At 41.3% G+C, this 129,561-nt stretch overlaps 2 protein-coding genes across 6 annotated transcripts in view; one reads left to right on the forward strand and one right to left on the reverse strand.

The window, feature by feature from the left end:
• The window catches only part of il12rb1 (interleukin 12 receptor subunit beta 1), a 23,891-nt gene extending 2,943 nt beyond the window's left edge, over window positions 1-20,948 (reverse strand). Inside the window, exons 1-11 of one of the 2 annotated variants that reach the window (XM_060941680.1) lie at window positions 20,727-20,948; window positions 16,578-16,701; window positions 16,153-16,331; window positions 15,079-15,215; window positions 14,963-14,996; window positions 14,263-14,382; window positions 7,498-7,571; window positions 7,182-7,392; window positions 6,905-7,045; window positions 6,736-6,834; window positions 6,495-6,644 (exon numbers count right to left, since the gene is read on the reverse strand). In XM_060941680.1, the coding sequence (XP_060797663.1) occupies window positions 6,495-6,644; window positions 6,736-6,834; window positions 6,905-7,045; window positions 7,182-7,392; window positions 7,498-7,571; window positions 14,263-14,382; window positions 14,963-14,996; window positions 15,079-15,215; window positions 16,153-16,331; window positions 16,578-16,701; window positions 20,727-20,778 (1,321 nt within the window). In that variant the 5' untranslated portion in view covers window positions 20,779-20,948. Of the gene's footprint in view, window positions 1-6,494; window positions 6,645-6,735; window positions 6,835-6,904; window positions 7,046-7,181; window positions 7,393-7,497; window positions 7,572-14,262; window positions 14,383-14,962; window positions 14,997-15,078; window positions 15,216-16,152; window positions 16,332-16,577; window positions 16,702-17,041; window positions 17,170-20,726 lie in introns of those variants that run through there. The other variant, XM_060941681.1, reaches the window with a different exon arrangement.
• Window positions 20,949-33,015: 12,067 nt separating this feature from the next.
• Window positions 33,016-117,447, forward strand: mast3b (microtubule associated serine/threonine kinase 3b). Of its 4 annotated transcripts, XM_060941683.1 has the most exons (28): window positions 33,016-33,347; window positions 41,870-41,956; window positions 59,162-59,241; window positions 64,188-64,260; window positions 64,424-64,444; window positions 64,843-64,921; window positions 67,207-67,364; window positions 69,251-69,326; window positions 69,517-69,726; window positions 80,080-80,181; window positions 80,295-80,427; window positions 80,510-80,577; window positions 80,702-80,790; window positions 84,411-84,619; window positions 84,864-85,002; window positions 85,104-85,236; window positions 87,128-87,293; window positions 87,417-87,518; window positions 89,392-89,514; window positions 91,156-91,265; window positions 92,018-92,181; window positions 96,281-96,402; window positions 96,731-96,931; window positions 97,079-97,305; window positions 98,793-98,915; window positions 102,663-102,799; window positions 104,716-104,897; window positions 114,196-117,447. In XM_060941683.1, the coding sequence occupies exons 1-28, from the start codon at window positions 33,304-33,306 to the stop codon at window positions 115,188-115,190; spliced, it is 4,353 nt and encodes a 1,450-aa protein (XP_060797666.1). In that variant the 5' UTR covers window positions 33,016-33,303; the 3' UTR covers window positions 115,191-117,447. The 4 variants fall into 4 exon arrangements, with proteins under 4 accessions (XP_060797666.1, XP_060797667.1, XP_060797668.1 ...); XM_060941684.1 differs by lacking the exon at window positions 64,424-64,444 and having other exon boundaries at window positions 33,017-33,347; XM_060941685.1 differs by lacking the exons at window positions 33,016-33,347; window positions 41,870-41,956 and adding an exon at window positions 57,358-57,913.
• The last annotated feature ends 12,114 nt before the right edge of the window (window positions 117,448-129,561 follow it).

A 129,561-nucleotide genomic window follows, 5' to 3' on the forward strand; every position in this document is an offset into this window, starting at 1 on the left:
GGGTCATCTCATTTCAAATGCATCCATTGCTGTTAAAGTCTACCATATTGGATTTCCCGACATTTTGAATTTTTCAAAAAACCTACTTTGAGAAGAAGTCCTAGATTGTTGATCCTATCACCACCAAATTTGGTACGTCATCTTCACAGGCTTCTACACAATAGTACCAAAAATAATTCAAAACCTTTTGCTAGGGCAAACAATATGGCCGCTGTCATTCAATGAAATTCGACCATGAAGTCGCCAAACAGAGAGTGAGCCCATATCTCAGCAACACTTCTCTATCTAGACCAATGTTGGTGGACTGACTCAAGACCCCATTCAAATGGATTCCAGAAATATTTGCCTCATTGTACCAATTGGGGATGCAAAAATCATCCATCCATCCATCCATCCATCCATCCATCCATCCATTTTCTTTTGCTTATCCAAAAAGTCAGGTCATGGTGGCAGCAGGCTAAGCAGGGTATTCCAGGCATCCCTCTCCCCAGCAATGCTTTCCAGTTCCTCCTGGGGGATCCCAAGGCGCTCCCAGGCCAGATGAGATATATAATCTCTCCAGCGTGTTCTGGGTCTACCCTGAGGTCTCCTCCCAATTGGACATGCCCTGAAAACCTCCAAAGGAAGGCACCCAGGAGGCATCCTAATCAGGTGCCTGAACCACCTCAGCTGACTCTTTTCGACATGAAGGAGCAGTGGCTCTACTCTGAGATCTCTCTGGATCTCTGAACTCCTCACCCTATCTCTAAGGGTGAGCCCAGCCATCCTACGGAGAAAGCTCATTTCAGCCACCTCATCTCATCCTTTCAGTCTCTACCCAAAGCTCATGAACATGGGTGAGGTTTGAACATAGATTGACTGGTAAATCGAAAGCTTTGCCTTCCAGTTCCGCTCCCTCTTCACCACAACAGACTGATACAATGCCCGCATTACTGCTGATGCTGCCCCAATCCACCTGTCCATCTCATGCTCCATTTTTACCATAACTCGTGAACAAGACCCTGAGATACTTGAACTCCTTCACTTGGGGAAGCAACCTCACTCCCAACTTGGAGGGAGCACTCCACTGTTTTCCGGCAGAGAACCTCCACCTCAGACTTTGAGGTGCTGACTCTCATCCCATCTGCAAACCATCCCAGTGCTTGCTGAAGGTCATGCTTTGAAGAAGCCAACAGAACCACATCATCTGCAAAGAGCAGAGATGCAATTCTGAGGTTCCCAAGCCAGACACCCTCCTCACCCCAGCTGTGCCTTGAGATCCCATCCATGAATATCACAAATAGGATCAGCGACAAGGGGCAGCCTTGGTGGAGTCCAACACCCACCAGGAACGTGTTTGACTTTGGGCCGAGAATTCGGACACAGCTCACACTTTGTTTGTATAAGGACCAGATGGCTCGTAGCAATGGCTGCGATACCCCATACTCCCACAGTGCCCCCCGCAAGAGCCCCCAGGGGACATGGTCGTAAGCCTTTTCCAAATCTACAAAACACATGTAGACTAGTTGGTCATGCTCCCATGAACCCCCAATGATCCTGCCAGGGTAAAGCGCTGGTCCACCATTCCACAACCAGGATGGAATCCACATTGCTCCTCCTGAATCTGAGGTTTAATAATCAGTCAGAGCCTCCTTTCCAGCACCCTGGAATAAATTTTCCCAGGGAGGCTGAGCAGTGTGATACCCCTATATTTGGAGCACACTCTCCTATCCCCCTTTTTGAAAAGAGGAACCACCATCCCGGTTTGCCACTCCACAGGCACTGTACCTGACCTCCATGTAACACTGAAGAGGCGTGTCAGCCAAGACAGCCCAACAATGTCCAGAGACTTCAGTATCTCAGGGTGAATCTCATCCACCCCTGGCGCTTTGGCACTGAGGAGCTTCTTGACTGCCTCAGTGACCTCTTTCAGAGATATGGGTGAAGCTTCCCCTGAGTCCTCAGACTCCACCTCCTCCATGGAGGATGTGTAGGACAGGTTCAGGAGTTCCTCAAAGTGCTCCTTCCACCGCCCGACAACATCCCCAGTTTGGGTCAGCAGTTCTCCTCCCCAGCTGCACACAGCCTGAGGCAAACCCTACTTCCCTTTCCTGAGTCGCTGAATGGTTTGCTAGAACTTCCTTGAGGCCAACCGAACGTCCTTCTCCATGGCCTCCCCGAAGTCCTCCCACACCCGGGTTTTTGTTTCAGCAACTACTGAAGCTGCAGCCCTTCTGGCTTCCCGGTACCTGCCTGCTGCCTCAAGGGACCCCTGGGCCAACCAAGCCCAAAAGGCCTCTTTCTTCAGCTTGATGGCTTCCTTCACTGCAATGTCCACTAGCGGGTTCTTAGGTTACCACCACAACAGGCACCGATGACCTTTAGGCCACAGCCCCTACCAGCCATGTCTACAATGGAGGCTTTGAACACGGTCCATTCGGATTCCATGTCTCCAACCTCCCCCATGATGCAAGAAAAGCTCTTCCGGAGGTGGGAATTGAAGACCTCATGAACAGAAGACTTCACCAGATGTTCCCAGCTCATCCTTACTACATGCTTGGGTTTGCCAGGTCTGTGCAGCAGCCTCCCCTGCCATCTGATCCAACTCAACACCAGGTGGTGATCAGTTGACAGCTCTGCTCCTCTCTTCACCTGAGTGTCTGAGACATACAGCCACAGATCTTATGATATGACCACAAAGTTGATCATCGATCTTTGGCCTAAGGTGTTCTGGTACCAGGTATAATTATGAACCACCTTGTAATGGTCAAACAAAGTAAAAAAAAACATTAGATGTTGCTTAGTTGTTATGCTCTTATCTCAAACACTGTGTCTGGCTGTTACTCAGACCTGTGTTGAATGATTGCAGGAAGAGGGCAGGCAGGAAGATGGCAGGCAGTTAGGTAGGCAAGCAGTCAAGTAGGCAGGCAAGGCAGGGATGAAGAGAGGTAGATGGCAGGCAGGCAAGCAGGTGGCACACAGTGGTGTAAAAACCAATTGTTTGTAGGGAGTCACAAAAGGGTTATTTCAAAGGTGTAAGTTCCAATGGGTGAAATCAAAGTATCCTAAGAGTTAAGTCTAATTGTTCAAGCATAGCTTTGAAGCTTAATGTTCAAGCGTATCTTGGAAGCAGTAAAAAACTACTGGTCACCAGCATCTTCCGTTGTCTAACTGAGACTAGACTGAGCACATGGAAGACATCATCTTTTATCTGAACAGGTGATGTAAGGCTAATGTCAAAATAAAAGTTCCAAACTAAGTGCTAGTAAATCTAAAGGAAAATATGAGTTTCTAAACAAAAGCAAGATTAAACTAAATTTGGCTCCTACACACCTTTATGCTTGAACATGGTGTTTGTTATGGCCAATCCATGATGAGCACAAAAGTCCAACAACAAAACACTACTCGGGTTTTACAATCAACCCCCTCCAGGTTTCTCCATCATTGCCCATGTGAGCATTGAAGGCCCCCAGGAGAACTATGGAGTCCCCAGTCGACAACCTTTCCAGTACACCACCCAGCAACTCCAAGAAGGCCAAATACTATGCACTGCTGTTTGGTGCATAAGCACAAACAACAGTCACAGTTTTCCTCTCAGCAACTTGCAGTCACATAGAGATGACTCTCTCGTTCTCCGGGGAGAACTCCAACACAGCGGCACTCAGCCAGGGGCTCGTGAGTATCCCCACACCTGCCCAGCACCTCTCACCCTGGGCAACACTGGAAAAGGAGAGTCCATCCCCTCTCCAGGAGTTTGGTTTCAGAACCGGTGCTTTGCATGGAGGCGAGCCCAACTATATCTAGTTGGTATTGCTCCGCCTCCTGCAACAGCTCTGATTCTTTCCCTGCCAGAGAGGTGGCATTCTATGTCCCAATCACTAGTCTGCCCTGCTGAGGATCGTGCCCAGGCTCCTGCCTTTGCCTGCCACCCGGCTCACAATGCACCCAACCCTGGTGCCTGTCTTTGCGGGTGGTGATCCCACATGGTGGCGGCCCCATGTAATTTCTTCAGGATATAAAAAGGCATTGGGCGGCACGGTGGTGTAGTGGTTAGCGCTGTCGCCTCACAACAAGAAGGTCCAGGTTCGAGCCCTGTGGCCGGCGAGGGCCTTTCTGTGTGGAGTTTGCATGTTCTCCCTGTGTCCACGTGGGTTTCCTCCGGGTGCTCCGGTTTCCCCCACAGTCCAAAGACATGCAGGTTAGGTTAACTGGTGACTCTAAATTGACCGTAGGTGTGAATGTGAGTGTGAATGGTTGTCTGTGTCTATGTGTCAGCCCTGTGATGACCTGGCGACTTGTCCAGGGTGTACCCCACCTTTCGCCCGTAGTCAGCTGGGATAGGCTCCAGCTTGCCTGCGACCCTGTAGAAGGATAAAGCGGCTAGAGATAATGAGATGAGATGAGATGAGATAAAAAGGCATTACTTGGTTGGGTTGGGTGCATTGTGAGTCAGATGGCAGGCAAAGGCGGGAGCCTAGGTGTGCTGATCCTCGGCAGTGCAGACTAGTGATTGGGACATGGAATGTCACCTCTCTGGCAGGGAAAGAACTGGAGCTGGTGCAGGAGGCAGAGCAGTACCAACTAGATATAGTTGGGCTTGCCTCCATGCAAAGCACCGCTTCTGGAACCAAACTCCTGAAGAGGGGGTGGACTCTCCAGGAGTCTGGCAAGCTCCCCTCCCAGGTCTGGCTCCAAGAGGAGGCCCTGGTTTCCCACTCCTGGGCAAGGTGCTGCAGCTCCTTTTTTGCCGTTTCATCAGGGTCTTGAATCGCTCTTTGTCTGGCCCCTCCCGTGGAACCAATTTGCCTTGGGAGACCCTACCAGGGGCTAATGCTCCTGACAACACAGTTCCGAGGATCACCGGGACACCCAAACCCCTCCACCATGTTAAGGTGGCAATTCTTTGGAGGGGTGCAAAAATAAGAAAAAACACATTTTTGTCATTGCTCTTTTTGTTCTAAAATCATGATTGATATTTGAAGTAATGCCTTTTTATATCCTGATTTCTGGATATGTTGGTATTTCCTGTTCTCTGATCATTTTTTATGGTGAAATCACCAAACAGGAACTCAGGCTATTTCTCAGTAATGCTGTTATGTACCTACACCAAACTTGGTGATTTTACTCAAAACTCCTCCATAAGGGAGTCAAGTAACAATTACCCCATTTGACCACTATAATTAGGTCAAACATGATTTTAGACATTGCTCTTCATGTCTTTAGTCTAAACACCTGATTGTTATTTTCAAGTCAGACCTTTTGTGATCCTGACATCACAACATGTTGCCATTTCCTGTTCTGAGGTCATATTCAGTGGCAAAGCTCCCAAACAGGATGTGAGTTCATATCTGTGGTCAGTTGACATGAAACGTGTTGTACTGCTGCATACAGCCATGCTCTTAACAAAATGACATGAAGTTTCCATGGCAACTATGCCCTGCTGGACTATATTATTATTATTATTATTAGTAGTAGTAGTAGTAGTGGTAGTAGTAGTAGTAGTAGTAGTAAAGCCCCATAAAGGAATTGCAGACAGCACCATGACATGAAATCAATGGCTGAAAATTATTGTCCCAAATAGAACTCAAATCTGTGTAATCACCTGACATGACTGTATTTTTCATATGCTCATTCGTGCTACCTTAAGACATTTGCTAACAGCAAATAATCTGATGTGGATGGCAAAAATGCCACCTTTTATCTTTTCATTTTTAAAAGATAAGGGGGCTTTGATATTCTAGCATAGTTAACATTAGTGGCCCCTAGTTGTGGCGAGTTTGAATAATCGTGAGGCTGTAGTAAATCCAACTTTGCACGAACAAGAGCTTTGGCACTTTAAGATAGAAACACTCAAGTTACATAATAATGAATCCAAAATACTTGAATGTGATTTATTGCACTTATGCATAAGACATGGTGGTGTAGTGGTTAGCACTGTCGCCTCACAGCAAGTAGGTTCTGGGTTCGAGCCCAGCAGCTGATGGGGGGCTTTTCTGTATGGAGTTTGCACATTCTCTCCCCGTCTGCATGGGTTTCCTCCGGATGCCCCGGTTTTTCCCACAGTTCGGTTAATATGGGTCAGCCATGTTCTGAGGTTGAGCTGAAGTGCCCTTGAGCAAGGCACTTAACCCACAACTGCTCCCTGGGTGCTATAACCCACTGTTCTGGGTATGTGCGTGTGTGCTCATTGCTCACTTGTGTGGGCATGCCTGTGTTCACTGCTTCAGATGGGTTAAATGCAGAGGTTAAATTTCACCGAGTGCTTAAGTCTGTGCTTGAGTGTACATCTGATAAATAAAGGCTGCCTGGCTTGGGTTCTTCTCTTATGGAGACTCTGTTAGTAAATCAGCCTGCTTTGGTTTAATCAAATTTGCATGAAAATCTTTCGCAAATCTGGGCCTTAATGTACATAGGTGTTACTCAAACAGTGTTGCTTTACCAGTTATTGTGTTCTCAGCATGATTTTTTAGGCTCATTGAAACAGGAGTGTCATATCAATGGCAACATGCCCTCACCTGCATCTTTGTGGCCTTCTTTTGAAATCCATATTACATAATACATCAGGAACCCGTGTTGTTCCTGCACTGGAATCGATTGCCACTGCAGCACAGCTGAATCATGTGTGATATTTAAAACAGTGACATTTTTTGGCGGTGAAGTAGGTGCTGCCAAAAAAAAAAAATCCTTGTTAATAGGTGATTTCCTACAATGCCTAACTGTACATGTATTAACCCACTTATTGGCTACTAAACTTACCACCTTCTGTAGAATAAATAGGACATGCCATGACTGTGTGTCGTTGTTGATTGCGTCCAGTGTGAATAAAGTAATAATATTGCACAAATTTCTCCATACCTGAAATCATACTCATTAGTTATAGTGATAGGCATGTTGCATCTTTTAGTAACATATTTCCCATCCTTACCTTTCTTGATGTCCTCAAGTGTTTTAGACCATGAGAAGTTTACTTTTGCTGGCCGGGTCTCACCATCTTCGAACTTGTACCACTCCAAGCAATAGCGTCTAGATTTTGATAGTGATTGTGTTTGGGAATCATTGTGGCAATCTTTGAGAGACACAAACGGATACGCAACTGAGAGACAACACCTCAGTCCTATGTTCTTGTGCGTTTGGGGTTTTTTTTTTTGTAAGAAAGCTACATGAAGCAGCTTTTCTCATAGAGACCAGTTAAAGATGCTTACATTTGAGATGTTCTACAGGTGGAATGATGATCTCCAGAGAGGGTGTGCTTCCAACATTGTTTATAGCAACAATAGACACCCTGACTTCAGAATTAGTAGCCATAATTGTAAAAGTGTTCTTCTGAATTGTTTTCTTTTTTGTCCTTTCACAAAGTAAATTCAGAGTCAGGTTGTATGAGACGCCTCCGAAAGAAGCTTCAGGAGGTGGTTTCTACAAAGATACATGAATATTTTCATTGAGTTTATTATATACATTTTCCTTGAAATCCATTGTAAATTATGTTTTTTTTCCCCCAATACTTGTTCAGAAACATACATTCCATTTGAGTACGATTTTCCGTTTTCCACCATGCATTTTTATTTTCTGTTTCACATCCGGCTGCTGAATTTCTGAAAAACAGCCAGTGACATGTTTACTTGTTAAGCACAGATTACAGCCAGCAACCACTGACATGCCTGAGATTTAAACAGCTGGCTTTACACAAGTTAACTTGACATTAAGTACAAAGTGATTATTTCTTAAGTGGCATAACATTAGTATCAAGATGTTAAGAAGCTGAGTCATGCTTTCATCTTTTCTCATTTAGACTGCTGCAATGCATTTACTAAAAACATAAATGGCGCTCTAATTATTAAAAAAAATATGACAGCCAAATTTTGGCACACAAAAGAAAGATGGAAAATATCACATCCATCCGTGTCCTGACTGTCAGTTTCTCCATATATATGAGCCACTGAACAAATGTCTTCATAAAGTCCTCACTTTTACTTTGCACATTTTAAACAACGTTGAAATATTAATTAGCTCTTTTGAGTGACAAATGAATTTTAAAAAATGTTGTTACTTGACAGATTTTCAAATTTTCCATTGATTTGATCATCTTTCTAGATCTTTCTTGTGCAATCATGGTTGAGTTATTATTGCACCTATTGGTCAAAAAATGGGAACTACAAAATTGAGGTAAATAAAAGCCCACTGAGACAGGAATCACGCTGCCCATGTGTGTTCTATAAATATTTTGGACAGGACAGTTAATGATATGGCGGCACGGTGGTGTAGTGGTTAGCGCTGTCGCCTCACAGCAAGGTCCGGGTTCGAGCCCCATGGCCGGCGAGGGCCTTTCTGTGTGGAGTTTGCATGTTCTCCCCGTGTCCATGTGGGTTTCCTCCGGGTGCTCCGGTTTCCCCCACAGTCCAAAGACATGCAGGTTAGGTTAACTGGTGACTCTAAATTGACCGTAGGTGTGAATGTGAGTGTGAATGGTTGTCTGTGTCTATGTGTCAGCCCTGTGAGACCTGGCGACTTGTCCAGGGTGTACCCCGCCTTTCGCCCGTAGTCAGCTGGGATAGGCTCCAGCTTGCCTGCGACCCTGTAGAAGGATAAAGTGGCTAGAGATAATGAGATGAGATGAGTTAATGATATTACCTCATGTGTGTTAGTCTCGCACAATGTTCCAATGGTGACAGGAAACTCGCCTGCTCTATCAAGCATAGTTGTCTTTTAAAATACATTTGAATGTAAGTTATCAAAATGAATCACAGTTTTAATCCAGAGTTTACAGCCTTCTCCCTAAATTGAAAGGATGTACAGTGGTGCTTGAAAGTTTGTGAACCCTTTAGAATTTTCTATATTTCTGCATAACTATGACCTAAAACATCATCAGATTTTCACACAAGATAGATAAAGAGAACCCAGTTAAACAAATGAGACAAAAATATTATACTTGGTCAATTATTTATTGAGAAAAATGAGCCAATATTACATATCTGTGAGTGGCAAAAGTATGTGAACCTCTAGGATTAGCAGTTAATTTGAAGGTGAAATTAGAGTCAGGTGTTTTCAATCAATGGGATGACAATCAGGTGTGAGTGGGCACCCTGTTTTACAACCCTGATTCCAAAAAAGTTGGGACAAAGTACAAATTGTAAATAAAAACGGAATGCAATGATGTGGAAGTTTCAAAATTCCATATTTTATTCAAAATAGAACATAGATGACATATCAAATGTTTAAACTGAGAAAATGTATCATTTAAGAGAAAAATTAGGTGATTTTAAATTTCATGACAACAACACATCTCAAAAAAGTTGGGACAAGGCCATGTTTACCACTGTGAGACATCCCCTTTTCTCTTTACAACAGTCTGTAAACGTCTGGGGACTGAGGAGACAAGTTGCTCAATTTTAGGGATAGGAATGTTGACCCATTCTTGTCTAATGTAGGATTCTAGTTGCTCAACTGTCTTAGGTCTTTTTTGTCGTATCTTCCGTTTTATGATGCGCCAAATGTTTTCTATGGGTGAAAGATCTGGACTGCAGGCTGGCCAGTTCAGTACCCGGACCCTTCTTCTACGTAGCCATGATGCTGTAATTGATGCAGTATGTGGTTTGGCATTGTCATGTTGGAAAATGCAAGGTCTTCCCTGAAAGAGACGTCGTCTGGATGGGAGCATATGTTGCTCTAGAACCTGGATATACCTTTCAGCATTGATGGTGTCTTTCCAGATGTGTAAGCTGCCCATGCCACACGCACTAATGCAACCCCATACCATCAGAGATGCAGGCTTCTGAACTGAGCGCTGATAACAACTTGGGTCGTCCTTCTCCTTTTTAGTCCGAATGACACGGCGTCCCTGATTTCCATAAAGAACTTCAAATTTTGATTCGTCTGGCCACAGAACAGTTTTCCACTTTGCCACAGTCGATTTTAAATGAGCCTTGGCCCAGAGAAGACGTCTGCACTTCTGGATCATGTTTAGATACGGCTTCTTCTTTGAACTATAGAGTTTTAGCTGGCAACGGCCAATGTCACGGTGAATTGTGTTCACAGATAATGTTCTCTGGAAATATTCCTGAGCCCATTTTGTGATTTCCAATACAGAAGCATGCCTGTATGTGATGCAGTGCCGTCTAAGGGTCCGAAGATCATGGGCACCCAGTATGGTTTTCCGGCCTTGACCCTTACGCACAGAGATTCTTCCAGATTCTCTGAATCTTTTGATGATATTATGCACTGTAGATGATGATATGTTCAAACTCTTTGTAATTTTACACTGTCAAACTCCTTTCTGACATTGCTCCGCTATTTGTCGGCACAGAATTAGGGGGATTGGTGACCCTCTTCCCATCTTTACTTCTGAGAGCCGCTGCCACTCCAAGATGTTCTTTTTATACCCAGTCATGTTAATGACCTATTGCCAATTGACCTAATGAGTTGCAATTTGGTTCTCCAGCTGTTCCTTTTTTGTACCTTTAACTTTTCCAGCCTGTTATTGCCTCGTCCCAACTTTTTTGAGATGTGTTGCTGTCATGAAATTTCAAATAAGCCAATATTTGGCATGAAATTTCAAAATGTCTCACTTTCGACATTTGATATGTTGTCTATGTTCTATTGTGAATACAATATCAGTTTTTGAGATTTGTAAATTATTGCATTCCGTTTTTATTTACAATTTGTACTTTGTCCCAACTTTTTTGGAATCGGGGTTGTATTTAAAGAACAGGGATCTATCAAAGTCTGATCTTCACAACACATGTTTGTGGAAGTATATCATGGCACGAACAAAGGAGATTTCTGAGGACCTCAGAAAAGCGTTGTTGATGCTCATCAGGCTGGAAAAGGTTACAAAACCATCTCAAAAAGTTTGGACTCCACCAGTCCTCAGTCAGACAGATTGTGTACAAATGGAGGAAATTCAAGACCATTGTTACCCTCCCCAGGAGTGGTCGACCAACAAAGATCACTCCAGGAGCAAGGCGTGTAATACAACCCCAATTCCAAAAAATTTTGGGACACCGTGTAAACTGTAAATAAAAACAGAATGCGATAATTTGCAAATCATGAAAACCCTATAGTTCATTGAAAATAGTACAAAGACAACATATCAGGTGTTGAAACTGAGAAATGTTATTGTTTTTTGAAAAATATATGCTCATTTTGAATTTGATGTCAGCAACACATTTCAGAAAAGTTGGGACAGGAGCATGTTTACCACTGTGTTGCATCACCTCTACTTTTAACAACACTCTGTAAACATTCGGGAACTGAGGAGACCAATTGCTGTAGATCTGAAAGAGAAATGTTGTCCCATTCTTTGCTGATATACAATTTCAGCTGCTCAACAGTTTGGGGTCTCCTTTGTTGTATTTTGCACTTCATAATGCACCAAATGTTTTAAATGGGAGACAGGTCTGGACTGCAGCAGGCCAGTTTAGCACCCGGACTCTTTTACTACGGAGCCATGCAGTTGTAATATGTGCAGAAAGCAGTTTGTCGTTATTTTGCTGAAAGAAGGAAGGCCTTCCCTGAAAAAGATTTAGTCTGGATGGCAGCATATTGCTCTGAAACGTGTTTATATCATTCAGCATTAATGATGCCTTCCCAGATGTACAAGCTACCCATGTCATGTGCGCTAATGTCCCCTCATACCATCACAGATGCTGCTTTTGAACTGTGCACTGATAACAAGCCGGATGGTCCCTCTCCTCTTTAGCCTGGAGGACGTGGTGTCCGTGATTTCTCAAAATAATTTCTACTTTTGATTCGTCAGACCTTGGGACAGTTTTCCACTTCGCCTCAGTCCATCATAAAAGAGCTGGGGCCCAGAGAAGGGGGCGGTGTTTCTGGATATTGTTTATATCTGGTTTTAACTTGCATTTGTGGATGCAGTAATGAACTGTTTTCACAGACGATGGTTTTCTGAAGTGTTCTTGAGCCCATACAGTGATTTCCACTACAGACACGTATCTGCTTTTAATGCAGTGTCTCCTGAGGGCCTGAAGATCACAGACATCCAGTGTCAGTTTTCAGTCTTGTCTCTTGCATACAGAGATTTCTCCAGATTCTCTGAATCTTTTAATGATATTATGGACCATAGATGATGTGATCCACAAATTCTTTGTGGTTTAACATTGAGGAACGTTATTCTTAAATTGTTGCGCTGTTTGCCCATGCAGTCTTTCACAGAGCGGTGAACCCCGCCCCATCTTTACTTCTGAGAGACTCCGCCTCTCTGGGATGCTCTTTTTATACCCAATCATCTTACTGACCTGTTGCCAATTAACCAAATTATTATTTTTTTTACCATTATGCAACTTTTTCAGTCTTTTGTTGCCCCGTCCCAACTTTTTTGAAACTTGTTGCTGATATCAAATTCAAAATGAGCATATATTTTTTCAAAAAACAATAAAATTTCTCAGTTTCAACATTTGATATGTTGTCTTTGTACTATTTTCAAATAAATATAGAGTTTCCACGATTTGTAGATTATCACATTCTGTTTTTATTCATGCTTTACACAGCGTCCCAACTTTTTTGGAATTGGGGTTGTAGTTGGTGAGGTCACAAAGGACCCCAAGGTAACTTCTAAGCAACTGAAGGCCTCTCTCACATTGGCTAATGTTAACCTTCATGAGTCCACCATCAGGAAAACACTGAACAACAATGGTGTGCATGGCAGGGTTGCAAGGAGAAAGCCACTGCTCTCCAAAAAGAACATTGCTGCTCATCTGCAGTTTGCTAAAGATCATGTGGACAAGCCAGAAGGCTATTGGAAAAATGTTTTGTGGACGGATGAGACCAAAATAGAACTTTTTTATTTAAACGAGAAGCGTTATGTTTGGAGAAAGGAAAACACTGCATTCCAGCATAAGAACCTTCTCCCATCTGTGAAACATGGTGGTGGTAGTATCATGGTTTGGGCCTGTTTTGCTGCATCTGGGCCAGGACGGCTTGCCATCTTTGATGAAACAATGAATTCTGAATTATACCAGCGAATTCTAAAGGAAAATGTCAGGACATCTGTCCATGAACTGACTCTCAAGAGAAGGTGGGTCATGCAGCAAGACAACGACCCTAAGCACACAAGTCATTCTACCAAAGAATGGCTAAAGAATAATAAAGTTAATGTTCAGGAATGGCCAAGTCAAAGTCCTGACCTTAATCCAATCGAAATGTTGTGGAAGGACCTGAAGCAAGCAGTTCATATGAGGAAACCCACCAACATCCCAGAGTTGAAGCTGTTCTGTACGGAGGAATGGACTAAAATTCCTCCAAGCCAGTGTGCAGGACTGATCAACAGTTACCGGAAACGTTTAGTTGCTGAAAGCAAAGGTTCACATACTTTTGCCACTCACAGATATGTAATATTGGATCATTTTCCTCAGTACAGAAATGACCAAGTATAATATTTTTGTCTCATATGTTTAACTGGGTTATCTTTATCTACTTTTAGGACTTGTGTGAACATCTGATGATGTTTTAGGTCATATTTATGCAGAAATATAGAAGATTCTAAAGGGTTCACAAACTTTCAAGCACCACTGTAATTGGCAATATAACTAGCTGTACTGGTTAAATAACTAGCTAGAGGTGGGTTTCCCAAAAGCCACTTAACACTAAGAGCATCTTAACTAGGAAAGAGAGAGCATTCATTGTGCTGCTCGCTCTACGATTTAATGATGATCTTTGTGTTGCGATGCTTTGGGGAAACTCAGGTCAGATTGTTAATGTGTCTTTTGGGTGCAATTATCCACAACCAGAGGCCATCATAATTGTATCAACTGTTTATAAAATGATTCTGTCTGATTTTAATAAAGCCATGTTTTTAAAAAAAATTGCAGATCTAAAACATTGACAGACTGACTGATTTATTGATTTATTTATTTATTTATTTATTATTTCACTGGCTATATTAGCCCTACTTACTGTGCACCTCAATTCAATTCAATTTGATTTGCATAGAGCTTTTAAAAATGGCTATTCATATGTCCGGAGGGCGCTGACTTTTAGACCAGACTCCATCTTTTTGTTGTCTCAATGTAAATTGATGTACAGAGTTAGATTCTTAAGGTTCTTTTGTTTGTTAAAGTGAGTGGTTCAAGGCTTGTTGACTCTCATCTGCCTATTACAGGGTTGCTCAAAAAAAAAAATTCACAAGATAGTTGCCTGCAATATAAGTCAAGTGTAATAACCTCTTGACTTCATCTTGTTGTTTCATATTGTCCTGCATCACCAAAATCTATGGTCACAAGCCACTACTGTAAATATCAAAGTTATTATCATTATTATCAGGCACATCACCAATGGGAATGTCAGAAGTCTGGCTCCAGTCACTCCAGAGGAGGCTTTGCTTGGCCTTGCGTCGAATTTGGACCTTGTACATTGTGTGCTTCTGTAGCTGCAATGTGTAGGAGTCATAACCTGTAGTGTGTGAAAGCACATTAAGAACCATAAAGGTTGCCTTCATTACATTTGCATATAAATCTTGTCAAATACTCTAGACTTCAATTCACCAGAATCTTCTTTATTTTAAATGTCTAAGACTGCACGTTTATTACTTTCAGCATCCAAGCTGCTGCTGTTTCAGTGGTTTGCTATACCGTAATCAATACCAGTGTTAAAAAAGTCACATCGCTGTTTTGTTTTGCACTAGGAAATTCTTTATACTTTACAACTCCATATACTTTATGGACACTGACATTTGCATACTGTGCTGACTGCAATAAAGAAACTCTAGTGAGTGGGGGAGCAGTTTTCCCCTTGTAACCATATTCGGAATGAGTCATCATTGAGACGTTTTTGACAGGATACTGACAAAATATTGACGCAATGGGCTCATGACTGAGTGGAAATCAAGATCAGGGTAAAGTGGCTATTCTGGCTTGTTTTAAATAAACTTCCCAAGCCCAGCACCCGATCAAATACATTTATTCTCTTGTACCAGGACAACATGGATGACAACCTTTGGTCAAAAAAAAGAAGAAGAAGAAGGGAAACAAACCATTACTTTTGCGATCCTCAGTCTTAAAGGTTTCCTGAAATTGAAAAATATTTGATTAGTACATCAGGACACTGCATACAGAACCAAAGGGAGGGGTGAAAAAAGAAATGCCTTACATTCTGCCAGGAATCATTAATCTTCTTCCATCTGATCTCATGAATAGCACCTTTGTTGTCATTCACTCTTGGCCAACTTAATATGAGTTTTTCAGCTGACCTTATCCTTCGCTGTATATTGGGTGAACTATATTTAACTGTTGACAAGTTAAAAAAAAAAAAAGCAACAATGAGCTACCAGTCTTTTCACGTCAGAACACTTTGCACATATTTTGCCATGTAAAGGGGGCATTTTAGCAAGGTAAGCTGATATAGCATTGTGCAATTACTGCATTTACTGTAAATTTACACTTATTCATTTGGCAAACGCTATTGTTCAAAGCAATAAAATATGATAGCAGTGATATACACTGATCAGCCATAAAATTAAAAACACTGACAGGTGAAGTGAATAACATTGATTACCTCATTACAGTGGTACCTGTCAAGGGGTGGGATATATTAGGCAGCAAGAGGACCGTCAGTTCTCGAAGTTGATGTGTTGAAAGCAGGAAAAATAGGCAAGCGTAAGGATCTGAGCGACTTTGACAAGGGCCAAATTGTGATGGCTAGATGACTGGGTCTGAGCATCTCCAAAATGACACATCTTTTGGGGTGTTCCTGGTACTCAATGGTTAGTACCAACCAAAATTGGTCCAAGGAAGGACAACCGGTGAAATGGCGACAGGGTCATGGGTGTCGAAGGCTCATTGATTCGCATGAGGCACGAAGGCTAGCCCATATGGTCCAATCCCACAGAAGAGCTACTGTAGCACAAACTGCTGAAAAAGTTAATGTTGACACCTTTCTGTTTTAGCCAGCATTAACTTTTTCAGCAGTTTTTCAACACCCCATAAGATGTGCCATTTTGGAGATGCTCAGACCCAATCATCTCGCCATCACAATTTGGCCCTTGTCAAAGTTGCTCAGATCCTTACACTTGCCCATTTTTCCTGCTTCCAACACAGTACTCAGGAGTGGTCCAAGCAATCATACTTTAAATGCTACAATCTTATAAGCCAATGTAAACTAGCTTGCCAAACCAAGCTTTAGTAAGCATCTAGTGGTTTTATTGAATTGATTCCTCAAGCCTACCTGAATTATTCAGGAACACAGAGATGGTTGGGGAGCTGCAAGTCACGTTGAATACTTGCCTTGTCACCCATATGTCCAAAAGACGTGTTGTAATTAGATCTTCTACAGGTAGCAATTTGGACAACAGTTTGTCAGCATTGAATTGGTTAGCATATGAGGAATCATTAACAGATGAGCTCCTGGAAAGAAACAGAGTTGGGTTGTTATTAAGCTATTTTAATAAAATTGTGGTATATTATCTCACTGATCTCACTGCTGTTCTCAATCTGGATACAGCTCATACCAGAAATATCCAATCTGAGAAACTGTTCTTAGATAAAAGGGAAAAAATGGGGGTAGAATTTATGTGCTGGCACAAGTATAGTCACAGACCATGAAAAGGAAAATAATAAAAGGAAATAACATAATTAAATGAAATAACATACTGCATAAAAATGGTATAAATAGCATCTTGAGAATGGTCTCGGTCCTCCCATTCACACAGGAAATCATCATCGGGCCGGGTGGTGTTTTTGTAACATTGTGGACTCGAGACACTGCATGTTGCACCTGTAAAGACATCAGGGTCAAAAACGTTGTCAAGATCAGAAATGTGCCTTTTATTCAGTATGTCAGTAATTTTAATGACATCCTGATTTATAGTATTTGCAGATACTGTCAGACGTCACAGTGCAGAATTTTATTTAATTTTTTAATAGCAAATTTAGTCTTTGAAGGCTATTTACTTTAGAATTCAATTAGGCAAAATACTCATGCGCATCTATAGGCTTGTAACCTAGTCCCATGTTTTTAATAATGAGGTTTTTATATGAGTAGTTTCATGATGTAAGAATATATTTACAGTAAAATTCATGTTACATTGCAAAAATATATTTTCTACATACAATACCTGTTGGGGCGACACGGTGGTGTAGTGGTTAGCGCTGTTGCCTCACAGCAAGAAGGTCCGGGTTCGAGCCCCGTGGCCGGCGAGGGCCTTTCTGTGTGGAGTTTGCATGTTCTCCCCGTGTCCGCGTGGGTTTCCTCCGGGTGCTCCGGTTTCCCCCACAGTCCAAAGACATGCAGGTTAGGTTAACTGGTGACTCTAAATTGACCGTAGGTGTGAATGTGAGTGTGAATGGTTGTCTGTGTCTATGTGTCAGCCCTGTGATGACCTGGCGACTTGTCCAGGGTGTACCCCGCCTTTCGCCCGTAGTCAGCTGGGATAGGCTCCAGCTTGCCTGCGACCCTGTAGAACAGGATAAAGCAGCTAGAGATAATGAGATGAGATGACAATACCTGTCAAAGGTTTAGACACACCTATTCATTCATAGTTTTTTTTCTGTATTTTGACTATTTTCTCCATTGTAGAACAATACTGAAGCCATCAAAACTATGAAATAGCTAACATATAGAACGTACACCAATCAGCAATAAAATTAAATCCACTGATGGGTGAATTGAATAACACTATCTCATTACAATGGCACCTGTCAAGGGGTGGGATATATTAGGCAGCAAGAGAACAGTCAGTTCTTGAAGTTGATGTGGTGGAAGCAGGAAAAATGGGTAAGCGTAAGGATCTGAGTGACTTTGACAAGAGTCAAATTATGATGGTAAGATGACTGGGTCTGAGCATTTCCAAAATGGCATGTCTTGTGTGGTGTTCCTGGTATGCAGTGGTTAGTACCTACCAAAAGTGGTCCAAGGAAGGACAACTGGTGAACTGGTGACCAATATGGTCCAATCCCACAGAAGAGCTACTGTAGCACAAACTGCTGAAAAAGTTAATGCTGACACCTTTCTTTTTTAGCCAGCATTTTCAGCAGTTTGTGCTACAGTAGCTCTTCTGTGGAATTGGACCATATGGGCTAGCCTTCGTGCCCCATGCGAATCAATGAGCCTTCGACACCCATGACCCTGTCGCCAGTTCACCGGTTGTCCTTCCTTGGACCACTTTTGGTCAGTACTAACCATTGCATACCGGGAACACCCCACAAGATGTGCCATTCTGGAGATGCTCAGACCCAGTCATCTTGCCATCACAATTTGGCCCTTGTCAAAGTCGCTCAGATCCTAACGCTTGCTCATTTTTCCTGCTTCCAGCACATCAACTTCAAGAACTGACTGTTCTAATATATCCCACCCCTTAACAGGTGCCATTGTAATGAGATCATCAATGTTATTCACTTCACCTGTCAGTGGTCATAATGTTATGTCTGATCAGTGTATATGGAATTATATGCAGGGGTGATAGCGTTCCGGCGCTGCGCCAGATTTCCAGCGTACCGTGGCTGGGGAAAAAAAAAAATCTAGTTCGCTCATTGTCCTGTGTCATTCTGAGATGCGCAGATAGACAGTAAAGGGAATTCGGAATTCCCTTTACTGTCTATCTGCGCATCTCAGAATGACACAGGACAATGGGCGAACTAGATTTTTTTTTTTTTCCCAGCCACGGTACGCCGGAAATCCGGCGCGGCGCCGGAATGCTATCACCCCTGTATATGGTAAGCATAAAAGTGTTTCATATTTTAGGCTTTTCAAAGTAGTCACCATTTACCTTGATGACGCTTTGCACACTACTGGCATTATCGTAACCAGCTTCATGAGGTAGTCACCTGGAATGCTTTTCAATTAACAGGTGTGACTCATCAAAAGTGAATTAGTGCAATTTCTTGTCTTCTTAATGCATTTGAGATCTCATCTCATCTCATGTCTGTGAAGATTCTCAATCATCCAGGTCATAGTAAACTGTGGGTGGTAGAAATGGGCAACTGGACTTGCTTGAAGATTCTTGAAAACGTTTCACCTCTCGTCCGAAAGGCTTCCTCAGTTCTGTCTGACTAATAGAAATGGGCAACTGGACTTGCTTGAAGATTCTTGAAAACGTTTCACCTCTCGTCCGAAAGGCTTCCTCAGTTCTGTCTGACTAATAGGCAGTGTTGCCAGATACTGCTGACGTTTTCCAGCCCAAAATATGTTCAAAACCCGCCAAAATGCACTTGAAACCGCCCAACTGGGTGGGAAACCACCCAATCTGGCAACACTGCTAATAGGGAGTATCAGATATTTATCCTCTCCTGGATCAGAATCAGAATCCTGATGACCAGCTCATCTACGGTGTCATTGAGGCATCATGTTGGTGTGGGTCACTGGAGGCTGGGTGTGAATGGCGAGTCATTAGGGTGATCAACCAACCTAGGGTGATTACCCTAATGGGCAATCCTTTGATCACCCTAATGACTCGACGTTCACACCCAGCCTCCAGTGACCCACACCAACATGATGCCTCAATGACACCTTAGATAAGCTGGTCATCAGAATTCTGATTCTGATTCTGATCCAGGAGAGGATAAATATCTGATACTCCCTATTAGTCAGACAGAACTGAGGAAGCCTTTCGGACGAGAGGTGAAACGTTTTCAAGAATCTTCAAGCAAGTCCAGTTGCCCATTTCTACCACCCACAGTCATCTCATCTCATTATCTGTAGCCGCTTTATCCTGTTCTACAGGGTCGCAGGCAAGCTGGAGCCTATCCCACCTGACTACGGGAGAAAGGCGGGGTACACCCTGGACAAGTCGCCAGGTCATCACAGGGTGCCATTTAAGTGTTGACATAATTTTGACTAACCCTGTACTTTAAGACATGAAGTGTCTTTTTATTAATACAAGTAAAGAAAAAACATTGAATTAGAAGGTGTGTCCAAACTTTTGACTGGTACTGTATTTTCTACATTCAAAGCCATTTTATATCTAGGGATTTTATAGTAGACACATACACTGACCCTCTGTTATGGAAAACTTTGCATATAAAACCGTTACCCAAAATTCCATGCTCAAAACAAGGCACAGATTTTAGACTAATAGCCCTTACTTCAGTGATTATGAAATCTTTAGAAAGAATTTTGCTTCAGTATTTTGTTAGTACAATAAAAGACAAACTCGATCAATACCAGTTTACTTATAAACAGGGTTGTGATAGAGATGACACTGTTGCCACTCTCTCATCTCATCTCATTATCTCTAGCTGCTTTATCCTGTCCTACAGGGTCGCAGGCAAGCTGGAGCCTATCCCACCTGACTACGGGAGAAAGGTGGGGTACACCCTGGACAAGTCGCCAGGTCATCACAGGGCTGACAGACACAGACAACCATTCACACCTACGGTCAATTTAGAGTCACCAGTTAACCTAACCTGCATGTCTTTGGACTGTGGGGGAAACCGGAGCACCCGGAGGAAACCCACACGGTTTCCTCCGTACATCTAGATCAAATTGCCGTACATCTAGATCAAATCAATATATTCTAAAGTATTCTGATGATACAATGCTAATAGCTCTGTTAAGTAACTCAGGCAGCCCCAGGTTACACCAACATGGCTGATAATAATGCTCTGAATATTATACTATAATAGCAGCAGCAGCCACAGCATCAAGGAATATTGCTTCCATTTAACTGATTAGATCAGTCAAATCTTTGGTTAACCACTGTACTGGTTGTGCAGCATGTTGGTAACATCTACATTTTGTGGTTGTTGATTGAGTATGATAATGTAAGTGCTGCTTAATACAACTATATGAAGAGACCAACATACCTTTATCAGCAAACACAGCAACAACAAGCACCAAAAGTCCTATAGGCTTCATGGTGTCCAATATGCAGACAGATCCTGATGTAAAACAGCTCAAACATCCATAATAGTCCAATGCATGACCCTACCTACCATAGTAAACCAGAGCTTTAGCTCGTTTTATAATAGCTGTCATCTCTCTGTTTGCTTCAAACTGAAACCTTGAGCGACTCATGTCAGCATGTTATCACTTTCTGTCAGGTACTGGGAGGTAAATTACATGACCACAAACCACACAACATGTAGAGGAGGGGACTTTTGTGATAGCTCAAAAGAGATGAGTTGTTTTCAGATGCCTCACTTGTAAACGTCAAACTTCTTTCTCACAGTATTCATAATCAAGCTTGGGCTGACGCTTATTGGACAAGAAGAATGATATTGTTTCACTGCTGTAGGATTTTGGATTCCAATTTTTGCCATTATTGCACTTTAAAACCCATCGTACTGAAAACAATAGGCATATGCTGATACACCGGAAGTGTCAGAGTAATTTAGGATTTGACTCCTGAAACTTGTTTTTACATCCTTATTCCAATCTAAATAAATCCTCTTCTATTTCCCTAAAGGTCAAACACGTATTGACGTATTCTCGTGAATATTGGCCATGGCCACGCACTGTGGGTTGTTTATCTTTAAAAAAAGAAAAAGAAATATTTTCAGCTCAAAGCTCTATAGTGTCAACTAAAACTCAGCAGCAGCCTTCTGTCTCACAGACTGAACCATATTCACTGTAATAGTCCTTTTTGGTGTATAATTAGGTCAAGTCATTGCATTTTTACTTGTTTTTAAATATGAATATTCAACACTACATTTATATTTTCTCACCGTTACAGAAAAAGGAATTAAAAGACACGAGGTGAACATTTTAAATAATTCCATTTCAAGACCCAATCAAAATGAAGCAGTTTTCTGCCGTCTACCTTTCAGTCACCAACTTCATAGTCAGCAGCAGAAATGTCTGAGACAGTGGAAACAAATGAGCTTCACTGACCCAGTTTAGCAAGTTTCTTCAGTTTTAAATACTTGAAAAGTAACTGCATGATCATGAGCTGCAAAGTATGCGAGTCCAAAACCAGTAGAGATCAACATTTCACAGCTGCAGAAACATATACAGTTACCATTAGCGAGTTGACTGAACCAGATTATTAACTAATGTTGTCACCTTGAGGTTCTGTTGTTTTAAATGCTGCCCCAGCAAATAGCTAAGACTCAGGATAATGTGTAAGGGGCACCTTTGCTGGATAGCTAATTATGTAGCTAAAAACATGCATGAATTAACATGAGTTAGCTCAACAGTGAAACTTAAAGGTGCTGACTGCAAAGTCATCTGAAATTTACTTTTTTGTGTGTGTGTGTGTGCGCGCATGACATTTTCCTGTCTCGCAAGAACAGTATCACGTGGACGAGATGTGATCCTTTTGATGTGCTGAGGGTTTCTCTTCTCCATTTTTGGACCCTTTTTCTCTCTCTTGAGGTAAACAGTATGGCCCTATTGAGGTTTTTCACCTGACGTCACAGGGTCACGTGACGCCCCGGTGTCCGCCATTTTGAACGTCAAGCTACATACTAACGCTGCAGACAGACAGGGAGAACCGGCTTGAAAAAAAAACGTGTTACAGACACCTAGAATAGATTAATTTGTCAGTAAGCGCTCTATAAATAACCATGGTGTTTGCTTGTTGTGCTGTGGGCTGCCACAACAGACAGGGACAGCGTGCAGGACGCTCCTTTTACCGGATTCTAGTGATGGGAATTTCGGCTCTTTTTCGGGAGCCGGCTCTTCTTACTAGAAGGAGCCGGCTCTTTCGGCTCCCAAACAGCTCCTGAGATTTTATTTTTGATTTAATTGCTGCAATTAACTAGTTAATTAATTACATTATATTTTATCAATAGGATGTTTTCCATTTTATTTTTTAGTTTTTGTAGCCATTGTAAAGCTTTGTAAAGTATAGCAGTGTAACAATGTTCTAGCATTAGAAATAAAACGTACCAATTAATAAATTATTTTCTCACAAACATAATGCAAAAGTGTTATATTTCCAATATAAAACACACAGCTGATTTTCCCCTCCTCAGGTGCCTCACAGACTCCTCTCCCCTGCGCTCCACAGCTTTAAGCATTACACCAATTTTCGTATTTTCGCAGCTGTGAATGACATCAACCAAAAAAAGTAGGCGTACACCATGCTACTTTTTTTCCTTTGAATGGTAATAGACAACACAAAGACGCAATCAGACAGCAACTTTTTTTGTGAAAGTCTCTCTCTCGCTCTCTGAGGCACCTAAGGACAAAAAAATAATTCGGCTCCCACCGAAGAGCCGGCTCCCGTCGTTCACTTCAAAGAGCCGGCTCTTTGAACCGGATCGTTCGCGACCGACACATCACTACCGGTTTACTACTGACCCAGACAAGAGGGATTACAGCTGTGAAAAGACAGGATTGGGAGCCAACAGAATACTCCAGACTTTGCAGTGATCATTTCATTTCAGGTTAGTTTATCAGTTAACGCAAATTTTGATAAAATATATAGCAAAAAGTAAATGGGTCAGTGTTTGTTAACCCCTCTGAGCAGTGAAACAAGGCAGTGTTAATTTGTCTAGGGTTGCATGTAGCAGACATCAGACATAAAACGCAATAACAGAGGCTAGAAAGAAACGGGACACAGAAATAAACAGGGAAATTAAGTAAAAAGAAAAAAAAAGAGCGCGGATCTCCAAACACATGAGAAGCCTATCTTACGCACATATCATGCGGACTCCACACACGCATCGCGTCTGAAGTCATAACTCATCAGGGGAAATCGTGTCCGCATTGGCATGTTCAAAAAACAACCTCGCGTCAACAATGATACCACACGCAAGAAAAAAAAAACAGTCAGGCTACTCAACAACCAACCTGGCAGCAGCAGTCGTTGTCATGTAAACACAACACTTCGGATATGCAAATGCTTCCCGTTACACACGATTGCTATGTCAATAAACATCATTTTGCCAATATTTTAGAGACCCCCCAACATTTCCCAAATCATGTTTTCAAAGGATCTCATGTCTGTTTCAGGGGATCTCGGATCCCCCGAGTAACAAGACAGTGTTGTGAACATAGCCTACCTTGTACCGTTTCAAACTGCTGGGGTCATCCTTCATCAAACTGTTGACTTCTGTCGACAACCTTGGCTCCATACCAAGGCTGGGTACAGTGTTTGTGATAAAAGACAAATCCAATTTAACACGAATCACAGCTTACTTTCTTGTTAAAATGTGCAAAGGTCTCCACCATCTCATACCGCCTTGCACTGAAGGACTTAAGCGTGCCGTCCAAAATGGCTGCATCACGTGACTTGGTCACGTGGGTGAAATACCTCAATACAGAAACAGCCGAACGTGATGAGCTTTAACTGATTAGCATAACTATGGAACTGCATCACACCAAGATGGCGATGTGCGGAAAACATCGTGACTCTGCTTCAACCCTGGAGAGTTTTGAGTCGCAGGGATGTAATTTGTGGTTGACATTTGTGAACAGATCTGTGAAACAAAAGACAAATAGATCTTTTCTCTGCTACTGCTTTTGTGTTATCATTTCCTTCTCTGTAAGATCAAAACATTAGATGTATAACTCCATACTTGCTACTGTGGTGTCGAGCCCATGCGTTCTAAGGCTAAAGTGGTGTTTACATTAGACCGTATCCATCTCGTTTTCGTCGCGGATGCACTGTCCGTTCACATTAAAACGCCGGGAAACGACTCCACAGGCGGAACAACTTGAATCCGCCAGGGCCCACGTATTCAACCCAGTTCGTATCTGATCCGGTGCTGTGTAAACATTGAGATACGAGGAAACGCAGTGCTGAGCTCTAGCTGACGTCGTCATTGGACAACGTCACTGTGACATCCACCTTCCTGATTCGCTGGCATTGTTCATGCCATGTTGGTCATGTGACGCGACTGCTGAAAAACGGCGCGGACTTCACTTCACTTCCTGCTATTGTTTCCGCCTTGCATCACCTTTTTGTTTTTCATTAAAGAGTATAAAAGTATGAATATAATGCTTTGCTTTGTCATTCTTAATGTTGTTCATGGTAAGATGCAAATACTGCCCATTGTGTAGTTATGATTGTCTTTAGGCTTGCCATCCTTCCACTTGCAAGTGGTGAGTGACTTGCGCATGCCCGATATGCACTGGGATCACACACACAGCGGCTCAGTCCCGAATCACTGCTCGTGCGCTTCACTCGCGCGCTCTGTGAGCTGCGCAGGGCCGGAGTGCGCACCCTCCAGAGGGCACTTGCTGTTCAGGAGCACCCGGAGGAAACCCACGCGGACACGGGGAGAACATGCAAACTCCGCACAGAAAGGCCCTCGCCAGCCACGGGGCTCGAACACGGACCTTCTTGCTGTGAGGCGACAGCGCTAACCACTACACCACTGTGCCGCCCGACCCACATATCATTTTTCAAAATTTTTCTATGTGTTTTTTCCAAAATACATTCCTTCAGCTATAATGTGTTTGTTATGAAAATATTATAGTGTAAAACAACCTATAAATATGGTTAGTAGGCCAAATACATGTGTGCTATGCATTAATTTCAGTTTACACCTCAAAGTTTACAGCTGATTTTCTCCAAACTTGATAATGATACCCTAAACATTTTTGTTAATTTCTCTGGATTGGCTGCACCAAATTTAACAAATCGCCCTTTATTTTAAAGATAATTAATTGTAGATTTAGAATATCCATTAAAACAACTTTTCTTTTTTTTTGACGAACTAGACTCATTTTGTGGTGACTCCCCAATTGATCAAAAAATATATTCTTCAGATAACTTTTTAAAAAAAATTTTTAGATTATTTGTGTCAACTTTAGACATATAAATACAGGATGTAATTTGTAGCTTTTTCACCCGATCACTACTTTTACTCAAGTGAGTTATTACTACAGTAGCTGTACTTTCATTCAAGTCTCTATGATTTGTTCCACTGATGTTTTGATGGCATGGCTGTCCATGATCACATTGTAAACTTATTGACTCCTCAGAATATAATTTATATCATTCTCTATTTGAACACGTATGACAATTTACTCGATGCTCAATATGAACATCATAAAATGTGATGCTTTTCTTGTGCCTTGAATATACTGAAATCATTATATACCACCTTCAACTTCTGTTACAACTTTCCATTTCTCTGAAATCACTCACATATTGTAAAGACCACACTTCTTGGTTAGGTTACGTCACCACTGTTTCTCGGCTGACTGGGGGTTGCTGGAGTTTTTTTCTCTTCTGCTGTGAGACTTTTATTATGTAAGGATTCCATATAAATAAGAGCTCACAGTGTAATGCTGAGATTTTAGATTTATATAGAAATTGTAATATATAATCAATGTATTAATTACTAAAATCATTTTTATTAGCAGATTTCTTGTACAAGATGGAATAATTATTTTAAGCAGCCAAACATAAGTCAACATTTTGTCTTTTAATTAATGGACTACAATTAGGGTCTCCTCTCTCATTTTCTGTGGTTGTGGGCGACATAAGACAAATATTTTAACCACGTGTTTGTGGTTGAAAAGTGGGTTTGATTCTGCAAATTTCCTACAGATCAAACACCTTTAAAAAAAAAAACCTACCCCAGTTCAAACGTGTGACCAGAAATCCGAATCATTTCGATCGATTGCATTAAATACAGTCTTGAAGAAAAATGAATTTTTTTTAAACAGTGACACAATTTTAAAAAACTACCATTTAACACATTCTGGAATGTTGATTATTATTATTATTATTATTATTATTATTATTATTATTATTATATACTGTAGGTATATATACTTTTTTTTGGGGGGGGGGGGGGGGTGGTGGTGGTTGAATTTGTAACCACAGCACCCAAGATATAGAGACCTCCTCGGAAATTGCAAACAAAAATAGGCTAGAACCTAGAATAGTATGGTATACTATGACTTGACAATGTGCTCACCTGAAACTTGTTGCTACAAAACTTGCACGCTAAGTGAGGTTAATTTTAATAATGAGTAGGTTGTTGGCTGGTGTGGTATACTTTGACAGGATTAGCTACTGTAATAAGCAATGAGAATGTGATGATTGTGCTACAGTGTTAATCTGAGCTACTTTCCTGGCTAGCTATGCACGACTGTTACTGTAAAAGCTGATGCTTAATGTCAACACTCTCAAAAGTCAATGTTATCTTGCCTTACTGAGGTAAGGGGTTGTCAACTCAGCAGCATGAATTGAGAAAAAAATAAAGTAGCAGAGCTAATAAACAAGTGAAATAAGACTGTCTATAGTTCATCTTATATAAAGGCATTTGTGTAAATTATTTCAGCAAGTCATTCAACCAAAGACTAGTTACAGACGGGGTTAGAGAGGTTGGAAACGTAAATGCTTGGCTGACACTTTTATCCAAAGGATGACACAACCATTGCTGGGCAGTGCAGAGATTTAAACGTACAAGCTTATGGTACTATATAACACTGACCAACCACTTCTCCATTTTCATTTAGCCCTTCAGTCAGACTAGAGATAAAATGAATGGTTTGAGGGGGGAAAAAAACAAAGTTGATGATGAAAATAGAAAGTCAAAAATGATGAGAGATGTATGTGTTTATTCTTCTCGGTTCAAGTTCAAACAGATGTGTCTCATCTTCATAGTAGATGTGTGCCTTGGGGGAAAATGCCATGGAAGTGGAAGGTTTTTACTTTTAAAAAGCACAACATATAAGCATTTCGAATTGTCTTATTTATAGACATTAATTTATTAATCGGTCAATAATTGTTTATAGGCATGTACTTGATTGACATGGTTGATTTATAGCCATGGTTTATAGCTACTCAATTGTCATTAATCGTTTATAGGCATGAACTAGTCACTAATGGATTATACTGTAGATATAAACAAGTCATTAATACACCTGTTTAACAAAGGAATTTCATGTAACTAGACCATTTTTAGTTGACTACAAATCTTATTTGAACAGCCCTGGCACAGGTAATAGTACAGAATTTTATTTATATATATATATATATATATATATATATATATATATATATATATATATATATATATATATATATATTACTAGACAAATGTTTGGACACACCTTCTAATTCAATATTTATTCTTTATTTTTATTAATTAAAAGACAATTCATGTCTTAAAATAATGATGGATGTCATTTCTCTTTACTTAGTTGAGCATTTCTTTACATAATATGGTTTAATACAGTTGTGGAATACGACTATTTACTGTATTCTTTTACTTACTATTTACTATTTGAAGGTTTCATACACATTATCTGCAGTATTTTATTTTTTAAACACTTTTTTGTTTACTACATAATTCCATCTATGTTCCATGTGTTATTTCATAGTTTTGATGCCTTCAGTATTGTTCTACAATGTACAAAATAGTAAAAAAAAAAAAAAAAACCAAATGAGTAGGGGTGTAAAATCTTGTGTGTGTGTGTGTGTGTGTGTGTGTGTGTGTGTGTGTGTGTGTGTGTGTATTTATATTTATGTATGAGGGCTGCTAAGTGAGAGCGGTGGTTTCATATTTATGACCATGTGTGTTATAAATATGGCATAGTATAGACCATGTGAATCATTAAGAATTGTGAGAAAACAAGACAAAAATCACTTGAAAGAAAATCTGGAAGACAAAGTCAAACCTTAGACGTGAAAGGTAAACTCCAAACAGTCATATGAAACCAACCTGTAACATCTGCTTTTTTTGTGATGTGTGCAAAAGTGCATAAATGGGTCACTACGGGTTCCTGGAACTGGTGTTTTCTGAACTTGTTATGAATTGTCTGACTTGTGCAAAAAAAAAAAAAAAAATCCTTCGAGTTGCTAAAGAAGCCATTTTATCAAATTTGAACTGTGCCATCAAAAGCGTGCTTTGAGTAATTTCAGAGTTTAAAATTAGAACTGCTCTTTTACTTAATATTAACCCACTACTCATTATAAAGGCCTTACAATGTGGAGAAGCCACATCAGAAATCCACTTGATTCAGCTGATCACAACTGATTGCACACTTTGAAATTATTTAATGGTGCTACTAAAAATCACTGTTAATGTATTAAATATTTAACTGATGAGTGTGACCAGTGAACCATGACAGATAAATTCCATATAAGTAGTGTATCCCACTGCAAACCCACCACAGGCTTAAGCGTACATGCCCACATTCTCATTCTCTCTCTCTCTCTCTCTCTCTCACACACACACACACACACACACACACGGAGGGGAAGATGTACTTACAGAATTTACAGAGCTGACTCAAGCACAACCACACTGTTGGACTAAGAATCACACTGAGGATAAATGCATTTTATCTCCCACAAGCACATTAGAATTTCACCATAAATATTTAGCAGCAGCCACTCTTCAATCCATCTATCTCACAAAGCATGCTAACAAAACAACACCCCGCTGTTCAATGTACTTATGAAAAAAATATTTAAAAATACCTTTGTAGGGTTTGGTTTTATTCTACCTTCTTCACTGTTGATACAATATTTTATGACACCAGTACAATCTTGCAGAGCCTGAAGAAAGTGATATGGTTATGCCCACGTAGCAATAACACAGAATTCTGCTAGTGTATCTGATAGGGTATCAGTTGCCTCTAAATAATGCCCATGAGCTGGGAGTCTAGGCCATCTATGGGGAATGTGATGATGTAGACCACCCAGTGAGCCCTCTCATATCTTTCCTCTGTGGTAGATGAACAGTTGGTATGACGATTGGATAGACATTGCCCAGTCTAAATAATACCATAAGGTGCATACTGGTCATAGCAAGGAATGCTCTGCAGGCTCACCCTCATTGATGATTGCAAGGCCAATCAACTGATTCACCAAGTTGGATGATACGAATTTGGACAGAAATCCCAGATTCAAATACAAGCCACATCTGATCACCAACATATGAAAGGTAACATTATCACCAAAACATGAACAATATATGGCCAAAAGTATGTGGACACCTTGTTGTCACACCCATATGCACTTGTTGAACATGCCTTTCCAAAAGCATGGCCATTAATCTGGAGTTGGTCCTCATTTTTGCTACTATAACAGCTTCCAATATTCTGGGAAAGGTTTCCTCTAGATTTTGTAACATAGCTGTAGGGATTAGTGAGGTCAGGCACTGATGTTGGTTGAAGAGACCTGGCATATAGTCAGCATTCCAGTTAACCCCAAAGGTTCTTGATGGCGTTGATGTCAGGGTTCTGTGCCGGCCACTCTATTTCTTTTACACCAGTCTTGGCAAACCATGTCTTCTTGGACCTCACAGGGGCATTGTCAAACTGGAACGTGTTTGACCTAAGCCCCTTAGATCTAGTGAAGGAAAATCAGAATGCTACAGCATGCAGTACAAAGACATTCTTGACAATTCTGTGCTTCCAACTTTGTAGCAACAGTTTGGGGAAGGCCCACATATGAGTGTGATGGTCAGGTGTCCATATGCTTTTGGCCATATAGTAATTATTTTAGCTGAAGTGATTGGTAACAAGTCTGGCCAACATCTCTGCAAAGAAGAAATACAATCTGCCATATATTGACTGGCAAAGAGGTCCACTTGTGCCATGCCAAACCTTTCCCAAATCTGGCCTATCACTCCTGGGTGCCGACACCACTCCCCTGTACATTATCTCCCCATTTTTTACAACTCCAGCAAATGAGTTGATCTCACTGAAGTGACAGGATTACCACATGGTAGAGAATACTGCTTAATGTCAAGCTTACCTGGTGGTTGATATAGCTGAACTTCATGACATGGTGACATGGTGACATTTCATTATCAGTAAGAAGGTGAATTGATGACTTTCAGTTTCAGGTGGCTGATATCCCTGTGGTATCTACCACACCACTCCCCAGGCTGTAACTGTCCATGGTAAAATATCTCTCTGAGAAGGCACTTCTTCCAACAAGACTCCTTTTGTTAAAAAGGTTCCACATCTCCAGTAAGCCAGTGCTTGTGTGGGTTCCTTTTGCTGAGACAGGGACATTTTTCCACCCAAGGCATTTGGTGTCCTGCTGATTGAGGTTTAACCCACTTCCAAAAAGACTGTAGATCCAGTATGCTTAGGCAGATCACCACTGTGGTTGCCATCATTGAGCCTTGCAGACAATTAAACGATAGGCCTTGGATGGCCTGTTACTTGGTACTTGGTGGCAGCACATGGGAGCCAGTCAAACTGCATATCAGCATGAGTCATTCTTGCAATATGCAATATGGAAAATGTTTGCAAGTTGGTGCTGCACCTCTTTTCTACCCATCATTTGTCTCCATCTGTGCGTCTCTTTGTTAAAACAGCAAGGTAAGTGTGAACCAAACATTTTACAGAAATTTTACAGAAATTTTACAGGTACACGTGAACCATGCAATATATTTTTTTGCCATTAAAACATTTAATATAGTTTTGCATTTACTAAACTTGCGAGCAATTATAGATATGGATGGGGTGGATAAAAACTTCATGTTGTGACTCCAGCACTGAGCTAGCAATCCAGCAGTTGCTAAGACTAGCTTTTATGGCTAATTTCTGGCATCTTTGTCCTGATGTGAATTGAACTGGCTTTGATATTAAATATACATGACCTTGGGCGACACGGTGGTGTAGTGGTTAGCACGGTTGCCTCACAGCGAGAAGGTTCCGGGTTCGAATCCAGCAGCCGGCAAGGGCCTTTCTGTGTGGAGTTTGCATGTTCTCCCCGTGTCTGTGTGGGTTTCCTCCGGGTGCTCCAGTTTCCCCCACAGTCCAAAGACATGCAGTTAGGTTAACATGGGACGGCCTTGGGCTGAGGCGCCCTTGAGCAAGGTACCTGACCCCTGACTGCCCCCCGGGCGCTCTGGTGTGGCTGCCCACTGCTCTGGGTGTGTGTGCGTGTGTTCACTGCTTCAGATGGGTTAAATGCAGAGGATGAATTTCACTGTGCTTGAAGTGTGCATGTGACAAATAAAGGTTTCTTCTTCATTCAACAGCAAAAATATGTTTTCCCTCATCTTGTGATGGCTTATCACTTTAATATTATAAAGCTATACATGCAGTAACAGTACAACTACAAATCTGGAATGCCACATGCCCCTATTGCTATGTCATTATGCATATCTAAACATTAAATATACCGAACATCTGATGGTTCTCTACTGGAGTAGAGCATACCTCTGTTGTTCTCGATGCAAAAGGGGGAGGGGTTGCTTATATGGAACAATAGGCAAGCAAACACACAACACTCTGATAGTACCATGAAAGACTGCAGGAAATCGGAGGCAATTCTGTGTACATATGTGACGGAGGCTGTTTTTCTCTACCTAATTCTCAGTGCTGTCAAAGGGCAAAGGGCTGTATAGCTTCTGAGTCATTAAACAGCCATGTGTGAGCACAGAGGCATGTGTATGTGTATGTGTTTTGGGGCGGAGGGCTGTTTTTATATCTCTGACCAAATGTCCCCACAAGGATATAGACCTTTTGGGGACACTTGTCTGGTCCCCACGAGGAAACTGCAGCTTTTATTTGAACAAAAAAAGAAAGAAAAATAGCCAGAATGGTTCCTGTTGTTTACTAAGTGTGTGTGTGAGGGAGGGAGAGAGAAAGAGTGAGAGATCTGTGTGGGGCGTTGTGCGTAGGTGTACTTTACCCTACTGTTGGAAATGTATCTTCTTTTTTCTTCCTATGAAGGGAGCAGGCAACAATGATAACCATGGTATGGGTAATCCTCATCATTTCCATCACCATGGTAACTAAGAAACCCCATCTCTCTCTCTCTCTCTCTCTCTCTCTCTCTCTCTCTCTCTCTCTCTCTATTATTTTGCAGTCCTAAAGGCTTTCAGGACATGAAATGATGGAGGGAAGAATGGTCCTCCCACCCCCCAAAAAAGACTGTGACACTATCTAATACTTTATTATTACTATTATTATGGTATGTGTCAAGTGAAGGACTGAAGGAATAGCAGCTTTGTCAGAATTCCTTCAATAACATTAAATAAATAAGATTAAATAAGTTTAAGGTTAAATAAGATTAAACTGACAGTGGTGGACACTTCTTTGTCCACTGGCCCAAAGTTATGACAGCAGATAATGACATGACCTCTGCTGCCCCCTGCAGGTCGAATTAATAATGTATTTTCCGGGTTGGTTTTTCTTTTTTTTTTTTCTTTTTTGTCTTTCGCTTTTACATCCTAGGTGGTGTCTTTTTTTCTTGTCCAAACTGTAATTGTTTGGCTCTATTTAATTATGCTAAAATGCCTATCACCCATCACCCCACCACCACCACCCCTTCTCCTCCTCTTTCTCTGCTTCCTCCTCCCTTCCCTTTAAACCTGTTCATTAGTTACTCGCCAGATATGAGCGCATCCTTCCCTCAGAAGCTGGTGGAGATCCTGTGGGCTCCATTTGGATCAGATCTACCTGACAGATGGTTCTGGGTGTTGAGACACGGCGATGTTGGTGACTTCTAGCTGAGATCTGAGCAGCTTTCAGCACTTGGGTTGTTGGAGATCATTGCAAGACATGAAGAGGAGAGACAAGCTGAAGATCCCCTCCCTCACTTTGGAGTAAGTTTGCTTTTTTTCTTTCTTTTTTTTTTACTCATCATCATCATCATCATCATCATAATTCCTCCATCACCGATGATGAACTCTCTAGGAGGATCTGCTGGAAGACATGGGGAAACCCCTCACTACTGGTGACTAGACTCACCAGTAAGAAGCAGGGAAAGAGCTGCGACATGGAACACACACTCATATTTGATTTGATTTATTCATTGAATTTATTTATTTGATATGTTTCTTATTAACACACAAAATGGAATCGCTTCACCTAGATTAATTCATATTCTACAGTATATAACAGTTGTAATATTGTTCAGGGGTGCCTTCAAATAAAACATAGTTGACGTGAAACTAGATAATAAAACACAAGGCGATAGAGCTCAGAGATGCTGCGCTTCTTGGTATTTCCTCAGCTTTATCGTGCACCTCTTTTATTTTGTTTGTGACGGACACAGCACAGATCTCAGCTTGTTCGCTTTGCAGCATGTAAAACCCTGGTCAATCCATAAGGTTCCTGATTCATAATAAAGGCTTATATCTGCAGCTTGGGGTCAGTCATTAAGCTACGCAATGTCTATGATTTAGTTTTTACATTATGGCTAGTTGGTGGTGGATCATCAGTGAAGGCACCAGGTTGAAGGTTGGGGTTTGAGCGCTGGTGCTACCGGGCTGCCACTGTTGAGCGCTTGGGCAAGACCTTTAACCCTATCTCTATCCACATCCACCCCACATCAAGGTGGGAAAAGGATGTAGATAACCAACCAACCAACCAACCAACCATGAACACCAGGAAAGCACGGTTGTTTCAGTTGTGATGTGGATCTAATTAAGCATGTAGAATGAGTAAAGAATGAAATATCAAGAGTTATTATTAGTTTATATAGGAGTCCATTTCTAGGAGGTACAGTAGGAGTCCATTTCTGTCCCCTAAGGTACAAGCTACACTAACGTACCCCCTAGGGCTCATTATTGGACCTCGGGGTAACTGTGTATACATTTTTAGGGCCAAAAAGGTACATATATGTTCCCAAGCAGTATATAAATGGTACAGCTAAGTACCCTAGAGGGTTCTGCCCAAGTGACAAGCCGTTGTACCTCTAAAAGTACAGTAACGTACTTTATTTTCTGGGAAACATCCTGTCGGCGTCGCTTCCTTCAGCCCTTGGCAGCATGTGTGACCCATTCCAGTTGAGTGTTAAAAGTTTTCACTATTGGTTTTGGGGATATAAAATATATCCCAAACACAAGCAAACTATATTTCCATAGTCTCATTGAGCAAATATTGGGAGTACATCACTGCAATATGAAACTGAGATTATAAAATTCAAGGGATTATGTGGTGAGTTATAGTGAGTCTCTCATGCCATGGCTAGGCAGCATACCAGAATTTGCATTCTTATTCACAGCCCGGATCATATATCAACTGACAACTGAAATACACTCTACATCCAACGCACAATGTGGAACCTTCTGCTTCAGTGCCTTAATGAACACGAAGTAGATCTCTGAGTCATGGCTTCAGGTTATTATAAGGGATGTGTGGAGCTGTTAAATAACTAACAGAAACTAATTACTTATGCAGCTGGCACGGTTATACTGTTTGACTGTGCTACGTAATGAAGAATATTACAAACACTGCTCAGAATTGTAGGGTTTGTAATGTGGAAAGCAGTTCAGAGGGCTGAAGATAGGAATAAATATAACACCAGGATGTACGTTTTATAGCGAGGAGATGTAATTAGCAGGTCAGACAACACGCACTGAATGTTCTGACGCTCTGTTTTACGCTCACAAGAAATGTTTGCTTGTTTTCCCGACCCCTTTTCCAGCCTGCTTTAAGAGACAATCACTGTGGTACTCATGTTCTGTCCTCCCACTCCAAGCGCTATGTAAATATAGCTGCCCTCCTCGGCCCGCTGGATTCTGATCCATATTACAGGCTTATATCTGCAGCTTGTTGTCAGTTCCCTCCGTCGTTAAGCTAAACAGTGTGATGTATGTACGATGTATAACAGAAAAGAAGTAGCACATGCAGTATGTGACTATATGGTGTATGATTGGGCGATTTGCTAGCAAGCTGCTGTTAGTGAACATAATGATTAAACAAACGAACTGATGGTACTGCAGAGCACCGAGGGTTTTTCTGCACAGTTGGTTCTCCTCCAGTTCTTCCGCATCACTATGACAACACGCTCGTGTTTGCAGCACATGTTGCTTTCCAATGCACCGTTAGGTGCTCTTCACTGCCAGGCTGAGGACCATTTGTGCAGGTCTTCATGTTCAGCTGTTATCCTATCATGTGGAGGTCCAGTCAGGTTTAAATCACAAATTATGAAACATCTCTGAAGAGAGAAGAAGCTTTTACTGTTAGCGTCAACAACGGACAAAGCTCTCAATGAAGAAAATAATAAGTTGCTCTGAAATGTGGTGTTCTCAACACCAGCGTTTTGATTCAGTGGTGTTTGGTTGGACTTTGGACACTAATGAGTGTTATTGTAATAGCTGACAGCGTATGTTGAACAACCGATTGCTGCTTGAATATCTCTCATAGCATTATACTGTTACAAAGAGACGCACATACACTACCGTTCAAAAGTTTGGGGTCACTTTGAAATATCCTTATTTTTGAAAGAAAAGCACTGTTCTTTTCAATGAAGATCACTTTAAACTAATCAGAAATCCACTCTATATATTGCTAATGTGCTAAATGACTATTCTAGCTGCAAATGTCTGGTTTTTGGTGCAATATCTCCATAGGTGTATAGAGGCCCATTTCCAGCAACTCTCACTCCAGTGTTCTAATGGTACAATGTGTTTGCTCATTGCCTCAGAAGGCTAATGGATGATTAGAAAACCCTTGTACAATCATGTTAGCACAGCTGAAAACAGTTGAGCTCTTTAGAGAAGCTATAAAACTGACCTTCCTTTGAGCAGATTGAGTTTCTGGAGCATCACATTTGTGGGGTCGATTAAATGCTCAAAATGGCCAGAAAAATGTCTCGACTATATTTTCTATTCATTTTACAACTTATGGTGGTAAATAAAAGTGTGACTTTTCATGGAAAACACAAAATTGTCTGGGTGACCCCAAACTTTTGAACGTTAGTGTAGCTGCACACATTTTCAAAGGTAGATTGTTACACAAGGATAACTTGAGTAGAAAAGGCTACTATATGACTATAGTATCGTCGGCTAGCCTTAAACATCCTCTATTTATGATTTTAGTGTCTGCTGTTCTTGATGAAACAACAAATCATTGTTACTAAGTGTCTCGGCTTGGTTATTTAGACTTTCCTGTTTGGTCACTAAAGAATAATGAAAATGGACAAATGAGATAAGCATATAGATTCATCATATTCTGACTTTTTTTTGTTGTCAAGGACAGGCATTTAGAAAACTATTAAATAATTCACAATTATTCCATGAAATCGAGTCGTACATGAGCTGATAGCCGATGAGGCGCGTAGAGCCGAGTTGGCTATAAGCCATGTACGACAAGGTTGAGTGGAATAATTGTTTTATTCTATCCACATTCACTGGATTTTGAGAAACGGAGCATTTTTATTTTTTGCAAATTGGATAAATAAAATCTTTATACAAAACATCCAACGAATAATTTCTGCTTAGGCGGACTTCTTAAAAAACTATCGATGGCTGCACGAATTGACTTTAGTGTTTTTTTTTGTTTTTTTGTAGTAAGTGCCGTCTTGCTGTCGTGCCGAGGTATAGAATAGCTTTAGACATTTATTTAATTCATCCTTGGACATTTCAATGATGTCATTTTCAAACTCCTTTGAGCTTTTGAGCCAGTCTAAAATAAAATTCAACAAATTTTAACGCTTAAAGACGAAGAATGTAAACAAACTGGTGAAATGACAGGAGCAATATGTGAAAAATGCTATACGCACACAGATGGAGCTTAATCAGCTAATTCTGTGACTTATGAAGTGAATTGGTTGGACCGGCTCTGATTTAGGGGTTTCATACAAAAGGGGGCGAATACTTATGCACACTTCAGATTTCTGGGTTTTTTTTTTTCATCTTAATTATTGTTTTGTGTCACAATAAAAAACTATTTGCACCTTTAAAGTGGTAGGCATGTTGTGTAAATCAAATGGTCCTCCCCCCCCATCCATTTTAATTCCAGCTTGTAATGCGACAAAACAGGACAAACACCAAGGGGGATGAATACTTTTGCAAGACACTGTACGGCTCCAATCGATTACTTATGTTATAATATAAATAGGAGGCAGACGTATTAAGTGTGCCTCCTGTTTCATTGGAATGACAGCCTGCAGCCCCACCAGCCCTTTGCTGACAAGACTGAAGACCCTCACCATGACATGAGGTGATGTGCTGAAGATCATGAGCAGTTTCTACTTTTCTCCATACTCATATCGTCCTATCATTCTGCTACAAGCTGTTATTTGTCTCATCTGTCCATAGGATGTTGTTGCAGAACTGTACAGGCTTCTAAAAGTTTTAATTTCGTCTTCCTGTTTTTGAGGTTTACACCTTGTGGTAAACCCTCTGTATTTACGCTAGTGAAGCATTTCCTTGATTGTTGACATTAGTTACAGACACGCTTACGTCTTGGAGCGGGTTCTTGATCTGGGCAAATGTTTTGAAAGGAATTTTTCTTCATCAAGGGAAGAATTCTTCTGTTATCCACACAAGATGTTTACTGTGGTTTATTGGGCCTTTTGGTGCTCCTGAGATCAGCAGTGCCTTCTTTCGTTTTAAGAATGCGCTAATGTTTTTGCTCTCTCTCTCTCTCTCTCTCTGTCTCTCTCTCTCTCTGAATGGTTTGTTCATATTACTCTTCATATTGAGAGTCAACAGCAACAGATTCCGAACACAAATGACACACTTGAACTCAACTCTAGACTCTCTGCTTAGTGAAATAATGACAGAATAACGCACAGCTGGAACAGCTGAGCAGCCAACTGACTTCATATAAAAAGTGTTGTAATACTGTGCACCTGATTTGGATGTACAGTGCTGTGCCAAAGTCTTAGGCACCCTATTTCTTTCCATATAACTTTGTTATAGATTTCTATTTTATGATTTCTACATTATCAGGTCAGTACGCAACCAATTTAGAGTTTGTTTTCCAGCACAAAATTAAATGTTACAGAAAAGTATTGTTTGTATCTGAGCAGCATATTACATAAGCGACGTCTTTTCAGATTAAAAAAGAAAACATAATGAAGGCTGCTGGGTTTTGGTGCAAAATGAAGAAGCGAGTGCGACAGTCAAAGTGTCCAGAAGAACCGTGGCTGGTTCTGGAAGATGCTCAGTAAAACCTACAGCTCATTTCCACATAAAACTGCACTCATTGTACCGGAGACTACTATATATGTATATATATTTTAAAGTAAAGGGTCGTCTCACAGCAAATATTGACTTTGTTTCATTTATTATGGCTTACTGATTATAGTATTTTTTAAATGTTGAAACATTTCATTTCATTATTAACTCATCCGGCTGACACGCCCATGAGCTTATGCCATCATGTGTTGTGTGTCCGCGTCGTCCACGTTTTTCACGAAAATCGCTTCTTCTCTCTCAATTCTTCACTGATTTTTCTTCTTTTTGGCAGGAAGGTAGGTCTGCCTGGGCTGCATGTAGCTTCTACCCAAATTTGCATAATTGCAATTAATAATGAAGATATAGAGTAATGAAGTCCTAACGAGCAGTTTCCACACAAATCACTTCTTCTCCTTCAATTCTTCACCGATTTTGATTCTTTCTGGCATGAAGGTAGGGGTACCTAGGGTGCATATAACTTCTAACCAGATTTGCTTAATTACAATTATTAATAAAGTTATGGACTAATTAATGAATGCCTTAATGAGCAGTTCAACAAAAATTGCTTCTTCTCAGTCAATTCCTCGCCGGTTTGGATTCTTTCTGGCCAATAGGTCAGTATTCCTAGGGTGTACACTACCGTTCAAAAGTTTGGGGTCACTTTGAAATGTCCTTATTTTTGAAAGAAAAGTACTGTTCTTTTCAGTGAAGATCACTTTAAACTAATCAGAAATCCACTCTATACATTGCTAATGTGGTAAATGACTATTCTAGCTGCAAATGTCTGGTTTTTGGTGCAATATCTCCATAGGTGTATAGAGGCCCATTTCCAGCGACTCTCACTCCAGTGTTCTAATGGTACAATGTGTTTGCTCATTGCCTCAGAAGGCTAATGGATGATTAGAAAACCCTTGTACAATCATGTTAGCACAGCTGAAAACAGTTGAGCTCTTTAGAGAAGCTATAAAACTGACCTTCCTTTGAGCAGATTGAGTTTCTGGAGCATCACATTTGTGGGGTCGATTAAATGCTCAAAATGGCCAGAAAAATGTCATCTCATCTCATTATCTGTAGCCGCTTTATCCTGTTCTACAGGGTCGCAGGCAAGCTGGAGCCTATCCCAGCTGACTACAGGCGAAAGGCGGGGTACACCCTGGACAAGTCGCCAGGTCATCACAGGGCTGACACATAGACACAGACAACCATTCACACTCACATTCACACCTACGGTCAATTTAGAGTCACCAGTTAACCTAACCTGCATGTCTTTGGACTGTGGGGGAAACCGGAGCACCCGGAGGAAACCCACGCGGACACGGGGAGAACATGCAAACTCCGCACAGAAAGGCCCCCGCCGGCCACGGGGCTCGAACCCGGACCTTCTTGCTGTGAGGCGACAGCGCTAACCACTACACCACCGTGCTGCCTGGCCAGAAAAATGTCTTGACTATATTTTCTATTCATTTTACAACTTATGGTGGTAAATAAAAGTGTGACTTTTCATGGAAAACAGAATTGTCTGGGTGACCCCAAACTTTTGAACGGTAGTGTATGTAGGTTCTATATATAGCTTGTATATCAAAATCAAAGTCCCTTCCCATGCCATGTGGCGCATAGGGCGGCACGATCTCCATTTCCGTAGCCCTTGGCCTCTCGCCTATTACATAGCAAGGGTAACATTGGGGGGCTGGTCCTCTGGTAACCGCGAGAGTTTGATTCCCCACTCGCATCTGTATTGCAGCATGCCTTGCCAGATGGCAGTATTTTTATGATGGTCTTTGGTATGACCCGACCGTGAGTAGAACTCGTGATCTCCCGATCAAGAGGCGGACACTCTAACCACTAGGCCAACTCACGGTCATAGTGTATATAGTTTGCAACATTTATTGCACAAGGTGGCTCACTTTAGATCGTTCCTTCTGGACTAGACGGGGCCGGAGTGAGCTAGGCTGTCATTGACGGTCTCGTTTAATTTCCATATCTTTAATTTAACTTTTGAAACTGCAACGTGTGCATATGTAGTGTATGAACAGCTAAAATTTTGGCAACATCCACATTTGCATGTACCTGCCTGTATTTAAACAAAGGTACACTAAGAAGACAAAACATATGTATGAAAGTTCCACAGCACTGTCGAAGGTGAAAAGGAGAACTAGTATAACTTGAATTTCATTTGAGACTCTTTGTCTTTTTGGGAGAGAACCTTTCTCTTAGTCTTTCACATCCTATTCTCCATTTCTGAAACTCTATTACTGGTGCCACAGAAGCTGTACTCTTCAACCTGTACTAGCCATATTTAGACTGGTCTACAGTATTTGTTTGGATCTCAGGTCAAATACTCAGATCCCATCCCTTTCCTCTTGCCCATTCTGTGAGTCATGATGCAGCCTTCTTCCTCCTGTCTAACACCTACATCTTGCTCCATCAGCAGCAGCACCTTGCACTGCAACCCTTAGCATTGTAGCATTTATCCAATATATACTAGTTGGATGGGATTGACCGCAGGTATACTCTTTCAATTTGAAGAATATTTCTGGGTAAGTCACCGGAATATCACATCACACCAGCCTTTCCTTTTGGACAAACACAACGCTCATTGTACGTAGCATTTTACATGCAGTAATCTAAGCATCTGTGCCTGTGCAAGCAAAAACAATTGTGTTTTCTGATTTATAAAAATGTCCATTAGCATTTGCATTTTGTAAGAAAACTCTGAGAATTGAAATAGTTTAAATCTTAGGAAGTCTGTGTGCATTGCAAACGAGTCACCAATACACAAGAATTTACAATATACATTATGCAGTCATAGTGAGTTATAATCAGACTTTATATCTATCATTTTAATGTTTCAGTACATGCATGCCCGTTAACATGCAAAATCTCTTTAAACATCAAAAATAAGGTGTCCGAAACCAAGTTATGCAATGGAAACAGTCCGTGCAATGACGTAGAGTTGTGAAGGCATCGAAATGTCGAAACTGATATCAGATATAAGATAAGAAACTTTTATTCATCCCTTATGGGGTAATTAAAGTGATAAAGCAGCATGATAGTAAAAATATAACGTATGTTATTTGGAAATCATTAATCTGATGAAGCTACAAACGTGGGCTGCTTTTTGTTGGCAGCTATAAAACAGACATGAAGGAAACTAAAGGCAGCACAGATACACTTAGTCAGAGCACTAACACATGTAAACGTGTCTTGACTTTCAGTTTGTCACCCAACCAGAGCCCAATCACCCCGAGCCCCTGCAGCCCATGCAGCCCCTGCAGCCCTTTACAAACCCTTCATCCGTGGAGGTAAGCCAGTCGCCTTACATGCTGAAAGATTACCACATAAATTATAATCAGAATTAACATTAAAGCAAATGTTCTTTCTGACAGACATTTCTATACAGTAGCTACTATACCAGCTAAGGTTTTTTTTTAAATATATATTTATTTGTTACACAAGCTTGTAGGCTACCTGCCCATTAGTGTCATTATAATTCTAGAAGTTATTATCATGAAAATATCACATTATAACATGAAAAGATTATTGTGATGTTATTGTAATGTTATGTTTTAACATTATACTTTTTCACATTACATACATGTCAACCTTTGGTCAATCAAACCTGTATAACCAACCTCCAAAATCCGTATTTCCCTTATAAAATCCGTATAAGATGCAAATTAAAATACTGTACCTAAAATTTGAATGATAATCAACAATGATATATCCCAGTTACTTTTTATTCAATATTAATAACAATAAACCTTCAGAATGAATACAAAGCTCCAATGTTTGACAAAAACACAGTGTTATCAGCGTAGTTACGAAGGAAATACTTCGTTGTTTGGAGACAGATTTCACCGAGCGGCTATTATGCGCGAGACTTCATATTAGCTACAAAGTCAGGAAAATCTGTTCGTAAAATTACGTTATAATGACCAAATACAATGAAAAGTATTTTTCCAGTCTCACCTGTGAAAGGTAATCCCATGTGATCTCGTTTGGATGGTAAACCTGTTGGTACAGTTAAACGCAGCACATGAATGAGGCATCTTTATTCTCGGGCGAGGATGACGTATGATTCTACGCAGAAGCCGGCGTCTATGACTTCATGGTTGGCGGGATTCTCGCAATGCGGTGTGCGCATGATCAAAAGTGGAACGAAGTCTCGCTACCACAAGATAATGCGCGATTTCATAAGACTCTTTACTGGCTGTCTGTGGTGTACAGTACGTTTGTAAATGTTATGCATCCTTTTATCATCGTGGGAATTGATTATCTCATCTCATCTCATCTCATTATCTCTAGCCGCTTTATCCTTCTACAGGGTCGCAGGCAAGCTGGAGCCTATCCCAGCTGACTACGGGCGAAAGGCGGGGTACACCCTGGACAAGTCGCCAGGTCATCACAGGGCTGACACATAGACACAGACAACCATTCACACTCACATTCACACCTACAGTCAATTTAGAGTCACCAGTTAACCTAACCTGCATGTCTTTGGACTGTGGGGGAAACCGGAGCACCCGGAGGAAACCCACGCGGACACGGGGAGAACATGCAAACTCCGCACAGAAAGGCCCTCGCCGGCCCCGGGGCTCGAACCCAGGACCTTCTTGCTGTGAGGCAACAGCGCTAACCGCTACACCACCGTGCTGCCCGGAATTGATTATAGCTCTAAATAAATATTGAAGTTTTTTTTTTAAAGAATCCGTATAACTTTATTTATACGCCCGTATACTACGTTTATTGAATCAAGTCCGTATAAAATACGGACATTCCGTATAGGTTGACATGTATGACATTATTACGACATACAAACTTATCACCTTATAACGAGAAACGTTTCTAATTCCGATCACGGAATCCAGGGACACATGTTGGCCCGGGGGCATTTTGAGTTATTGACAGATTCCAAAAGTACAGTTTCTAAGCTTTCCAATGATGCCCTCCATGTGGAGATCTGACAATATTTGAAGAATGTGTGGCCTTTTGAAAGTGCATACCTCTTAAAACAGGGAAGGGAGAAAATCGCCCTCAAAGTTTTCCTTCTCAGTTACTCTGGGTGCAGGGCGGGCACATAATGGTGCTCATTTGCATGACATTAATGAAAGCCCTACCCCCTACTAGCTAGCACAATGCTACTTTCATGTAAACAAAGATCACCATGTCAATTTTCCTTCCATGCAAAGTATGCCCAAAACAATTATGAAGTACAAAATAAGTCCTAAAGTATACGTTAATGTTTTGTGGTTGAAAAATTACTCATACCGTAAGAAAGAAAGATAGCATGATGATAACACAACTAACACAACACTAGTTTCATGTAACCAAACCACAACACTCTCCGTTACATGCAAACATAACCACACAACCTTAGATTAATAAACTTACCCCATCAGAAAGAGAAACCTCGCCTTGCACACATCAATGCCTCCGATGGAATATGTAGTCCTAGAACACTTCCTTTTGGTTGGGGTTTTTTTGCTAGAAATTGTCATCTCCGATGTAACTACCGTGCATCTGTTTGCTTCGAGGTGTTTCAGCTCCTCTGCGATCTGTTTAGCTTGCTCCATATTCATTCAATAGTGAAATTACATGCCTGTATGCAGCTTAAGTAGCCACGAGCTCAGCTTGTATCATACAGCTGATTGGTGAAAAAAAAAACCCAAAAGACTTAAATTGTCACATGAATGGCCCATATGGTAATTTACCCACACCCCCCAGCAGGCTACAGTCCTGACAAAAACGAGACAATTTGCAACAAAACATGTATGCTTTTCCAACAAAACAATCTATTATCTGAAATACTGATTGCATTCTTCAAGATCTCAACTTGCACATTATGGAAAAAAACGAAAATCACAAATTTCGAAAAAAAAAAAGCTTCTTTTGCGATTTTCTCGGATTCGTTTCGGCCGACATGTGTCCCTGGATTCCGTGATCGGTCACTACTATTTATCCTTTTATAATGAGAAACGTTTCACATTATTTAACAGTTATTCCACAAACTCGAGTCGTACATAAGCTGATAGCCAGCGAAGCGCATAGCACCGAGTCGGCTATAAGCCGTGTACGATGAGATTGAGTGGAATAACTGTTTTATTCTATCCACATTCACTGGATTTTGAGAAACAGAGCTTTTTTTTTTTGCAAATTCGATAAATGAAAACTTCATACAAAATGTCTGACAAAATCATTTCCGCTTAGATTGTAAACAAACCGGCGAAATGACATTAGCAATTTGTAAAAAATGCGATAATAACAATAATAATTCTTCATCTCATCTCATTATCTGTAGCCGCTTTATCCTGTTCTACAGGGTCGCAGGCAAGCTGGAGCCTATCCCAGCTAACTACGGGCGAAAGGCGGGGTACACCCTGGACAAGTCGCCAGGTCATCACAGGGCCGACACATAGACACAGACAACCATTCACACTCACATTCACACCTACGCTCAATTTAGAGTCACCAGTTAACCTAACCTGCATGTCTTTGGACTGTGGGGGAAACCGGAGCACCCGGAGGAAACCCACGCGGACACAGGGAGAACATGCCAACTCATCTCATCTCATCTCATTATCTCTAGCCGCTTTATCCTTCTACAGGGTCGCAGGCAAGCTGGAGCCTATCCCAGCTGACTACGGGTGAAAGGCGGGGTACACCCTGGACAAGTCGCCAGGTCATCACAGGGTCGACACATAGACACAGACAACCATTCACACTCACATTCACACCTACGGTCAATTTAGAGTCACCAGTTAACCTAACCTGCATGTCTTTGGACTGTGGGGGAAACCGGAGCACCCGGAGGAAACCCACGCGGACACGGGGAGAACATGCCAACTCGAAAAATAAAATAAAAAAAGTTACGTTCTTACCATGAAATACTTTTTATTACATATTTTATTGCTTTTTAAAATTTTTTTGGGTTTGTTTTCAAGTAGAGTTTTTATTTCGTCCTCAGTTGGTTCAACAAAACGCTCCACCATTTTGTAGGTTTTTTTTGGTGGTTGGCAAACCAACTTAAAGGTGCATAACAGCCACCGACTGGGCTGGAGTGTGGAACAGGAGATACTGGGGGGGAACCCCAACTATATGCTTTTAGCTATTTCTGTTTATTTTAAATACTTGATAACAAAGCTGGCATTTTGTTTTTCTCTACTCATGGTATATGAGCTGATATCCTAGTAGTAGAGTAGCCAATCAGAGCGCATGATTGCTCATATCCAGTGAATGTAGATGGAATAAAAGGAGATATTATTACAGTATTATAATAATACTGTGCTCAGTAACAGCAGAATCGTGCCATGTTTCAACCCAAACAGAGCTTAATCAGATTGTGTAAATGAGCCGTATTCCTCAGTTTATCCATTTCTCCACTCACCGTTTCCTCATTCGTGTACGAGTTTCACCTTATAGCCTAACAATATAAATGATCTTGTTATAACATGAAATGTTTTATGTTGTAACAATAACTTATCGCATTACAACAAGATAAATAGTATATTGTTATAACAAGAAATGTTTCTTGTTATAATGTGATAAGCTTTTGTATGTACCGTATCTTGTTAAAATGTGAAAAAAAAAATGCTGTTGTAACAAAAAACTTTTCATGTTATAACGTGATACTGACCTGTTTTTGTTTTGTTTTTTCCTGGCATGGCAGCAATACAATTCCATAATACCCTATGACCTAAAGGAAAATTCCACCCTGAATGGCTTGCATATTAATCTTTACAATTAACTTGTGATCAGCTTCTTTCATCTGCATGTAGGTCTGTTTTCACTCTAGTTTCCTACATTTCTGTTTGACTGTGCACTAATATACCCCTTTTCGACCAATGGGGAATGGGTTCTTGAACTGGTTCCGTTCAGGATTCTTTGAACCTTGGTGCCAGCTAGCAAACTGACCCACATTTTCACAAGTTTTGAGCTCACCACCTCACCAGGTCGAACATCGTCAGTTATCATAACAGATCTGTTGCCACAGCTTTCTATCCAGCATTGCTGCCTTAAGGCCCAGGATGTCTAGCCCGGAATCGTCCACCAGATTGTCGATGTAAGTGACAGGCGATCTACTTCTTTTGCCATAAGATGGTTCCCAAAACAGAACGTCACTCAGTGCGTTTACATGCACATAGAGAAAATTGAATTTCTGCCGTAGCTCGACTGAAATCGAAGTTCTAAATGCCATGGAAACACCTTAGCTCGGCTGAAATTGAACCGAACTGGATTTCTCGTAATCGAGCTACGCGATTTAGACTATGCGATTGTAGTCGAGCTACTTAGTGTATGTAAACCCTATCGAGCTACGTAGTCGAGCTACTTGCTTCAGCACTGCCCCTTCCGGAAGTGACGAGTGACGAGACCACAAGCGGGAAACACAACAGCCTCGGTCGGCATGATAACAGTAGTAGAAACGTGCACTTCTGGAGCAATGAGGAGATAGAGTTCATGCTCATTCAGCTTAAGGAGTTGAATATATATATATATATATATATATATATATATATATATATATATATATATATATATATTAGTGCTGTCAAAAATGTCGCGTTATTAACGCGTTAACTTGACTCAATTTTAACGGCGATAATTTTTTTATCGCGAGATTAACGCTCTGTGACATGATGCCATGCCCCGCACAGCCAAAGTCCTCTGCCCTCCCCCGAAGAGCCACGGTGCTCGGCTTAGGTTTCGTTTTCCCATCGGCGGCTCCAGCCCCACTTTGCAGTGGCTGTGACAAGACGTGTTATGCTCTGCAATAAAAAAACAAACAAACATTGGTACAACCAGTGTTCGAACTATGCCGATATTTTCGGGGGGTCCCTTTTTTCCCTTGGGGGGGTGCTTGCGCTTGTCTCAGAGCGCGGATCTCCATCGCGCGCTCACTTCGGATATGCAAATGCTTCCCGTTACACACGATTGCTATGTCAATAAACATCATTTTGCCAATATTTTAGAGACCCCCCAACATTTCCCAAATCATGTTTTCAAGGGATCTCATGTCTGTTTCAGGGGATCTCGGATCCCCCGTGTACCCCCGTAGTTCAAACGGTGAGCAAGCCCATTTACTTTTTTATGCTGATAAGAGAATTACAATGGTTTTTCATGTGACAAAAATGTGCGATTAAATTGCGATTAATCGCGAGTTAACTATGACAGTTGCGACATTAATCGCGATTAAATATTTTAATCGCTTGACAGCACTAATATATATATATATATATATATATATATATATATATATATATATATATATATATATCGATGTTGCTGTCCTCGTCGTCGTTCTTCTTGTGAACACGGAACTGATAACTTTGTTTATACTCTTGAATAGCTCTTCTTCATGACGACAACCGGAAGTGTACCAACACGATGGGGCGTGTAGCGTCACCTGTGGCTCGGGTGCACAATGTACCTCACACAATAGCTCGATTTCCTTGTGTGCATGTAGGATTGGATTTCTCTGGCACCCCTGCTGGGACCCTTAGCTCGATTACCGACAGTAGCTCGATTTGGATGTGCATGTAAACGCACTGACTGATACAGTCATTCTTAGCCTGATAACAATGACCAGAAAACTTGACTCGATGTCTTCTTACACTTTGCTGAGTCTAGGTAGATCTTGGTAGAGTTCCTTGTTTGACATTCTTTGTTGCCATTTGATAAGAGCATGACGCAACAGTCTGGTATAACAGCCATCTAAGCATTTCTCAAGGGTCTTTGTAAGAGTTAGTGTTTCTGATCCATACAGTTTTTAGCAGAACTGTTGTAATGTAAAACACAGCAGGAGTGAATAGTTGCAAGATGGTGGTACGCACTGATTACTTGTGAGCTTTTATTCTGTTATTGCAGATATTTGTTTTCGGTCCATTTTTTTCTGAAGATGTATCCTTTTCCGTTGTGTTCTCCATTGCCCACCGTTTATAAAATACGGACGAGTCACGGAATACGGATTCACAGAAAATAAAAAATATAACGCAAAGTACAGATCTTTTGTTCACGGATATGTGATATTTTCTGTGAAATATCAATAGTAAATTAATAAACATATCAATGCAGGTAAGATATTTTAATTATGAACTTCTGCAGTCCAAACATTTAATTGTTTTAAACTTCTTAATTTTTTTTATCCGTGATGCATCATCTGTATGAAGTCCGTAACCATTCCGTGTTTTGTATGCTTTTTATTATAATTTACCTGTGACCATCTGCTTCCCAATCCCTACTTTCTACATCAGTCTTTGGGTGAAATATGTCAGCTTCACCCCCTTTTGGCAAAACTAGCATTTGAGAGTTGTGTTCTCTGTATATTATTTGATGTTCCACATTTCTTTTCGAAAGACTTGTCTGCCGATTAGTTAGTATTGGCTCGACTTTATCTGGTGCTTCTACCTCCATCATGTACAGTGGTGCTTGAAAGTTTGTGAACCCTTTAGAATTTTCTATATTTCTGCATAAATATGACCTAAAACATCATCAGATTTTCACACAAGTCCTAAAAGGAGATAAAGAGAACCCAGTTAAACAAATGAGACAAAAATATTATACTTGGTCGTTTATTTATTGAGGAAAATGATCCAATATTACATATCCGTGAGTGGCAAAAGTATGTGAACCTCTAGGATTAGCAGTTAATTTGAAGGTGAAATTAGAGTCAGGTGTTTTCAATCAATGGGATGACAATCAGGTGTGAGTGGGCACCCTGTTTTATTTAAAGAACAGGGATCTATCAAAGTCTGATCTTCACAACACATGTTTGTGGAAGTGTATCATGGCATGAACAAAGGAGATTTCTGAGGACCTCAGAAAAAGCGTTGTTGATGCTCATCAGGCTGGAAAAGGTTACAAAACCATCTCTAAAGAGTTTGGACTCCACCAATCCACAGTCAGACAGATTGTGTACAAATGGAGGAAATTCAAAACCATTGTTAGCCTCCCCAGGAGTGGGCGACCAACAAAGATCACTCCAAGAGCATGGCGTGTAATAGTCAGCGAGGTCACAAAGGACCCCAGGGTAACTTCTAAGTAACTGAAGGCCTCTCTCACATTGGCTAATGTTAATGTTCATGAGTCCACCATCAGGAGAACACTGAACAACAATGGTGTGCATGGCAGGGTTGCAAGGAGAAAGCCACTGCTCTCCAAAAAGAACATTGCTGCTCATCTACAGTTTGCTAAAAATCACGTGGACAAGCCAGAAGGCTATTGGAAAAATGTTTTGTGGACAGATGAGACCAAAATAGAACTTTTTGGTTTAAATGAGAAGCGTTATGTTTGGAGAAAGAAAAACACTGCATTCCAGCATAAGAACCTTATCCCATCTGTGAAACATGGTGGTGGTAGTATCATGGTTTGGGCCTGTTTTGCTGCATCTGGGCCAGGATGGCTTGCCATCATTGATGAAACAATAAATTCAGAATTATACCAGCGAATTCTAAAGGTAAATGTCAGGACATCTGTCCATGAACTGAATCTCAAGAGAAGGTGGGTCATGCAGCAAGACAACGACCCTAAGCACACAAGTTGTTCTACCAAAGAATGGTTGAAGAAGAATAAAGTTAATGTTTTGGAATGGCCAAGTCAAAGTCCTGACCTTAATCCAATCGAAATGTTGTGGAAGGACCTGAAGCAAGCAGTTCATGTGAGGAAACCCACCAACATCCCAGAGTTGAAGCTGTTCTGTACGGAGGAACGGGCTAAAATTCCTCCAAGCCGGTGTGCAGGACTGATCAACAGTTACCGCAAACGTTTAGTTACAGTTATTGCTGCACAAGGGGGTCACACCAGATACTGAAAGCAAAGGTTCACATACTTTTGCCACTCACAGATATGTAATATTGGATCATTTTCCTCAATAAATAAATGACCAAGTATAATATTTTTGTCTCGTTTGTTTAACTGGGTTCTCTTTATTTACTTTTAGGACTTGTGTGAAAATCTGATGATGTTTTAGGTCATATTTGTGCAGAAATATAGAAAATTCTAAAGGGTTCACAAACTTTCAAGTATCACTGTAGCTACCATCAGCGGATAACGTCACTATGGAGACAATCTTTGTGATGTCCGTGTCATTTTTCCATAGACTCGTAGCAATGTCCGTAAAATCAACCATCCGTGATACATCATCCGTATGAAATCCGTAACTACTCTGTAATATACTGAAATGTCCATGACCAATCCGTAAATTACTAGCGTCCATGATGCATTCATATTAAAACCCATAACCACTCCGTATTTTGTATCCTTTTTCATTATATTTCCGTAATCTGTAGTCCGTGACCTATCCGTATTTTGTCAAATACCTCCACTTCCTCTCCAAATTAATGGCATGCCCACTGATGTCATGTTCACTCTGGAAAAGCCAGCTATGTTTTGGTTCCAGCTGGGAACCAGCTTTTCAGGTTCTGAACCAATTTATTTTTGGTTGAAATGCTCTGAACGGTTCAAAATTTGGTGTGCGAACCAGAACAGAACCCGTTCCCTATTGGTCGAAAAGGGGTAACAGTGGCACCAGTGGGAATGATGCTGTGTTTGTGGTAATTCAGCGGTTTAAATTTGCAATATGTAATGATGTAATTTCCCACCTCAGCATACATGTCAACCTTTGGTCAATCAAACCTGTATAACCAACCTCCAAAATCCGTATTTCCCTTATAAAATCCTTATAAGATGCAAATTAAAATAATTTACCTAAAATTTGAATGATAATTAACAATGATATATCCAAGTTACTTTTTATTCAATATTAATAACAATAAACCTTCAGAATGAATACAAAGCTCCAATGTTTGACAAAAACACAAAGTGTCACTCTAATGTTCTGAATTGTACTCCATGACAGCTTTTTTAGCAGTCTGCACCAATACCTCACGAGGCTGCATGTCACAGCAAGTGTCTGTGTTGATCTTGCCGGAGTGCCCATTCAGAATCTTTTCAGTCGCTAGTGAAAGTCGCTCAGGTGGAAATACGCTTTTCAAACAAAATGTTACTTCCCGGTTGGCGGGATTCTCGCAATGCGGTGTGCGCATGATCAGAAGTGGAACGAAGTCTCGCTACCACAAGATAACGCGCGATTTCATAAGACTCTTTACTGGCTGTCTGTGGTGTACAGTACGTTTGTAAATGTTATGCGCTCTTTTATCATCGTGTGAATTGATTATAGCTCTAAATAAATACTGAAGTTTTTTTAAAGAATCCGTATAACTTTATTTGTACGCCCGTATACTACGTTTATTGAATCAAATCCGTATAAAATACGGACATTCCGTATAGGTTGACATGTATGCCTCAGGACATTCAACATGTGAATTGGGGGGGGAAAAAATGGACACCTCCACTTTTCTTTGCTCTGTTAGAGTATGTAATGCTCATACAAAGCTACTTTAACTACACTTTTACAGTTACAGACCTGAGGGGCTATCGGTTCTGTTCCATTATCGTGAACTTCAAACATTTATGCAACACTTTTAGACTTAAATTGAAACACAGCAACAAAAGCAGACAATAGGGAGTAGCTTAACAACAAGCTTGCCGGCTAATGTTATCAATAACACTAATGTTGATTATCTTCTCAAAACAGTGGTTTGTATAGTCAATGTTATAGATTTAACAAGTACTGTGTCTCTATATTAATTGATCTAAACACAATATTGCTATAAACTAATTTAAAAGTAGAGAAGGGGATACTTTACACCGTTCACAGTATGCAACGCCATGTTGACGTGACATCATTCTGTAAACAGGGAAGGAACTGGTAGTTGAGAAGACTACCCCCAGTTGAACTTTCAAGTTAAGTGGGTGTTTTCTGTGTTTTATTTCAGTTGTAGGCAAAGAATTTAGCCTAGTAAACTAGACCCAACCGCCTAGCGGCCAAAAATATTTTTTGCCTAGCGAATGGGTCTAGCCTCGCACCATATAAACAAAAACACCCCGGGCATCAAATCGTGCCCGCCAATCACAACGCAAGGTTTTTGTTTGGATTTTTTGGGCGGGCTTTTGCAGGAGTGACGACAAGGCTGCGTGACGCTGGAGAAAGCGCAGCAGGAAAGATGGCTACCTCTAGTGAACAGTGCGCGTTTGACTCCGCTTTGGAATCAGTTTTAGAAGAATTAGACTTGGAGTTTTCGTTGAAACATGAGCAGGAAGAGGCTCTCCGCTCATTCCTTTTCAAGAAGGACGTTTTCGCTGTTTTGCCGACCGGCTATGGCAAAAGTCTGATCTACCAGCTGGCTCCGCTCGTAGCCAAAAGGATGGGGCTAGTTTGTGCAGTACGAAGAATTAATAAACAGCTTTGAAACATTACTTTTTGATTGTTTCTTATTTTCCCGTTATTTTAAATTTAAGGGAAATTATTTCACCAAACACCACTAAATAAAAACTCTCAAAAACAGTTTAAGCAAACCCTTGAAAAACACTTGAAAAAAAATGTGTATGTGGTACAGACTCCAAACTTGTGGTCATTATCTCCAAACTTCTTAATATCTAGAACCTGTTTATTAATACGCATTTTGAAAAATTATTTAATTTCAAGGTCTCCCCCACTGCTTTCTGTCGCTCTGACTACGTCACAGTCACTGTTGCGCTGATTGGTCAGAGCGTTGGCCTATACGCACAGAGACAGTTTGAAAGACAGCGGTTTGTTCCTCCCACCCCCTTCGGAAATGTCTACGGATCGAGGCCAGACTAAATATTCACATTTAGTCTGGCTTGCCAGGCTACAGAGAATTACAAGTTGTGCTTTTTTCGCTTGTAGGTGGGGAATTTCAACTTTGCCTTCGACTAAAACTCATAACTCTGAATTTCTGATCCCCGCCTCAGAAAAACCAAAGAAAACACTCCATGGACTTGGAATTAGTACTCGGAAAATCTGGAAAGTCTCTTCAACCCCAGGTTCAGCACATGATGTCATGTCAGCATACTGTAGCTGCTCACACATCCAAGATCAAATAAAATATGACTTCACATCACTATACTGTGTGATACCAGAGTGATGATACACAACCACTTACAGGAATAACAAACACACAGTACCAATCGCTAAACACATCACAACAAATATTTTAATTTCAAACATTTGAATGTGTTTCAAGGTGGACATTGCCTTTAATGCTGGCTTGTGTGTGTGTGTGTGTGTGTGTGTGTGTGTGTGTGTGTGTGTGTGTGTGTGTGTGTGTGTGTGTGTGTGTGTGCGTGCTTGTACTCGCTACATATTTGCCGCTTTTCCACTACCAACGCGGCTGAGTTGGGCTGAGCCGTGCCGTGCTGAGTTGGGCTGAGTCGAGCTGAGTGGGGCTGTTGGATTTGCATTTCGACTACAACCGCGCTGAACTGTGCTGGCTAGAAGTGGGTGGACACATTGGGTGGAGTTAGCGAAAGTGGGTGGACGTCACGTGATGTCGTTAGGCGGCGCAAACAGTGACATCAGTGAGCTTTTAAGCGGTAGTCTCACGACCCGGAGAGTAAACAATAAACATGGAGGACATGGAGTCGTTAGTATTGCTGGTCTTGGTGCTGTGGCTTGTTGTCACCGACAACGCCAACAGATACTGGCAAGAGCGTATAGATGAGGCGAGGCGCATAATATGGCTTCAGAAATTCTCGTAATTCGTAATTCTTCTTCTTCCGGGTTTACAGATCCCAGCATGCTCGCAGGGCGTGTGTGGGCATGTGAGGACACTCCTCCTCACCAATCAGTGCACAGGGGAGTGTCTGCTCACGCCCCTAGCCCCACTCGGCTCGGTTTGGCTCGCTTCAGCCCCACTCCAAAACCGTGCGAGTTTTGGGTGCTAAGCAGGGCTGAAGCGAGCTGAGTCGTGCTGCTCTGAGATAGTCGAAACGCGAGCCGTGTCGGGCTGAAGTGAGCTGAAGCGAGCTGAAGTGAGCTGAAAAAGTGTAGTGGAAAAGGGCCAATTGACGACCGGACACGTTTTTTTTTTGCCAGCAGAGTTAGGACATTTTTGGATAATGAGGACATTTTGGCTGGTCCTCAGTTCTTCAAAGGGCTGTTTGATGGTTAAGGCTTAGTTTTAGAGTTTGGGTTAGAATTAGGTTAGGGTTAGGGATTTAGTTGTGATGGTTAAGGTTAGGATAAGGGGCTAGGGAATGCATTATATCAATGAGAGTCCCCACAAAGATAGTACCTGTGTGTGTGTGTGTGTGTGTGTGTGTGTGTGTGTGTGTGTGTGTGTGTGTGTGTGTGTACTTGCTACGTATTGAGGACTGGAATCTCATCTCATCTCATTATCTGTAGCCGCTTTATCCTGTTCTACAGGGTCGTGGGCAAGCTGGAGCCTATCCCAGCTGACTACAGGCGAAAGGCGGGGTACACCCTGGACAAGTCGCCAGGTCATCACAGGGCTGCACATAGACACAGACAACCATTCACACTCACATTCACACCTACGGTCAATTTAGAGTCACCAGTTAACCTAACCTGCATGTCTTTGGACTGTGGGGGAAACCGGAGCACCCGGAGGAAACCCACGCGGACACGGGGAGAACATGCAAACTCCGCACAGAAAGGCCCTCGTTGGCCACGGGGCTTGAACCTGGACCTTCTTGCTGTGAGGCGACAGCGCTAACCACTACACCATCGTGCTGCCCGGACTGGAATATATTTACCAACAGAGTTAGTATTTTTGGGAAGTGAGGATATTTTGGCTGGTCCTCACTTCTTTAAAGGGCTGTTTGAGGGTTAAGACTTAGTTTTAGAGTTCAGGTTAGAATTAGGTTTAGGTTAGGGGTAGGGTAAGGGTTAGGCATTTAGTTGTGACTTGTAGTTATTGCCCGTGAACCTGATTTCCTCTGAAAGGTGCTCTTCACAGGGGCTATGTCAGTCAGTGTGTTCTGTCAAAATGACGTAAATCTCTCCCTGCATCTCCTCAGTGATGTAGACTTGGCCCTAGCGGAAGTCTCCGGCGAGGCGTGCTGATTGTAAGGCCCCGTACAATCAGAACTGTCAGGCGAGTCGGGGAGGGGATTCCCCACTGAGGCTGTGTGCAGTGTGTTAGCGTGAGCATGTAGCCTATGGGAAATTAATAGTGTGTTGGATTAGCACTACTCCCATGTTTTGGAAAATCGAAAATGTTGTCTTGGGCCCCTCTGGGATGTCACCAATCCATGTGCAAAGTATGGAGTACATGTGTCCAGCTGTGTCGATTTGCAAAGGTGAACAGACAGAGACAGACAGCCTTCCTGTAGTAGTATAGATTAGTAGTATAGATGGTTAGGAGTTAGGAAATGCATTAGATCAATGAGAGTCCCCACAAAGATAGAAGTGTGTGTGTGTGTGTGTGTGTCTCATCTCATCTCATTATCTCTAGCCGCTTTATCCTTCTACAGGGTCGCAGGCAAGCTGGAGCCTATCCCAGCTGACTATGGGCGAAAGGCGGGGTACACCCTGGACAAGTCGCCAGGTCATCACAGGGCTGACACATTGACCGTAGGTGTGAATGTGAGTGTGAATGGTTGTCTGTGTCTATGTGTCAGCCCTGTGATGACCTGGCGACTTGTCCAGGGTGTACCCCGCCTTTCGCCCGTAGTCAGCTGGGATAGGCTCCAGCTTGCCTGCGACCCTGTAGGACAGGATAAAGCGGCTAGAGATAATGAGATGAGATGAGACAACAGTGCAAAAGAAATACTGTTTCTGAAGGATTTTAATCATAATATTTCATAGTTAAGTATAAAGTTAGAGTGCGGGGACAGGTAACACATGCTATTTTTCAGTGTTTTAGGTAGTTTTTATTAATCCTTATAATTATATATCTTAAATTTGAAATCAGATCAATGTGCAGGACATTCTGCGTAATAAGGAAATGTATTTTAAAGTACATTTTTATGTGCATTTATACATATAATTTTCTAGGGATGGAAATGGCACCGATTTGGTGGAATAGCTCTTATCTATCTATCTATCTATCTATCTATCTATCTATCTATCTATCTATCTATCTATCTATCTATCTATCTATTTTGACTGGCTGTGTTAAATGTGTCATTGCTAGTATGAATGAATGCCCTGTGAGCCGGTTTTGGTGGAAAAAAAATGCTGTGGTGCTCCTGTTTCAGGCTGTTCTAGTTTGGTGGAGGAGTGGGTGGGGAGAGAACGACAGGATTTCAGCTCTTATCATGAATATTCATGACATGTAAACATATCGCTTCTGATTGGCTAACAGCACTGTGACGCTCCCTTCCAGTGGGTTATGGGCGAGGCCATGACTACTAATTTTCGAAGTGACGTAAGTTCGTAGGGCTTTTTCTGATTCGCTCGTTTTTCCGTCTATTTTCTTTCATAGGCTAATACAGGGAATGGGGGCAGAAGAACATTTTCATGTGCAGCATGCGTATGCAACTCGGCGCGAACTATGGTATTTCAAAAAGAGCCACGGTTTGTCGTGGAATGACATCTTTAACACGTGAGGATATGACGTCAGTGCACTTCAGTTCGCTGCTGGCAGACGGAACCATGTCGTCAACAAGGAGAAAAGTTTCAAAATATTAAAGTGCAGGTCAGAGACGATGACAAATTTGAAGGAAGAAAAAAAAAACAACTGTGGTCGATGGTGTCAGTTCATTAGGACAAACGGTACTGACGTGGGTTTGGATTTTTGTATGTAGGCTCGTGTATCACCCCTATTGGAGCAGAGATGGTCCGGTCCAACGTCATCGCTCGGTAATCAACACAACAGAGCGAGGCCAGGGCACGCGCGCGCGCACGCAACACAAAAGCTGCAGTGAAGTTTGAGAGAGAGAGAGATGGCGTGAGGGAGACGGAAAGAAGTTTGCAAACAAACAAAATAGAAAAGTGACTACTGCGGCCGAATGCAGAACCAGGCGGTGATGGAGCTCGTTTCGGTCCAAATGAGAAAAGTTGAAAGTTTGCTGTACCAGCTGCCTATGTAGCTACAAACCAGCCTAGCTAGCTAGCTAGGCTAAGCTAAGCTAACTCGTTAGCTAACTAAAACACAACACAGGAATGAATCCCATCTTTTTCGTAACTTTTCTTGATTGCTGTCTGGGCCTTGGAAGTTATGCTTACTGAGAACCAAAAGCAGCAGGAGGACTTCTGGGTGAGATTTGGCGAGTTCAGCGTTGGAGCTGCACACAACGAGACGACAAACTGCACGCACAAGCAAGCTAAATAAACAAACAAACAAACTAGTAAATGCCATGTCTGATCCGAGTTGCTGGAGTGCAGCGACGAGTAACAAAGCTCACTTCGTTACTGAGGTGATGCTTAAACGGTCCAAAAGGTAAGATGTGCTGGTTTTAATGGTTAAAACTCCCAGAATCCACCTGGTGACATTGTTTGTTTGTTTTGAGTGCGTTTTAAATGTGATTTGTGTTGCACAAGGGGACACTTTTTTTCTTTCCCCCCCCAGCAACAGCATTGCTTACAGGCTTTCTTTACCCTCACTACTGTGATCAGTTCTCGGACTAAATCGGATCAGGTTGTTGGATGAATCGAAATGGAGTCTGTGGTGTGTAGGGGAGAGAAACACGTGTACAATGCTTTCAAAGCAGGCACTAGTGTATTGTGCTGAATGGTACTGATAAACAAAAGTGCAACTTTGTTTGTTTCCCCAGGATACCACTGCGGAGCATTTCCACAACTTGCACTACGTTCAGACTGCAACCTGAAACGACCCATATCTGATTTGTTGTGAAATCCGATTTTTTTGTTAGGCCGTTCACATTACCAATTATATGAGACTTGTATGCGATCTCCAGTATGAACGGAAAACGACCAAAAAGTGTCCTGCATGCGCAAATTGACACATCTACGTAATACGTAAACAAAAAAAAAGCGCACTCTTCACGTTTGCAAGTAAAGCATGGAGATGAGGCGAGACCTGGCGATGTGGTTTTTGTGGCGGCGGCGGAACTCACACAATAATCTGATTAATGTGGGCAGCAGACTAATGAGACCGAAGGTGTCAAATTACTGGAAATTTCCAGAACAATCTTATAATCTTGTAATACAGGATGGTTTAAGTTATAAATCAGTTATAGAAACTGTTTTATTTGATCAGGCTAACAGATCAACATCCAGGTCCCTACCAAATCCACCATTAGCTTGATCAATTCTATAAAAGTCTATTTAAATTCTGAAAACTGTACAAATGTTGTTTTCCACCAAAGAGGCGGGATTAGCCAACGCAGAATAGTGACGTTTGTCTCTTGTTGATGACGTGTAGGTTGCATGAATGCGACCTGTCCGGTCAGACTGCAGTCGCATGTGAAAATAACGGATATGCATCGGAATTAGGACCACATATCCAAGCGGCCTGGGCCACATGTGAAAAAAATCGGATCTGTGTCGTTCAGATTGTCAATAACAAATCGGATACAGGTCGCGTATGGGCAAAAAAATCAGATATGGGTCGTTTCAGGGTGCAGTCTGAACGTAGTCTAGGTGTTCTCAGTGCTGTGTAAAGCTCTGATTTGTGTGTTGTGTCTTGATAAAGAGCCTTTTTTTTTCCTGTGTGTTTTTGTCACAGTTGCCGCAGCAGCAGGAAGAACCTTGGGGTTGGGACGCCTTCGCCGACGCGCCCACTCTCACCCCTGTCAGTCCACACAGGTGAGGGTCATCCTAAAGCTGGATTTATTTGTATTTTTCCCTTAACAGCTTTACTCAACGTAAGCAGGCATTGAGAGACGTTTTATTTTAACGGGCTTTGCGGGCGGCACGGTGGTGTAGTGGTTAGCACGGTCGCCTCACAGCAAGAAGGTTCCGGGTTCGAACCCGGCGGCCGGCGAGGGCCTTTCTGTGTGGAGTTTGCGTGTTCTCCCCATGTCTGCATGGGTTTCCCCTATGGGAATATGGGACGGCGTTGGGCTGAGGTGCCCTTGAACGAGGCACCTAACTCCCAACTGCTCTCCGGGCGCTGTTAGCATTGCTGCCCACTGCGCTGGGTATATGTGTGTGTGTGTGCGCTCATTGCTTATGTGTGTGTTCACTGCTTCAGATGGGTTAAATGCAGAGAGGAAATTTCACAAGTGTGTGATGAATAAAGTTGTGCTTTCTTGCTTGCGAAACAGGGAGGATGATGATGATGATAGTTTAACTGATTAATAAGAGTAGTCCTGGTCTGTGTTATGTGGCTGTTCAGGATTGTCTGTTCATATTTAGTTAGTTAGTTAGTTAGTTAGTTAGTTAGTTAGTTAGTTAGTTTTTAGACCTCCATGTCAACACAGCACAGCCTGTGTAAGTAATAAAAAACCGCACCAGGTTGAAACCGGAAAAGAAAGTTGTTTTTGTGATGTACGTGCTGGCACTGCATAATTGACTGATGAGCTGTCAAGTAATGTCATTGTGATCAGGCGTGTCCAATCAGCTGGTTTGAGGAAAGTGTTATCTCTGTTTCTTTGACTTTGAAACAGCAATTGTGCTTCCTAGCCACACACAATGCATCATGTTGTTGAATTAAAAACAGACAGGGGTAGTCTTCAGGACAAAGGAGTTTGTGTGTTCTGGTTTCTGTGTAAAATGACAAGGTTTTTTTTTTTTTTTTAATAAACGTGTGAGAGAGAAACTGGTGAGGGAATGTCTGTTTATGCATGGTTATAACAGATAACAGGAATGGCCTTGTTTCTCGGATGCCCTGCAACTTTTCAGTGGCATTTCTGTTTCGCACTGTGCAGCATCACGAACTATAAACCCCGGCTTGCGTTACATTTGTATAACGGCACGCTCTGGAGTGTGTTAATTCTTACATAAGGTACTTGATTTACAAAGTAGTGACTCTCTCACCTTGCTACTGGAAAATACAATTGAACTAACATTTACAGTACTTGTAGCAACCTTACTGAAATCTGGTTACTGAGTGAAAGTTTTTTTTTTTTTTTCCCCTTCACCCCCCCGCAGACTTGGGGCTTTTCCATTATCTGATAAACTCAGTGTGCGTAAACATGTTACTGCCAAAATCTCATCTGTTTGCTGTTATCAGGTTTTATTTTACGTGTAAACAGTGCTTGTTATCTGATCATCTACAAGCAAACAAGGGACATTGTGACTGACCCGCCCAAGATTGTTCCACAGCGTCTGCGTGGCCGGTAATGCATAAGGAGCCTGACAAAGGGAGGTGTGACGGCAGGAACTTGCTCTTTTAGTGGTGGTGTCTTTTAACGATGAGGCCAAATACTGTAGAAAGTTTCGAAGCACAGATGATGTGTATTTGATAGTGCGGAAGGCTTTGCTCTGAAAGACTGGTCAATCTGTCTGTATGAAAGTTTTTATTATTAACAAACACTGGAGTCCTCCAAACCAATATGAGAAACATTTTTTTTCCTCCTTACATACAAGTCCTGATTTTACTTAGAGCACCAGTGCTTGGGGATTTTTCTTGTTAAAAATGGAAAAAAACAAACCCATAATTGAGTCAGGGGAAGAAAAGTTGATTTGATACAATATGATATGATGGTTATAACACTGTAATAGTAGTAATAAGGACTTGAAGTTATAAAGAAATCTGGTTACATGGTGACAGGAGTCACAGCAAATCAGGAGTTAAGTGTGTGTCAGAGTGTAAACAATGCAAATGGGAGTGAGAGAGAGACTGAACAAGTCCGATACTGCGCTATGAGCAGAAGAAGGATTCCGGACTATCGGAGTTTTATGCTTTTTCCTGGTGAACAGATAAGGCATTTTCTCTAAATTATTCTCTAATTAGTTGGGAAGCTGATAATTTATTTATTCTCTAATTACTTTACCGAGTGACTGCTGAGAGTCAGCCGATTTGTCCTTGTTGCGGAATTTGCATCGTTACTCAGTTGAGAACTTGTTTTCCCGGAGAACTCATGATTTGCCAGCTAGGGACTAACAATACGTGTTTGGCAAATTTCTCTCCGTTTTTGTATTTCGGTTAAATTTCTGCTCCTCAGGTTGTTGGAGGAGTAGTCAGGCAATATGTCAAACTACCTTTTGGTTTCATTACCTTTTAGGCATGTTGTTTGTTGTGGAGTAGGTTTGGGACACACCCTTGAATTTAATCTAAACCTCGGTACTCACGCCCTTGACATTAATACACACAACCCGCGTCACAAAACGTTCTACCACAAATAGCTTGTCATAGCTTGTAATGGCATTTTCCTACCAGGGAGGGCATGATGTACGAGTGAGTCACACCAGAATATGTCTTTTTATTCAAGTGTGTTGTTGCACGAAGTCTGCTTAGTTCATATTAGAAGCAGAAACAGCAAAAGCGTTTGGTTTCTCCTTGTGCTTTGGTCACGAATTAAGACGTACTGAACTGTAATATACCTGTGCAGTCTTTCCCACAGATCTGCTGGATGTGTAATTTGGAAATTGGTTGGGGGTTCATGCCCGAGTTGGTTATATTTTATTGTGTTTATGACACTAAAGACTGACGCACACACTTATGAGATACCATTTAGTCAGACATATGGGACTTGTTTGATTTTGAAGAAGTGTTCTGCTTTTAAAGTCATCAGATAACACTGCTCAGCTATTCAGTAAGGTCTTTTATAGAGGTATTTGATAAGGTATTACCAATGTTGTTTTTTTTTAATTATTCCATATTACTTTAAAACAGCTTGTGTATATATTCATAACTTGCTCATTTTGTACTCTTCTGAAATGTCTCCAGTTTTTGTGTATGTGTTTCTTTCCTCATGTGATGCCCTGTTTCTCTTCATCTGCATCAGAGCTGCTGTCTGTTATTACTGGATATATAACTAACCCAGAACACTTTAATCAAACAACTGATACAGTAGATCAGTCCTTATTACTCGTTTATAAGCAGTCAGGATCGTTCCGTTTGTAGCTGATTGGTGGTCATGTGCTTTGCACAGTGTGTGGAAAGTAAGAGGGTGCAAACACAAACTCCTCTGGCAAACTCAGTGAATTTACACACACCAACTACAGGCACAGCACACTTTGTAGACTTCTTTACATTTCGACCTTATTAGCTAGCAGTCAAACTCGTAGGCTGATTAACATGGCGGAAAGAGGGAGTGCTTTACCAGCCCTGCCCAGTTGTGTACACTCTCAGTATTTTCGTGTTCACAGCCTCATGCTTTGTTCATGTCATTGAAATTGAAAACAAAGGACCTTGATTTCTCATAATAAATAATATTTTTTTTTTAAATGCTGTTTTGATTTGCTAAGTGAACTGCCTACATGTAATGGTCTGCTCATATGCAGTTTCTTCGCACTTTTGTCAACATGGCTCAGTTTCTTTATCGTTTGACTCGTCGGGCAAACTTTTATAATCAGTATTTCTTTACTTTTTTAAAGTTATTGAACTGGGTTTTCATAAAATATCGTGATTTTGTTATTGTCTCGCAAGCAAGCCTCGACATCGGGAAATAATTATTTGCTTGCTCGCCACTAACAAATCATGATATTTTGTTCAACCTTGTCCAACATTTATTATTATTATCTCGTCTCGTCGTCTTCCGCTTTATCCGGGGCCGGGTCGCAGAGGCAGCAGTCTACGCATGGAAGCCCAAACTTCCCTTTCCCCAGACACCTCGACCAGCTCCTCGGGAAGAACACCGAGGCGTTCCTAGGCCAGCCGAGAGACATAGTCCCTCCAGCGTGTCCTGGGTCTTCCCCGGGGCCTCCTCCCGGGGGGACATGCCTGGAACACCTCCCCAGGGAAGCGTCCGAAAAAGATGCCCGGGCCACCTCAGCTGATTCCTCTCGATGTAGAGGAGCAGCGGTTCTACTTGGAGCTCCTCCCGAGTGACTGTGCTTCTCACCCTATCTCTAAGGGAGCGCCCAGCCACCCTGCGAAGGAAACTCATTTCGGCCGCTTGTATCCGCGATCTTGTTCTTTCGGTCATTACCCAAAGCTCATGACCAAAACCCTTATGGAGAAACAATCGAGGACGGTGACGTCGCCCAGTATGGCGCAGCTGGGGCCCCACCCTGGAGCCAGGCCCGGGGTTGGGGCTCGTATGCGAGCGCTTTGTGGCCGGGCCTTTGCCCATGGGGCCTGGCCGGGCTCAGCCCGAAGAGGTGACGTGGGCCCGACCTCCTGTGGGTTCACCACCCACAGAGGTAGCAGTAGGGGACTGGTGCAGTGTGGATTGGGCGGCAGTCAAAGGCAGGGGCCTCGATGACCTGATCCCCCGGACACAGCGGCTAGCTGTTGGGACATGGAATTATTATTATTATTATTATTATTATTATTATTATTATTATGACCGGGCTACCTGGCCAAACAGATAATTGTTTTCATCAGTTTTTCTTTGGCTAATCAGACACAAGGTACACCACCACACTTGCCAGAGCAGTTGGGAGTTAGGCGCCTTGCTCCAGGGCACTTCAGCCAGTCCTGCTGGTCCAGGGAATCAAACCTTTTGGGCCCAAAGCTATTTTTCTAACTGTTAGGCCATGGCTTCCCCTATTTATTTATTTACCTTTTTTTTTTTTTTTAAGGATGAAATATGTATGGGTGCTTGTTAGTAATTTTGGATGCAGTATCAAAGTACGTCCTCAAAAATGCTTATCATAACACCCTTATGTTTTCTTTATATGTGGGATTGGTCTCCTTCAAGCTGCCAGCAGTCCTTTAGATAGCCCAAGAAATGTGTCAGCCGTTGCCTCCCTCAACTTCCCTTTTGCCCGCAGGTGAGTAATCGCTTTAATGTCTTATTTATGGAGCTTGTAGACAAACCATGTGTTGTTTTTTTTTTTTTTTCCCGCATTATGGCAAACAGTAATCGGTGTCTGCTCGATGCATCATGTGTAATTCTGATGGTGTCTTTCTTCACCTCTCTTTATGTCCTCTCAGCCACCTGGCTCGAACTGACAGGTAGCAAATCTCTTCACTCTGTTGGTTTACTTGAGATTTCTGAAGGAGCAATTAAACAGTTCCTCATGTCCTTGACTCCTTTAAAGCTTAAACTTGAGTTCTCTAGCTTCATAAGCACAGATTAAGTTCTTAATTGCATTAAATGTCATTCGTATCAGGCAGCCTTTCGGCTATTGAAATCACAAGCATTTTTGTGGGATTTTGGCTGGCTGCCTGTGATATTGTTAAAGGATTCCCAGGAGAGTAATATAATTGTGAAGATGGGCTGATTTAATGGTAGTAACCCCGTCATTAGCACTAAAACCTTGGCCTTAGCTCATCTGTCAAGTGCAATTATTGTCATTACTGTTTCTCAGTAAGGTCTTTTAGCATGGATTTTTTTTTTCTTGTCCTTTCAGGGCGGAAGGTAGGAGGTGGTCACTGGCCTCACTTCCATCATCTGGTTATGGCACCAATCCACCCAGCTCCACTGTCTCTGTAAGTGTCTTCAGTGTTTTGTTTAATTTTAACACAAAAGCTGCGCTTGACACGCATCAGTTAAAGAATGGTATTATTCTGTTTTAATGCTGCTTTATTTTTCCACAAACACCAGCACGTATTTTACTTTCGACTCTGTTAGGAAACAACCGCAGGTCAGTCAGAATGTTGTTGCTGGTTGTTCATCGATGGATTGCTGTTAAAAGTTGAAAACGACCAAGAACAGGCGCACACACTGGGTTGTTTGAAACCACCACAATGCCGACTTTTGAAAATAAATCTTGAGTGAATATAAAGAGCATTGTTACGTTCTGATATTATTTTTTTCTGCCTTCTAAGTCAAGGAAAGCAGTCCTTTCTGGATGTTGAGTAATAAATCCTTAATAAGATAAGGGTTGTTTTGCAATCAGGGTACGCAAGCTAAAAATCACATTTAACACTTATTATCTTCAATATCAAAAGGCTTGACTAAATAAACTTGGTTGTTTATTGTAGCCCTGTGATGGCTCTATTTACCATGCAAAAAAAAAATTTGGTGATAACGTTATTTTTGGTGAATGTATGGCAATATATGTCCTATTTAGCAAAATTACTTGTGTCATTTAGAAAAAGTGCTTTTTTTTGTAGCCTGGCAAGCCAGACTAAATGTGAATATTTAGTCTGGCCTCGATCCGTAGACATTTCCGAAGGGGGTGGGAGGAACAAACCGCTGTCTTTCAAACTGTCTCTGTGCGTATAGGCCAACGCTCTGACCAATCAGCGCAACAGTGACTGTGACGTAGTCAGAGCGACAGAAAGCAGTGGGGGAGACCTTGAAATAAATAATTTTTCAAAATGCGTATTAATTAATAAACAGGTTCTAGATATTAAGAAGTTTGGAGGTAATGACCACAAGTTTGGAGTCTGTACCACATACACATTTTTTTTTCCAAGTGTTTTTCAAGGGTTTGCTTAAACTGTTTTTGAGAGTTTTTATTTAGTGGTGTTTGGTGAAATAATTTCCCTTAAATTTAAAATAACGGGAAAATAAGAAACAATCAAAAAGTAATGTTTCAAAGCTGTTTATTAATCCTTCGTACTGCACAAACTAGCCCCATCCTTTTGGCTACGAGCGGAGCCAGCTGGTAGATCAGACTTTTGCCATAGCCGGTCGGCAAAACAGCAAAAACGTCCTTCTTGAAAAGGAATGAGCGGAGAGCCTCTTCCTGCTCATGTTTCAACGAAAACTCCAAGTCTAATTCTTCTAAAACTGATTCCAAAGCGGAGTCAAACGCGCGCTGTTCACTAGCCGTAGCCATCTTTCCTGCTGTGCTTTCTCCAGCGTCGTGCAGCTTTGTCGTCACTCCTGCAAAAGCCCGCCCAAAGAATCCAAACAAAAACCTTGCGTTGTGATTGGCGGGCACGATTTGATGCCCGGGGTGTTTTTGTTTATATGGTGCGAGGCTAGACCCACTCGCTAGGCAAAAAATATTTTTGGCCGCTAGGTGGGTGGGTCTAGTTTACTAGGCTACTTTTTTTTGACCACAGGTAGCTCCAAAAGGGATGCACTTAAATCATTCTTTATACCATAAAACACATGTTTGGTTCCATATCATTGGAAACATAGTTAAGTTTTAATGTTGAATGCCAGTAAGTTTTCAGACTATTTTGATCAAATGAGTATGCAATTGTGTCAAAAAAAAATGTCCTCTCCGAGACAGCTAATTTTTCAATATAAAATAACATATCTAAAATGATTATTTTCATCCTAAAATGTGGTCAAGATATTGGGACATAAATATTAGAGACAACTAACACAAAGCTTACAGCCTTATATTTAAAAGCACTATGGAAGTAGTGGATTCTGAATTGTCAAAAAAAAAGTCCTCTCCGAGAATCACTTCATTTGTTTCTCCCAGCCCTGCTTAAAGCTACACTTAATCTTCTTTATCTTGTAGCAGATTACACAAAACTACCATACACACATGTCAAAAAATTACCTGAAATCTGTTCTTTAACTTGTCCTTCACTTAAAAACTGGTACAAGAACCAGTTTGAATCAATTTGAATTTTGGACCCCTGCGACACAAACTTTGTACCCTGATTGTAAAACAACCCTTAATCTCTCACGCTAGCTACTCAGTACAATGTGATATGAGTAGGAACGCGTTGGTAAATGCTTTGTTTATGGTTACAGTGTGTGTTTTGTGTGTGAGCTGTGCTTTCCCCACCACGTCAACAGAAAATGCTACGGGCTGTGTTTTCTTCTGTAACAAACCACTTAGCCCTGTTAAATTCTGTTGCAGTCTTCCTCCTCTTCCCAAGAGCGCTTGCACCAGCTTCCATACCAACCCACACAAGACGAGCTCCACTTTCTGTTCAGACACTTCCGTAGCTCAGAGAGTATGACCGATGAGGATGGCCGAAGCTCATCGTTCATACGTCCACGCTCCCGTAGTCTTAGGTAATCCCTCCAACCGGTGCATCTCCTCCTTTTTTTTTTTTTTTTTTTTTTAACTATTAAATACGACTTTAATCTGAATTGCTTTGTTGTGTTTTTAATGAAAGCCATTAGCCATGCAGGTTAATGTGTGTGATCAAAAAGAGTGCTGGATTGCTTCTTTTTGTTTTGTTTTATTGTGTTACGATTGCACTCTTAGAGTTCCTCGCTCAGCTCGTATGCTTAAAGCATATACGCAGAGCCATGGCCTCACGTTCATTTATAAATGCCTTGAGACCTCAAGAATGGCACAGGAATCGTTTTAAGCGTTAACAATAAACCTAATATAGTAATTTTTACGATTAAAATGATTCATATAGGCAGCGGTCTGAGTGAATGACCTTGACGTCCGTGATGTCTCAGCAGGAAGTCTATCGGTCTCATCGCCATTTCCGCTACACTGAAACAGAGCTGACTGCAACTCCGATCCTCCATTTTGAGCTAATTTATCGCCGTCACGTAGATGTGTTGCTGGCGGGTGCAGCAACATGACAGAAGGTGGATTTACGTTGCATTCATGACCCAAGAATGTTCAAACTGCACAGATTTAGACGCATTTTGCGAGAAGTTCACGGGCACATTGGGCGCCTACGAAGTGGTCTCTCCTCTGCTCTGCACATTTTACTGAAGACTCGTACGAGACCTCTGATCTGTTGAGCGTTGGCTATAAGCCTGTATTGAAAGAGAGTGCAGTACCAACAATTAAAGGAAAGTAAGTTCAGTTGTCCTGCAGCGTGAGCCGAGGGTTGTTGCTAAAACCCAGGACGGGACATGACATATTATCGCTCGGGCAGTGACCTTCCCCACGGTTGTTGCTAAAACCGGTGACATCCTGTCCCGTCCCAGGTTTTAGTAATTGCCTGAGCCGAGCAGTAATGGCGGAGTACTCCGTATGGAGAGTGAGTGGTCCAGCCGTCTGATTTCTCCGCTGGATATGCTCGCCTCAGCAGCAATATATCGCCCTTACGTGGAAGAAGTGAATGAACGGAGAACTGAACAAACAACTGAAACTCAGGCGGTTTCAAAACAATCGGCCTTCAAGAAGCAAGAACACAGACGGGTAAGACGTGACTCTCATTTGGATACAAAACAACAAAAACAACAACACTCGTTGTTTACCTGCATTTAGATTAATATGTGTAACTTATATTGTGTGTTTAAGTTAGCGGTATAAGATTATTTAATTTGCTTCAGAATGTGATTGTCTCAGTTCATCTGATTATTTAAAGAGCCTTTTACGTTTTATCAGTGAAAATGCATGCATGTACATGTATGTTGCATAAGTTATAACACCTATCCTGTTTTAATGAGAGTCAATCCACAATCAGTGAAGTCAAATCAGTCTTAGTTGAGCAAGTCGGTAACGGGATTTCCTACTTTCACCATAAATGTTTTGTTTATATGATTTTGGTCTATAGCTGTAAAAGGCCTCGGCTTTAAAACCGGTTCCCGCTGTGACGTCACGCACTCAGGGCTGGCTGGCTCAGCGGGGCAGCTCGAATGCCAAATTTGCGGTCGATTTTAACTCTTGAAAATTTATTTTTTATTCCCATTTATGCAGCATACAGGAGTCAAGGATGGAGATACTATCCACTCAGAAACGTATTTAAAAATAAAGGTTCTGCATATCTGCTTTAAGGATCCATTAGGTCTCTGTAGATTAGGTTCTCTCCCACACACAGCTTACTGCTCATAATATACACCTTCCCAACACAGCCTACTCATGGGGACCGGGTAGTATACACTACAGTTAGGCCATTACGTTGTGGTGTCTTTTCATTGCTCAATATTCAGGAATACTATAGTGTCGAGCTAAAATATTGATTGGGAAATTATTTTTCTTGTTACAGTCCTGGACGAACAAGTGGCTCCTTTGACAGCGAAACTGTGATGATGAACCATGTTTACAAGGAGAGGTTTCCTAAGGTAGTCTGTCTGAGTAGTCATGAGTTCTTTAATATCTTCAGTTGCTGTTTCGTTCTCCTTTATGAGGAAAAATGCCTCCCTTGGATGTATTCATAATCCGTACAAATTGTTTTATCTAAGCACTTGCTTTGCATTTTGAACTGATTATCAGTATGCTTCAGGTAGGCTAACAGTAAGCTCTTGTGTCCAGGCGACAGCACAGATGGAGGAGCGTTTGCTGGACATCGTCACACACTGTTCAGCTGACAGCACTTTACCGCTGGGAGATGGAGTGCTGGGTTTCATCCAGCACCAGCTGGTGGAGCTCGCCAGAGACTGTCTGGACAAGTCACAGAAAGGCCTGATCACCTCCCTTTACTTTCTAGAGCTGCAGGAGAATGTCGACAAACTGCTGCATGAGGTGTGACATGAAACTAACTACATGTTTCTTTCCCTGCGAATTTCAAATAGTGGTCCGTTTTTGAAGGAGAGTCATTACGTTATATAACACGTCACGTTATATAACAGGAACTCAAAACTGCGACTGTTGTTCAGGCACAGGAGAGCTACTCTCTCACACCCCACACTTTATTTAATTTTCTAACATTGAAGCAGTATATTTAAAAAGCTATTTGCATTTCGGCTACATGCGCATTTCCTATTATTTTATATGGACACGAGTGTTTTACTGGGAAATACGCCACTCATATTTTTCATGCGAGCTACATCCGGGACATGGAGAACCAAAACCGTGACACAAATCTCTATATGTCAGTCGATGAATTGTTTTAATAAATTTGGGTACTTTTTGTTTGTGAACGTGTCCTATATAATAAAAAGAAAATCACACGTTGGCTTGAAGATACACTACCGTTCAAAAGTTTGGGGTCACCCAGACAATTTTGTGTTTTCCATGAAAAGTCACACTTTTATTTACCACCATAAGTTGTAAAACGAATAGAAAATATAGTCAAGACATTTTTCTGGCCATTTTGAGCATTTAATCGACCCCACAAATGTGATGCTCCAGAAACTCAATCTGCTCAAAGGAGAAGTTTTATAGCTTCTCTAAAGAGCTAAGGCCAAAAAAAAAAAAAAGTGTGTTTCCGGTAACATGAAATACTAAAATAAGGTCAGTAGGTAGGAAAAAGTTTTTTTTTTTTTTTTTTCTCTTAATTTTTTTTTTTATTTTGTTCGAAAAAATTAACACAAGTAAACATCTTACAAAATAGTATTTTGGCACAGAATCCTTTATACCACACCATCATAAAATAAAAGTGTTTTAAATCTTTAAACGAATAAAAAAAAATATCGCGAGAGTTCGAGTTATGATCTACGGAAGCGTATTGCTGCCACACTCAAAAAAAATTGGCTTAGAATCAAGTAACTACGTGAAAAGATATTGTTAACAAAGTTATCACGTTTTTACAATATTTATCATGTAATAACATAACATCACGTAATTTCATGATATGAAATTATCACGTTATTTCATGATATTTTCATGTAATAACGTGAAAACACCTCCTCAAGAAATAACGTGAAAATAACGTCCTAGGCTAGGCTACTTCCATTAAAAGCAGACGGCCTAGCCTAGCCCACTGTAGAACTTGGGTCGAGCAAAAACACCGAGCAAAAACATGGCTGAATCCTGAATGACTCCTATTTGTATAAATAGGGGACTACATAGGCGGTAAAATGTAGTGTTTTTCCCTGCCATGGAAGTGCACTTGTATACTGAAGAGGAAGCAATTTGCATTACAGCCTTGAATGAGGATTCAAAATGGCGCCTCGGCTCAGTTTTCCCTTCCTCCTTCAGTATACAAGTGCGCTTCCATGTTTATGCAGGAGGGCTGATAGAAGTGGCGAAACATTTTACTTTTTTATCGTTTCTTTCACAACTTGAATGCGTTGAAACAAAAAATTATGACAAACTAACACCGCTTACACTAAAATATCGAGGGAAATTTGTAATAAAAACTTTACGGTCGGCAATTTCGACGCGGAAATTCTCCATCGGTCGGGTTACCGGAAACACACTTTTTTTTTTTTTTTTTTTGGCCTAAACTGTTTTCAGCTGTGCTAACATGATTGTACAAGGGTTTTCTAATCATCCATTAGCCTTCTGAGGCAATGAGCAAACACATTGTACCATTAGAACACTGGAGTGAGAGTTGCTGGAAATGGGCCTCTATACACCTATGGAGATATTGCACCAAAAACCAGACATTTGCAGCTAGAATAGTCATTTACCACATTAGCAATGTATAGAGTGGATTTCTGATTAGTTTAAAGTGATCTTCATTGAAAAGAACAGTGCTTTTCTTTCAAAAATAAGGACATTTCAAAGTGACCCCAAACTTTTGAACGGCAGTGTATGAAGTTTATCTTCTCGTGTTGAAAAACTCGCGTTTTTCATACGAAATATGTCGCAGATCTGAGGGACACATTTAAATAATGTTGGCTGGCTTTTTCTTCATGGTATCGGACATATTTCATTCAGCTAGCATGATACTGAATGAGTCGAAGACGAGTAGCTGAATGGAATATATCTGATACCATGAAAAAAAAAGCCAGTCAACATTATTATTATACATACACACACACTTCATGTCAGCATTTTCGAAGGCCAACACGAGCTTAATCACGAGTCGGTGCCGTCAGTGCAGCGGTGAAGAAGAAGAAGCCTTTATTTGTCACATGCACACTCGGGCACAGTGAAATTCATGCTGTATTTAACCCATCTGAAGCAATGAGAACACACCCAGAGCAGTGGGCAGCCACACTACAGCACCCAGGGAGCAGTTAGGGGTTCGGTACCTTGCTCAAGGGCACTTCAGCCCAAGGCCACCCCATGTTAACCTGAAACTGGAGCACCCGGCGGAAACCCATGCAGACACAGGGAGAATATGCAAACTCCACACAGAAAGGCCCCCCGTCGGCCACTGGGCTCGAACCCGGAACCTTCTTGCTGTGAGGCGACAGTGCTAACCACTACACCGCCGTGCCGCCCTGGAAGTCATCTTCCAGCCGGTGTCGCATTCATCAGTAGTGTTGGTGAATAAAGCAGTCAAGCCAGCACTATCGAGAACAAGTAGCACAGGCTAACAACCGAGAAGCTAAAATTTCTGTTTCCAGACTCCTCTTCCACGCATCGCCACAGTATTTTTCTCTCAGGCTTAAGTATTCATTTCCCTGTGTAATTTACTTAGTCACTTTTTAAAAAATAAACATCGACAACTACACACAACGGAGCGACCTGGCAGCCTGTCGCTGATCCCTGGCAAAATCCTTTGCGCTGTTGCTTTTTTGGTGTCTGGCTCAGTTTTGGCTGAGCTGAAGTCCCAGCTCTAATACTAGCAGTTCGCCAGTCTTTGTAAATATGTGTGAAGAATATCTAATGAAGTTTTGGTAGCCTTTCAGGTGTTCAGTGCATCTTTTCTCTTTCCCAGCGAACAAAGAAATGCTTCTGTGCATGCGCAGCAGAAAACTTTCTTATTGAATACTCACATCAGCTCTGATGTGTGACATCATGTTGTCTTGACAACCATGCAACATCGTAAACCATATTCAACGCTCCTTCTCCATTGGGTAGAGTGATGTAATACACGTAGGATAAGCGATATGATAATATTGCATGCTATCAAACCAAATGAACGAAACCCGCTGGAAGGGAATAGAACGCATGTTTTTATTCAATCGAAAGAGTGTCCTGTGTGTTTAATCATTTCTGATATTTCACTCCGATGACGTCACTCCCAGTGTTTTCCCACTGACTAGGTGCATGATGCCAAAATGGTGAACCGGTTCACAATTAAAATTCTTTTGATTAACTTGCATGTTTTTTTTATTGATTTTTATTTTTTTGTGGATGTGTATATAATATTAAGAAGATTACACAGTGGTGCGAAGACATGAAGTTTATCTTCTCATGCTGAAAAATATCACTTGAAAATGAGCTCCATGTCTTTGTGCAACTGTGTAATATCCTCTATTTTTTTCGCGGTCCGGTTTCCATCAAATCCTGCGCTCTGATTGGCTGGCGAGCGGGTCTGTATCCTACAATACGGACCCCAGTTACGGACCTCTGGCAACTTGCTCGTTCACAATGACAACAAACATAATAGCAATTTTTGTCAACATTTATCTTTTTTTTTATAAGAGATATATCAAAAATCTTAATTTTTGCCAGCATTTCTCAGGAGAATAGCATTAATTTTACAGCATGGATAGTGATAACGACAGTGTTCACAGCGAAAGCGAGTTTTACTACCCTGAGGAAGAAGAAATAAAAGAAAACATTTCAGGAGAAAGCTAAAAACCTCTAACTTGCTAACGCCGAGCAAAAACATGGCTGAATCCTGAATGACTCGAATTTGTATAAATAGGGGACTACATAGGTGGCAAAATGTAGTTTTTTTCCTGCCATGGAAGTGCACTTGCATACCGAGGAGGAAGCCATTTGCATTACAGCCGTGAATGAGGATTCAAAATGGCGGCTCGGTTCGGTTTTCCCTTTCGGGCGCTCTCGTTTTCTGTTAGAATTTGGTAAAGAAAAAATAAATATATTATTTACCAGCTTAAGGTCGGTCCGTATGGTGAAATACCGTGACCTCAGCCTTGAATACTGACCTCGGCCCAGAGGGCCTCGGTCACAGTATTTCACCATACGGACCTCCCAGCTGGTAAATAATTTTTTATATATATAATTTTTTTTTTTTCCCCTGTAGTTCCCTGTACATATACATGCACAACTAGGTGTAAACTGATCATACAGGCAGCACTGAGTGCACTGGCTTTGAAGTCCTGTCTTTTAAAAGGACAATAGGCCATTTGCAGGAATTGGTCACGTGTCAATTTTCCCCATAGCAACAAGCCCGTGGTGGGCAAGCTAACTTGACATTCCTTGACAACCATAAGAGTTTGACTGGCGATGCGATGCAATCCATTTCTATAATAGCTGTTTTTACCTTTTCTACTGTCTTTTTTGACCCGAATTTTCGTGTGTACTTGGAAAAAGTTTGTGATTTTAACTTCTGTCGTAAGTTGAAACGAATCATTGGCTGTAAAAGAGAGTTTTTTGGACTCAAGTTGGTCGCTGCCGAAAGAAATTCACGTGTGAAATGGCGGATTTCTCAGGTACGTTTATAACTTATTTCTCCTTTTCTATCTTTACCATCCACTTAATGTGTGAAGATTCTTGAAAATAAATAGATATATCTGTAGATGTGTTTTTAGCCGATAAGAAGCAGATGTATTTGTGTCATGATTGGCTTTAACTTATGACAGAAGTTAAAACCACAAACTTTTTCCAAGTACACACGAAAATTCGGGTCAAAAAAGACAGCAGAAAAGGTAAAAACAGCTATTATAGAAATGGATTGCGTCGCATCGCCAGTCAAACTCTTATGGTTGTCAAGGAATGTCAAGTTAGCTTGCCCACCACGGGCTTGTTGCTATGGGGAAAATTGACACGTGACCAATTCCCGCAAATGGCCTATTCTACAGATTTTGAGCTTAATCAACAAAGAATTCATAAAAATATATTTGCATGCACTTTTTTTGCAGTTTTACATAATTGTCCGCAGATGATGGATTCAGCATCTACCCTTAGGCTGATTTTTCAGTCCACTCTCATTACAACAGATGATGTCAGAATAATTGTTCACGACCCATGTGCAGATTAATCTTTTTTTTGAGGTTTAGGACGCTGCCGAATTATAGATTTGGCTGTTTGTTGTACTGCTTGGTTTATTGCGTCTTTGGTTACAAAACCTGTTTATTGCCTCTCTGTGGCACGTGCTAGTTGATCTGATGGTGATCTCTGAGGCTTGTTTCTGTCGGTACCAGGCAGAAGTTAGTAGAACAAACCCCCTGCTGTCTCAGAGAGGAGAAGTAACATTGCACGGAGCCACACTGTGCCTGTCACCAGTGTGACAAAAGTACATGTGGTATCTTATCTCATCTCCCTGTCCTTTTGCTCTTTCTAGCCCTGCTCCACACACTCCTACTTCTCTCAAAAACAGCAACAGGTTCGGTTGAAAAGCGACTTCTTAATGCCTCCTCTAGCAGACGTTATCATCACTCACAAAGAAGGTCTACATTAATTACAAGGCGGAGGCATCACTGGTATCTGGGAGGGAATTTCCCGGTGCGTCATCCTAGCTTTGTGGCTTAGGGTTAAAAATGCAGATCTCCCTCTCTGGGCGAGAGAATCTTCCATGCTCCTAGAGAGCCTTAGTTTCCATAGCAACCCCCACCTTCTATGTAGTGTGTAGACAGCCCCAGGCAGGACTCATTGCTTGCTGTCAGATTGCAGGACTGCTGTGGACATTATGCACAAAGCTAAGCTTATTAAAGTGTTTCCCCCATCCTGCAGTCACTGCCTCAAGTACATCAGCTCTATTTTTTTCTTTAATAGCTCATTTCTCTGCGCTCCCAAGCTGTACGTTACATTCCGTTAAATATGACAGTCTTATGAAGTGTAATGAATGCCAGCGTGTAGTTGATTTAGTTCATTAAACAGGGCAAATAAGAGATTTTTTTTTTTTCCCCCTCTTCACAACCATGACACATCATGTTGATTCAGTTCATTTGAGCTACCTCGAAATAGCATAGCAAATGTGGTTAGAGAAAGAAACTATATAAATTTAATAATAATAATTATTATTATTATGTGTGTGCCTACGTGGATGTATTATACTATGTATTTCCTTATAGACCGGAGTGAATTGTTCATTGTATAACAATAATTACAGGGTCTGACGTCATTCATGAGCAACCATATGACGCTATACGAAGTCTATAGCTTCTGTTTGTGTAGGACAGATGAAAGAACAAATATGAATCACTGGCTAAAATGTGCTTGGAGGAAAAGGTTATTTTGGTCTAAGACTCCTGTTAAGGAGGTCACGTCTGCAATCTGTTACCAAACTCTGACGTTCTTGCTCTTGACTCATGCTTATCATCTTGCTGTTATAATTTTAATTTTGACCATGTCGTCTTGTAAACCTTCTTCTTTATTCATTTTCTGTTATTATATGAGCTAAAATTAAGTTACAAAACTAAAGGAATGAGGTCTAAATGGTTTCAAAGCATACAGTGCTCGGCGTAAATGAGTGCACCCCGTTTGAAAAGTAACATTTTAAACAATATATCAATAAACACACACAATTTCCAAAATGTTGACAAGACAGTTTAATATAACATCTGTTTAACTTATAACGTGAAAGTAAGGTTAATAATATAACTTAGATTACACATTTTTCAGTTTTACTCAAATTAGGGTGGTGCAAAAATGAGTACACCCCACAACAAAAACTACTACATGTAGTACTTTGTATGGCCTCCATGATTTTTAATGACCGCACCAAGTCTTCTAGGCATGGAATGAACAAGTTGGCGACATTTTGCAGCATCAATCTTTTTCCATTCTTCAACAACGACCTCTTTTAGTGACTGGATGCTGGATGGAGAGTGATGCTCAACTTGTCTCTTCAGAATTCCCCATAGGTGTTCGATTGGGTTCAGATCAGGAGACGTACTTGGCCACTGAATCACTTTCACCCTGTTCTTCTTCAGAAATCCAACAGTGGCCTTAGATGTGTGTTTAGTCATGTTGGAAAAGTGCACGGCGACCAAGGGCACGGAGTGATGGTAGCATCTTCTCTTTCAGTATGGACCCTTTTCACGTGACGTCACGACAAACGCGGCCGCCATTTTGGACATGTACTACCAGTAGTTTACCACACGGCAGCAAAGAAAGTGTTTATTTTCAGCAAGACTTCCATCATGCCACTATATTGTTGTGCACCTGGATGTAGTAACCATCAACAAACAAGGCAAGGATTATCATTTTATCGGCTCCCGACGGAGAAGATGGATAGCGGCCATAAACAGATTGGCAGCCCTCGGCATACCAGCGCTTGTGTAGTGACCACTTTGTTGGAGGTAAGACGAATAAAATTAGCCAGAAAAGGCATTACATTGCTGTTAACATTCTGTGGCGGCGAGTGTGTAACCAAATAGGCTAAAATAACCCATTGTAACCTCTTTGTTCTTCTGTAGTAGCTATTAGCTAACGACATTAGCTGGCGTTGTGTTCCTTTGCTGTTGGTAGACTGTAGGACAGATCAGAGGCAGTGTCGTACAAACAGCGTTTAATTTGAGGGGGAGCAAGCCGGAGCGCGCTCCGGAACCTCGGGCGTTGGCTCCGGCAGCTATTTACACTGGATCCGGTGATCCGACACCTCTCTTGACTATGTAACAAAAAAAAAAAAAGATTGTCTTTAGGCTTGCCATCCTTCCACTTGCGAGTGGTAAGTGATCTGCGCTGGGATCACACACACAGCGGCTCAGTCCCGAATCGTGGCTCGTGCACTTCACTCGCGCGCTGTGTGAGCTGCGCAGGGCCGGAGTGCGCACCCTCCAGAGGGCACTCGCTGTTCAGGGCGGAGTGATTTGGAGCGCAGGATGCCTGCGGAGCCGAGCGTATCCGTGTATTGGTGTTGCTGTGTACAGACGAATCGTGTATTGGTGTTGCTGTGTGCACACTAATCGTTTTAAAAACGTTAATCTGATGATCCGCTGATACGGTCTAATGTAAACATGGGCTTAGTGTTCAAAACAAGAGGAACATGTATTTGTCTCTTAAATCCAGGCCGTTCCCTGTAATCTCTAACAACGGTTGGAGAAAGTAATGGCGAATAGTGAGTGCACAAACCATAGAAGGTAAACTGTACACAGCGCCAGGGCAGTGTGATGGTATGTCTACTTTTAGATTGTGTTAGCTTATCAGTGAACACACTCGTCACTCGACGAGTTTCACGTCTTTACGACGGATACTTAAATGTGTGTTAGGTATTATTGTTGCAGTCTAAGCATTGTAGCAGCTAGATGAGCGAGAACCGAAAGGGTCTGTGCCATAAACCGTTATTTCTGTACGGCGTTGCTAATGTGTCGTTACTGTTATTTCTCCCTCTGCTCGCCCTGTAAATGCCCTACGTCGCTGGATAGCGAAGGTGTTTTCTGCATCTCGCTCCTTTTTCTTGTATGTTCTCCGTTTGTCGCCTTCCTCGCATTCAAACCAATTCGAGCCGAAGTCCGCTACATGTCCAAAATGGTGGTCGCGTTTACGAAGGTCACGTGACTGAAAAGGGTCTATATAGAGCAATACGTCTGTGAATTCATGATGCCATCAATGAAATGCAGCTCCCCGACACCAGCAGCACTCATGCAGCCCCACATAAGGACACTGCCACCACCATGTTTCACTGTAGGCACCATGCATTTTTCTTTGTATTCCTCACCTTTGCGACGCCGTACAGTTTTGAATCCATCAGTTCCAAAAACATTTATCTTGGTCTCATCACTCCAGAGTATAGAGTCCTAGTAGTCTTCGGGCCCTGGCAAACTCTAGGCGGGCTTTTTTGTGCCTGGGCTTTAGGAGAGGCTTCTTGCTTTCTACTTCTTGAGATAACTGCAGTGAACTTGCATGCCGATTTTCCTCAACGCTTCTCATCAGAAGACGCTCCTGTCGAGGTGTTAACTTCCATGGACGACCTGGACGTCTCTGTGAGATGGTTGCAGTTCCATCTTTCTTAAATTGTTGTACCACTTTTGCTACAGTATTCTGACTGATAAGTAAAGCTTTGCTGATCTTCTTGTAGCCTTCACCTTTGTGGTGTAAAGAAATTATTTTCTTTGGGGAATTCTGAAGAGACAAGTTGAGCATCACTCTCCATCCAGCATCCAGTCACTAAAAGAGGTCATTGTTGAAGAATGGAAAAAGATTGATGTTGCAAAATGTCGCCAGCTTCTTCATTCCATGCCTAGAAGACTTGGTGCTGTCATTAAAAATCATGGAGGCCGTACAAAGTACTAGATGGAGTAGTTTTTGTTGTGGGGTGTACTCATTTTTGCACCACCCTAATTTGAGTAAAACTGAAAAAATGTGTAATCCAAGTTTATATTATTAACCTTACTTTCACGTTATAAGTTAAACAGATGTTATATTAAACTTTATCTTGTCAACAGTTTGGAAATTGTGTTCATTGAGAGATTGTTTAAAATGTTACTCTGATATGTTGCAGCGGCCTAACCCAATCAGATCTACCAGATCGCAACAGAAAAATTTACTATTAAAACCAGTTGTTAAAACAAAGTGTGGTGAAGCAGCTTTTAGCTACTATGCAGTACAGCTATGGAACCAACTGCCAGAGGACATTAAAAATGCTCCTGCTGTTGGCAGCTTCAAATCTAGGTTAAAGACCAAGCTGTTTTCAGATGCTTTCTGTTAAATAATTAATATTTTTACATTTTTTATAATCTTTACTTTCTCTGCATGTTTTAAATTTACTTTAATTTTATTCTATTTTATTCCGCTGGTTTCTTTTTCTTTTTCTCCTTTTTTCTTTTTGGCATTTTATTATTTTAGTTCTACTGTTTAATTCTTATTATTTTCTTTTAATTCTTTTAATTAATTGTTTTAGATTAAAAATAAAATTATTTTATGTAATTTTATTTCTCTATTGTTTACTGTTTTTGTTTTTGCTTCTGTAAAGCACATTGAACTGCCATTGTGTATGAAATGTGCTATATAAATAAACTTGCCTTGCCTTGTCTTGCCTTTTCAAACAGGGTGTACTCATTTACGCTCAGCACTGTAGGTAGAGTTTGTGTTATTCCTCACACAAAATGGTGCACATTTGAGTCACCTGTCAAATACCTCGAATACAAGATTTACTTTGAGTAAATTTCATTTTTGTGCTCTTAGGCGCTGGAGCGTTCGGAGAGTGAGGAGGTCACGGTCATCACCCAGCTGGTAAAGAAGATTCTCATCATCATATCGCGCCCTGCAAGGCTGTTGGAATGTCTGGTAAATCCACAAGATGCACAAAACAGTTGCATTTTCAAAGAAGTTACCAAAAAAAAAGGCTAGATAATATTTGTTTATACAGATCATCATAATGTTGGATGTTGAATTGACAGGAGTTTGACCCTGAAGGGTTCTATCACTTGCTGGAGGCAGCAGAGGGTCATGCTAAAGTTGGCCAAGGCATCAAAACAGACATTCCCCGTTACATCATCAGTCAGCTGGGCCTAAATCGAGATCCCTTGGATGGTATGAGATCTAGTATGCAATAATTAAACACACTGAGGACGCACACGATTCTCAGTTATGATTCATCTTTTACCTTTTGCAGAAGTGAGTCAGTTAGAGGAAAACTATGATTCTGGGCCCTCATTTAACGTGGACACAGAAGAGTCTGAAGTAAGTTATGTTCAGTGATCAGTTTCCCTGTATTGATGAAATATATAGTTTGGCCTAACTGGGCAGTTGGACCATAAATAACAAAACCTCCCATCCTGCTGGCTTTTTTTTTTTAAATCTCCAGCAGAATAAGTCTGCGCTCACCCCACCCCGAAGGAAACCACTGGAGAGCGACTTTGAAACCATAAAGCTGATCAGTAATGGAGCATACGGGTAAGCGGTTTAAAGCAATAGCATTACACTGATCACAGTTAATGCTAGGGCTGGGAATCGATCCAGATTTCCTGGATCGATTCGATTCCGATTCATAAGGTCACGATCCGATTCGATATCGATTTACTTAGATATTGCTGGATTGTCACTTTAAAGTAAAAACTGTCCCTATTGACAGGAACAGCCCTATATGTGTTTGTGCATGTAATTTAACACCAAATGCCTTCTCCAGTGCAGTTTGATTCGCCGCAGGTTTTGCTGAAACTGTGTCGGCGTGGTGCCTGGATAAGTGGTTGCGGAGATTGGTTGTATTGCCACTATATTTTACCTCTATGTGGCACAGTTTGCACACTACTTTTGTTCTGTCGACTTCGTCTCTGTCCTCGTAACGTTTGAATCCAAAGTAATGCCATACATCAGCTTTCAGGCCAGGCAGTAATTTTAGCTGTGCAGCTTCAGCCATCTCGCGTTCTTAAGTTTCGGTTTCATTTGCCGGCACCCGCTTTTTATAGCGGTCCTTGCGCGGTCGAGAAAATAGTGCCTATAGCCACCTGGAAGAGATCGATCCACACATTTTTGAATCTATCTCGTATTTTTTGATCGTGGATCGATCTTTTGAACCCAGCCCTAGTTAATGCAGCACTTAAACAAATCTGCTTTCAAATAAGGCTACGCAATAATGGTTAAAACGATAATTGCCATTTCTGCTTAATTATTTAATTCGGGTTTTTTTGCTTAACCATAGTACAGTAATTTGCAGTTGAGGATCAAATATTTTTGTTGCGTTTTTAAAATTTTACAAATCTGCAGAATACAGCCTTTTATCACGTTGGACGTTTTAAGAACATTATAAACAGAGGAAAGCTTAAACGCATTACAGTTAATCTAAATGAAATGGCTAATACAGCCATATGTTACCAAATTTTGTTTAAATTTTATTTAAAAATGTTTCTTTCGTCAGTGGACTATAAGTACTCCATGTTATTTCTGAGCTGTTGTAAGTTGCCCTGACAAGCCTGTAATAATAATTCACTCAGTGCTGTGTCGGGGTGTTGGGTCAGAATTTATGGGAAATTTGTGTACATGCGTAATACGTCAACTCTGATACGTCTGATGTCATTGTGCTCCAACTTGAAAGGAGATACGTAGAACCGTGGCCTCACTTTGGTTTATAAATGCCTTGAGACCTCAAGAATGGCGCAGGAATAGTTTTAAGCATTTAACAATAAATCTAATATAGTAATTTTTACAATTAAAGTGATTCATATAGGTAGCAGTCTGAGTGAATGACCTTGACATCTGTGACGTCACAGCAGGAAGTCTATCGGTCTCATCGCCATTTCCGCTATACTAAAACACAGAGCTGACTGCAACTCCGATCCTCCATTTTGAGCTAATTTATCGCCATGCTGCGTAGATGTGTTGCTGGCGGGTGCAGCAACACGACAGAAGGTGGATTTCCGTTGCATTCATGGCCCAAGAATGTTCAAACTGCACAGATTTGGACGCGTTTTGCGAGAAATTCACGGACACATTTTACTGATGACTCGTACGAGACCTCTGATCTGTTGAGGAGCGTTGGCTATAAGCCCGTATTGAAAGAGGGTGCAGTACCAACAATTAAAGGAAAAGAAAACTACAAGAAAATGAAAGTAAGTTCAGTTGCACCAGTTCTCCTGGAGTGTGAGCTGAGCAGTAATGGCGGAGTACTCAGTATGGAGAAAATGGAGAATGAGTGGACCAGTCGTCAGAATTCTCCACTGGATATGTTTGCCTCGGCAGCAATATCTCGCCCTTACGTGGAAGAAACGAATGAACGAAGAACTGAAAGTCAGATTGTTTCAAAATAACCGGCCATAAGGTCGGCCTTCAAGAAGCGAGAACACAGACGGATAAGCTCTGACTCTTGTTTGGATACAAAACAACACCACTTGTTGTTTACCTGCATTTAGATTAATCCATGTAACTTGTATTGTGTGTTTAAGTTACCGGTATAAGATTATTTAATTTGCTTCTGAATGTGACTGTCTCAGTTCATCTGATTTATTTAATGAGCCTTTTACGTTTTATCAGTGAAAATGCATGCATGTACATGTATGTTGCATAAGTTATAACACCTATCCTGTTTTAATAAGAGTCATATGAGACTGTCAGTTCAGTTCCATTCAATTCTCTAGACGGCTTTGTTCTCTGGCTTTATTTCATAAGGTGGGGCCTCCGTGGCTGACGTGTTACTATCGGATTCACTTTCCGATGGTTCGAACTGGTACGGTTCTACGTGTATAGCAGTAGCATGTACACACAGTCCACTTTCAGGACTATCACTGTCAGATGTATTACTATCTGAGGAATCCGAAGAATCTCCAATAAATCCGAACGAAGAGGCCATTGCAGCCACTCTCGCCTGCCAAGTCTGGCTTTGGTCTATAGCACCGGTTCCCACTGTGACGTCACCCACTCAGGGCTGGCTGGCTCAGTGGGGCAGCTCGAATGCCAACTTTGTGGTCGATTTTAACTTTCAAAAATATATATATATTTTTATTCCCAATTATGCAGCAAACAAGAGTCAATGATGGAGATACTATCCACTCAGAAGTGTATTTAAAAATAAAGGCTCTGCATATCTCCTTTAAGCATGAAAGAAGTCTAAATAAGTTGTGACAGGAAAGAGCCAGCAGCCAATCGGGAGAAAAACTGAGAAGTTATTTGCTCATTTGCCTAATACTCCTGTGGTCACATCAGTTTAATTTTATTTATTTATTTTTTTTATTTTCTGCAGCACTGAGGAAATTACAGCAGAAAATTACATCCTCGTAATAGTGAATACTTGGACCGCACCCCAGACCTCATAGTAAATATGTCAGTGCCCCATCAGGCATATTACTTGCACATTATAATGTTTTGTAATCAGTCATATTTAAAATGACAAATAACTGTACACCTGTCAGGATTACACCTGTATGGGGTCACTGTATACCGTATTTTCTGGACTATAGAGCGCACCTGTATATAAGCCGCATCCGCTCTATTTTTTAAAAAAAATTAAAAAAAAGATATACAAGCCGCACCGGGCTATAAGCCGCAGATATCTATGTTGAAAAATTAGATATTTACTGCATGTACAGAACGATTTTGTACTGTAAATGTACATGTATGTACCTGAACAGATTCTTTCCGAACAGTGCCTTTTAACACGGCAGCAACTTTGCTGATTAAAACGGAACAGAACCAAGAGAAAATAACCGGTATTTATTTACCTTCATTTCTCCTGTGTTTGAAACCACAAGTCACTTTAATCATTTTCGCTGGATTTGAAAATAATTACCAGTTAGTAATTTGTCGTGCGTGTTCTATCTGCTAAAGATCTGCTAATTCTTCTTTGCATTGATTTTTCGTCTATCTTATTTTTGATTCTACTTCCGGTTAGAGCGCCCCTAGCGGTGGAAGAAAAATCCACAGAATAGCCGCACCTTTGTATAAGCCGCATGGTTCAAAACCTAGGAAAAAAGTAGCGGCTTATAGTCCAGAAAATACGGTATGCCACCATAACTACAGATGGAGACCGTTCACAGCATGCAACTCCTTTATTTCACAGCCACTGCGCTGTTATCTTGTTTCAGAGCTGTGTACCTGGTGAGGCACAAAGAAACTCGCCAACGGTTTGCAATGAAAAAGATCAACCGGCAGAACCTGATCCTGAGGAACCAGATCCAGCAGGTGTTTGTAGAGCGGGACATCCTGACATTTGCAGAGAACCCTTTTGTCGTCAGTATGTTCTGCTCTTTTGAGACCCGTAGACACCTCTGCATGGTTATGGAGTATGTGGAAGGTAATGTTCAAGCAATAGTTGCATGGTTAATTGTTTTATTGTCATAATTTTTATCTTTATTGGTTTAAAAAAAACCTTAAAGGGGCAATATGCGTATGTTTCCATGTCTGATCTCAGAATTGAAAATGGGGCAAAAAGATTTAAAAAAAAAAAAAAAAAGCCTTTTTGATTTAATTGACTTTCCAGGCCAGAAGTTTTACCCTGGGGGGGAACACAACTGTGATTCTTTCTGTGTGATAAACAGGTGGAGACTGTGCGAATTTGCTCAAAAACATGGGCCCACTGCCTGTTGACATGACCCGATTGTACTTTGCGGAGACTGTTCTTGCTTTAGAATACCTGCACAGCTACGGCATCGTACACAGAGACCTCAAACCTGACAAGTATGAATGAAGGATCTTAATATATGTACAGTCGAATATTGTTTAAGTGTAATGACTTCATTGTATTAAATTATTTCACTGTGTCTGAACACTACGTGCAGCTTGTTGATAACCTCAATGGGGCACATTAAGCTGACCGATTTTGGCCTCTCAAAGATTGGTCTGATGAACATGACGACAAATCTCTACGAAGGCCATGTTGAGAAAGACACCAGAGAGTTCATTGACAAGCAGGTAACGGGGCATGTGTTTGACATTTACAGTATTGTGGTGATGGTACTTTTATCATGCTTTTTGAAAAAAAAAAAAAGATACAGAGCCCAACTTTGGGATCAGGTTTTGTTTTTCCCCTGTATTCAGTTTATTGTAATTATGAATTTTAGTTAAGAATTGAAATTCAGTATTTTTAAACAGTTCCAGTCTACTACACAGTATGAATTTACAACCCCGATTCCAAAAAAGTTGGGACAAAGTACAAATTATAAATAAAAATGGAATGCAATGATGTGGAAGTTTCAAAATTCCATATTGTATTCAGAATAGAACATAGATGACATATCAAATGTTTAAACTGAGAAAATGTATCATTTAAAGAGAAAAATTAGGTGATTTTTAAATTTCATGACAACAACACATCTCAAAAAAGTTGGGACAAGGCCATGTTTACCACTGTGAGACGTCCCCTTTTCTCTTTACAACAGTCTGTAAACGTCTGGGGACTGAGGAGACAAGTTGCTCAAGTTTAGGGATAGGAATGTTAACCCATTCTTGTCTAATGTAGGATTCTAGTTGCTCAACTGTCTTGGGTCTTTTTTGTCGTATCTTCCGTTTTATGATGCGCCAAATGTTTTCTATGGGTGAAAGATCTGGACTGCAGGCTGGCCAGTTCAGTACCCGGACCCTTCTTCTACGCAGCCATGATGCTGTAATTGATGCAGTATGTGGTTTGGCATTGTCATGTTGGAAAATGCAAGGTCTTCCCTGAAAGAGACGTCGTCTGGATGGGAGCATATGTTGCTCTAGAACCTGGATATACCTTTCAGCATTGATGGTGTCTTTCCAGATGTGTAAGCTGCCCATGCCACACGCACTAATGCAACCCCATACCATCAGAGATGCAGGCTTCTGAACTGAGCGCTGATAACAACTTGGGTCGTCCTTCTCCTCTTTAGTCCGAATGACACGGCGTCCCTGATTTCCATAAAGAACTTCAAATTTTGATTCGTCTGACCACAGAACAGTTTTCCACTTTGCCACAGTCCATTTTAAATGAGCCTTGGCCCAGAGAAGACGTCTGCGCTTCTGGATCATGTTTAGATACGTCGTCTTCTTTGAACTATAGAGTTTTAGCTGGCAACGGCAGATGGCACGGTGAATTGTGTTCACAGATAATGTTCTCTGGAAATATTCCTGAACCCATTTTGTGATTTCCAATACAGAAGCATGCCTGTATGTGATGCAGTGCCGTCTAAGGGCCCGAAGATCACGGGCACCCAGTATGGTTTTCCGGCCTTGACCCTTACGCACAGAGATTCTTCCAGATTCTCTGAATCTTTTGATGATATTATGCACTGTAGATGATGATATGTTCAAACTCTTTGCAATTTTACACTGTCGAACTCCTTTCTGATATTGCTCCACTATTTGTCGGCGCAGAATTAAGGGGATTGGTGATCCTCTTCCCATCTTTACTTCTGAGAGCCGCTGCCACTCCAAGATGCTCTTTTTATACCCAGTCATGTTAATGACCTATTGCCAATTGACCTAATGAGTTGCAGTTTGGTCCTCCAGCTGTTCCTTTTTTGTACCTTTAACTTTTCCAGCCTCTTATTGCCCCTGTCCCAACTTTTTTGAGATGTGTTGCTGTCATGAAATTTCAAATGAGCCAATATTTGGCATGAAATTTCAAAATGTCTCACTTTCGACATTTGATATGTTGTCTATGTTCTATTGTGAATACAATATCAGTTTGAGATTTGTAAATTATTGTATTCCATTTTTATTTACAATTTGTACTTTGTCCCAACTTTTTTGGAATCAGGGTTGTATTTAATCTGCTAATCTACTGAATTCTGTACTTGTCCCTATTATTGATCATTTTGATGTTGATGGATTCTCTCTCCAGGTTTGTGGCACACCTGAGTACATTGCGCCAGAGGTTATTCTACGGCAGGGTTATGGCAAGCCAGTAGACTGGTGGGCTATGGGAATCATACTTTATGAGTTTCTGGTGGGCTGTGTGCCCTTTTTTGGAGATACGCCAGAAGAACTTTTTGGTCAAGTCGTCAGTGGTAAGTCCAGATGCTGAATATGAGAGCTCTTTATTTTGTTGGGGGAAAATGGAGCATTGTTCAAGTAGATTTTGGATGTTTCTTTTGACCTATCAAATAGCTAACCTGAATATACTTTATTAGATGATATCATCTGGCCAGATGGGGATGATGCTTTGCCAGTGGATGCCCAGGACTTGATAACACGTTTACTGAGACAAAGTCCTATCGAACGACTTGGGACAGGTAATTTAGCAGTTTGCTGTTGCTTTTGTGGCATTTAGCTATTAGCAGCATATTCCATACAAGAGCCAATTATACCATATTTCTTGAAGTGTCTCCTTCTTAATTTTAGCCTTCTCAGACAATGTCTATGGGTAAAAAATAAAAAGAGCAGCAATGGTCCAAGTTGTTACCAGAGTGTGTGTGGGGGGGGCTTATAAATACAGTGGTGCTTGAAAGTTTGTGAACCCTTTAGAATTTTCTATATTTCTGCATAAATATGACCTAAAACATCATCAGATTTTCACACAAGTCCTAAAAGTAGATAAAGAGAACCCAGTTAAACAAATGAGACAAAAATATTATACTTGGTCATTTTATTTATTGAGGAAAATGATCCAATATTACATATCTGTGAGTGGCAAAAGTATGTGAACCTTTGCTTTCAGTATCTGGTGTGACCCCCTTGTGCAGCAATAACTGCAACTAAACGTTTGCGGTAACTGTTGATCAGTCCTGCACACCGGCTTGGAGGAATTTTAGCCCATTCCTCCATACAGAACAGCTTCAACTCTGGGATGTTGGTGGGTTTCCTCACATGAACTGCTCGCTTCAGGTCCTTCCACAACATTTCGATTGGATTAAGGTCAGGACTTTGACTTGGCCATTCCAAAGCATTAACTTTTATTCTTCTTTAACCACTCTTTGGTAGAACGACTTGTGTGCTTAGGGTTGTTGTCTTGCTGCATGACCCACCTTCTCTTGAGATTCAGTTCATGGACAGATGTCCTGATATTTTCCTTTAGAATTTGCTGGTATAATTCAGAATTCATTGTTCCATCAATGATGGCAAGCCGTCCTGGCCCAGATGCAGCAAAACAGGCCCAAACCATGATACTACCACCACCATGTTTCACAGATGGGATAAGGTTCTTATGCTGGAATGCAGTGTTTTCCTTTCTCCAAACGTAACGCTTCTCATTTAAACCAAAAAGTTCTATTTTGGTCTCATCCGTCCACAAAACATTTTTCCAGTAGCCTTCTGGCTTGTCCACGTGATCTTTAGCAAACTGCAGACGAGCAGCAATGTTCTTTTTGGAGAGCAGTGGCTTTCTCCTTGCAACCCTGCCATGCACACCATTGTTGTTCAGTGTTCTCCTGATGGTGGACTCATGAGCATTAACATTAGCCAATGTGAGAGAGGCCTTCAGTTGCTTAGAAGTTACCCTGGGGTCCTTTGTGACCTCGCCGACTATTACACGCCTTGCTCTTGGAGTGATCTTTGTTGGTCGACCACTCCTGGGGAGGGTAACAATGGTCTTCCTCCATCTGTACACAATCTGTCTGACTGTGGATTGGTGGAATCCAAATTCTTTAGAAATGGTTTTGTAACCTTTTCCAGCCTGATGAGCATCAACAACGCTTTTTCTGAGGTCCTCAGAAATCTCCTTTGTTCGTGCCATGATACACTTCCACAAACATGTGTTGTGAAGCTCAGACTTTGATAGATCCCTGTTCTTTAAATAAAACAGGGTGCCCACTCACACCTGATTGTCATCCCATTGATTGAAAACACCTGACTCTAATTTCACCTTCAAATTAACTGCCAATCCTAGAGGTTCACATACTTTTACCACTCACATATGTAGTATTGGATCATTTTCCTCAATAAATAAATGACCAAGTATAATATTTTTTGTCTCATTTGTTTAACTGGGTTCTCTTTATCTACTTTTAGGACTTGTGTGAAAATCTGATGATGTTTTAGGTCATATTTATGCAGAAATATAGAAAATTCTAAAGGGTTCATAAATTTCAAGCGCCACTGTAAATGTATTGTCATATATTACTGCTGAACTGTTAAATGTCTGTTTCCTGATGTTTTGAATCTGTTCAGGGGGAGCACCAGAGGTCAAACAGCACACATTCTTCACCGGCCTGGACTGGAACGGGCTGCTTCGCCAAAAAGCTGAATTCATCCCTCAGTTAGAAGGAGATGATGACACTAGTTATTTTGATAGTGAGCATTATTTACTTGGTTTTGGTCATGTGTGTGTTTTAGACTGATCTTGAGGTTGAATTTGTTTAAATGCCTACAGACAGAAATGATGATTTACGTAACATCAGTTTTTTTTTTTTTTTTTTAATTGCATCTATAACACGCCCTTGTTTGCAGTATAGAATTACAAAATTCAGCAGAAATGTTTTTCACTGTTTTTGTCTGCGCATGACCACTCACGCCTTTTATTATTACAATTGCAGGTTCTTTGCATTTTTAAAAAATTTTTTAAAGCTTTATTTGTATAAATGAGCCTCAATTATGTGTGCATTTCTGTGTGTTTTATATTTAGTTAGTCAGCTAGTTATTACTTCTAACCTCATGTCCAAAAAATAGACTACAGCTCGGCTTTTAACACCATCATCCCAGACATACTAGTTGTCAAGCTGCTGGACTTGGGCATTCCCTCACTCACCTGTTCCTGGATAAAGGACTTTCTGACAAATCGCCCCCAGACAGTGAAACTCGGCCTTCACCTTTCCTCCTCCCGCACGCTCAGCACCGGCTCTCCCCAGGGCTGCGTGTTGAGCCCCCTACTCTATAATCTTTACACACACGACTGCACCCCTGCCTACCCTGGAAACACCGTCATTAAATTTCCCGACGACACCACTGTGATTGGGCTGATCTCAGGAGGTGATGAGGTGAACTACAGGAACGAGGTGCTGAAGTTGACAGAGTGGTGCTCAGCAAATAACCTGCTACTGAATACTTCAAAAACTAAAGAAATCATTGCCGACTTCAAGAAGAACAGGGCTGATCTCTCACCCCCCCACACACACACATCAACGGCGACTGTGTAGATAGGGTCAACACCTTCGGGTATTTCGGCACCCTTATATCTGCAGACCTCTCCTGGTCTGCAAACACCATGGCAGTTATCAAGAAAACCTAGCAGCGACTATACTTCCTGAGGGTACTCAGGAAGAACACCCTGGATAGTAAGCTGCTTGAGACCTTTTACAGATCCTGCTGACGTCCTGCATCTGTGTGGTCCGCCAACTGCACTGAAGCAGACAGGAAGAGGCTGCAGAGTGTGGTTAAGACGGCGCAGAAAATCGTCGGCCACTCTCTCCCCACCTTCGACGACATCTACAATTCTTGCTGCCTCGCCAGAGCGAGGAATATTGTTTAGGACAGTTCTCACAAGAGCCATCATTTCTTTGACCTGCTGCCCTCTGGGAGGCGCTACAGGTGCATCAGGTCCAGGACTAACAGACTCAAGAACAGTTTTATCCCTAGAGCCATAACCCTGCTGAATGAAAACATGCACTAACCCCACTCCTTATTGACTGTTCCATATTATTTATTATTAGTTATACACCTCAATAGTGAAATGCAATATGCACTTTGTGGGTTGTGTCTGTCTGTCTGTTCTATTCCTTTGTGGTCTTGTTCTACTTTTATGTAGTCTTGCATTTTAAGGTTAGCTTTTAATTTCGTTGTACTTGGTACAATGACAATTGATTCTGAAAATATTTTTACGTCTGTCAGTACTCAACTGGAAAACTATATTTTGATACCCTGTATTGTTTTAAACAATAACCCTATCCACCTAAAGTAAGACTTTTGAAATTTTTTTTTTTCCCCTCATAAATCCAGCTCGATCCGATCGCTATCATCATTTGGTTTCTGACGACGATGAAACAAACGATGACGAGTCTTCCCTTGAAATTCGAAGGTTTTCCTCATGGTCGAATCGTTTCAGCAAGGTTAGTACTGTTGAATTCAAAATGATGATAGAAATATTCTGTTCAAATATTTTGTTCAGGTCTTCATAAATGTTATTTACCAGCTGGGAGGTCCGTATGATGAAATACTGTGACCGAGGTCTTGAAAGTACTGAGCGAGGCCCTCTGGGCCGAGGTCAGTATTTAAGGCCGAGGTCACGGTATTTCACCATACTGACCGAGCCGCCATTTTGAATCCTCATTCACGGCTGTAATGCAAATTGCTTTCTCCTCGGTATACAAGTGCACTTCCATGGCAGGGGAAAAAAACTACATTTTGCCGCCTATGTAGTCCCCTATTTATACAAATAGGAGTCATTCAGGATTCAGCCATGTTTTTGCTCGGCGTTAGCAAGTTAGAGGTTTTTCGCTTTCTCCTGACATGTTCTCTTTTATTTCTTCTTCCTCAGGGTAGTAAAACTCACTTTCGCTGTGAAGACTGTCGTTATCGCTATCCATGATGTAAAATTAATGCCATTCTCCTGAGAAATGCGAAAATAAATGTTGACAAAAAATGCTACTACGTTTGTTGTTGTGAACGAGCGAGTCGCCAGAGGTCCGTAACCGGGGTCCGTACCGTAGGATACGGACCCGCTCGCCAGCCAATCAGAGCGCAGGATTTGGACCGTGAAAAAAATAAATGCCGTTATTTCCAAATGTGATTGATGTATCTGTTCAGATAACAATGATTAGACAGAAGTTGCCTCATACATTTCCTGCTCCCTACTTTGTAGGTATACAGCAGCACGGAATATCTGGCCACGCCATCCAATCTGAGTTTCTCATCTGACCGAAGTCATAGCGAAGAGCATGAGGACCGTTCAGATGGCCGAGAGATGCACAGACAGAGCAGCACAGGAGCCCCAGATAACAGGAGACTCTCAGGACAGCGGCCATGGTCTGTTAGAAGTTTTATTCCTGAAGACAGAGTGATTAGGATCCTTGTTGTAGGTTTTTAAAAAGGTTCTGAAGTGTTTTGTGTTTGTTTAGCGTAATAATGAAAACCTATTCTTAATCAAAAGAAGTCCTTATCAAAAATATTTTTAAGTAAACCGAGCATCAGTTATTGGTACATCTAGCAATTCTTATGAACAAAATATAGCTGAAAGATGTTGCCATTTATAGTTTACCTGATTAGGTGTTTTAGGAGCTCTTCAGATGTTATCCATGACTTCCTGTTCATTAGGGCATTAATATGAGGTGATCTTCCCTTTGTCGTTCATTAGCATGGGGGAGATTAGAGAGTACATAAATGAACTGGGACACAAGTGTGTTTAATCATAAATCAGCCAATGGCTATAAAAATGTACACGCTTCTAAATGCTTATATCCATTATGAGGGCAATAAATGAGGAGTTTAAAGCAACCTGAGCTGTAATGAGCCTACATGTGGCCCTTTTCCACTACCCTTTTTCAGCTCACTTCAGCTCACTTTAGCCCGACACAGCTTGCGTTTCGACTATCTAAGAACAGCACGACTCGGCTCGCTTCAGCCCTGCTCAGCCCCCAAAACTCGCACGGTTTTGGAGTGGGGCTGAAGCGAGCCAAACTGAGCTGAGTGGGGCTAGGGGCGTGAGCAGACACTCCCCTGTGCTTTGATTGGTGAGGAGGAGTGTCCTCACATGCCCACACACGCCCCGCGAGCACGCTGGGATCTATAAACACCGTAAACCCGGAAGAAGAATAATTACGAATTACGAGAATTCTGAAACCTTATGCGCCTCGCCTCATCTATACGCTCTTGCCAGTATCTGTTGGCGTTGTCGGCGACAACAAGCCACAGCACCAAGACCAGCAACACTAACGACACCATGTCCTCCATGTTTATTGTTTACTCTCCGGGTTGTGAGACTACCGCTTAAAAGGCCACTGATGTCACTGTTTGCGCTGCCTAACGACATCACGTGACGTCCACCCACTTTCGCTAACTCCACCCAGTTTGTCCACCCACTTCCAGCCAGCATGGTTCAGCGCGGTTGTAGTCGAAATGCAACTCCAACAGCCCCACTCAGCTCGACTCAGCCCAACTCAGCACGGCTCAGCCCGACTCAGCCGCGTTGGTAGTGGAAAAGTGGCAATGGAAGAGGATTCAAGTGTATTTTGGTCCTGTGTGCAGAGATTTGTGGAAGATGGGAGTATTTGGTGGGGGGGGTCGCAAAGTCACAGAAAAAGTCCTTCCCGCACCATATGGCGCATTAGGCGGTGCCGATCTCTGTTTCTGTTAGCCTGGACCCGCCCGTCCTAAGTGTGACGCAACACGAGGGCCTGTTGCGAGCTTAGTCTGGCAAGGCAAGCTATCTCCAGCTCTTCCAAGCTCCCGAAAAATCGGGAGCCAATCAACTTTGAGCATCTCCAACGGCCCTGGGTAGAGGCGTGTTCAAGGCAGTGACGTAGTAGAACTGCGACCGGAAGCCATAGATTGTTTACAGAATCCATGCCGGAAGCGCTTCATTCACTAGAAACATTCCGAACATGGAGCAGCGGCAAGCCTTTGACACAGCGGTAGATGCTGTATTGAAAGCATTCAACAGGAAGTTCTCATTGAAAACGGAGCAAAGAGCAGCCCTGGAGGTATTTATCTTCTTCCTGTTACTCAAGCAGTTTCCGTCACGTCACATACGTCAGAGGAAAGAGTGATGTGATTGGTTTAAGCTTCGTCACAGCCTTTTCTGGCTTCGACCAGTAGCAAACTGAGGCATTTCAGGGAGGCGGGTCAACCACGCGCTTTGGGAAACGGTTGGGCTTAATATCTATGCCAGACCAATGCTTGCAGAGCTTTGAAGTCGCGTTAGCCAGACTATGTTTCTGTAGCCCTCAGCCTCTTGCCTATTACAGTTGTGCTCATAAGTTTACATACCCTGGCAGAATCTATGATTCTTTGACCATTTTTCAGAGAATATGAATGATAACACAAAAACATCTTTTCCACTCATGCTTAGTGGTTGGGTGAAACCATTTATTGTCAAACGACTGTGTTTTCTCTTTTTAAATCATAATGACAACAGAAACTACCCAAATGACCCTGATCAAAAGTTCACATACCCTGGTGATTTTGGCCTGATAGCATGCACAGAAGTTGACACAAATGGGTTTGAATGGCTACTAAAGGTAGCATCCTCACCTGTGATCTGTTTGCTTGTAATCAGTGTGTGTGCATAAAAGCTGAGTGAGTTTCTGGGATCCAGACAGACTCTTGCATCTTTCATCCAACCACTGACGTTTCTGGATTCTGAGTCATGGGGAAAGCAAAAGAATTGTCACCGGATCTACGGGAAAAGGTAGTTGAACTGTATAAAACAGGAAAGGGATACAAAAAGATATATCCACAGAATTGATAATGCCAGTCAGCAGTGTTCAAACTGTGATTAACAAATGGAAAATCAGGGGCTCTGTTAAAACCAAACCACGGTCAGGTAGACCAACAAAAATTTACACCAAACAGCACAAAGACGAGCCTCAAAACTTCTGGAACAAGGTAATTTGGAGTGATGAGCGCAAAATTGAACTTTTTGGCCACAACCATAAACGTTACATTTGGAGAGGTGTCAACAAGGCCTATGATGAAAGGAACACCATTCCTACTGTAAAGCACGGAGGTGGATCGCTGATGTTTTGGGGATGTGTGAGCTACAAAGGCACAGGAAGCTTGGTCAAAGTTGAAGGAAAGATGAATGCAGCACGTTATCAGCAAATACTGGAGGCAAATTTGCACTCATCAGCCCGGAAGCTGCGCATGGGACGTACTTGGACATTCCAACATGACAACGATCCAAAACAAGGCCAAGTCGACCTGTCATTGGCTACAGCAGAACAAAGTGAAGGTTCTGGAGTGGCCATCTCAGTCTCCTGACCTCAAGATCTTTGAGCCACTCTGGGGAGATTTCAAACGCGCAGTTCATGCAAGACAGCCCAGGAATTTACAGGAACTGGAGGCTTTTTGCCAAGAAGAATGGGCAGCTTTACCATCTGAGAAAATAAAGAGCCTCATCCACAACTACCACAAAAGACTTCAGGCTGTCATTGATGTTAGAGGGGGCAATACACGGTATTAAGAACTGGGGGATGTAAACTTTTGATCAGGGTCATTTGGATGTTTTTTGTTGTCATTATGATTTAAAAATAGAAAACACAGTTGCTTATCAATAAATGGCTTCACCCAACCACTAACCATGAGTGGGGGGAAAAGTTTTTGTGTTATCATTCATATTCTCTGAAAAAAGGCCAAGAAAGCAAAAATTCTGCCAGGGTATGTAAACTTGTGAGCACAACTGTACATAGCTAGGGTTACAGTGGGGGGCTGGTCCTCTGGTGACCACAAGAGTTTGACTCCCCACTCACACCTGTACTGCAGCGTGCCTTGCCAGACGGACAAAGTCACAGAATTTACAGTTAAACACCACCTCGATGCAAGCAAACTATCTGGAAGGTGTGCCAGAAGAAAACTCCCCCCACCCCCCCAAAAAAAAAAAAAAAAAAAAATATATATATATATATATATATATATATATATATATATATATATATATATATATATATATATCTCAAACTACAAATGTAAGCGCCTGGTATTTGCTAGATACTACTTAGTTTGAGTGGAGATGGGTTCTCTGATCAAAAACAATTTTAAAAAATTAAGGTTTTTGACGACACTCAAGGTGGGTTTGGTGTCAAAGATTGTTCATACTGAAAAGAACCTGATTTCCACTTTTTTTCTCAGATCATTTCTTCTTTACATCAAACTCAATTAGGTTTCTGATGTATTTAGTATGATTAAATTAATCATAGGGGATAGATTAGGGATAAAATTAGCTCATGTTTTAAGTCGTTCAAATTCTGTAAAGCTGCTTTGCGGCAATGTTTATTGTCAAAAGCGCTATACGAATAAACTTGACTTGAATCATCCACAGCAACATTTGTTATAGCAAGGGTCCTGTAATGTCTGTATATGTCTTAAAACATTGTGTGTATGCCTTGTAACATTTGCCATTGTGTTCTAGCCTGCGACCGAGAGCCTCATCCAGCTCCTCCCAGCCAGACAGGTGTGTAAGCCCTTTGGTGGCGAGTAGTACACACAGCCTGGAAGCCATGCCACGCGTTGCACTTTCCACTGATGATGAAGGTCAGGACTTTATGGCAAATAGCTAAATTGTCATTAGGTTTTGCGACAAGAGAAAAAATGTGCTTGGGGATTACAGTATAGGGTAAAATGTCTCGTGTTCCATTCTGCTTTAAAAGGGAGGTATTTCACAGCATCCTGATATAAGGTTGTTCTGACGAGACCAGTGAGAAGTTATTTCTGATGAATTAGTGTTTATTAGGATTAGCTTTGTTAGTAAGTGATTGAATCTATATTTTAGAACAATTGATTGTGATTTGTGATTATGGTCCTTCTGAGCTCTATCCTGGCTGGACATGTAAGTAAATTTTTATTCCTGCTCCCGTTGCAGCTGAGGTAGTTGTATCCAACTTGCGACGGATCAGGCTGCGTAGCAACAGTACAGGAACAAAGCACTCGTCTCCAAGGGAACACGGCAGTCCGAGATGTTTTGGCAACCAGCTTGAAACCCCTGACAGACAGCATCTCTCTCCAGGGGGCAAAGTACCAAAATCTGCCTCTGTGTCAACACTGTCCCTCATCATCACTCCAGGTGAGAAACTGTGTGTGAGACCTAATAGAACTGTATCCAATTAAAAATGAGCACACGTATTTTGTGCAACCCCATTTGCATGTTGAAGAGTTGCATGCGTGTGTAAAGGTTGGCCATTACCCTTCCCTTCATTTCCTACCTATCCAGATGACACGAGTGGAGGTCTTCAAGCCAGCCCCATTTCCCCACACTCCATTTCTTCCAATCCCTCATCCCGAGACTCCTCCCCAAATAGAGACTTGTCCCTCAGCTTCAGCTGCCTACGGCCTCCCATCTTTATCCATAGCTCGGGCAAGAAGTACGGCTTCACCCTGCAGACTATCCGTGTCTACATCGGAAATAGTGACGTATACACCATCCATCACATGGTCTCGGTGAGCAGCTTACAAAACTGGCACTTGACTTTACATAATCAAAATATTTGACTTCATTTCCATGACCTGCGTTTATTTCATCAAATGAATAGCTTTGTCGTTACATTTCTTACACTAAAACTTCTAAAAGAGCTTGCATTTACGTAATGATATGCATTAGAAATTAGTTCATACTCTGAGGTAAAATTTATAGTGCTTTTCCATCGCATGATGCAGCTCACTTCAGCAGATTACCCACGATCCAGCATTTTGTTGCTATTTCCATTCAAGTCATGAACCATTTTTGGTGACCAAATCTTAATTTGCGTTGCACTATGCAAGATTCCATTTTCTTGTTCGAGTTTAACATTATCTAAAACTCTGCACTCCGAACTTTCTCTGTATTTCAGAGTATTAAAGTATTTCAGTCTGTATTAAGGTAAAAGATTTGGTCAGTACTTGGTAAAAGGTCATGCTCCATACTTAACCCCCGCAGCACTACACACACCAACATGAAATCAGATATACCTAGTTTTCAAAAATGCTTTTGAAACGTTTTAAGTCGTATTTTAATTTTTGTGACCTGTAGCTGCCATCTAATGACTTGAGGAAATCTGTTCTTGGATATTGGTTAGGTATGTCACGATATATCGTGCAACGATAAACCGCAATACACATGACTATTCAAGTCGAAATTAATTAAAAAAATGAATCCCGATTATCATGCTGTGTAATCTCTTAGCTGTAATTGCATTGTTTAGACAACAGAGGGCGCGATAACACAAAATGGAGGGAATACTCGTGACTTCACCGTAGATGGAAGTAACACATCTCTGCAAAAACACACACATCTAAAATAAGAGAGCTGTTGTGCGACTGACTGTACAAACGGCTTTATCAAGAAAATCGGAGCTCTTTTTTCACAGACTGCCGAAAGAAAAGCGAAGCAGATGCAGGTAGTATATTAAAAATGTTCATGAAGAAAAGGCCTATTTGTTATTTACCTTTTCATTTTTAATAAAAATGAAATTTTAGTTAATAGGCTATTTTACTGCAACCTTTACAAATGTGGGTATATAATTACTTTTGGTTATAAAGAACATGAAACAATTTTTTTTTTAATTTAACAAAAGTAATATAAGTTGACAAATAGTAAAAAAAAAAAAGTTGCTTTTTTTTTTAAACATTTTTTTTCTTCATTTAATTTTGTTTTTCAAAAATATTGTAGGAAAGTTGAATTGTGAACCCAAAATCATGAATCGACTCATAAATTGGGTGAATCATTACATGCCTGATGCATACAGAAGGATACAGATAATCTTAGAGGTATATACAGGTGGGCTCAGTTGGAAAGAAAAAGAGAAGACTTGTCAGTGGTTTTGGTTAGAATTGTAATTTTTATCTTTTATGTTAATAAATGAAACATTCGATTTAATTAGAACTTGATAGAAAAAAAAAACTAAATAAAGGCATTGTGAATTGTATTTTCCCCACGTTTTTGTCTGTAGAGTGTGGAGGAAGGCAGTCCTGCTCATGAGGCTGGTCTAAGAGCAGGAGATCTGATCACTCATGTGAATGGAGAGTCCGTACAGGGGCTGGTGCACACGGAGATGATGGAGCTACTTCTGAAGGTGAGACGTGCGCTGTGTTCTACAATATGGCATAATCCATAGAAATTTACCATCATCAATTCGAGTGAGCTCGGACGTTCGTGACGAGAGTTTTACAAAAACATCTGCTCGTCCTTTGCAGCAGGCAGGTCTTCTTTTAGAATACCTGTACCAGCTGATCGATATATGAGGGGTGGTTTGCCTCTTGATGCTCGTCTTTCAGTTGCTCCATATAAAAAATGGTCAGTACTTGTGGTCATAAGATCTACTAGCTACTGCAGTAATCCATTAATAGGCACTAGTTGGTCCGTGCCGTTGTACAGGGGTTTTTCTAGAAAAATTTAGTATGAGGGCGCTCACCATGGGGGGGTGCACGGAGCCTTTGAAAAATTGAGGCTACAATGGGACATTCTGAGGCTATCTGAGAGGGAAATTGTAACAAATTGTTTGTCAACATTGAAAAAGAAAATAAAACTTTGACAATTCAAATACCTCATAACTCAAATTCAAATTACTCATAATACTAATTCCTCATGATTCAAATTGAAATTTATAATTCAAATGAATCAAACTTACAAAGTATTAAACATTCACCAGAGAACTCTGTTGTTTTCTTATAGTACAATAAGGTAGAGTTAGTTATTCAAAATGAAAAAAAAAAAAATTCCAGAGCAAAATTATTTTCTTTAAAAGGACACCAAAAAGTAAACATTGTAAAGTTGGAATCCAACCCAAATCACAAAGTTTGAAACCATGCAAAAAATGTAAGCGCACTAAAAAATATATATGTATGTGTGTGTGTGTGTGTGTGTGTGTGTATATATATATATATATATATATATATATATATATATATATATATATATATATATATATGTATGTATATGTGTGTGTATATATATATATATATATATATATATATATATATATATATATATATAATGTATGTATATATATATATATATATATATATATATGTATATATATGTATATATATATATGTATGTGTGTGTGTGTGATTCCACGCTTATGGGTACTGAAATGGGGACATGAACTTATTCACCTAAAACCATTTATTTTTTTACCATCAGGTCACAAAACATGTAATCTTTAATGAATGATATGTTAAAAGATAACTTTAATTTTCTGAGATGTAATAAAAACATATTTATATGCCAAAGTCAAGCCTATGAGTTCCAAAATGATGTCTGTTACATTACTTCTGTTACGATTGTCCATCTCGCGTCTGTTACAAATTAATTACAATCTAGCTATATTGTTAATCTTATTGAAAGAATGTGTATGTTTATTCTACTACACATGTTTATTAATTATATTTGCTAAAACATCACCTTCCTATGTTTCAAAAAGTAATTCTACATTGTTAAAATTGAGAATATATATGTCCACAACACTTGTGTTACGTTCTGACTTTGGCATATAAATATGTATGAATATGAATAAGTTCATGTCCCCATTTCAGTACCCATAAGCGTGGAAGCGCGCGCGTGTGTGTGTGTGTGTGTGTGTGTGTGTGTGTGTGTGTATATATATATATATATATATATATATATATATATATATATATATATATATATATATATATATATAGGCGGCACGGTGGTGTAGTGGTTAGCGCTGTCGCCTCACAGCAAGAAGGTCCTGGGTTCGAGCCCCGGGGCCGGCGAGGGCCTTTCTGTGTGGAGTTTGCATGTTCTCCCCGTGTCCGCGTGGGTTTCCTCCGGGTGCTCCGGTTTCCCCCACAGTCCAAAGACATGCAGGTTAGGTTAACTGGTGACTCTAAATTGACCGTAGGTGTGAATGTGAGTGTGAATGGTTGTCTGTGTCTATGTGTCAGCCCTGTGATGACCTGGCGACTTGTCCAGGGTGTACCCCGCCTTTCACCCGTAGTCAGCTGGGATAGGCTCCAGCTTGCCTGCGACCCTGTAGAAGGATAAAGCGGCTACAGATAATGAGATGATATATATAATAGATACTACTGTTCAAAAGTTTGGGGTCACTTTGAAATGTCCTTATTTTTGAAAGAAAAGCACTGTTCTTTTCAGTGAAGATCACTTTAAACTAATCAGAAATCCACTCTATACATTGCTAATGTGGTAAATGACTATTCTAGCTGCAAATGTCTGGTTTTTGGTGCAATATCTCCATAGGTGTATAGAGGCCCATTTCCAGCAACTCTCACTCCAGTGTTCTAATGGTACAATGTGTTTGCTCATTGCCTCAGAAGGCTAATGGATGATTAGAAAACCCTTGTACAATCATGTTAGCACAGCTGAAAACAGTTGAGCTCTTTAGAGAAGCTATAAAACTGACCTTCCTTTGAGCAGATTGAGTTTCTGGAGCATCACATTTGTGGGGTCGATTAAATGCTCAAAATGGCCAGAAAAATGTCTTGACTATATTTTCTATTCATTTTACAACTTATGGTGGTAAATAAAAGTGTGACTTTTCATGGAAAACACAAAATTGTCTGGGTGACCCCAAACTTTTGAACAGTAGTGTATACTTGAACTTTTCCTGGAACTCGGCCTTTTTCTCATTTTGCTTTTCCACTGAACACTCGGTGCCTTCATCAGAGCAAGACATCTGGTCTTCTTTCGATTCCCTCAATTGTCGCGATCTCGCCATCAGAAATATCTTTATCCGCTTTGTGACAGAAAAAAGAGGTCTTCTTCTTCTGTCCCGGACCGTCTTTGGCTTTCTTCCGTTTCGTGCCGCTGGATGACATCTTTAAATGCTCAAGTGTCAACAAAAACAACTCGCAAACAACTTCTGTCAAAAGCTCCCGTGCTGGTGGGTGAAAGGTCATTCAGTCTTGAGAAATCTCACTCTGTAAGTCAGCTGACCTTGTACGTAACCTGTGTCAAATCTTGCGAGAGCAGCTGCGACAAGTAAACAACTAAACAACATGGCGCCTCGGTCTGGAAAACGCCAATTCGGATCGTTTTTGCACCGTCTGACGGTGTATCTACTATGATTGGAATATTTTTGGAGTAATTATAACGTATTTGATGATCAGACACATTGTCACGTGGTGTTGCTCGGATGTTTTCACGGAGAAAAGATCGTTTTGAGAAAGATTGCATGTTGTGCAGTAGCATATAAGTGCATGGCCTGAGTGTGACTTGGGGTTCAATCGGCATTTCGGTAAGGGGGCGCACGCCGAGAGTAAGAGGGGTGCAATGCCCCGTTCCCCGGTTTAGACAAAAGCATGGTTGTATGTTCATTTTCATCATCCGCCACCGACTGGTATGGATGAAACACATCATTTGGTCTGTCGATAACTGCTTTCATCCATACTGTAACACTGCTGCCTGTTATAGTTTAATCTCAGTATTTGCCTGGCTTCTATGCTTTGACCTGTCTGGCTTGGATGACCCTACCAGGATCTAAAGCTCCAGCCAGCATAGCTCTCCAAATCAGCAACTATTATAAGTTTGTTGTTGGTACTAAATTTAATTATAGTGGGATTTTAGTTGTACGGTCATTTCTTAATCATTAATATTCCTCATTGGATTCATTTTGTTTCCACAGTCACAGCTACATGTTATCCATATATATGTTTGGCATCTCTATTTCCCTCGTGACAGTCCTCTCACAATTCACGTTTGAACCCACTAGTAAACAGCGAACAGTAGCTGGATTGATACTCATACAAAGACTGATTCTCCTGTAGGTGCTTGCACCAGCACATTCTTGCCCCAGCGATTATTTAAACGATACTCAACAATTCATATTGTTTTACAGAGCGGTAACAAGGTGGCCTTGCAGACCGTTGCCCTCGAGGATACAACAATTAAAGTCGGACCAGCACGGAAAACAAGCTACAAGGGCAAGATGGCCCGTCGCAGCAAGAGGAGCAGGAGAAAAGACAACCAGGACCGGTCTGATGGCATTCATTAATATTTCATTAATCTTGCAGTCAAGGGGAAAAGCCTGAATGGTTTTCAAATGGGGAAAGCAAAATATTTAACTTCTTTTATCCTAAAAAACAGTAAATACAGAAGGTCAATCAGTAGACAAATGCATCTATTTTGACATGACCACCTCAGCTTCCAGAACTGATTTGAAGAAGGCAGCCATGTAACAGATCTGTCCAGAAAAATGGGCAAGCACTGTCAAAGTAATCTGGCAGAGTTATAACAAAGGTGACAGGAAGAATGTGATTATTAGTGGGGTGATTATAAAAGCTGCTCAGTGGACATGCTGAGATGTTATAAAGGCAATGTGTGGGCGAATAAGTTTTGGGGGATAATTTTATATTATTCTGTCCACAGTCACTGGATAAGAGCAATTGTGCGCTCTGATTGATTGGCTACTCTACTACTAGGCTATCAGCTCGTATACCATGAGTAGAAAAAAAAACAATATGACAGCACGTGTTGCTGAACCAACCAAGGATGAAATAAAAACTCTACTTGAAAACAAAACAAAAAAAAAACAACAACAAAATATGGAGTGAAAGTATTTGATGGTAAGAATGCATCTTTTTTTTTTTTCAAGAATTATTATACCATTTTTCACACATTGCTACTGTCATGTCGCCAGTTTGTTTACATCAATAATAATAAATTCAATTTATATAGCGCCTTTTTTTCAAAACCCAAGGTCGCTTTACAGTTATTGGGGGGGTGTCAAGATGTCATTCCAATGGTGTAGCTGCCACAGTCCCACCAAAAGGCATACGAAAACAAGTCCCACACCGCCAGTACAGCCGCCGCGACACCGCTGGGCAACACCACGCCATGGATCCACAAAGCGAGCACAGACTCACCGCCACGCAGAGCGCTGGTATGTCCCGATCCACCTGCACAGCCGCCGCGACACCACCGAGCAACATTGCTCAGAACATCACGCCAAACATTAAAGGACAGATGCACAGAGCGCTGGACAACCACGATGTTAAAATGAGCAACGAGCTCACTGCAGTCCATAGCTAACCAAGGCCTGGAGGGAACCGACGCCCAAAACTGGGTCTGGAGCTACACCACAACTGGCGAACAAAAACAGACATCGAACTACACAAACGTACAAAAAAAAAACCTAACCCCACCCCCCAAAAAAAACGATTCCGGTGAGAAGTGGCAGCAAGGATGCACACGACGTACTCTCAACCGGAAATGGAAGGAGGAGACATTCTTCATCTTTAAGCATTAAAAATTTTTTTTAAACTGGTTCAAAAGCTCAAAGAAGTTTGAAAATTACATCATTGAAATGTCCAAGGAAGAATTAAGTAAATGTCTAAAGCTATTCTATACTTCGGCAGGACGACACGTTCTACAAAAAAACCCACTAAAGTCAATTTGTGCAGCCACTGATGGGTTTTTAAGAAGTCCGCCTAAGCAGAAATGATTTTGTCGGACGTTTTGTATGAAGTTTTCATTTATCGAATTTGCAAAAATAAAAATGCTCTGTTTCTCAAAATCCAGTGAATGTGGATAGAATAAAACAGTTATTCCATTCAATCTCATCGTACATGACTTGTAGCCGACTCGGCTCTGTGCGTCATCGGTTATCAGCTCATGCCCAACTCGATTTTGTGGAATAATCAGGTATAAGCAAAATTAGATTATATTTTTTCCACTATTAATATTTCAGTTTATGCTGACAATTTTTGTTACTTGTTTGGTGTTTGTGAAACATTAAATTGTTAGATTATTACTTTTGCCCTATGTACATGCAAACCTTTGCAGTGGACTATAACTTGCAGTTTAATAACATGTATTTAAAAAAACTAATAACTCCTAGCATATGTAAGATGTTAAAAATGTAATAAAGCTGTGATGTCTTCTGCTCTCAGACGGCGAAGCGTCCTAAAGAAGCTGTCTAAGCAGAGCACGGTAATGCACAGCAGTCGCAGCTTCTCCTCTGGCCTCCATCACTCTGTTTCCTCTAGCGAGAGTTTGCCTGGGTCCCCCACACACAGTCTCTCCCCTGGACCCTCCACACCATGCCGGAGCCCAGTTCCAGACCACGTTGCTGGTACACATACCTGGTTTAATTTATGTTTCAGAGCTCAGTTTTAACTGGTTGCAGTAGCTTTTAAGGGAAAGGATTACGAACCAAAAAAATCATAATAACGATATGAATTTGCACAGAATTCCTTATAAATTAAGGACTGCCAGTGAAGACTCAAGTTTATATACAGTATACACTCCCTGAGCACTTGATTATGGACACTATAAATATACTGGGTAGGGGCCACCCTTTGCTCTCAGAATAGCCTAAATTCTTCATGGTATTGGTTCCGAAGGATGTCGGTAACCTTCCTTCGAGATTCTGGTCCTTGTCGACATGCTTGCACCTTGCAGATTCCTGAAGGTTTTTCAGGTGCACATTCATGCTTTGAATGCCCTGTTCTACCACATTCCAGAGATGTTCTGTTGGATTCAGATTTGACTGGGAAGGCCACTGAAGAACACTGAACTCATTGTCATGTTTTTGGAACCTGTTTGAGACAGTTTTTACTCTGTGGCATGGTGCATTATCATGCTGGTAATAGCCATTACAAGATGGTAAATTGTGGCCATGAAGCCACATGGTCAGCAACAATACTCGAATAGGTTTTGGTATTCAAGCGATGATTGGTATTAATGTGCCCAAAGTGTGTCAAGAAAACATTCCCCACATCATTACACCACCTCCACCAGCCTGGACTGAAGCTATAGCCTAATGGTTAGAGAAGCAGTTTTGGGAATAAAAGGTTGCTGGTTCAATTCCCTGTGCCAGCAGGAGTGGCTGAAGTGCCCTTGAGCAAGGCACCTAATCCCAACTGCTCCCCAGGCTGCTCTGAGTACAGGGGTGCGTGAAAGTTTATGAACCCTTTATAATTTTCTATATTTCTGCATAAATATGACCTAAAACATCATCAGATTTTCACACAAGTCCTAAAAGTAGATAAAGAGAACCCAGTTAAACAAATGAGACAAAAATATTATACTTGGTCATTTATTTATTGAGGAAAATGAGCCGATATTACATATCTGTGAGTGGCAAAAGTATATGAACCTCTAGGATTAGCAGTTAATTTGAAGATGAAATTAGAGTCAGGTGTTTTCAATCAATGGGATTCACTCAGGTGTGAGTGAGCACCCTGTTTTATTTAAAGAACAGGGATCTATCAAAGTCTGATCTTCACAACACGTTTGTGGAAGTGTATCATGGCACCAACAAAGCAGATTTCTGAGGACCTCAGAAAAAGCGTTGTCGATGCTCATCAGGCTGGAAAAGGTTACAAAACCATCTCTAAAGAGTTTGGACTCCACCAATCCACAGTCAGACAGATTGTGTACAAATGGAGGAAATTCAAGACCATTGTTACCCTCCCCAGGAGTGGTCGACCAACAAAGATCACTCCAAGAGCAAGGCGTGTAATAGTCAGCGAGGTCACAAAGGACCCCAGGGTAACTTCTAAGCAACTGAAGGCCTCTCTCACATTGGCTAATGTTAATGTTCAGGAGAACACTGAACAACAATGGTGTGCATGGCAGGGTTGCAAGGAGAAAGCCACTGCTCTCCAAAAAGAACATTGCTGCTTGTCTGCAGTTTGCTAAAGATCACGTGGACAAGCCAGAAGGCTATTGGGAAAATGTTTTGTGGACAGATGAGACCAAAATAGAACTTTTTGGTTTAAATGAGAAGCGTTATGTTTGGAGAAAGGAAAACACTGCATTCCAGCATAAGAACCTTATCCCATCTGTGAAACATGGTGGTGGTAGTATCATGGTTTGGGCCTGTTTTGCTGCATCTGGGCCAGGACGGCTTGCCATCATTGATGGAACAATGAATTCTGAATTATACCAGCGAATTCTAAAGGAAAATGTCAGGACATCTGTCCATGAACTGAGTCCCTGTCCACACGGCAACGGATTCAGGTGAATCTGATAAAATTGTTTATCGTTTCGGCCTGGCGTTCACACGGCACCGGCGTTTTGGGTGCCCCACAACGAAATCTTTTGAGAACGGGTCCCAGAGTGGAAAAATCTGGCGACGGCCCCGTTGCGAAGTCGTCTGGATGAGTAGAACGGATTTGTTTACGATGATGTCACAACCACATGACTGTCAGTGCTTCACGCCGGGTAGAAGTGTAACGAACTCGATGCGAGTTGTCAACAAATCCTATGACTAGTCCAAACACTGCGGAAGCAGTAACCAAAACCACGCACCACCCGTGCGCTTTCCAAAAACAAAACCAATCCCGCCAGCAAAAATAGGAAAAAAAAGGAGCGATCTCACCTCTTCAGATGTTGGTTTAAGTCCGACAATACATTCCTCAAAAAGGGCGTAGAAGAAAGTAATCCATCAACGTGTAGCATTCAATTTATTCCGGACCATTAAAGAATTCTGGAGGATATCAGAATGTTGGCGTACCGGCTTCCATCTACTCCCATTCATTCCTCTCTCTCTCCATCTACCCCCATTCATTCCTCTTTCCGCGTCTTTCGTTTTATGCTACTGATTAATAATCAAAACTTGATGTGGCTAAAGCTACAGAAGAAGGGGTTTATGCGCATGCGTCTACTTCTTCTATTGTTCTGGTGTCTCCGATGGGACCGTCTTACAGCGCACCTAGAGGTGTGGCATGTGTATTGCATTGTTTTCAGCAAGCGTTCCGTTGCCATATGGACCTGAAATGTAACTGATCCGTTGCCCATGTGGACGCGATATTTAAAAAAAAAAATCTCATTGCCGTTGTCGTGTGGATGTAGCCTGAATCTCAAGAGAAGGTGGGTCATGCAGCAAGACAACTACCCTAAGCACACAAGTCGTTCTACCAAAGAATGGTTAAAGAAGAATAAAGTTAATGCTTTGGAATGGCCAAGTCAGAGTCCTGACCTTAATCCAATGGAAATGTTGTGGAAGGACCTGAAGCGAGCAGTTCATGTGAGGAAACCCACCAACACCCCAGAGTTGAAGCTGTTCTGTACGGAGGAACGGGCTAAAATTCCTCCAAGCCGGTGTGCAGGACTGATCAACAGTTACCGGAAACGTTTAGTTGCAGTTATTGCTGCACAAGGGGGTCACACCAGATACTGAAAGCAAAGGTTCACATACTTTTACCACTCACAGATATGTAATATTGGATCATTTTCCTCAATAAATAAATGGCCAAGTATAATCTTTTAGTCTCATTTGTTTAACTGGGTTCTCTGTATCTACTTTTAGGACTTGTGTGAAAATCTGATGTTGTTTTAGGTCATATTTATGCAGAAATATAGAAAATTCTAAAGGGTTCACAAACTTTCAAGCACCACTGTATGTTGTACATCACTCTGGATAAGAGCGTCTGCTAAATGCCTGTCATGTAACGTAATGGACTGTTGACACAAGGCAGGTTGGGTTCATGGATTCATGCTGTTGGTAGCAAATTCTGACCCTACCATCTGTGTGCCTCAGCAGAAATCAAGATTTCATCAGATCAGACTACATTTTTCCAGTTTTGGTGAGCTTGTGCCCACTACAGTATCGACTTTCTGGTTTTGGTCGGCCCAGTGTGGTCTTCTGCTGTTGTAGCCCATCCACCTCAACGTTTAAGGTGTTATGCATTCTGAGATGCTTTTCTGCTCAGCACAATTGTAGCTGAGGTGCTTATCTGAGTTACTATCGCCTTTCTGTCATTCTGAACCAGTCTGGCCATCCTCTGTTGACCTCTCATCAACAAGGCGTTTCCATTTGCAGAACTGCAGCTCACTGGGTGTCTCTTCTTCATGGCACCATTAAGCTCTACAGGCTGTTTGGAGTGAAAATCCCGGGAAATCAGCAGTTATAGAAATCTTCAAACCAGCCTGTTTTGGCACCAGCAATCATGTCGCAGTCAAAATCACGGAGATCATATTTTTCCCCATTCTAATGGTTGGTGTGAACATTGTCAGAGGCTGCTGGCCCATATTTGCATGTCTTTTTTTTGGGGGGGGGGGGTCTTTGCTCTGCTGCCACACAGTTGGTTGATTTGGATAATTACATGAATTAATAGGTGTTCCTAATAAAGTGCTCAGTGTGTGTGTGGGATGGACAAACTAGAAATTCATTAGCTAGCCTGCCAGGCTAATGTAATGAAATAACATATGGGCAGCTATTTAAGCACTAATGCAGGATAAGGGAAAAGAATGAGTATAACATCATAGCGTATCATGTTTGCCCTCTGAACAAAAATTTGTTTTCCAGTGTTTCAGCTATGAGCTACAGTGTTCTCTCGTCACATTGTATATTACGAATAATGAATAATATTTTTAGTCTTTTTCTCCTCTCCTGATCTATTTAACCATGACGTGACTGCATCTTGTGCAAAGCAAGAGAGTTACACGACAGCTTTATAGTTGGAGCAATTTTTAAACCCCACTGGCCGAAAGGCCCGAAGGGGGATTATATCGTGGCGACATCCATCCGTCCCGGGAAGGATAATTGCCTTCTGAAATCAGCTCCGCTCACAATTTTTGGAGGAATTTCACGAAACTTGACAGGATTCTTTGTTATATGTCGGTAATGCACGTATTGCAGTTTCATTCGATTCAGTCGGATTTTGCCAGAGTTATGGTATAGTTGCCGGGGGGGGGGGGGGTATTGTGCTCTCGGAGCACTCTTGTTTTTGTTGTTAAAGGGTTAGAGATATTCCATCTTTTACTTGTTTTTTTGGGGGGGCATTAAACATACAAACCAATTAATTAAAAGGTGGGTCCCCCCACCCCATGATTTAAAGTTGCATGTTCAGGGATAATTTAGTTTAAATTTAAGTGTAGCACAGAGAAATTCAGACTTTGGTTGTTTGATTATTCATGTGTGTGTGCATATGTGTGTGTGTATATGAGAGACATACATCTCTTGCTTTTATTTTTATATATATATATTAGTGCTGTCAAGCGATTAAAATATTTAATCGCGATTAATGTCACGACTGTCATAGTTAACTCGCGATTAATCGCAATTTAATCGCACATTTTTGTCACATGAAAAACCATTGTAATTCTCTTATCAGCATAAAAACGTGAATGGGCTTGCTTTGTATTGCAAAGCATAACACGTCTTGACACAGCCACTGCAAAGTGAAACCTAAGCCGAACACCGGGGCTAGCAAAAGAACCATGAGTGAAGTGATCTACTGCTTGAGTTAGCCTACAACTCAGAGAGACAGGTTACACAGTGACGGTAGGCTTGACAAGCTTGATTATAATATAAAGTACACTATTATATTAACTTTAAGTTGTTCGTTGATAAATAATGCATTGAATCTGATCTTTACTTTTTCAGCTCACTTAACACATTTTGTACTTTTACACTTTCTGCCTGTTGATGTGTCGCGCTGTCCAATCAGAGGCGGCCAAATTTGCATATTACAGGAAGGATTTCTGGGATAGCATTGAGTTTACAGTTCAGAGGGATCTGGCTTCTTTAGACGCTGTCTTCTTAAAACTGAATAAATATTTAAAAAGAGCCAAATGAGCCAGTCTTTTGAACGGCTCTTTTCAAAGAACGGATCACAAAGATGCGGATCCCATCAAAGAGCCATAAATCCCATCTCTACTAGCGCGCCCTGCCCGCGCTGGTTCTTTGGAGGGAGGAGGGCAGAGGACTCTGGCTGTGCGGGGCATTACAGTCTAGCTGCTATCGTTTGTCTCTGTTGCAAGTTCCTGGCAGTTTCAAAAGCTTATGAAAAACCTACATCATGTCACAGAGCGTTAATCTCGCGATAAAAAAATTATTGCCGTTAAAATTGAGTCAAGTTAACGCGTTAATAACGCGACATTTTTGACAGCACTAATATATATATATATATATATATATATATATATATATATATATATATAAATAAATAATGTATACACACACACACGTATGTGTATATAAAATGTGTGTGTGTGTATATATATATATATATATATATATATATATATATATATATATATATATATATATACACACACACACACATTTTATACACGGAGTGCAGAATTATTAGGAAAGTTGTATTTTTGAGGATTAGTTTTATTATTGAACAACAACTATGTTCTCAATCAAACAAAAAGACTCATAAATATCAAAGCTGAATATGTATGGAAGTTAGAGTGGGGTGTTTTTAGTTTTGGCCATTTTAGGAGAATATGTATGTGTTCAGGTAACTTTCACTGTGCAGAATTATTAGGCAACTTTAATAAAAACCAAATGTGTAGCCATTTCACTTATTTATTTTCACCAGGTACACTGATATGACAACTCCAGATTTGCAAATAAACATCTGACATTCAAACACAAAACAAAAACAAAATCAGTGACCAATATAGCCACCCTTCTTCATGAGGACACTCAAAAGCCTTCCATCCATAGATTCTGTCAATTTCTTTATCTGTTCACGACCAACATTGTGTGCAGCAGCAACCACGGCCTCCCAGATGCTGTTCAGAGAGGTGTACTGTTTTCCCTCTTTGTAGACCTCACGTTTTATAATGGACCACAGGTTCTCTATGGGGTTTAGGTCAGGTGAACAAGGGGGCCATGTCATTATTTTTTTCACCTTTCAGACCTTTACTGGCTAGCCACGCAGTGGAGTATTTGGACGCATGAGACGGAGCGTTATCCTGCATGAAAATTATGTTCTTCTTGAAAGATGCTGACTTTTTCCTATACCACTGCTTGAAGGTTTCTTCCAGGAACTGGCAGTAGGTCTGGGAGTTGAGTTTGAGTCCATCCTCAACTCGAAAAGGTCCAACAAGCTCATCTTTGATGATACCAGCCCATAGCAGTACTCCACCTCCACCTTGCTGGCGTCCGAGTCGGAGTGGAGCTCTGTGCCCATTACTGATCCAGCCACAGGCCCATTCATCTGGCCCATCAAGAGTCACTCTCATCTCATCAGACCACAGCACCTTAGAAAAATCAGTCTTAAGATATTTCTTGGCCCAGTCTTGACGTTTTATCTTGTGTGCCTTACTCAGTGGTGGTTGTTTTTCAGCCTTCCTTACCTTGGCCATGTCCCTCAGTATTGCACACCTTGTACTCTTTGACACTCCAGGAATGTTGCAACTCTGGAATATGGCAGAACTGGATGCTAATGGCTGCTTGTTAGCTTCACGCTTGATTTTCCGCAGATCATGTGCAGTTATTTTGCGCCTTTTTTTTCCCCACACGCTTCTTTCGACCCTGTTGACTATTTGCAATGAAACGCTTGATTGTTCGGTGATCACGTTTCAACATCTTCGCAATTTCAAGAGTGCTGCATCCGTCTGCAAGACATCTCACAATTTTATACTTTTCAAAGTCTATCAGATCTCTCTTCTGACCCATTTTGCCAGAGGAAAAGAGGTTACCTAATAATTATGCACACCTGATATAGGGTGTTGATGTCATTAGACCACACCCCCTCTCATTACACAGATGCACAGCACCTGATATACTTAATTGGTAGTAGGCTTTCAAGCCTAAACAGCTTGGAGTGGGACAACATGCATTAAAAGGATGTTGTGGTCAAAATACTCACTTGCCTAATAATTCTGCACTCAGTGTATACACACATACGTGTGTGTTATGTGTGTATATATATATGTGTGTGTGTGTGTATATATAATATATATATATATATATATATATATATATATATATATATATATATAAAATATTAGTATGTATGTACAGTGGTGCTTGAAAGTTTGTGAACCCTTTAGCATTTTCTATATTTCTGCATAAATATGACCTAAAACACCATCAGATTTTCACACAAGTCATAAAAGTAGATCAAGAGAACCCAGTTAAACAAATGAGACAAAAATATTATACTTGGTCATTTATTTATTGAGGAAAATGATTCAATAATGCATATCTGTGAGTGGCAAAAGTATGTGAACCTTTGCTTTCAGTATCTGGTGTGACCCCCTTGTGCAGCAATAACTGCAACTAAACGTTTCCGGTAATTGTTGATCAGTCCTGCACACCGGCTTGGAGGAATTTTAGCCCATTCCTCCGTACAGAACAGCTTCAACTCTGGGATGTTGGTGGGTTTCCTCACATGAACTGCTCGCTTCAGGTCCTTCCACAGCATTTCGATTGGATTAAGGTCAGGACTTTGACTTGGCCATTCCAAAACATTAACTTTATTCTTCTTTAACCATTCTTTGGTAGAACGACTTGTGTGCTTAGGGTCGTTGTCTTGCTGCATGACCCACCTTCTCTTGAGATTCAGTTCATGGACAGATGTCCTGACATTTTCTTTTAGAATTCGCTGGTATAATTCAGAATTCATTGTTCCGTCAATGATGGCAAGCCGTCCTGGCCCAGATGCAGCAAAACAGGCCCAAACCATGATACTACCACCACCATATTTCACAGATGGAATAAGGTTTTTATGCTGGAACACAGTGTTTTCCTTTCTCCAAACATAATGCTTCTCATTTAAAACAAAAAGTTCTATTTTCATCTCATCCATCCACAAAACATTTTTCCAGTAACCTTCTGGCTTGTCCACGTGATCTTTAGCAAACTGCAGACAAGCAGCAATATTCTTTTTGGAGAGCAGTGGATTTCTCCTTGCAACCCTGCCATGCACACCATTGTTGTTCAGTGTTCTCCTGATGGTGCACTCATGAACATTAACATTAGTCAATGTGAGAGAGGCCTTCAGTTGCTTAGAAGTTACCCTGGGGTCCTTTGTGACCTTGCTGACTATCACACGCCTTGCTCTTGGAGTGATCTTTGTTGGTTGATTGCTCCTGGGGAGGGTAACAATGGTCTTGAATTTCCTCCATTTGTACACAATCTGTCTGACTGTGGATTGGTGGAGTCCAAACTCTTTAGAGATGGTTTTGTAACCTTTTCCAGCCTGATGAGCATCAACAGCGCTTTTTCTGAGGTCCTCAGAAATCTCCTTTGTTCGTGCCATGGTACACTTCCACAAACATGTGTTGTGAAGATCAGACTTTGATAGATCCTTGTTCTTTAAATAAAACAGGGTGCCCACTCACACCTGATTGTCATCCCATTGATTGAAAACACCTGACTCTAATTTCACCTTCAAATTAACTGCTAATCCTAGAGGTTCACATACTTTTGCCACTCACAGATATGTAATATTGAATAATTTTCCTCAATAAATAAATGACCAAGTATAATATTTTTGTATAATTTGTTTAACTGGTTTCTCATTATCTACTTTTATGACTTGTGTGAAAATCTGTTGATGTTTTAGGTCATATTTAAGCAGAAATATAGTACATTCTAAAGGGTTCACAAACTTTCAAGCACCACTGTATGTATGTATAACAGAAAAAAAAATAAAAAATGTGTGTGTTTTTTTTAGATGTAAACTTCCCTCAGAGTGGATCTTCGTGCTCCAGCTCACCAAGTTCTCCAGCTGTCCAAATGCGGCCCAGCTCGCTACATGGCCTAGGATCCAAACTGGGTGCTCAGCGTTATGCTAAAGTCAGCCGGCGCAAGTCAACTAGCAGCATCCCCCCATCACCGCTGGCCTGTACTTCCTCCCCCCAGGCCTTGTCTCCTCAGCACTCCTCTTCTCCTTTACCCAGCATCACCAAAACCCTTCATTCCTACCATGGTAAAACACTGTCCCCTCCTACTATTGTTCGTCATGGGGTTCGACCCCGCAGCACAGAGATTCCTGTCTCGCCCCTGCTGAAGAGAGTCCAGTCTGCTGAAAAGCTCTCTGGGGTTTTCCACGGAGAAAAAAAGTCCCACGGTCCACGATGGCACACTTTAGAGGTTCCTCACTGTGAGTTGGATGTGGGCGGGGACGCAGAGGTGGAGTCTCAATACGGCTCGGACCATGGCAGACTCGGGGGGTTTGCTGCCGGACAGATTGTGGTGATGCGAAAGCTTAATCTGTCCGAACGCCGTGACTCCTTCAAAAAGCAGGAGGCCGTACAGGAAGTGAGTTTTGATGAACCGGATGAAAGAGCTGTACAGACTCCAGCATCACCCACCATGCCGGCTGATGCTTGGCCCAAGCACAAAGCTGAGTGGGTGGTCCCAAACCCGCAGTCCAGGGAGGAGTGTTTGGTCAGGAGGGTCCCTCTGGTCCCGCAAATCGCTGTTCAGGGCTCAGAGAGTGAGGAGCTGGAGGACTGGCAGCCATGTTCTGATGAAGAGGCTGATGGGAAAAACACAAGTGGGAGTTTGGACTCGCATCCAGAAGACAAGGGAAGACCAGATAGTGCATGTTCTTCCAGCATCTCATCAGATAGCTCATCAGTGGCATCCAAGAGCAAAGCTCACATTACTGACTCCGAAGAAACCTCACGCATGAGTCCAAGGAAGGGGAAAGTCCGAGGAAAATGACTTGTCCAATGTTGATGTCACTTTAATATTCCATACCCAAGTTGACAAGGAAGTTATCTGTCCTCCTCTCTCAGCACTCCTGTTGAATGAGAAGAAGTGGGAGCTATTGGGTTGGAATGCCACTTAGTGTCTTTTAAATTCAGTTTAAAAATGAAGTAAGCTAGATTTTTACAGGGGAATATTTATCATTTTTTTTAACGCGCGTTTGAATTCTAATGATGGTGAAAAAGCAACCTGATGGTAACCAGCTGGTATTTTGAACCATCAAATGAGGAATGACTTGACATTTTTATGAAAAATGTATTTTCAGGCAGAATGTTTGTATATCAAGCGTAGCTAACATGGTGAATTATCACAAACGACTAGGTGTGAGAAGAATCGTGTCATGTTTTCAGCGAGGGCTAAACATACAAACATGCAGTTAGTTGGTCATGGTTTTCAACTTGTCAGTGTTTTGGTTTTTATTTTTTGGCTTATTGAATTCCTTTGTGTAGTCCAGTTCTCACAGCTTAATGCACAAATCTTACTGTATTAGGTTTAACGTAGGGTTCTTTGTGTGATCCACTCCGTTTTGCACCATCGGAGTCCACTTTGGGTACGTAGGCTAAGGGTATTTCGGCTCAGGGCTTTTGGCTGTCGAAATTTCACACTTCACTTGGTGTTTGCGAGGTGTTCGATTTATTAGCAGCAGATGTAGTGGGTTTTTTTTTTGTTTTTTTTTTGGGGGGGGGGTTTGTACAGATTTGATTGCTAGATATTGTGGTGCCTCAAAGTTAACCTATGGTAGTGACTCTTTTTAACTTTGTGACTTAGTTTTATGTTGATTAGTCCGATTTCTACTGTACATTCATGTTTTGGTAACTATGCTAACTGGAAAATTGCAGAGCATTTCCACAGGCACACTTGAATGGGTCCCTTGCTTCAGCTGCACTTCCCGTGGGGCTCTCAAAGCTTTTTCCTCAGTTTCCTAAAGCAATGTTTTATTTCTGCAGACATCCCTTAAAAGGGTTTTTAAAAAGAAGAGCTTTCAGTGAGTATAACATTTCAGATGAACTTGCAATGCATATTTATTGTTATTTAAGACGTCCTGTCAAATTCCCATAAAATCACTTTTACAGGATTGACCTTCCCCCCGCAAATAAACTGCTTGTTATGCATGTGATTTATAATGTGGTTTCTAAACCATATTGTTTTCCATATGTATGCTGTAGCTTCTTTATCTAACTACCTATTGTATAGGGAGAATGTTTACATTTTTTCCATTGAATTGAGGGGTTTTTTTGTGCAAAATCAGCGTATGTCTTAGCTCGCCAGCAGCAACTGATTTTTTTTTTTAAATATATGAAATGCAGATGATAGAATTTCAGCTTTCTCTTAACCCTGGTTTGTTAAATAATCTCCCCAAGAACCCCTCACGGTGTAAGGGTTTGGGTTTGGGTTTTAAAATTATTTCCCTGCCAAAATACAAAAAGCCCTAAATAATGGCGTTTTTCTGTATAATGCTAGTTTGATGAACATTAATGATTTCAACTTAATTAGCAGGAAGTTTTTGAACGATGAACAAATCTCTGTTTTGTTTAAAAAAAAAAACTCTCATGGTACTTTGGAGTCATAACTGCATCCTGCTACTATCTTTTGGTGCTACTTGAATCTGTAATGCATTCCACGTTTGACTGTAGTTAATGTCCCATATGGGCTAATTTTGAGACTCCTAAATAATTGCATGCTGCATGTACTTTATAGTGAGCACACGACCGATGCTCGCATGGCATTCAGTGCAATATGTGTCTCCTGGTACAGTACCACCAAGCCTATGACTTTCTGTAAAGTTTGCAGTGGTTCCAATCAGTTAGAAATCCTACGTTAATTTTAATATTACTGCTCACTGTATATTGTGACTAGAAATGATTTGTTCTTTCCTAACTAGTTGTGTAGCACCTGAATCCTCCTTCATTAACCAGTGGTAAGATTGGTTGGTTGTGTTTTTGCTTTATTTTATCCTGTCCAGATCTGGTCGAAAAGAACTGGAAGTTATACCGATGACCAACAAAAAAGGGAAAAAAAAATCCAGTTTTGTATATTTATATGCAATAGTGATGTTCTTCTTCCTCCATTTCTTCACATCCGTGAAGATCGTTGTTTTTTGGCCTGTGCTGGTTTGTAAAAATACTTTTATATCTATTTTTTGTAATGTTGTTATACTTGTTGGCCAGCCCAGTCAATGCTTTGTAATAAATCATCATGTGTTGGCTCTAAACGCTCAGGACTGTTCTTTCTTAGACGGTTAACCATGTTACGTACTAAAATGTCTCACATACAAATCCAGTAAAATTCATACAGATGTTGTAGATTTATAAAGCTTATTTTTTACAAACCAATGTTGTGTCATTTTACACACAGGTTTGCAGGAAAACTATATAAAACAGGATTGTGGGCAGAACACAGGGTCAACATGTGAACAGTTCCCCAAAAAAGCTCAAAGTCCAGCTATGGTGGTCTGGCAGCCTGGGATCTGAAATCGCAAGGCAAAATCACTCACTGTCTTTCCTTGAAGAATGTTTAGAGCAGCTCTGTAGCTGTTCTCTTGTATATCCTCATGAGCAGGCGGACAATGTGGCCAAGAGAGCCCTCGCCAAAGAAGTCACCGAATGTAGAATCCTAGCTTCAGAGCTCAGACCTGCGCTAGCATCCTTTTATTTGAAGGACGTAGCAGATCGAATGGGATGAATGTCCTGAACATAGGTGGACAAAGTACCCAACTTCATTACTTAAGTCAAAATACAGATCGCTCTGGTCAAATGTTACTCCGATACAAGTGAAAGTTGTCCAGTCAAATTTTTACTTAAGTTAAAGTACTGAAGTACTTGCTTTTAAAAAATACTTAAGTATTAAACGTACATTTTCTGTCAACGCATCGTTGTATTATTGCCACAACGCTTACAAAACCTAACGCCGTTACCAAAGACAGAAATGTGAATTCAGAAAATGAACGCATGCTGTGCCATCATGGTGGTTTAACGTTAAACTAGCTAGTCAGTGACGCTCCACCTGACATGCTAGCAAACTCTTTTCAAACTCCAAATCATATTGGGTAGCTAACATTACTAGAAAAGAAAGCTTTCTCCGTTTTGTTTATTTGGCAAGATTATGCTAAAACATATTTCTGAAAGGACTTCAGATAACTTAACATTATTCATTTTAGCGTAACTCCATTTTTACATGCTAACTAACAGTGTCCAAGTTAACTAGCTATGTGTAAACATTAGCCGTGGACAAGGCGACGGCAACTTGGTGGGCAAATCCATAGAAAGTCATTTGACTAACCGGACTGCATAGCTATTGCAACGTTATCGCTAGCTCTAAAGCACAGAAAACTTAATTGCAAGCTTTCTCTTGGAATAAAATGTTTACGTACCTCAATATACTTCTGCAGGTTGGACGGCGAGTTTTTGTACAGCGTGATGTGGTTCGTTTTCGGCAAACGTTTAAAACGAAACGAATCTTTATTCCTTTAAGAAAACTGTAACATGAGTTCTAGGTAAAGCCATGAGTGCGTGCATTCCCCAGAACCGTCTCCTTCCATTCCGCCATCAACTGATCATGTTCAAATCATGTTGCTGAGAAATTGATCTTATCCAGTTTATGGACGTGATGTGACCCTAGTGATTACTGATTGGCTGTCTCAGCGTCACCTGCGAAAAAAACCAATCATGTTTTACAGTAGAAAAGAAAAGAAGAAACATCCACTTTCAAAGCTGCTTCATAGTAATGAGGAATGAGGACCTTGATAGAAATGTAGTGGAGTGAAAAGTACGATATTTGCCTTTCAAATGTAGTAAAGTTAAAGTCATAAGTTTAAAAAAAAAATACTCCAGTAAAGTACAGATACTCAAAGTGTACTTAAGTACGGTACTCAAGTAAATGTACTTCATTACTGTCCACCCCTGGTCCTGAAAATAAATTGCATGAAGAAGAAGCCAAATCACCAGTTAACCTAACCTGCATGTCTTTGGACTGTGGGGGAAACCGGAGCACCCGGAGGAAACCCACGCGGACACGGGGAGAACATGCAAACTCCGCACAGAAAGGCCCTCGCCGGCCGCCAGGCTCAAACCCAGAACCTTCTTGCTGTGAGGCGACAGTGCTAACCACTACACCGCCTGTATCATATATCATATCAACCTTGATGATATATACCAAATCAAATCAACCCTACCATCAATAAGGTTACTTTTATCCTCATTTAAAACCAGACATGATCGAGTGGTGTATACCAGGCGTCAAATTGGGTGTCCAAGGCTCATCCATGTTTTTTTTTATTAAAAGGTAAAGAACTACCAGCATGCCATTTTTGAAAGACATCATTGACAGTTAAGCATATTTTACTTTGCTGTCCTGCTGTAAACGCCACGAGAACATTTTTACTCTCAAAATACTTTGGAGGATGATTTTAAGAAGGTGCCACCACGAAAAGTGTTAGTTTGGGTCACGTGCGTTTTTAAAGCAGCCTATTTGTTTATTTATAAAGTAACTATAATCATTTTTTTTTCTTAGAAATGATCTTGCCAGATATAGCCTCAGGTGCTGACATTGGCATTAAAAAAAAAAACTTGCTCACATCTACACTACCGTTCAAAAGTTTGGGGTCACTTTGAAATGTCCTTATTTTTGAAAGAAAAGCACTGTTCTTTTCAATGAAGATCACTTTAAACTAATCAGAAATCCACTCTATACATTGCTAATGTGGTAAATGACTATTCTAGCTGCAAATGTCTGGTTTTTGGTGCAATATCTCCATAGGTGTATAGAGGCCCATTTCCAGCAACTCTCACTCCAGTGTTCTAATGGTACAATGTGTTTGCTCATTGCCTCAGAAGGCTAATGGATGATTAGAAAACCCTTGTACAATCATGTTAGCACAGCTGAAAACAGTTGAGCTCTTTAGAGAAGCTATAAAACTGACCTTCCTTTGAGCAGATTGAGTTTCTGGAGCGTCACATTTGTGGGGTCGATTAAATGCTCAAAATGGCCAGAAAAATGTCTTGACTATATTTTCTATTCATTTTACAACTTCATCTCATCTCATCATCTCTAGCCGCTTTATCCTTCTACAGGGTCGCAGGCAAGCTGGAGCCTATCTCAGCTGACTATGGGCGAAAGGCGGGGTACACCCTGGACAAGTCGCCAGGTCATCACAGGGCTGACACATAGACACAGACAACCATTCACACTCACATTCACACCTACGGTCAATTTAGAGTCACCAGTTAACCTAACCTGCATGTCTTTGGACTGTGGGGGAAACCGGAGCACCCGGAGGAAACCCACGCGGACACGGGGAGAACATGCAAACTCCTCACAGAAAGGCCCTCGCCAGCCACGGGGCTCGAACCCGGACCTTCTTGCTGTGAGGCGACAGCGCTAACCACTACACCACCGTGCCGCCCATTTTACAACTTATGGTGGTAAATAAAAGTGTGACTTTTCATGGAAAAAACAAAATTGTCTGGGTGACCCCAAACTTTTGAACGGTAGTGTGTGTATATATACTGAACTAAAAGCGAAAAGCTGATACTGTACTTTGGAAGCATTTTCTTTTGTAGTCCAGTCACAAATTGATGTATAATGGGTGAACATTGAATGTCTTTGGGCGGCATGGTGGTGTAGTGGTTAGCACTGTTGCCTCACAGCAAGAAGGTTCTGGGTTTGCGGCCGGCGAGGGCCTTTCTGTGTGGAGTTTGCATGTTCTCCACGTGTCTGCGTGGGTTTCCCCCACAGTCCAAAGACATGCAGTTAGGTTAACGTGGGGCGGCCTTGGGCTGAAGTGCCCTTGAGCAAGGTACCGAACCCCTGACTGCTCCCCGGGCGCTGTAGTGTGGCTGCCCACTGCTCTGTGTGTGTGTGCACGCGTGTGTTCACTGCTTCAGATGGGTTAAAGTCAGAGGATGAATTTCACTGTGCTTGAACTGTGCATGTGACAAAGATTTCTTCTTATCCTTGCATGTTGGAAATTTAAAGTGCTGCAGTGCAATTACTCAAACCTTAATCTGTAAATCTGGTATTCAAACGAGTTGGAGGTCTGTTCAATCTACACCACACATGCTGTGGTTTCTGATGCGTCCTAAGAGTCCACAAAGGCAGACGTGGTGTTGTCAGTCACTACTTCGTGCAGATCCAGGCAGCAATTATAAAGAGAGGCTGCTGACAAATGCACAAATCTGTCTATATAAAGCTTCCATGACCCTGTTGAGAAATTGGTCTTCCCAGCTACACAGGTTGATCTGGTCTGGCTGGTGAGTTATTTTTCAGCTTCCAAAATGCTTATCTCTGTAGGAATTAAGCAAGGATGAATAAATAGTGCTTTATTAAAGGGGATGTGTTGTGGAAAAGTGCACTTTTTCAGGACTTGTGCACATTTGTGTATCTGGAGTGTTTACCAACCTGTAAACTCTGAAATGCTGCCTACGTGTGTGATGTCGCGTAATAAATTATCAGCCTTGCCAACATGTAAATACTACCATTTTGGACGTATGAACAAAGCCTGTCAGAGGGTTTTGGACACATTGCTGTTACTTGCTATTATTACTGGGATTAAAATGACATTTGGCTGCACAAACAACCAAGAATCCTGAACTGTCCTCCTACAGATTTCCAAAGGATCCCAAACGCTGGGAAACATGGGTAGCTGCAGCAAAACATGCTAAACTACACAAATCTGATAAGTCATGGCAACCATCAGAATATCTTCGATTATACAGTGCCTGTTTTATATTTCTTTCTCAGGATATTGCAGCTAGATTTATTAATATGTTGAAAGTTCCGTTAGTTTTGCAAGGCACATATTCACAATGGCAAATTTATCGTAGGTCCCTTGAAAAATGCACTTCAAATTATTTAAAAAAAAATAGCTAGTTATCGGTGTTAGAGACACACACGTCTCTCAGCAGTTTCAACATACCCAGCAGCAACCATAAATGTGCATTTTAGTTATCTGAGTATTTTAATTTATTTAGAAATTCAATTACTAACTAAAATAATTGTAAAACAAATTTTATTAAATTTATTTATATTTTCCAGTACATGGTAAGCTACATCATTGATCACCGTTGGCAAATTGTATTTTTAAACATACCATTGAGCAGACAAGGTAGTCTGATGTGTCATAAATCTTCCACAGCTTGACATCATGAACCCAGTCAGCAACAAAGTATTTGTAAGCTTCAAGGCTTTTGTAAACTTTACACAGGATGCCAGTATAATAAGATGTCATCAGCACCAAGGATTGGCCAAAGACCTGGTGACTTGTCCAGGGTGTACACCGCCTCTTGCCCATAGTCAGTTGGGATAGCCTCCAGCTTGCCTGTGACCCTGTAGAACAGGATAAGCGGCTACAGATAATGGATGGATTGGCCAAGGATGGCTCACATGACATAAAAGTTCCACCATTGATTTAGGAATGTATCTTCTCTCATCTCTCATTATCTCTAGCCGCTTTATCCTGTTCTGCAGGGTCACAGGCAAGCTGGAGCCTATCCCAGCTGACTACGGGCAAAAGGCGGGGTACACCCTGGACAAGTCGCCAGGTCATCACAGGGCTGACACATAGACACAGACAACCATTCACACTCACATTCACACCTACGGTCAATTTAGATTCACATTCACACCTACGGTCATCAAAACGTGCGGCCCGATCGGACTCGCTATGCTATTACTTTGTTCAGCATTCTACGATTTTTAAAAATCACACAAAATTTCCCATTCATTTTCTATGGAATTAATTGAAAAAAATCGCACATTTTCAATGTTTTTCAAACATCCGCTGCTCTGGCATGCTTTCACCTAGAGACATGATTCAAACTTTAAAATGGAGACAAAATTCTCCTGTGTGGATCTGGCATTCAACTTTTTTGCTAGGTTCTATACTTTTTGATCAGTCACAGATCAAACACCATGATCAAATCTGGAGAAATTCAGGCTTTATAATGGGGGTCTATTGCGTTACACACCAGCGGCGCTCAGGAGTTTAGAGTGGAGGCAGCCTGAAAAAAAAAAGCTCTAACTTTCTCATTTAAACTGTGTTTTCAGCCACAATTTTCACTCTACACACAATTTTCTCAAAAGTAGTAGCCACACTTGTCTTGATTCACACAATGTGTCAACCTGAGTGATAGGACTTACAGTTTTTGAATGAGAAGCCTGAAAGTAAGGAGAGGACAGCCGCGCTGCCCCATAGACACCCATTATAAACGTGGCGGCGCTTTTACTGCAAAATCAGAAATGTCACTTGTTTTTAACTCACTCTAGCGTCCACATTTTTTACACTAGGGACAAAAAACTTACATCAATGTGTTTATGAGAGCCTTGTAGCGCTCAATGTGCAAGAATTTTGTGAATAGCCCCTTTCGTTTCCATGTAAATCAGCATTGTTCGAGGAGAGGGAACTCTGAGAAAAAGCGCTCTTTGCTTGTCATATTGTGTCTCTTCCCTGCACCTGCACCGTTACCAAGGCAACGAGCTCCACTCAGGGAGCAGAGAGGGGCGGGGCTGCACTCAGGGAGCAGAGAGGGGCGGGGCTGCACTCAGGGAGCAGAGAGGGGCGGGGCTGCACTCAGGGAGCAGAGAGGGGCGGGGCTGCACTCAGGGAGCAGAGAGGGGCGGGGCTCCACTCAGGGAGCAGAGAGGGGCGGGGCTCCACTCAGGGAGCAGAGAGGGGCGGGGCTGCACTCAGGGAGCAGAGAGGGGCGGGGCTGCTCTCTCTCTCTCACACGATAGGACTTACACAACAGATCAGGCACTGAGTGGTTGTCAAGCACGCGTGTGTCTAGCAACCGGTGGATTCGGAGCCTGCGCGGTATAATTGTGAGCATCAAAAACGATTAAACTTTTTCCCCATCCAAAGTGTACCACATTTTAACGATATGACTGAGTAAAATCTCCATAAATTTAAGATTGAAAATTTAAGACCACGGGGTTTGAAATTTAAGACTTTTTAAGACTTTTTAATGGCCTTATTTTAGAAAAATTAAATTTAAGACTTTTTAAGGACCCGCGGCCACCCTGCCATCCTTTGGTTTGCGCCCAAATTGGCCGCCTCACTGTTGCATCGGTCACATGTTTGTATAGGTAACTGTATACAACCCAGTCAGTTTCTTTTGTTCTGCCTATTTCAGAAAATGTGCTTCAACAAGCTGTTTAGATTTGTCTCCCCTTTCTATGTCACAAGGGGAGCTCATTAGCATGATGGCACCACCTTATCTGAGTATCGCCACTCGTGACTTGAGAGCTGCTTTTGCGAATGAATATTCATGAGGAACATGCTACCTGATTGTCTGGCAGAAGAGGGGGGTGGGGTGAGCAATGGCTCATCTCATCTCATTATCTGTAGCTGCTTTATCCTGTTCTACAGGGTCGCAGGCAAGCTGGAGCCTATCCCAGCTGACTACGGGCGAAAGGCGGGGTACACCCTGGACAAGTCGCCAGGTCATCACAGGGCTGACACATAGACACAGACAACCATTCACACTCACATTCACACCTACGGTCAATTTAGAGTCACCAGTTAACCTAACCTGCATGTCTTTGGACTGTGGGGGAAACCGGAGCACCCGGAGGAAACCCACGCGGACACGGGGAGACTTCGCACAGAAAGGCCCTCGCCGGCCACGGGGCTCAAACCCAGGACCTTCTTGCTGTGAGACGACAGCACTAACCACTACACCACCGTGCCGCCGAGCAGTGGCTCATTGTCATTTAAAGGAATAGACATTCAAAGATTTTTGACCAAAAAAGGTTTTGGATTTTGACCAAAGCATGTCACAGACAATTCATTAACACTTCAGGGAACTGTGTCAAATTCTGGGAAAAAGATGTAATATGTGACCTTTTAACACCTAAGTCACTACCATTACCTACTAAGTAACAATATTATATATGAGGTGCATGATATTTTTCACGTAATATACCATGTTTAAGTACTTGATAAATTCATTATCATAATTCTTTATTATTGTGCAGTATATTGTACTAACCTGGTAGCTCTTACTGTATATAATATAGTATCCAATGCAAAGTATTTGCCAGTAATTACTTATAATACCTAAACGTAAATAAAATAATAAAAAATAAATTAATTAAATGCCGGAATATCGGGCTATTTGATTAAGAATTAAAAACTACATTAGAAAACAATTGTCAATAAATTTTTAGCTTCCTAAGAATCCAAGGTGTCCAACTTTCATACCTTAAAAAATGAGTGATCGATTTCCCAGCATTCCAAAGCAGTGTCACTTAAATAAAGGCTAATATTTAACATGAACTCTGGGCTGTTTATTTGTTTTTGGATGGGTTGAGACATGTACTTTGACACAGCTCACACAGAGTTTTGCCCGTTTTACAGTTTCAAAACCTCAAACTGAAGCACATAAAGAGCTTGTTCCGACTGATTTAAATGGTTGATGTACACTTGTGAGATTGAGGTGTAAGTAGTTTAGCATCCTCGGCATGGGGAACAATACTTGCAGTCCATCTCCTGAAATGATTGATGGCATTTTCATGGTTGGCCAGGCTGGCGGAATCATTCCTGACATTACCCTTGATAGGGAGGTGTCTAATTACCTCTCATTAAACTCCAACTTTGCCCTGAACCTTCAATATGGCACCATCCAGGAGCGCCTTTCAAAGGACCAGCTTGCTGTGCTGGAGAACAACCTGACCTCCATTTTCAACAAGAGGACTAAGGTGTCTTCTGGAGGTGTTGGGGTTGTGGCTCTTGCTATGTCCTTCCTTTTGGAGACTCTTGTTGCTCGTGTGCTTGGACAAACTGATGGGGAGTTGATGGACCCATACCAGAGGATTTTTGGACCTGATAACTCTTCAGAGATCTCTAATGTCACCCGTGAGTATCTGAACCAAGTTCCTTGGATGGTAAATAATAGTGACATGATGGCAGAAGTAACTGATATCTATGATCAGAAGCTGAAGCATGCACTTATAAAACTCTATGAGAGCATGACTGTTGAACACTGTATGAGCACAGCTGCAGTTAAACAATGGATCAACGGAGCAGCCATTCACCTGCACATGAGAATCCATGGGATCCGTTTGTTATCAGTTCCCAGAGGATCTGCTGAATCTCTCCGCCTCTCCTATAGAACAGGATTGTCGCGACTTGTACAGCTTTATGCTGCATACCTACGACGCAATGTGAAGGAGAGGTCCCCTACCCAGGACCCTCCAATAAAAGCTGGGTTTTTAATCACCGAGCCGAACAGAAAAGTGAGGCACCGGGTGGCCCACAGCCCCTGCCAAACACAAGGCATCATCGGTGCAATTGTATCGCGGATCCTAGCAGTCCAAAATATTAGAGCAACTGAAACTTTTTTTGAGGAAGCAGGTAGAAACCTAGATAAGCTGATCCAACAAAAGGAACACTTTGAACTGCCTACTCGAAATGTGAGCTATTTTACATAAATGAGTGGAAATCAGACTCATTTCTACCATTCTGACTGCTGATCAGGTTCATTTGGACGCAAGCCCCTCTGTGATAGAACAATTAAAATTGCCTCTAAAATGTATTTCGAGATGCAGTCCCTTTTGGCCCCATTTAATTATGCAAAGCATTGTTATTGCTTGTATTCTTCTGTCCTCACTTCCTCATCTATCTCTTCTTTCTCCCCTTCTTCCTCCCCTCCTTCTTCCCCTTCCTAATAATCTTCCCCTGCGTCCGAAATCGCTCCCTACTCACTATATAGGGCACTATATAGTGAGGATGCCATTTTGTAGTGCTGTCCGAAACCTTAGTGAGGATTATTTACACCCTATATAGCGCACTCAAAGTATCCCACAATACATCACGAAAAGTAGTGTACAACGATGGTCACTAACCAAAGCGATATATCCCATCATGCATTGCGGTCGTGCTGAAAGAAATCAAATTAAAAGTCTTACATTTGATTTAATAAAAGGCAGCGGCAAAGAAGAAAGTATTCAGCCTTGATTTAAAAAGAACTGAAAGCTGCAGGTACTTTGTATTGATTAATGCAGGAAATGCGCTCAGTATAATATGGATTTATCACAAAAACACATGCATGTATTTATTATTTTGAAAACCCACTAGCCGACTGATCTGGCACGTTTTAATTGTGCAACAGTAATGGTGTAAATAACGGCGCGACAGACTAGTGTCCGAAAGCGTTTTTTCATTTTACCAAAGAGCTCACTATATAGTCCTCTATATAGTAATTCCCTATATAGGGAGTAGGGAGTAGTGAGTAGTGAACGAGTGAGTGATTTTGGACACAGGGAGTATCATCTTCTTCTTCTCATTTATTATTACTACAAACTTCCTTTACTTAAAAAAAAAAACAACATTTTTAGTCATTTTTAGTATTCTTGTGCCACAATAACTTGTTGTAGGTAGCATATACCCCACCATAGTATTTGGCTTATTAAACAATAAGCTTTTAGTGAAGACAGTTCTAATATAAAGATGCATTCAAACTAATATTTTGAATTTATTTAAAATACTAGAAGTAAACAAACAAACAAACAAACAAAAAAATTAAATTCGCTCAAATATACACCCATTAGCCATTTTAATAAGAACTCGTTCTTGATTCTAAGGTTCCTGTTCTTGGCTGCAGGACTGGAACCCAATGTGGTCTTCTGCTGTTCCATGCTGAGATGCTTTTCTGTTCACCACAGTTGTAAAGCGTGATTATACGAGTTACTATATCCTTCCTGGCAGCTCAAACCAATCTGGTCATTTTCCTCTGACTTCTCTTATCAACAAGGCGTTTCTTTCCACCCACAGAACTGTCACTCACTCACTCGATGTTTTTTGTTTTTCGCACCATTCTGTCTGTGTAAACTCTCGAGACTGTTGTGTGTGAAAACCCCAGGAGATCAGCAGTTTCTGAAATACTCAAACCAGTCCATCTGGCTCAAACCAACACCCATGCCACAGTGAAAGAAAGTCATGCTTTGAAACCACAATTTTTCCCATTCTGATGTTTGAACAGTAACTGAAGCTCTTGATTTGTATCTGCATGATTTGATGCGTTGTGCTGCTGTCAAGGAACCGGCTGATTAGAGAACCGCATCGAACAGCAGGTGGATGGATGGGTGGGTGTATTTGGTGTGAGTGATGGTCTTTTTTGGAGAAGGGTATCAATGGGCATCTAAAATTTTTTACTAACATAAACATATTCGAATTAACATATTTATCCACTGCTCAGTGTTACAGTAATCAAGCATTAATTTCCAGTAGATGCAATTGTATTATGAAAAAGCATACATTAGCAGGAGCAAAGCTGCTCCTCTTACATTAGACATAGTGTACACAAGTTCTCTCGATCTATAATCTTTCCTTTAAAAATGTTTAAGCCTATGCTCAAGCAATACTGCTGTTTTACCAGTGTTATTCAAATAGTACTATGTTCTGTCCCACGTGTCCAGCTGCATTCTGTTTGTTCAGATTTCATATTGTATTTGGAAATGATGTAAATGTAAAGTATTATTTTTCCCTTCTGTTAACAATTACAAATCACACTTGCCTGCATTTTATCTTGTTTCCCAGTGATGGTTTATTAGAAGAAAAAAAAAAAAGGATCAGGATTTGATTTTGGCGGCACGGTGCTGTAGTGGTTAGCGCTGTCGCCTCACAGCAAGAAGGTCCTGGGTTCGAGCCCTGGGGCCGGCAAGGGCCTTTCTGTGTGGAGTTTGCATGTTCTCCCCGTGTCCGCGTGGGTTTCCTCCGGGTGCTCCGGTTTCCCCCACAGTCCAAAGACATGCAGGTTAGGTTAACTGGTGACTCTAAATTGACCGTAGGTGTGAATGTGAGTGTGAATGGTTGTCTGTGTCTATGTGTCAGCCCTGTGATGACCTGGCGACTTGTCCAGGGTGTACCCCGCCTTTCACCCGTAGTCAGCTGGGATAGGCTCCAGCTTGCCTGCAACCCTGTAGAAGGATAAAGCGGCTAGAGATCATGAGATGAGATGAGGATTTGATTTTACTCTGCAGGACACGAAATACAACCACATTCTCATGAATGAAGTATCTTCACTTTTTACTGATCCCTATGATCTGAATCATAGCTTCTGGATTCCTATGATCATATAATGATTGGCATGATGATACAATTATATTTACAGAAGGTCATCCCTCAGACCTTTCAGTTCACACTCTTTCTTTCTGGCCTTTATTATTAATAAATACGTGTTTAAATAAGGTTAACCCAGTGCAGTGAAATAACTGTGTTAAAGGATTACAGTTCTCAACAAAATCAACTGAACATTTTGCTTTTAGATCTGTAGTTTAGTTCAATAAAAGCTTGATTTTTATTTTAAATCATTGTTAAAGACTTCTTAAA

The sequence above is a fragment of the Neoarius graeffei genome, chromosome 15 (assembly GCF_027579695.1).
Source record: "Neoarius graeffei isolate fNeoGra1 chromosome 15, fNeoGra1.pri, whole genome shotgun sequence".
Taxonomy (NCBI): Eukaryota; Metazoa; Chordata; class Actinopteri; order Siluriformes; family Ariidae; genus Neoarius; species Neoarius graeffei.

Bases quoted from the DNA above. Each gene is read 5' to 3' on its own strand.
- mast3b (XM_060941683.1), top strand. From the start codon at position 33,304: ATGAAGAGGAGAGACAAGCTGAAGATCCCCTCCCTCACTTTGGA. The intron at 64,445-64,842 runs GTAGCAAATCTC...TTGTCCTTTCAG, and splicing joins CACCTGGCTCGAACTGACAG to GGCGGAAGGTAGGAGGTGGT. The intron at 85,003-85,103 runs GTATGAATGAAG...CACTACGTGCAG, and splicing joins AGAGACCTCAAACCTGACAA to CTTGTTGATAACCTCAATGG.